This window comes from Petromyzon marinus, chromosome 27, assembly GCF_048934315.1.
Source record: "Petromyzon marinus isolate PM22_M1 ecotype Great Lakes invasive population chromosome 27, UKy_Petmar_22M1.pri1.0, whole genome shotgun sequence".
Lineage (NCBI taxonomy): Eukaryota > Metazoa > Chordata > Hyperoartia > Petromyzontiformes > Petromyzontidae > Petromyzon > Petromyzon marinus.
This window is the reverse complement of record NC_133693.1, coordinates 4,326,401-4,455,000: the sequence shown is the minus strand read 5'-3', so window position 1 is coordinate 4,455,000 and position 128,600 is coordinate 4,326,401. Positions and strand designations below refer to the sequence as shown.

At 51.9% G+C, this 128,600-nt stretch overlaps 3 protein-coding genes across 12 annotated transcripts; 2 read left to right on the top strand and 1 right to left on the bottom strand.

Annotated features, from left to right (window-relative positions):
- Window positions 1–15,685: 15,685 nt before the first annotated feature.
- Window positions 15,686–67,641, top strand: LOC116946500 (sodium/potassium-transporting ATPase subunit beta-1-interacting protein 2-like). Of its 2 annotated transcripts, none has more exons than XM_032961454.2 (6): window positions 15,686–15,712; window positions 50,764–50,901; window positions 51,507–51,587; window positions 60,365–60,562; window positions 64,499–64,559; window positions 65,730–67,641. In XM_032961454.2, the coding sequence occupies exons 1-6, from the start codon at window positions 15,701–15,703 to the stop codon at window positions 65,819–65,821; spliced, it is 582 nt and encodes a 193-aa protein (XP_032817345.1). In that variant the 5' UTR covers window positions 15,686–15,700; the 3' UTR covers window positions 65,822–67,641. The 2 variants fall into 2 exon arrangements, with proteins under 2 accessions (XP_032817345.1, XP_032817344.1); XM_032961453.2 differs by lacking the exon at window positions 15,686–15,712 and adding an exon at window positions 19,715–20,077.
- A 9,958-nt stretch (window positions 67,642–77,599) lies between these two features.
- On the bottom strand, window positions 77,600–86,972 carry LOC116946488 (uncharacterized). 4 transcript variants are annotated; one of them, XM_032961424.2, is made up of 5 exons: window positions 86,703–86,972; window positions 84,592–84,760; window positions 83,138–84,008; window positions 82,360–82,408; window positions 77,600–81,056 (listed from the first exon to the last, which is right to left on the bottom strand). In XM_032961424.2, exons 2-5 carry the CDS (start codon window positions 84,705–84,707, stop codon window positions 80,491–80,493), a joined length of 1,602 nt encoding a protein of 533 aa, XP_032817315.2. In that variant the 5' UTR covers window positions 84,708–84,760; window positions 86,703–86,972; the 3' UTR covers window positions 77,600–80,490. The 4 variants fall into 4 exon arrangements, with proteins under 4 accessions (XP_032817315.2, XP_032817314.2, XP_032817313.2 ...); XM_032961423.2 differs by lacking the exon at window positions 86,703–86,972 and adding an exon at window positions 86,245–86,688 and having other exon boundaries at window positions 84,592–84,737; XM_032961422.2 differs by lacking the exon at window positions 86,703–86,972 and adding an exon at window positions 86,262–86,688.
- A 57-nt stretch (window positions 86,973–87,029) lies between these two features.
- Window positions 87,030–110,930, top strand: LOC116946503 (tumor protein D53 homolog). 6 transcript variants are annotated; one of them, XM_032961461.2, is made up of 9 exons: window positions 87,030–87,204; window positions 95,306–95,421; window positions 99,197–99,345; window positions 100,320–100,421; window positions 100,989–101,018; window positions 103,411–103,425; window positions 104,452–104,493; window positions 105,143–105,203; window positions 106,124–110,930. In XM_032961461.2, exons 1-9 carry the CDS (start codon window positions 87,186–87,188, stop codon window positions 106,220–106,222), a joined length of 633 nt encoding a protein of 210 aa, XP_032817352.1. In that variant the 5' UTR covers window positions 87,030–87,185; the 3' UTR covers window positions 106,223–110,930. The 6 variants fall into 6 exon arrangements, with proteins under 6 accessions (XP_032817352.1, XP_032817353.1, XP_032817357.1 ...); XM_032961462.2 differs by lacking the exon at window positions 103,411–103,425; XM_032961463.2 differs by lacking the exon at window positions 100,989–101,018 and having other exon boundaries at window positions 87,031–87,204.
- Window positions 110,931–128,600: the final 17,670 nt, after the last annotated feature.

The following is a 128,600-nucleotide window of genomic DNA, read 5'->3' as shown; positions in this document are numbered from 1 at the left end:
ACGTACACACACACACACGTACACACACACACACGTACACACACACGTACACACACACACACACGTACACACACACACGTACACACACACACACGTACACACACGCGTACACACGTACACACACACGTACACACACACGTACACACACACACACACGTACACACACACACGTACACACGTACACACACACACACACGTACACGTACACACACACACACGTACACACACACACACACGTACACACACACACACACGTACACACACACACACACGTACACACACACACACGTACACACACACACACGTACACACACACACGTACACACACACACACACGTACACACACACACACACACGTACACACACACACACGTACACACACACACGTACACACACACACACGTACACACACACACACGTACACACACACACACGTACACCCACACACACGTACACACACACACGTACACACACACACGTACACACACACACACGTACACACACACACGTGTACACACACACACGTACACACACACGTACACACACACACGTACACACACACACGCACACACGTACACACACACGTACACACACACACACGTACACACACACACACGTACACACACACACACGTACACGCACACACACACACACGTACACGCACACACACACGTACACACACACACGTACACACACACACGTACACACACACACACGTACACACACACACACGTACACACACACACACGTACACGCACACACACACACACGTACACGCACACACACACGTACACACACACACGTACACACACACACACACACGTACACACACACACACACGTACACACACACACACGTACACACACACACACGTACACACACACACACGTACACACACACACACACACGTACACACACACACACACACGTACACACACACACACACACGTACACACACACACGTACACACACACACGTACACACACACACACGTACACACACACACACACGTACACACACACACACACACGTACACACACACACACACACGTACACACACGTACACGTACACACACACACACACACGTACACACACGTACACACACACACACGTACACACACACACACGTACACACACACACACACGTACACACACACACACACGTACACACACACACACACACGTACACACACACACACACACGTACACACACACACACACGTACACACACACACACACACGTACACACACACACACGTACACACACACACACACACGTACACACACACACACACGTACACACACACACACACACGTACACACACACACACACACGTACACACACACACACACGTACACACACACACACACGTACACACACACACACACACGTACACACACGTACACACACACACACACACGTACACACACACACACACGTACACACACACACACACACGTACACACACACACACACACGTACACACACGTACACACACACGTACACACACACACACGTACACACACACACACACACGTACACACACACACACGTACACACACACACACGTACACACACACACACGTACACACACACACACACACGTACACACACGTACACACACACGTACACACACGTACACACACACACACACGTACACACACACACACACGTACACACACACGTACACACGTACACACACACACACACGTACACACACACACACACACGTACACACACGTACACACACGTACACACACGTACACACACGTACACACACACACACACGTACACACACACACACACACACACGTACACACACGTACACACACACACACACACGTACACACACGTACACACACGTACACACACACACGTACACACACGCACACACACGTACACACACGCACACACACGTACACACACGTACACACACACACACACGTACACACACACACACACGTACACACACACACACACGTACACACACACGTACACACGTACACACACACACACGTACACACACACACACGTACACACACACACACACACGTACACACACACACACACGTACACACACACACACACACGTACACACACACACACACGTACACACACACACACACACGTACACACACACACACACACGTACACACACACACACACACGTACACACACACACACACACGTACACACACACACACACACGTACACACACACACACACACACGTACACACACACACACACACGTACACACACACACACACACGTACACACACACACACACACGTACACACACACACACACACGTACACACACACACACACACGTACACACACACACACGTACACACACACACACACACGTACACACACACACACACGTACACACACACACACACGTACACACACGTACACACACACACACACACGTACACACACACGTACACACACACACACACACGCACGTACACACGTACACACACACGCACACGTACACACACACGCACGCACACACACACGTACACACACACGTACACGTACACACACACACACGTCGAAGATCCCCCATATGGCCTTAACAGACTGTAGGGGCAAGTGCTGTTAGCGAGCACCTATGAAGGCCGGAACGGTACACGAGGGGGTGGGTGGCCAGCACCACGCCCGACCGCCTTTGTCTCCCTAGTGGCAATGTTTACACACCGCACCAGGTACTTATTTGAGGCTGAGTCGACCTAGGGGAGGCCCGGGACCGGTTCAGATAATCGTCACTGGTGTTGACCGTGAGCGGGAATCGAACCCGGGTCGCCAGGTTCATAGCGCAGCGCGCTAACCGCTACACTATCGCTCCCCACATCATCATCACACACACGTACATACAACAACAACAACAACCGCCATTCGCCACTAAGTGGCGGTGACGTCACCACGACGCTTGTGCCAGGCTATGTGCACCGTGAGGCCACGTGAAGTGTCGAACGCCCGCTGGCAGGAGGTCACTGGGCAGACCCAGGTGCCACGGGTCGACTGACTGAGATGACTGGCTGATGCACCACCTGTGCCCCCTACTGTGCCAACCTGCTGTGCTTTAGCCACCCGGCGCTCCGCTCGTTGTTCTGAGCGTCGCTCCTCCGCCCTCCGTTGTTGTTGGAGGGCGACTACCTCCAACTGCCCAGTAGCGTCCTTCACGAGCCTCCTCCACAGAGGCCGATCTTGACACCGCTGGTACCAGTCATCGGCAAGTCCACTCAGCTCCACGTCCTCCTGTACCACATCACTCCATCTCTTCGCTAGCCCGTGCCGCGCCCGCTTAGCCCCCTCAATCCGGCCAAACAAAAGCTGTTTCGGCATGCGGTGGCTGGGCATGCGGGCTACATGACCCAGCCATCGCAGCCTTGCCTGCCGGAGGAGCTCACCGATGGGACCCTGCCCAGATCTTTCAAGGATTTGTGAGCTCCTCACACAATCCAGTCTGGTTAAACCCAGGATGGATCGTAGGCAGGCCAGCCTAAATGTTTCTAACCGGCGAAGATGTTCCATTAGGGGGGTCCACGTTTCGCAAGCGTAGAGAAGGGAGGGAATGACCGTGGCCGAGAAGACCTGAAGCTTAGTGCGGAGCGACAGACCAGGTAGCTTCCACACAGCGTTACGCAACCGATGAAAAGATATTGCCGCTCGACTGATTCGGAGTGAGACCTCTGCTGTTAAACTGGAGCCAGTCATAAGCACACTGCCCAGGTATGGGAAACTCTCCACTCTCTCCACAACTGCCCCATCACCGATTGGGAGTTGTGGGGGTGGAGTGTCCAATGGTACAAAATACCCAGGCAGGTGCTTAGTTTTGGTGGGGCTGATGGTAAGGCCCCACCTCTTAGTGGCACGCTCCAGTCTCAGCAGCAGCGTCTCCAACTCCTCCTCTGACTGAGCAGCTATTACCAAATCATCAGCGTACATAACGTGGTTGAGCAATAGGGAGCCATCCCTTGACCGCACCCGGGCATCGATTAGCCTCCCATTATAGCTGTATCATATGGAGATTCCCCCGGTACAGCTATTGAAGGCTTCACGAACTACGTGGTCAAAATAGATGTTAAATAATGTGGGAGCCAGAGGACATCCCTGTCGCACCCCAAGGTGTACAGGGAATGGCTCTGACTCCCGGCCACGTAGTTTTACCCGGGCCCGCTCACCATCATGAAGGTCCTTAATGATCGTGAGCAAAGGGTCAGGTACTCCAAAAGCACGAAGAACAACCCAGAGCCCAGGCCTACTGATGGTATCATAGGCCTTGACCAGGTCAATAAAGCAGAGATGTAGGTCTTGTTGGAATTCCCTACACCTCTGCTGTAGCAGATGGACAGAAAATATGGCATCTGTGCAGGACCGCCCTTTCCTGAAACCGCATTGGGGCTCCGCAAGCCTCTCCTCAGCGTGCCTGGCAAGGCGATGCTGAATAATCCTTGCCAAGACCTTTCCCGGCACACTGAGGAGTGAGATGCCCCTGTAGTTGTTACAGTCTGTGCGGTCCCCCTTCTTAAAAAGGGGGACCACCAGGGCATCCTTCCAATCCTGCGGAACCCGTCCAGTGGTCCAGACTGTTGTTATGATGTCATATAGGGCAGTCTGTGCACAAACGCCACCCTCCCTCAGCATTTCGCTTGGGAGATCATCTCTGCCCGCTGCCTTTCCTGGTCTCAGACTCCGAATCGCCTTCAATACTTCCTCAGCAGATGGCACCTCAGCCAGCCACTCACAGGGGGTGACTTCTTCCAATATTTGAGGCACCGCAGCCTCAGCAGGGTCATCCTCACTTTGTGCCACGATGTTTTCCTGGCTGAGGGATTTTCCCTCCCCCAGGACCTCACAGAAATGCTCAGCAAATCTGCGAACCTGTTCCTGGGGGTCGGAGATTGGATCACCGTTTTTTCCCCTAATGATTGTAATAGGTGTGGCGCTGCAGGTTACTTTTTTGATGGAGTTAAATAGAGATTTGTGATCACGGGCCACTGAGGCAGACTCCATCTCCTCAGCAACCCGCGACCACCACCCATCCTTGCAGCGCCTCACGGCTCTCCGAAAATCCGAGCGAAGGCTGCGGTAAGCCTCCTCATTCTCTGACGTGGGATTCTGTAGCCGATGACAGTGGGCCTGTCGCTTTTTCTCAACCATCCTGAACACCTCCTCTGTCAGCCAGGGTCTCTGGGGAGGTCTGGACCGCGTACCCAAAGCAGCCATTGCAGCTGCATGAGTCACAGTCCTAAACCTCGCCCATTTACCCTCGACATCAGGAGGAGTCGGGGACGATGCCAATCCCAGCCGCAAGCGATGATGAAATTCTCGCTTGCAACTTTCATCAGATAACTGAGACCAGGCCACTTTATGTTGGAATGGGGTCCTGGGTGTACACCCACCACCGGAGTGGAAGAATGGCAGGCGCATCTTACAGATGACTAGTCGATGGTCAGAGGACAGATCAGCTCCACGGTAGGTCCTGGTGTCAAGGACATGGGCTCACATTCGCTGGTCCGTCACTATGTAGTCCAGCAGATGTTCTTGCTTGGACCCGGCATGCATCCATGATGTTGTCTGGATGCGCCGATGCCGGAACAGCGTGTTGGTAATTACAAGCCCATGGGCTGCACAAAAATCTAGCAGCCTCCTACCGTTGTTATTGAGCTGATCTGGCCCATGCCCTCCAATCACTCCAGACCAGGTGCCAGTATCATGACCAACTCGGGCATTGAAGTCACCCAACATGATGACTCTATCCTGAGGGGCCACTTTAGCCAGCACCTGTGACAGGAGGTCATAGAAGGCATCTGACTCATCGGCTTTGCCTGCATCCCTCCACGGATGTTCATCTTCGGTGGGGGCATAAGTAACCACGACCACCATTCCTCGCCTCCGGTTGATGGGAAGGCGAGCCCAAAGTAGCCTGGGGCTTACAGCTTCCCACACCTCACCGCCACGCTCCCACGCCCCCTTCATTCTTTTGTTCAAAAGAAGACCCACACCCTGTTGTTTGGCAGTCTGCTGCCCCGAGTAGAGGACTGTCCACCCCTCATGGTGGCAGGAGCCAGAGCCGGTCCACCGGACCTCCTGAATGCCGCATAGATCCAAGCGGTACCGGTCCAGCTCCCGACAAAGGAGTGGCAGCCTCTCCTCTGCAGTGAGCGTTCGAACATTCCACGTGGCCACCCGTAGTGGCTTTTCGTTGTTTCTGGAGTAGCCCCGAAGGTAGGTATTCAATCTCCTGGCTCCGCCAATTGGGGTTTGGCCAGGAGACGTCATAGACGCCTGGCCCCCCGGGGCCTCCGGCACAAGCTTATTAGTTACATATTTCAGTTTAATTCGTGGTTTCGTGGTAATTAATTGAAGGTGGAGGGGTTACCAGCCCCTCGCACCCGTCCAGAGCCCCCGTTTAGCCCCTGTGGTGGACACATATGCCATGAGGGGAGGAGCCAATCAAAATTGGATCTCCCCCCACAGCACTGTCCACGACAGAGTTGCCCGTCCGGCACCGCGAGGAGGTAGGGGGTTGTTTTGCATACACACACACATACACACACACGCTGACGACCCCTTTGTGGGTCGTACATCCGGCCGTAGATTTTAGGCGACAAGAGCTGCTTCTGCCGCTGCTGCGTTGGCAGTGGTGCGCAAGCAACGCAGTAAAATCTAACGAATATTCGTCAACAACACCGTGGCCTCGGAAGGAAAAAAAATGTGTATTAGTCGACACTTCGGGCAATTGGCCCCTTTATCTTCAGGGCAATGTGTGGCGGGCATGCACGCGTGCCATGAAGTGGAAAGTGTCGAGTTTGTCTACCGCGGTGAGCAGGTCCCTCGTGGCTGTGGACGATGATGGCCATGACGATGACGACGAAAAATGCCCCCCTGCTTTCATACGAATAAGTTTAATAACTTAGCGTCCCAAAACAGACGCGATCCTCTTTAGCCACTCCCACAGGCGTCGTTGGCTGTGATGTGAACCTTTGCGTGGCGAGACGGTCAGCGCAGTCTCAAGGGGTCGCCGCCCCCCCATGACCTGGACAACAGTCATCGGCGACAGGTGATGCCGAGCCAGCGTCGCAGCAAGCGACATTTAGAAAGGCGTCGTTTCGCAGAGCCCAGAAAGCAACACGTGTATCAAAGCGGCGCATCCGTGATGGACTGGACTCTTATATAAGAGAGCGTGCGCACGTGGTAACGAATGTTCAGACCAAGGCCGTAGCCATGGAGTCAACATTGGGGGGGGGGGACCAAATCTTCCAGGGGGTCTGGGGGTCGCCCCCCAGAAAAAAATATCTAAATTTGAAAACGAATTTCCTGCCTAAAATATTTAAAAAATTCACTAACACATTTTACAATAATGTCTAATAGTGTATTGTATTACATTGCTGTTTTTTTTCTTTTTTACCTTTTCTTGTTTCATTGTATGTAATGGCAGAGATTAGGGATTAATAAAGTACAACCATAACCACAATCATATAAACAGAAATCTATTTTATAGCAATATATTGGGGGGGGGGGACATTTTGCGCACATCGCCCCCAATATATATTATAATTACGGCCTTGGTTCAGACTTACTGATCATGAACGTGTTGTTTTACCAGCCCGCGTCCCGATTACAGCTGCCTAAGATTGGATCGGAACGCGCGTTCACAGTGTGGGGATACTCCAACCGTGGGCTTCATTAACCGCATCCCAAAATTGCAATAATTCGTTGAGATTTAGAGGAGGATGCGTGCACTTTCAATCTGTTCGAGAGTGGGATAAGCGTTTTTTAGCAGGACGCGTGTACAATCGCACCCATCCAATTGAGGCTTTTTTTTACGTGTTTGTTTTTCGCACTGACTTTCAAAGCGATTAAAAAGGGATACTTGGTCAATAAAAGCACGTGACTTAGACACCCGGGTGCCGATCACAACCTCGCTCACTTTATCCGCATTCGCTCATCATCGTGGTCGTCATCGTCAGCAGCAGGTGACAGAGTGACTGACCACGCTGACCTGCACTCGCTTCGACGCCCCACACCAAGTGGCTATTTTAGGGATGTCTAATGATACGGCTTGTTACACTCCTGTGGATGATTGCAAAGTTGAAACTCCAGATATCCCACGAAACCAAATAAAAAAAACGACTTCCGACTCAGCGAGCTATTAAATAAATAACAATAATTTTCAACCCTTTTGGTCAATCCACTGCTGGATGAAGGCCTCCCCAGACGATATCGCATGTGGGGTGCGGCGTTACCAAATCCTTAGAGCGAAAAAAAAACTCTCCAAACGAACCTCGCATTTGTGAGACGTCGCTTGATGGAGCTATCACCAGTGGACAATTTGACTCGTAATTATTTCAACTTGCGACCCAAATCGGCCGCCGCCGCTGCACAGTATTCGTCCACTCGCTCTCGAGAGGAGGACTCAAAGGCGCCAGGAGGAACCACAGACGAGCGGGAAGGCAGGCAGCCATGCGGAGAGCCGGCGCTACCAACAATTATCCAAGCCCTGCAGCCCTCTATATGTGCATCTGTGTTTTCATTCAATGAATGAGTGTTTATACACGTGGAAGGGAACTGGAGCAATAGCGAAAACCCATGCGTGCGAGGGGGCAACACTCTATCCCACACACAAGTGACGGATGGAGGATTCGCCTGTACGTTGCTGTATACCGCCTTCTCCTGAAAAGCCAGGGTATGGCAACATTTGTGCGGCAATACACCAAACCTCACTACCCCCGCAGTGCTGGATTATTCGGAGTGCACCACTGCTGTAACCCAACGCAAGATTCTTAATACGTACCTGCTAGCGTCCCACTTAGGCAACTGACCAAGTGATAAACATAGTCAACTGATACGGGACCCTGAAGTACAAACCTGGGATCACTGCTAAATCTGGATCATGTCATCATCCCAGAGAGTCTGTTCGGTTTGTCGCGGGGTTGGCACCACCGTGTCGGAGTTGTCTGATGATACTTTACCGCACTGGTTAGTGAGGGTTGGTGAGCTGGGGGCCACTGATGTTAACTGTAGCCTGGAATGAAACTTGGGTCGCCGGGTTCACAGTGCAGTGCCCTGTTCATTGCCTTTATGACCTGGTTATTGATAAAGCATCTACCCCCAAATGATGGCACACACACCTAAAACAAGGGCAAGAAATGGTCATCTATCACCACCAGCACTGTCACCATCTCCACGACCACGAACGGTACCACCAATTCCGTCACCACCTCCACTATCACCACCTTCATTTGCCACCTCGACCATTTAAGTTACAGTACCACCAACGTCATCACCGCCTCCTATCGTCACCACCAACATCACGACCAACGTCGCAACGCCACCTCCATCCCCAGTGTCCTCGCCATCACCGCGATGTGTGACTGCACGGTTAGGTACCAGTTTTATCCAGGTAAAGAGGTGAAGCTGTAGGTAGTAACTGCCCAGGTAGTGACTGGTAGTGCTCTAGTAGTAGTATCCAGGTGGCAGCCAGGTTAGCGGCTGGTAGTACTATATTAGTACCCAGGTGGTACCCAGCTAGTGACCGGTAGTGCTATATTAGTACCCAGGTGGTACCCAGCTAGTGACCGGCAGTGCTATATTAGTACCCAGGTGGTAACCAGCTAGTGACTGGTAGTGCTATATTAGTACCCAGGTGGTACCCAGCTAGTGACTGGTAGTACTATATTAGTACCCAGGTGGTACCCAGCTAGTGACCAGTAGTACTATATTAGTACCCAGGTGGTACCCAGCTAGTGACTGGTAGTACTATATTAGTACCCAGGTGGTACTCAGCTAGTGACCGGTAGTACTATGTTAGTACCCAGGTGGTACCCAGCTAGTGGTGAATGGTAGTGCTATTTTAGTACCCAGGTGGTACCCAGCTAGTGGTGAATGGCAGTGCTATATTAGTACCAAGCTAGTGAGTTGGCCGTGCTGTATCAGTGCCTAGGTGGTACCCAGCCGGTGAGTGGCAGTGCAGGGCTAGTACCCAGGTACACTTTCAGGTCCACGACGTCGAACATGACGACGGCGACGGCCCCCCAGGTGAGGAGCAGAGCGAACGCGAGCATCCAGGTGGAGGGGGAGTGCAGGAGCGGAGAGGTCTCCACCACCCTGCGCACGACCCTGCGCACGACCTTGCGACCGCCAGAGGCGTCCATCCCCGCGGTGCCGTGTCCGTCCGCCACGGCAGCAGCTCCTGATACCCCCCCCCCACACCCCAATCACACACGCACACACACAGGTGCAAGAGTATGTGGTAGTGAAAACAGAGAGATACCTGAGACGGCAGCAGTTCTTAACCTTTATTGCAGCCTTGCACCGCTTTGGTTCTCAATCGTAAATGTTTTGATAAATATAATGTTCATAAATACATCGAGTTTGATTAGACAAAGTAGTTGTCGTTGCCGTGCTTAATTTGTGTTTAGATTATTTAATAAAAAAAAACAATCATCCGTGTCTCGCACCCCTAGAAAGGGCAGGTGGTACCCTTAGGGGGTGCGTGCACCCCGGGTTAAGAACCACTGCGTTAGACACACGCCCTCTTTAATTACACAAAACACATGCAACACTCCTCCTCCTTCCCGTATATCTGCCCCGCCCGCACTGCATTGCATTGCAGGAAGATTTGTTCTCGTGTGGGCACATTAGGAATGGACCACTCTTTTAATTATTTCCTTGTGCAGCAAGGGATTAAAGTGTGGTTCTGTGAAAGTCCTGATGTGCTGTGCAGTGCATCAATGCACGTGTGTTACAGCAGCATGTGATGACTGAGTTGGGCCTGTGGATGGCTGGCAGGGTTATTGATGAGCCGTACGTGTACACCAGTCACGTGGTTAATGGCGACTCGGTTGGAAATTCGATGTGTGATACACGTGTGCTGTTGACTCTTACAGGTGAATGACCCAAAGGTTGTTTCTGATCGTTATAGAAATGTTCTCGACTTGTTCTAGACTTCAAGCTTGGCCTTGAATTGTTAGTTTGTGATGTATTCAATTGGAGGGGTTTTAGCATTGTGCATTGTAAAGGATGACGTACTGTTAATACTTGTAATTCTTAATTTACTAACCCTAATACAGTTTAGTCTATAACCATGCCCATGCACCCAGACTATGACTACTTGCAATGCTATTGAGAATAGAACACATGCATAGTTGTAGTGGTGACACGTACAGTATGTATATTCAATTTTGATATAAAGCTTTCGTGACTGCAGGGAGTCATCTTCTTGGTTCTTTCGGTAAAGTCACGTAGAAGGGAAATAATAAAATAATAAAAATAAAACATAATAAAATAACATTCCGTCTTCAGGTGAAGAAACAGAACTGTCGGGAAGACAGCGCTTCAGTGAACACTGCTAAGCTTGGCAGCGTCTTTTAAGCTGGGTGGGAGGAGCAGAGCACCTTGATAAAGGAGTTTACATATCAACAGAAGAATTTAGCATTGAAGTAGCTAAGTTAATGTGATCGATTAGCAGGATGTTAAAGTCAGAAATAAGCATGTAACTGGGAAATAATATTAAACATTACATTGAAAGGTACTAAGAGATTAGCAGGATGTTAAAGTGAGAAATTAGCATGTAACTGGTCACGGAAGTAGCTATGTTAAAGTCAGAGTTTACATATCAACAGAGGCATTATTATATTAACGCTAAAGAACTGCAACTACCCAACTATCATACACTAAACCGATGTGAAATAACTAAATATAAACTACATCAATATTATCAATAAACTCAATATACTATCCAATCAGCTGAGCTACTAGCAATACGTCACTATACATTACAATTCTATGTCGAAAAAAGTGGCGGTTTCTTTTCAACGTTAGCACCACGGAAAGCGACGAGCTTTGTTCAGATGGACGAGTCCATCTATGCTCGGAACGGAGGAGGGGGGAGAGAGAGAAACAGCAACGGTGCGCAACTCTGTCCTGTGCTGCGTTACAACTATGCTATAAACTAGACTACGATACATTACAATATTATACCTTCCAATCTAAACTACACTGTATAATATCGTATACACAGCCCAATATAAGCTCTAACATGCATTATATTGATATGCCTCCAACTAAACTTTTTTCTAAATTACACGACTATACACCGTACTATACACTGCCATAGACAAACCCACCATTTAATTATACCATACGTTACTATACACTACCCTATACTTTAGACTATAATAATATTAGACTTGTAATATTATACTATGTATTCTACCAACCCTACTGTATACCACACTGCTATATATTCACTATACAATTACGATAGTCTATATTGCCTTATAAATTATATTAAACATTACACTGTTATACTATTTATTAGTATACAATATGCTATAAACCATATAATTGACCGTCGTGTGAAAAGTACTAAGAGGCAGTGCCAGCGAATGGACTGCGGTCTGAAAGTCACCGTAAAACACAATCAAGAACCGAAATGGTGTATCACGTCCTTCCAATGATTACTAAACCAGAATCCATCTTCTCATTTAAAATTGTCTCTGTGTTTGTATATGTGGATGGCCTCATGAACGAATCTCTCATGGTAGCCGGATGGCTTGCAGATAACCTCCGTCTTGGAGAAGTATATTGTACACATATAGTACAGGTAATGGGCGTAAGATACCGATATCAGTCGATGGGATAGATAGACATACAGCTTGGGATTAAAGTAATATTCAAATAGTGACGTGCAAATGTTAATATCAAAGATGGTTTATCATTAGTAGAATTGGGTTTAAGAGAAAACCGTTAATGATTAACCGGACTTGTACACCAGTCACGTGGTTTATAAAGACTCGGTTGGAAAATTGTCTGACACGTGCTATTGCATCTTACATCTTACAGATTAACCACAATAAATGTGTTTTCCCTCGATTTGGAGCACCTGCCCACGTCCTTCATTTTGAGTGTGCAACACTTGTGAGAACAAGGCACAAGCTACCCAGCAGTCCATTCGTGGGCCGGTAATAAACGCCTCGTTTCGAGACGCAAATTTTGCATCTCCTGGATTTGGCATTCCTCGAAGACACCGGTTGACACAACTATTAAACCATTAAACCGCACGATAAAATCAACAGGCTGATGCGCACACATTCTTTGTGAATGGAAAATTATGGACAAGCCATGCAACTGAAATTATGGACAAGCCATACAACTGATATTATGGACAAGCCATGCAACTGAAATTATGGACAAGCCATGCAACTGACATTATGGACAAGCCATGCAACTGACATTATGGACAAGCCATGCAACTGACATTATGGACAAGCCATGCAACTGACATTATGGACAAGCCATGCAACTGACATTATGGACAAGCCATGCAACTGATATTATGGACAAGCCATGTAACTGATATTATGGACAAGCCATGTAACTGACATTATGAACAAGCCATGCAACTGACATGAACAAGCCATGCAACTGACATTATGGACAAGCCATGCACTGACATTATGGACAAGCCATGCAACTGACATTATGGACAAGCCATGTAACTGATATTATGGACAAGCCATGTAACTGACATTATGGACAAGCCATGCAACTGAAGTTATGGACAAGCCATGAAACTGAAATTATGGACAAGCCACAGTCGTAGTGCGACAGTGGCCATGCAACTTAAACTTGTGGAGACTCTTGCATATAAGTGAATCACTAAAGTCTGCGCTCCTTCAACGGAGGAGGAGCAGCACAACCACGCGAACTCGCTCTTTCCCGAAGCCCTCTCGTCGCGGCCAGCAGAACTCGACGTTAACATTTAGCGTCTGAAGAACGTACTGCATTGTCAAAAGGCAACAATGGAATTACACTTCTTACAGCGCAAGGCTATAACAAAGATGACACGCACTGTGTTACACAGACGAGTGCGATCTGCTGGCGGGGGCGATGTTATTACGCGTAACAAAAACAAAAGTGTACCTACTTTAGAAATGTGCCGGCAATTGTTCCAAACTTCCATACATTTGGACCGTGACGCCGGAGAGCGTGGCCTATCCCTATTCGAATAACGTCGCGGCGTAATCATCCAGTGCAGACGGCGCGGTAGGCGTGTCGAGTGAACAACAGCCGCCGGTGTTAACCAGGGCGGCGGCTGGGCTCGATTGCGTTCGCCCGCTCGACCTTTATTCGCTCACCGCCTCGTGGTTTTTATTTTAATTATCGCCCATGGAATGAGCCTGGTTTGCGTGCAGCGTTCTCGGTGGAAGGATTTAGCTGCTGGTGCAAGTAATTCGCTCGGCCTTGGACACAACATATGGGACATCGCGGCGCGTCTTAGGGATTCATTCAAGAGCCGAATGTCTCACAGGGGTATACCACATAAATGAAACTGAAAACAATGAGGGTTCATACGAGAGAGAGAGAGACTTGGTGAGAATTTCGTAGCAAGGGCCGTAAAATGAACGTTACATATTCGGGCAGGCAGACTCATGCCAGCACGCTCCAACCATTCGCTTGGAAAGTGGTCCAGCACAGTCGCTGCACCCTTATCGGCATCGCCTAGGATGGATGAACCTCGTTTGTACCAACGTATTCACGTTGCCGTCACGCAATGCACCGCTTGCTCCACGGTACCGCGCTACTTTATCGGCCCCGGCTGGTGTGTGTGTTGTGGGTAAGCCGGCAGTGTGGGTCCCCCCTCCCTTCCCCCGCGGGATGATCGCACCTTCACCGCGGGATGGGTCCGTCATGGGGCCGGGGCGCAGGATCGCTCCCTGGGAAGACGTCTTCGGTAGCGGAGAGAGAAGAGAGCGCAGAGAGATAGCGCGCAGAGAGAGCGCAGAGAGAGAGAGCACAGAGAGAAGAGAGCGCAGAGAGAGAGAGAACGCAGAGAGAGAGAGAATGCAGAGAGCGAACGCAGAGAGAGAGCGCAGAGAGAGAGAGAGAGAGCGTAGAGAGAGCGAACGCAGTCTAAAACAAATCCTTTGTTGGTTTACATAAAGCAAAACATTAAAAAAAACGAAATGATGAACGAAGCAAAGTGCCGACTACACCGAGCATCGAAACAAAAAAGAAGAGAGAGCGGAGAGCGAGCGACGGCGACAACCTTGGAGAGAGAGAATGGAGTGTGAAGTGAGAGGCGGGGGGGTGGTGGCAGCACTTGGAAAATAGAGAGCGAGAGTAATGGGGAGAGGAGGGAGAGGAGAGTGGATAAATGGGGAAGGCTGGGAGAGAGAACGAGGGGAGTGTGACGTGAGAGGGGACAGCACTGGACAAGAGAGAACGAGTAGGATAAACACTGGGAATGACGGGGAGAGCGGAGGGGAGGGTAGTTTCGAGTTAAAACGAGAGAGAGCGCCGAAGAGAGACGGCGAGCTAACGGGGGGGGGGGGGGGGGAGAACGCGAGACGTGAGAGCGTTGGAGGCCACAGAGGGAGGGAGAGAGACGGAGAGCGCGGAGGAGAGGAGGAGAGAGGGGTGGAGGAGTTGGGAAGCGAGAGGGGGGAGGGAGTTGTTTGGTGGAGTGGAGGTGGATGCGGGGTGGAGGTGAGAGGTGGAGGCGACTGTAACCCCTCCGCGTCCTCCGCAACGTTTGCTCCCCGCGCCAGGAATAGCCCCCAGAAGAAACCCGAGACCCCGGCAGCGGCAGCAGCAGCAGCAGCCGAAGCCCCGAGACGGGGTCCGCGCTGCCCCCGGGGTGGTGGGGGGGGTGACCCCCCACAGGGGCACGCGCAGTGCCCATGCTGCACCGGGTATAAATAGCACACACACAGCACACACACGTGTATACACACAGCACACACTGTATACACACAGCACATACAGCACACACAGCACAGCACACAGCACACACACGTGTATACACACAGCACACACTGTATACACACAGCACAGCACACACAGCACACACAGCACAGCACACAGCACACACACGTGTATACACACAGCACACACTGTATACACACAGCACAGCACACACAGCACAGCACACACAGCACACACACGTGTATACACACAGCACACACACACGTGTATACACACACACAGCACACACACGTGTATACACACACAGCACACACACGTGTATACACACAGCACACACACACGTGTATACACACAGCACACAGCACACACAGCACACACACACACACGTGTATACACAGCACACACACGTGTATACACAGCACACACACACAGCACACACACACGTGTATACACACAGCACACACACACGTGTATACACACAGCACACACACACGTGTATACACAGCACACACACACACGTGTATACACAGCACACACAGCACACACACACACGTGTATACACAGCACACACACGTGTATACAAACGTGTATACACACAGCACACAGTGTATACACAGCACACACAGCACACACGTGTATACACACAGCACAAACACACACACGTGTATACACACAGCACACACACACGTGTATACACACAGCACACGCACACTCGTGTATACACACAGCACACACACACTCGTGTATACACACAGCACACACACACGTGTGTATACACACAGCACACACACACATATACACAGCACACACATACAGCACACACACACACACGTGTATACACAGCACACACACGTGTATACACAGCACACACGTGTATACACACAGCACACATACACGTGTATACACACACGTGTATACACACAGCACACAGACACGTGTATACACAGCACACACGTGTATACACACAGCACACACACACGTGTGTGTGCTGTGTGTATACAGTCAGGTCGGCTCGGCTTAAACGTTTACACCTTGAGCGGTTTGTAAGCAACGTCAGCGCTGGGGAGACAAAGGCGGCCGGGCGTGGTGTTGGCGACAACCACACTCTAGTTTGCCCTGCCGGCCTTCATAGCTGCTGCTATTTGCTAACAGCACTTGCCCCGACAGTCTGTTAAGGCTATAGGGGGATTTTTGTCTTTGTATTTATATAGTCAGGTCGACTCAGCCTGAAACGTTTAACAGCAGGTGCAGTGTGTCAGCAACATCGGCACCGGGAAGACAAATGTGGCCGGGCAGGCCACACCACCTCGCTCATCACGTGCGCCTTCCCCGCCTTCATTGGGTCCAGGCTAACAGCACTTGCCCTTCACAGCGCGGGCGAGCTACACGGGGGATCTTTGCCTCTTGTTTATAGTTCGGGGAGCAGTGGCGCAGTGGTTAGCGCACTGCTCTACCTACCCAGAGGTCACTCGATTCCCGCTCACGGCCGACACCAGTGGCCATTATCTGGGCTTCCCCTGGGTCGACTCAGCCTCAACTGAGTACCTGATGACGATATTGTCAAAGACATCGGCACTGGGGATACAAAGGCGGGCCGGGCGTGGTGATGGCCACACCAACACCACCAACGTCATGTACTATTCCAACCCTCAACAGGTGTCTCGCGAACAGCACTTTGCCCCAATATTGTGTCAAGGACATACGGTGGGGTGGATCTTTGCCTCTGCGATTCACAGGATGAGCACTGCCCTGCCATCAGCAGCAGGAGGCGCGCGAGCCGCGTTCCGTGTGTCCACACACAAAGTGCCCTCTGCCCTTTGGGACCGTTTTTGCCAATATCAAAATGATGAACAATGTCTAAGAAAAGGCTTTTTACCTCCGCCTGGCAACACAACATGAGTCGTGTTAAGATATTCAAACACCAACTAGATGCCTGTTAAATGGCATCAAGTCTGCATTCGCCACACACTCTTGTAGCAAAACATGCAAACACAAACGTGCTCCGTTAATTATAAATGCACTGTCGTTGGAACTGATTGGCCGCCACAAGAGACAGCAGCCTTCTCTACAGCCTTGTCTCGCCACTGTCAGACAGAGGACGCCAAAAGACAAACATAAAGAAGGCAGCCGTCTCTTGTGTGGGCCAATCAATTTCAAAGACAATGCCCATGTATTATTAGAGCATGGTTTTTGTTTGCATGTTTTTCTACAAGAGTGTGTGGTGAATGCAGACTTGATGCCTTTTAATAGGCATCTATTTTGTGTTTTAACATCTTAACACCGCCTGTTTTATTCCAGAAAGGGTAAAGCCTATTGGTCTTTTTTTTTAATCAATATCCTCTTCCAGCCCATAGATACCTCGAAAATACTTTTCGTAAACGGTGGTCCCTTATTTCACACGGAGCACCAGGCAACCCAGCAGCGTGGATTTGTTTGCCAAGCCACGACTCCGTTGATGAGACCCAGAGGTCGAAACCGGTCCAGAGTTCGCCTGCTCGGGGTTACGAATGCCGCCCGGTTATCATTGGTCTGGAGAGTCAAATATGTCGATGGGCCATCCAACCGCACGTTGCGTTTGGAACGCCGCGGATTTGTGCGCATATTTGCTGTAGCTGTTCAGACTATTGGGGCAAGCGAGCAAAGGTTGTATTTGATCGAGTAGACCGATAGAGGCACGGCATAGAGAGACGACGAGTTGATGGGGGTACAATTCGGAACTGGAGATGTGCGGACTTGCTAACGACTGGCACGGTACCATTGGTGTCAAGATCGGCCTTTCTGGAGGAGGGTCGTGAAAGACTGCGCCGATGCAACGACGGCGGGTGGAGGAGCGACGCTCACAACAACGAGCTGGAGAGCCGGGCGGATAAAACATTCAGGTGGCTCAGTGGTAAACACAGGTGGTGCGTCTGTCAATCATCTGAGGCAGTCAACCAATATCATTCGGATCTGTCCCGTGACCTCCTCTGGACCTAGCCTGGCACATCAGTCAACCCATAACTCCTGGGTCCCGTCACCTGCCAGCGAGCCTTCGACCACCTCATGTCAAAGTTTCAAAGTGCACCTAGCCTGGCACAAGCGCTGTGGTGACGGCACTTCCACATTGTGTCGGTGTGGCTGTGTCAGTGTGAACGGTGCAGATATTTCCATGATTCATTCCATGATCATGCATCGTTAATATTCACTTCATCTATCAATCATCGTCATTCACACCACTGTCCCATCATTCATATCTTAATGGGCACGCCATCATCGGCCATTAAAAGTATTTATTTCATCGATCATCATTATTCATATTTCATCCAGAATTATCATCACCATCGTTAATAACTATATATTTTGATATCGTTCATCACTATAATTGTCATTCATAGTTAACATATTTAACCATTTTCCTTATCATTATTCACATTTCTCGAAAGACGTCATAATTGTCATACTAATTTACATCTCAATACGTTTCCCTTCATCATCACGCTCATCATCACCCTCATCACCACACCACGCGTCTCGCCTAAGGCGGGAGGGGAGGTGAGGGGAATGCGGTAATGGGAGACGAGGGTGTGGAGGCAGCGTGAGGGGATGAGGGGAACTGATGGGTGGTATGAAGGGAGAGGGGGTTGAGTGGGAGGCTGGGAGGGAGACCAGTCATGCTGGGTGGGAGGAAGGGCTGGGTGGGAGGCAGAGTATGAGGAGACGAGAGGAGGCTGGGTGGGAGGAATGGAGACCCGATAGGGTGGGAAAGCAGGGATAGGAGGATGGATGGGAGGATGGGTGGTTAGTGGGGATGGGAGTATGGGTGGTTGGTAGGGATGGGAGGATGGGTGGTTGGTAGGGAAGGAGATGTTGGTGGGCGGTAGGGGTGGGTGGGAGGCAGGGATGGGACGATGGGTGGTTGGTAGGGATGGGAGGATGGGGTGGTTGGTAGGGACGGAAAGATTGGTGGGCGGTAGGGGTGGGCGGTAGGGAGGGAGGGAGGGGGTGGGAGGATGAGTGGGAGGCGAGGAGGAGGAGGCGGGTCTCGCGCGGCGCGGCGATGCGCGGCCCATGGGTCGGGTCGCGTCGCTTCTGGATGGAGGCGCCCACTGCACCAAGATGCCCGCGTCGCTGTCTCGGCTGAGCGATCCGCGGTTAAACCCGGAATCAGGGGCTCAATAACAACAATAACAACAGCATCCTCGTCAACATTAACGACAAACAACGACGACGAGCAGGAGGGAGAAGTGGAGGAGGAGAGAATCTCAGCGGTGCCGGGAGAGAGAACGAGGAGAGAGAACGAGGAGGGAGGAGGAGATATCATGGCGAGGTGCAGCGGTCGCTGTTCTCTGCTGTTCGTGTGCGCCGTGCAGCTGGTGAGTGAGTGGGTGGGTGTGCGGGTGAGTGGGTGTGCGGGTGAGGGAGTCGGTGGATGAATGGATGAGTTGGTGAGTGGGTGGATGTATCGGTGAGTGAGTGGGTCGGTAGATGAATGGATGAGTGAGTGGATACATGAATGGATGAGTGAGTGGGTTGATGAATGGGTAAGTGGGTGAGTGTGTGGGTGGATAAGTGGGTGGGTGGGTGGGTAGATGAATGGATGAGTGGGTAGCGAGGCCTGGTTACCTCGGGGTGACTCGGGATGTCCTGGGCATACTGGGATTGCTGAATGACTTGGGATCACTGTGGAATGGCTAGGTGGCTGGAGTGGTGGTAACTGGGTTGAGTGCGTGACTAGGATGCCTGCTGGGTAACTGATGGCTGGGTGAGATGGCTGGGTGAGATAGCTGGGTGACGAGAGCGGCTTGGTTTGGATGATGGGGACTATGATGGCTGGGTGACATAGCTGGGTGACGAGAACGGCTTGGTTTGGATGATGGGGACTATGATGGCTGGGTGAGATAGCTGGGTGACGAGAGCGGCTTGGTTTGGATGATGGGGACTGATGGCTGGGTGAGATAGCTGGGTGACGAGAGCGGCTTGGTTTGGATGATGGGGACTATGATGGCTGGGTAGCTGGGTGCCTCGGCGTGACTGGGATGACGGGGTGACTCGGATGTCTGGGTGACTTCGAGATGGTGACTGATCTAGCTGAGTGGCTCGAGTGGCTGGGGTGGAAATAGATCGGCGACTCGAATGAGTGGGATGACTGGGTGGCTATGGCGTCTGGATGACAAACTTGGGTGACTGGGTCACTGCGATAGCTGGTTGAACTAAGGTGACCGGGTCACCAGAATGACGGGTATGGCTGAGTGAGACATCTGTGTGACTCGGTGTGATTGGGTTGATTAGCTAGGGTGACTGGAATGTCCGGGGTGACTGGTTCACGCCGCCACTCCACGTATCGTGCGCGTTGATGCGACATGGGGAGACCGGGCCCGCGTTCCACGTTGCGTCCAACTGCCCCGCGTGCCGTGTGCCACCGCTCGTGTGAAGCGCGTGACACGTTGTGTGAGGATGCCGTGTGCGTGGGGAGCGGGGGCGCAGCGGTTAGCACGCTGCGTTAAGAGAACCCGGCCACGGTGCCGCTCACGGACACCGACACCACCAGTGGCGATTGTCTTGAACCGGTCCTGGGCCCCCACCTAGGTCGACTCGGCCTCAAATGAGTACCTGATGCGGTGTGTAAACATCAACACTGGGGAGACGGAGGCAGTCGGGCGGCTTGCCGACCCAGCCCCCTCGTGTACCTTGCCGGCCTTCATAGGTGCTCGCTAACAGCACTTGCCCCGACAGTCTGTTGAGGCTACATGGGAGGACATTTGTGATGTGATGTCCAACTCTCCAAGAAGGGGGCCTGGGTGAGCGAATCATCATCAGCAGCAGCATCAGCAGCAGCATCAGCAGCAGCATCAGCAGCAGCATCAGCATCAGCAGCAGCATCAGCAGCAGCATCAGCAGCAGCATCAGCAGCAGCAGCATCAGCAGCAGCATCAGCAGCAGCATCAGCAGCAGCATCAGCAGCAGCATCAGCAGCAGTCGCCGTGATGCGATCACCCCATGCCTCACTCCTGCCACCGGGTCTTTGTCCTAAATTCAGTGGCGTCACCACCACCACCACCTCCTCTCTCCCTCCCTCCCTCATGGGGAAGCTGCCACAGTTGGTGGAATGGTTGTCAACACGAGGCTTGCGGTACAGAGGCTCGCCGGTTAGATTCGAGCGCACGGCACAGCAGTTGAATCAATGAATGATGGTTGCTGCAAGCTTCTTAAATACTCCCGGCCCATCACCGCCTCTGTTCCCCCGCCAAAACCCAACCCAGCAGTGCGAATGGGATATACACACACAGTTACATCGATCGGTACCTTGCGTGTGGGTGAAATGTGGGTTCTGTCCCATTTCTTCCAAGACAATACTGGCCGGCGTGAAAGAGCCGGGCTACATACCCCTCTAGAGGGCCTCTCTGGATCCCCCATCTAGTGGAGGTCCTTCTGCCAGCAGTCGCTTCAACAAGCAATTGCGGGTCTGCACCTCCTCTCTCTCTCTCGCTCGCTCACCCGCGACTCGCGCTACGCGAGCCCATTCGTAATCCTCGCATTAAAAGCAGTGCACCACCTTGTGCCGTGAAACGAGCTCCGAGAGGTTGCTTCGTAGAAACTTAACCTGGGTAGAGGTGAAGGCGCAGAGCTGCAAATTTATTTCAATGATATCCGCTGGGGTTTTTGGATTGCAGCAAATTATTGTTGTATCCACGATTTCTCAATACTATTTTTGGTGGCCGGGTGGCTCGACGATAGAGCGAGCGGCTCGCAATCAGCAGCTGGTTGCGAGTTTAAAATACCGGTTGGGTGGCAGGGGGTGGGGGTGTGGGTAGGGGGGGGTTGACTCAGCCCACCATTCCTCCGAGGTCGATAAAATTGCTAACCACTTTCTGGAGAAGTCAACAGCGTTTGTCCTTTGGTCGGTCTTGCCTCTGCCATGGGCATGTGGAATTACCACCACTTGCTCTGGTCTGTAAACCGCGAGGCGAGCATGGCCTCAGTGCTCATTTGAGCACTGACATCGCGTCGACTTAATTTCATTTTAATGAGGTATCTATAAACGGATCACCTCCGTGAACTCGAGTGCAGTATTCAACATTCCTATGCGGCCAAGCGAGAGCCCCATTGTCTCTCTCTGTCTTCCCCTCCCCTCCCCCATTGTCTTCCTCGCCATTGTCTCGCGTAGGGTTTCGGCTTTCTCTGCGTACGAGTAGGGGCGGACCTTGCGGGCCTTGCGGGCCTGCGGTCGGAAAATGTTTTGCGAACGGAAGAGTTTGAAATTTTCACGACGGTAACGGTGCCGGGGTGATGAATGCCGCGCTTCGCGTGGGATGCTCGGTGCAGGGAAGGTGGAAGGAACGGAGCAGCCGAGGAGACTCAACTAGAGGACAAAGCGGAGAGAGGGCTCCTGTGGCAACGAGCCGGAGGCGGGGCTCGAGTCGCACTCGGACCTGGTTAGTGTAGTGGGTTTGGCTATAGGGGAGGGGGGGTGGGTAATAGGTTTAGGGGTCGGGGTGGATATTTGTTGGGCCCCATTTAATGGCTTTCTGGGGCGTTGAGCCAGCTTCGCCACTGAACAGTGTTGACATTATCAACGATATTCATAATAAAGGTTTTTTGGGTTAGATCATGTAAGTATAAATGTGTCGTAAACCCTCCACCACCCGACACAGCTAATTAGTAAGGGATTTGTCACGTAAACAAAACGACAATTTGACTTCAGCCCACCGGTGTGTTGGAGGATAAATCCACAAATCGCCCGATGATGTTGGATGTAATTACCAGCGAAACGTCGTACTACTCAAATTGTAAATGTTGTTGATTTACTCTCCAACATACCGGTAGGCTGAAGTAGTAACTAATTGGCGTTTTGTTTACGTGACAAATCCCTCACTAATTGGCTGTGTCGGGTGGTGGAGGGTTACGACACATTTATACTAATACGCGATGTAACCCAACAACCTTTGTTATGAATAATATTGGTCGCGACAACTTGCTACGTGTTAAACTGATCATTATCAACGAGAGTTAGTCATTAAATGTGTTCTCTATCTCTCGAGCAGTCTGTGGCGACTGGTCCGCCATGCAGAACACAACCGCGGGGACCTTTCGCGTTGAGTTTGTTATCAGCACGGTGTGGCTACTACACATGGTGCGAAAGAAGTTCAACATGCACACGTACGATAGTGTCTGGTTGGTTTCGTTGTTTTGGGTCGGATAATACGAAAACATTACGACGTGGAACTCGCACAGAAAGCAGTGTAAAATGTGCACCGTGTTAAAGAGAATCATGGCCTGTGGAAGATGATACTACAGAACTGCTGCTGAGATCCGTGGCGTAATTTCAGCCGTGTCTCTTTTTGTCACTCGATAGTTTGCAACCCTGGTCTCGGCGGGCTGGAATATATTTCGGTGCCCGGCACACCACATCCAGTATACACCCTCCTATTGCCGTGGGCTGTGGCTAATCGTCACGTGCCACCCACCACAGTCCACACGGAGGCTCTGGGAATATTCGGTGAGAGACACGAATCCCCGCGGAGTTCCCTGCGAATTGGTGCATCTTCTGACACGCGCTTGCCAGGGAAGGCAATTGCGTGGCGTCGGTTGTAACGCGTTGTCATCCGTCATGGTGGAATAATCCAAATGCAGCAAGTATTTAAAAAAAAACCGCCACTAAAATTTAGAAGGCTATTTGTTCTGTTTAATATGTAACAAATTAGTTGGTGATGATGATGCTGCGTTGGCAGTGGTGCACAAGCAAAAATAAAAAGGAAACGACGGGTCATTGAGCTAGGGCCAAGAAGGGCTATTGCACGAAACGTTGCCTGTTGTGCATTTTTCTATTTAAATCCGCAGTATTTTTGGCGAATATATTGAGCTATTTGATTGTTTTGTGTGTCTGTATTGGCCATTCGGGGCTGACACCACCAACTCGCTGCGGAATGAGGATCACATTTTAACCACGGTTGGTTTACCCGGAGTTGAACCCAGCTCCTCGGCGTCCACGGTGCCGGCTCGGCGACTCTGACAGGGGTCCGGGGCCGATCGTCGAGCCCTCTGAGCCCCGACCTGGCCACCTCGGTGGTATGCGCGGATTTCAACGCAGCTGTTATCTTGGCCGATTTGAAGCTCGCTGCCAGCCGCAACACAGATGGGACATCTCTTCTCAAATGAGGTTCATTTCCTGTCACGGCAGGGGGGCCACGCTCGAGGAGGAGGTGGGGGAGGATGGGCTGTGAGGGAAAGGAGGAGGATGGGGGGTGGCTGGCTTTCTTGCAAGCCGTGTTTTGTGATCTCAGGCTCAAAGCGAGGAGAATTTACAGTCGAATTCAAACGTTTAAGCCCCAACCCAGGGGCTTTGCGCTCTCTGATGCTGCCCCTGATCTGTTGGCGGCAGCGGTGGCGGCGGCATTAGCATTTGTTAAAGGGACAGCACCCCCTGCGCCCCCCCCCCCTCCCACACTAACAAACAAAACCACTCTTGTCTAGGAAGTGGCGGGTGTCAGACGCACGCGCCTCGGAGCTGCGCTAATGAGAAAAATAGCACCCTGTTTGTTTCGCATGGCAAGGTGGCGTGGCGCTTTTGAACGCGGCGATCACCGCGCTTAATTGATTTTTGATTCCCGGCCAAGGCCGACGTCGGTGGCGAGCGATACCCGAACCGATCCTGCCTACACCCCGACCCCCCCGACCATGTCCTCTGGTTTGCCATCCACTTGTGGATTGTATGTTGAACTTCTTTCGCACCGTACGTAGCCAAACCGTGCTAATAGTTCAGTTTATTTATTTTGGTATAGCCCTGTGAGCCATTCGGCTCTTGAATCAGGTGCAACCACAACAAATAAAAAACAAAAACACGAACAAGAAAAAATCTTAAAGTGACTATGTGACTGTGCAAACAGAAAATCCATGAAAAAAACAGCAAAATATTCCTGAAAAAAGCACCGTACACCAACGCTGTGTGCAAAAAATCCCAGTGGGATGCAAGTCAAACAACAACAACCACAAGAAAACTTAGATTAAGGCCATCAGTCTAACTCCGTACTACAACAAAACAAACATGTCCAAACCAAAGAACGTTTTCAAAATCACCAAGAAATAAAGCCATAATTGCAACGTAACAGTGATCATAGGGACTGTGACCGAATTTTTACAATAAACTACATAAATAACATGTAACACCAAATCCTAGAGCCATAGCTGGCTGCATGAGTTACTCCACAACAACAGAAGCATCAGTCGGAGTATCAAATTTTTAAATGCACCCTTAAGATCAGCACGCTAAATCAAAATACAGATACTACTTTGCAGCGTCATCCGGAGCGAAACATTTTATTTTCTGCCAATGAATAGCAGTGGCAGCTAGGGGTGTACAACTCCTCTAGAGCAGTTTTGAGAGAAGATCTCTTTGGTAGCGATTCAAGTTGCAGTTTATTGGCAATAGCATTCCAGACCCTGGGGGCATCAATAGCAAAGGCCCTTCCTCCAGTTTTAGGAGGTGAGGGGTGGGGTGGGGGGGAAGGACAACAAACTAAACACAAACATCCGAATTGGAAAAGTGCTGTAAGGTGAATGATTGAAAGGTAAAGGCGCAGCCCTGCAATTGCCTGCTCACGCCACTGATGGTGGAAGGCCTCCACTAGAGCTCCCTCTAGAGGGTATGTATTTGGTCTACTCTTCCACGCTTGCCAGACGTCTTGGAATCGGTGGCAGTACCTACTCTTTACCCTACCACATACGACCTGCCGATCAACTTACTGCTGCCTGGTGGACAGAGGCGCCGAGTGGGGGGGGGGGATTTCGAGAAACTTGCACCGTTGGTTCAACTGTCGCGCCGAGAGGTCAAACCGGTGACCTCTGGACGGCATGACCAGTGCGCCGACCATCGTCGCTGACTCATCGCCGATGACGAGTGCCGCTCACCCAGCGGCCCCCTTCTTGAGAGTTGGATCACACGCAAGTGCGCATCATGCACTCGTACGCGCCACACACACGCACGCTCACGTCACACACGCACGCACCACGCACGCACGCACGCACCACACACATTACACACACAAGCAAGCATCGCACACACGCATCACACGCATGGCAGCATCCCGAATTTGATCAATAATTACACGATTATCGCTACGCTACGTGGCGCTAGCTGGAGCTGGCGATATCACCGTGGCACCGGTGATTGTGCACGCCCACCGCTGAGCGATGGAGGAGCCGGCGAGTTGAGCTTGGAGGCCAAAGGCTGGAACGCTTGAGCGGTCGTTTATATTTTTTGTTTGACCGGTGGAATCCGAGCGCTGTAATTGCCGGTGACTTCGTGTCACGGTGAGCGGACACGGGGCGGAGGGGTTCCAGCCCATCTCGCGTCCGTCACCAACTCCGATGTGGTGAGCGCGATCTGTTTCCCGGAGACTGCAATAATTTAATAAGTCTCTCAACGCTCCGCTGCTCAAATAAAATTGATTTATGAAGCGACTTGAAATCAAAGCCTCCACTAGGCCCCGGGAGGTTGGTTTGGTTGTTGTTTTTATGAATCCTCTCAATTGGAGAGGGCTGAAATGGTGATTTGTCGCCGATGCTACCACACCGCGCCATCGCTTCGGCTCTTACGCGAGGATCTCGTCTGTAGCTGCTGCCAAGCGATTTGTTTACCTCTCCTATACATTTCACTCCTTTCGTGTTTTTGTATTGTTTGTTGTTGTTGACTCCCGTGCCCCTAACTGAACATGTGTTGGGGGGAAGAAAAAAAACGGATTCCTCCAGTCTAAATAAATATTCCGATTCTGAAAGTCATCGCTCCACTTCGGAGTTTGGCTCTCGCTTATGCGTGCTGTCGCCGGAGGCCCGACTCCAAACGTGCGGGCACTGCGCCTTCCAGGACCTGCTGGGCCCCCCCTGTCGCGTGGAACATCGCTGGGCGCCCCCACCCCCCCCCGATAAACTCACAAACAAACAACAACAACAACACACCTGTTTACCTGTTTAACACGTAGGAGGCTTTCGCGACCAATATCCTTCCTTAATAGAGGTTTTTTGGGGTTAGATCGCGTAAATATATAAATGTGTTGTTAAACCCGCTACCACCCGACACAACCAACTAGTAAGAGTTGTCACGTAAACAGAACGTGCCAATTCGTTACTAGTACAGCACACCGGTGTGTTGGAGAGCCAAGCCACAACATTTACAATCCGAGTACGACGTTTCGCCAGTAATTATAACTAGCCTCATCAGGCGGACGGCCAGATTTGATGGGTGATGGCGAGTTCAACGACACATTTATGTTTCCACGATCTAGCCCCACAAAAAAACAATATAATGAACAAAACACCTCTTCATTCAACCGCAGATTTTTCGACCCAAACAAGAAGACTATTCTGGAAGAAAAAAACAAGACAGGTGACGACCTTATCGCTGATGCAGACAACCCCCAGCTCTGGTCTCGATGCCCTCTGAATTCAGCTGCTCTGGGAGGATTATAGGCAGCCTCCCTGCTCTGGGATGGGATTGCCACCTGTGCCTTGCTATCCCAAGACGTAGCTGCTGTACTGGGAAATCTGTAAGACTTCCCAGGACATTAAAAGTTCCGTTAGTCAGTTACTTAGTGGTAATAATAATACACCACTCAGGATAGGGGAAGGACCAGTCACCAAGGCATTCATTCGAATGGTCTCCCAGTCTGTCGACCAAGGGGAAGACCTCAGAGCAGATGGTGGGCTATACTGTTGGGGCAGGTCCTGGAGGTCGCGTGTCAACTGTGGGATCTGGCAGAGACTCGAAAGTGTTGGAAGCGAGGAGGTGCGGTGGTGGCCTCAACAGAGCCCCTTGGCCACGATGACCTCTTGATCTTCAGAATCAGAATATTTATTTATGCTGGAGGAATCCGATGAGCTACGAAGTGCTTTTATCGCAGTTGATCCTGACCTTGACGAGGGGGATACGCTCACCGTAGTTCTGTCATCTTCCGCCTGTGGCCACCTTTCTCTCGGGGATAACACCTAGAGGTCGTCTGTCGGAGGCAGCGGCGGCCGCCGCTCTTCCTCACGCACGTTGCCCCCGCGACCCCCCCCTGCACCCACCCCGACCTCCCACGTCCCCGCCACCCCTCGCCAAGCAGCGACTCCACGTCTCTGGGAGGCGCGTTCTCATTCCAAGGCTAATTTTATTCCGCGTCGCTGATTAATTGCCCCCGAAAGCGGATTGGGATGTGGTGGTAAAAGAAAAAAACAGGTGAGGGGTGGGGCGTGGCGTGGTAGGGGATGAGGGGGGGGGAGGTAGGGGATGGGGAGGTAGGGGGTGTGGTAGGGGATGAGGGGGGGTAGGCGATGGGGGTTGGGGGTCTGGCTGGAAGTCGCTTGTGGGATCGTGGGAGGAGCAGGCTTTGAGCCATCCTTGTTTGTGACACCTGTCACGTCCGTGTCGGCGGCGATGCGAGACGGCCCCTTTACGGTCCGTTCGAGCTGTGCGCCGCGCGGCGCCCGAGGAGCCACGCGGCGCCGCGTGGACGCGCAGCGCCGCATGGCGCTAATTGGTGAAATTGTGGCGGAGGACGGTGGAGGGAGGCAGAGGGCATTGTCCGCTGCTGGATGACTTGCGTGCTCTCTCTCTCTCTCTGGCTCCCTCCCGCGGAGATCCCGGCACAGCTCTCACCGCTCTTCAGCTTCACTCTTCCTGCAGCTCACCTGCTCACGGCTTGCCCCATCGATTGCGCACATCGAAGCAACTCATCCCTGTCGAGCTCACCTCCTCCACAGCTCATGCTCCCTGGATCTCACCGCTTCCCAACTCCTCACCTCACGGCAGCTCGCCTCGCCGCAGCTCACATTTCTGCTCTGAATCTCACCTCCTTGCAGCTCTCCACCTTAGTCGCCCACCACCTGAGTCGCCCACCACCTTAGTCGCCCACCACCTGAGTCGCCCACCACCTTAGTCACCCATCACCTAAGTCGTCCACCACCTTAGTCGCCCACTACCTTAGTCGCTCACCACCTTAGTCGCCCACCACCTTAGTCGCCCACCACCTTAGTCGCCCACCACCTTAGTCGCCCACCACCTGAGTCGCCCACCAACTTAGTCGCCCACCACCTTAGTCGCCCACCACCTTAGTCGCCCATCACCTTAGTCGCCCACCACCTGAGTCGCCCACCACCTTAGTCGCCCACCACCTTAGTCGCTCACCACCTTAGTCGCCCACCACCTTAGTCGCCCACCACCTTAGTCGCCCACCACCTTAGTCGCCCACTACCTTAGTCGCCCACCACCTTAGTCGCCCACCACCTTAGTCGCCCACCACCTTAGGCTCTCTAACGACGTCTTTGGAACAGCGATGTCCAGATCCACACGGAGCATCTCTCCACACTCTGCTCGGCGTGGTGTGGAGAGATGCGGCGCTCTGCATACGCGCCGTATCCGAATACATTGCGCAACCTTCGTAGGTGCTCGCTAACGGCACTTGCCCCAACAGTCTGTTGATGCTATGCGGGGGATCTTTGTATTTGTACAAGCACAGTATACAGCCAACTATGGCTGCAAAGTTTGGTCGTACATGTTATGTATATGGTTTATTGTAAAATTTGAACCACAGTTCCTATGATCACCGTTACATTGTTTTTATAGCTTTATTTTGGTGATTTTGAAAGCGTTTTGGTTTAGCCATGTTTGTTTGTTGTAGTACAGAGTTAGCCTGAACTTGAATCTACATTGTCTTATGGTTGTTATTGTTTGACTTGCATCCCACTGGGATTTATGCACACAGCGTTGAAATGCGGTGTGTTTTTATGGAAGGCTTTGCTGTTTTTTTCCAGAGTCAAGAGCCGCATGGCTCACAGGGTTATGCAGTACCGAATAAATGAACTGAACATCGCACAGCCTTCATAGGTGCTCGCAAACGGCACTTGCCCCAACAGTGTGTTGAGGTTATACGGGGGGCCTTTGTATTTGTATACGCACGCCGGAGGACGCGGGCGCGACTTGCACCGCCGGACGATGCGACGACGGTCGATGGGCGACACTGCTGGCGGAATGGGGGTTCGAGTTGTGGGACGCGTTCCAAGAGGACGACCTCTTGCCGGAGACGGAGCGATGGGATCGGTGCACGTGCGGGAGCGACTGATGGATTGTGGCATCGTCGCAGGACCGGGAGTGACGGGAGGGAAGGGCGACGACGTGGGGAAAGGGGCCTTAATCCAGCAGTGGATAGACCGTGGTTGACGACGCTGGTGATGATGATGGTCGCGGCACGTAGGCAAGCAGGACACTGGAATGGTTGCACGCGTCCCTGCCGCATCGCAGGACGCGCCTGCCTCTCTGATCTTTAGGAATTTCTGTGGAATCCTAAGAATCCCACAGCGGCGCCCTCCCCCCACCCCCTACCCCTCCACGCCCCTGGGGCCGTCGGAGTCCACGCGTGCCCAAGCTCCATTTTTGGCCGTGTGAGTGAGGCCCGCATGGGGCCCTGACAGGTGGCCCGGTTGCGCGGTTCCCCGAGGCACCGTGTAGCCTCCAGTCCTTCCTCACAGTGCCTGCCCACTCCCCTGCCCCTCCCCTGCCCCCCCCCCCCTGCTCCCCCAATAATGACTCAATACGTTAAACTGATAAAGTTATGCTGTAAAAACGTCGTGATTGATTTAATTTAATATAATTTTATGGTATTTCTACATAGGTGACTTTACCGAAAAAAAAATGTGAGTTATGCTGTAGTAGTTCGTGGAGTGGATTTGCAATCCGCGGGTCGCCGGTTCAATTCCGTCCCCTGTTGCGTCAGTTGAAAGGATGGGGGCAGGTTTCTTTAATCCCTTCGCCGCTGCCACTGTTCACACGGCAGTCGAAGTGGGTACCACCACAGTTGGTCCGTGGGCAGGTCGCGTGTGGTGGGGTGAAAGTGTCGGGTACACCCACCTCTTACAAAGACGTCTTGTCGGTGCGGAAGAGGAGGCCAAAAACCTCTCGGGAGGGGGGGTTGTCTAGAGCTCCCTCTCGCGAAGGCTAGCCGTGGCGTGAGCAATTATAATTCTCCATTGCGGTGGAGCATTGTGCCGAGTGTGTATTTCAGAATCAAAATATTTATTCATACTGGAGGAGTCCGATAAGCTGTAAAGCTCTTTTCACAGATGTCCAGTCATCGTGAGGTCGTAGCAGCGATGAGACTGGGTGGTGACCCCACCCCCCTGGTGCCCATTATTTACTGGGTGCCAGAATCGCCATCAACAACTGCGTCCTGTTTTTGGTTGAACCCCAACCCGATGTGCGTGTGTGCATGCCTCTCCGTGGGGAGCGGTGGCGCTGTGTTACGAACCCGGCGACCCGAATTTGCTCGCGGCCCACATCTGAACTGGTCCTGGGCCTCCCCTAGGTCAACTCGGCCTTAAAGGAGCACGCGGTGTGGTGTGTACACATCGGCATTGCTGAGACATAGGTGGCCCTACACGGAGTCGGCCACCCCCCCCTTGCGCCCCTTCTGGCCTTCATGGATACAAACTCACCTACAGCACTTGCCCCAACAGCCTGTGCAGGCTATATGGGGGGGGGGGTTCTTTGTCTTAGTTTCCATCTTACTCCACTCTGTGTAGCGGCGGCGTTGGCGGCCAGGGACGCAGCGAATCCTTCGGATGTCACTCTTCCTCCTAAACATCGATTTGCACAACTTAACGGGCGGATAATAATAACAATAAAAAGTGCAATCTTGATTTGAAGCTTTCGTGACTGCAGGAATCCATACTCTTTGGTTCCTTCCGTAAAGTCGCGTAGATAGAAAACTAATAGATCACGACGTTTCGATCGCAACACAAGTAACCGTCATCAGGTGAGACAAACACAGCAGGAGAATTGCTGACGCAGGAGAGACGTCTTGATCTATTAATTTTCTATCTACGTGACTTTACCGAAAGAACGAAAGAATAATAAAAAGTGCCACAAACCCCCCCCCCCCCACCAACGAAACAAAACACGTGGGCACGCTGCCACGGGCCGCGCCGGCAGTCTGGGGCGTTGTTCGCTGCCAAGGAGGAGGAGGGAAAGAGAGGGCCGGCCCCAACGTCCTACTGGCCGCACGTGAAATACGGCACCTCACTGGCACCGCTCCCTCCCTGTGACACCCGGCGGCCTCCCTCGCCCTCACAACCCTGGGGGCAGCTTCGCTGGCTCGTCTGGTTGGGGTTGTGGTGCGGGAGGGAGCAAGGCCGGGTTAAGATTGATGGAGGGGGGGGGGGGCTCGGGGCTCTTTTAGTTTCGAGGGGGTGGGGGGCCAGATTCTATTCCCTCCCTTGATTGTTTGACCACCACCACCACCGCCACCACCCACGGCCAAAGAAAAAAAAAACGCTTCCATTGTAATCCACCCCGGCTATTCTACTTGTCGTTCCTAAACGCGACGTGCGCATTTTTAGAGCAAGACCAAAGTGACGATGAACAAAACTCGTGCAATCTCGGCACGCAGCCGGTAGGAGCTCACACGTGGTCATGCGATAACTTTATTCGCGAAATCACCTGCAGCATTCATCACCTTGCTTCCACTATTGCATGTCAACCATTATAAAGCAGCCCCTAATGTCCATGATCTGCCAGATTAAGCTAGTGCGGGCCTGTAGCATAGGTTATAAAGGGGCCCTAAATTAAATAGAAAAAACACAAATATTAAAAGACCATTTTTTTACTTGCATAGTAAATGAATTGTATGTTTTAATTTGCTATACAGCCAGATAATATGACAAATCGCTAACATTAAACACCCAGTCGTTCGTAAAAGTTGAAGGCGGTATAGTACTATCGTAATAGTGCAAGTGCAGAATCACTGAACCGGAATTTATAGCTTGAAAGCATTTAGCACGGGGCCCTTAAAAGTGCTTGGCCCGTAGCATGTGTAGCTACTTTTGCTATGAGGCTAATCCGGCACTGGGTCGTTGGGGGGGGACTGAGGGCTGAGTGGTGGCAGTGACCCGGGGGTCGTCCCTGGCCACGTAGGGTTACCCAAGGCCCTGCTTTCTCGCACACACCACGGCACGAGGATTAATATTGGTGGCTTTTGTATGGGTTTCTTCTCCTTCTCTGAGAGAGAGGGACACAAGTCTCATTTACCCCGGGGGTGGTCGGGGGGGGGGTGCCCAGACACTTGGCTTCACACTGCGACGAGGGGATAATTAACCCCACAGCGAGAGTGATTTGCAAGCTAAACAGCATTTGATGCGCTGAAGGGCTGCTGCCAGTTGCGGTGAGGCCACCAGGAACCCCAGCCAGGGTTGGACTGAGCCGTAAGGGCACCCGGGCTTCTGCTGCGCGAGCCATTCCTGAGGTTTAACCGTCACACTCGAAATAAATAGAATTTTAAAAAATTCCGGCTAATTGACGCTCAGATTTAGGGTGGCTCCAGTGTCTCTCTTCCTCCCTTCCGGGCCCTTTTACAGAGGCCGCTGGACCCACAATTTTTCGTCGGCGGCAGCAGCGACGGTCCTCCGGTTGGTGATCCTCATCGTATCCCATCTCTTGCTTCCCCCCCCACCGTCATCCTCTTCGCTCTAATGCCTCCTCCTCCACCCCATCAGTCCATTTTTTTTCGTTTTCTGTCGCCCTCTGTTACCTTCCACGTGCCGTGTCTCCACGGTGGCGCGATGTTAACTACCTCGCCTGGTACACAGGAGGCCGTGGGTTCGATCCCGGTCCTGACGTCTGATATATTTAGGGTTTGCATGTTCTCCCCGTGGTCGTGCGGGTTATTCTCCGGGTTCTCCGGTTTTCCCCTTCGCATTCAGAATCAACATCACGCGTTTATAGTATTTGCCTGTTATAAATGTCCACGTGATAAGCCACTTCGTTGATCAATCATTTGTGGCCAGGCAGCTTTTGGAAAAAGAGCTATATAGTTCAGTGGGCCTTACTTGGTAAAATTAAAAAAACAGTTTAGTTTAGTGTCCGGAACCGAGCGAGATGCACACCCACGTACACGCACACCCACCCACCCACACACGCGCACACCCACGCACACAGACTCCCACGCACGCACACGCACTCCCACACACATACAGTGAGGGAAAAAAGTATTTCATCGCCTGCTGATTTTGTACGTTTGCCCACTGACAAAGAAATGATCAGTCTATAATTTTAATGTTAGGTTTATTTGAACAGTGAGAGACAGAATAACAACAAAATAATTCAGAAAAACGCATGTCAAAAATGTTATAAATTGATTTGCATTTTAACGAGGGAAATAAGTATTTGACCCCCTCTCAATCAGAAAGATTTCTGGCTCCCAGGTGTCTTTTATACAGGTAACGTGCTGAGATTAGGAGCATATTCTTAAAGGGAGTGCTCCTAATCTCAGCTTGTTACCTGTATAAAAGACACCTGTCCACAGAAGCAATTAATCAATCAGATTCCAAACTCTCCACCATGGCCAAGACCAAAGAGCTCTCCAAGGATGTCAGGGACAAGATTGTAGACCTACACAAGGCTGGAATGGGCTACAAGACCATTGCCAAGCAGCTTGGTGAGAAGGTAACAACAGTTGGTGCGATTATTCGCAAATGAAAGAAAGACAAAAGAACTGTCAATCTTCCTCGGCCTGGGGCTCCATGCAAGATCTCACCTCATGGAGTTGCAATGATCATGAGAACGGTGAGGAATCAGCCTAGAACTACACGGGAGGATCTTGTCAATGATCTCAAGGCAGCTGGGACCATAGTCACCAAGAAAGCAATTGGTAACACACTACGCCGTGAAGGACTGAAATCTTGCAGCACCCGCAAGGTCTTCCTGCTCAAGAAAGCATATATACATGCCCGTCTGAAGTTTGCCAATGAACATCTGAATGATTCCGAGGACAACTGGGTGAAAGTGTTGTGGTCAGATGAGACCAAAATGGAGCTCTTTGGTATCAACTTAACTCGCCGTGTTTGGAGGAGGAGGAATGCTGCCTATGACCCCAAGAACACCATCCCCACCGTCAAACATGGAGGTGGAAACATTATACTTTGGGGGTGTTTTTCTGCTAAGGGGACAGGACAACTTCACCGCATCAAACGGACGATGGATGGGGCCATGTACCGTCAAATCTTGGGTGAGAACCTCCTTCCCTCAGCCAGGGCATTGAAAATGGGTCGTGGATGGGTATTTCAGCATGACAATGACCCAAAACACACGGCCAAGGCAACAAAGGAGTGGCTCAAAAAGAAGCACATTAAGGTCCTGGAGTGGCCTAGCTAGTCTCCAGACCTTAATCCCATAGAAAATCTGTGGAGGGAGCTGAAGGTTCGAGTTGCCAAACGTCAGCCTCGAAACCTTAATGACTTGGAGAAGATCTGCAAAGAGGAGTGGAACAAAATCCCTCCTGAGATGTGTGCAAACCAGGTGGCCAACTACAAGAAATGTCTGACCTCTGTGATTGCCAACAAGGGTTTTGGCACCAAGTACTAAATCATATTTTGCAGAGGGGTTAAATACTTATTTCCCTCATTAAAATACAAATCAATTTATAACATTTTTGACATGCGTTTTTCTGGATTTTTGTTGTTGTTATTCTGTCTCTCACTGTTCAAATGAACCTACCATTACAATTATAGACTGATCATTTCTTTGTCAGTGGGCAAACGTACAAAATCATCAGGGGATCAAATACATTTTTTCCCTCACTGTACACACCCACGCACACAGACTCCCACACACGCACTCCCACACACACAGACTCCCACACACACAGACTCCCACACACACCCACGCATGCACACAGACTCCCACGCACACAGACTCCAACGCATGCACTCCCACACACACATGCACTCCCATGCACACAGACTCCCACGCACTCCCACACACACAGACTCCCACGCATGCACACCCACGCACACAGACTCTACGGAAACAGACTCCCACGCACACAGTCTCCCACACACACGCACTCCCACGCACACAAACGCACACGCACTCCCACACACACAGACTCCCACGCACACACTCCCACGCACGCACACGCACTCCCACACACACATGCACACCCACGCACACAGACTCCCACGCACACAGACTCCCACGCACACAGACTTCTACGCACACAGACTCCCACGCACACAGACTCCCATGCACGCACACGCACTCCCACACACACACACTCACGAAGAAAGACTCCCACGCACACAGACTCCCACGCACTCAGACTCCCACGCACTCCCACACACACAGACTCCCACGCACACAGGCTCCCACACACACAGACTCCCACGCACACAGGCTCCCACACACACAGACTCCCACACACACAGACTCCCATGCACACAGACTCCCACGCACACCCACGCATGCACACAGACTCCCACGCACACAGACTCCCACGCACACAGACTCCCACACACACAGACTCCCACACACACAGACTCCCACACACACGCACACCCACGCACACAGATACCCACGCACATGCACTCCCACGCACACAGGCTCCCACACACACGCACACCCACACACACGCACTCCCACACACACAGACCCCCACACACACAGACTCCCACGCACTCCCACGCATGCACACCGCTCTGCGAGACCGTAGCTCCGTCTCCGTGAAGGCTTCGCCTACCGGTTCTTCGTTTGCGCCTGGGCTGGCGTACGGCAAGTAAAACAAAAAAGTATATAAATAATACAGCAGTTCCCCTGCTGGATTATTTTTTTCCGCCTGAGGACGACCGCTTGTGTTGCGATCGAAATATCGTGATATGTAATTTTTTGTGTTATTTTATTTTTCTACCCACGTGACTTTACCGAAAGAAACAAAGAGTATATATAACGTGAACAACATGGGAAAACTTGCCCTGCTCAAGCACGCTCGTCGGATTTGACAAGGGTCAGTGGGAGGGCCATAGGGCAAGTGTCTGGTTGTTTAGGGGGCTAGTGCTAGTGGTTCATAGGTAGGGCCAGTATTCATAGCTGTTTGGTTAGCTGGTTAGTGTTAGGGGTAGAGCTAGTACTCGTGGCTGGTTAGCTAGTTGGTCATTGTTTTCGGTAGGGCCGTTTAGTAATATTTCGATTTAAAGCTTTCGTGACTGCAAGGATTCATCTTCTTTGGTTCTTTCGGTAAAGTCACGTAGAATGAGAATAAAATAATAAATTGATAAAATAAAATAACACAATAAAATTATCACGACGTTTCGACCACAACACAAGCGGCCTTCATCAGGTGAAGGGACGAGACTGTCTGGAGGACAGCGCTCTCGTTGGTTAGCTGATTAGTGTTAAGGGTAGAGCTAGTCGGTCAGTGTTATCAGGAAAGCCGGTATTAATGGCTGGTTGGCTAATTGGGTAGGGTTAGGGGTAGAGTTAGTGCCAGTGGCTGGTTGGCTAGTTGGGTAGGGTTAGAGTTAATGCTCGTGGCTGGTTGGCTAATTGGGTAGGGTTAGGGGTAAAGCTAGTACTCGTGGCTGGTTGGTTAATTGGGTAGGGGTAGAGTTAGTAGTCGTGGCTGGTTGGCTAATTGGGTAGGGGTAGAGTTAGTGCTAATTAGGGGTAGAGTTAGTGCTAATTGGGTAGGGGTAGAGTTAGTGCCAGTGGCTGGTTGGCTAATTGGTTAGGGGTAGAGTTCGTGCTAATTAGGGGTAGAGTTAGTGATAATTGGGTAGGGGTAGAGTTAGTGCTAATTAGGTGTAGAGTTAGTGCTAATTGGGTAGGGGTAGAGTTAGTGGCAGTGGCACGTGTTAAACTGCCAGTGGCTGGTTTGCAATTAGGCTCAAGCTTCAGGTTTACGTTATGTAACTTGTTGAGAACTCAAGAAATCAGAAGAGAGTCCAATTTGTAAGAGCGATCTGGGTCACCAACATGGCAGGCAAAACAATTAAAACCAAAGGTCTAGCAATGAAGACAGTAGAAATCATGCAAAAAAAAACTCACTGTCGCATGATAATTTGTTTTTAAATGGCACAAATGTGAATTAACGTTAATAATAAATTCCCCGCAGTATAAGTCGCGGATCATTTTTGCACCGATCATTGTACAGTCTAAAAAAATGAGTAACGGAAACCTCGAAACAGATATCGGGTGACTACTCTGTACCGATATGTAACCAGACAAAGGAACTGTGTCAAGTGGGTTAGAGTCAGGAAAAGAGCGACTAGCAGCATCCCGCTCGGCTGTCACGTACGCAGACACGGATCTGTGTCACATGGGTGAGCGTCAGGGACAGAGGGACCGGGGCCATTCGCTCGGATAGCGGCGTTTCTCCGCTCCCAGCGTCCCAATGTCTCTGCTCCCCGCATCACTGTGCGCGGAACGGTGGGGGGCGCGGGGGGGTGTGGGGGGAGGCGCCCCCCCCCCCCCCCCGCGTGTTCATGGTCGCTCCGCCAATGGATTGGCGGGCGTTTATCGACCGCGTCGGCGGGAGAAGCCGCCCCTTAGGAGGCCGCGGAGGCTGCGTGGAGCTCGCGTGGTGTCGAGATGGGGCCGCTTGCGTGGGAACTGGAGCGGGAATAAAGAACGACGGGGTGGGGGGTATGGGCTGGGTTGGGGTGGGGAAGCTCCACGGAGGCGGTGTCGCTCTGTGACTCAGACGCCCCCAGGGGCACTGCCTCAACCCCGCCGCGTTCGGATGATGGTGGTGGTGGTGGCCTCGCCGCTGCTGCTGATTGGAGCTGTCGAGAAAACCGGCCATTGAACAATCATCATTCTCATCATAATCACAATAACAGACGATATACAAGTGGTAAAGGTTGCTGCCCTGAAATTGATTTTTTTTTCACGCCCCACGTTACTCCTGCTGGCTTTTGGAGCTGGTAATGGCTGGGGCACTAACTGGTTTTGACAAGGGTCAGTCAGAGGGCATCAGTGCTTGTGGTTCATTGGTATGAAAAACTCTCCAGCAGTGTGCGACTGTGTATCATCCATAACAGACCGTGCAACTTATATAAACGACGCAATATCCCGATCCATACATACGAAGGAGACATCGCGGCGATTGTAGTTTTTGCTCCGCATCTACATCAGCCGTATGTGGTTCATTGGTAGGGCTCGTGTGAGTGGCTGATTGCCTCGCTGATTAGTGTTAGGGGTAGAGATTGTGCTCGTGGCTGGTTTGCTGGCTGGTTAGTGGTCGGGGTAGAGCTAGTAACAGTGGCTGGTTAGCTAAGTTGACTTTTGGAGCTGGTAATTGATTTTGCATCCCAGCACAAACAAAGAGCCTTGATACCCAAGTGAGGCTTTCTCTGCATAAACAAGGAACACAATTAGTAGTATTATTTCAATTCCAATTTGCAATTCCTAAAGAGGTCCCAGCTTCATTAGCGAACACGAGGCGTCTCAGTTAACATGCCAACGTGGCAAAAACCGTCGGACCAACGTTGGCTCAACGTGTTGGGCCAACGTTTGCACGTTTACTGGGGGGTGAACCGCTGCGGTTGCCGTGATTTATTGAAGACGATTGAAAGTGAGAGTTAGAACATGGAAGAACCCTTTCCCTGATCGGGTCCCAAACCTGCGCCGGCCTGGCCGTTGCTGTCCGCCAATTGAACTGTACGGACTGGAGGGGTCTGCGTGCCCCGTGTGGTTTACACCCCCCCTCCTCCTCCTCCGTTGTTGTCGTTACTAAAGCTGGGCCCCATTGTGTTGCGAGCTCCGGCTCCCCTATCGTGCTCCCCGCCAAGGTTTTCCGGAGGGGAGTGAGCGATGTGGAGGGGTGGGGGAAAGACGAGTGGGGTGGGGAGGAGTGTGGTCGATTGTGTAGATGTTGATGCTGCTGTTGCAAGACGCAAGACCCTGCACGTACAGCACCCTGCACGCACAGCACCCTGCACGCACAGCACCCTGCACGCACAGCACCCTGCACGCACAGCACCCTGCACATTAAACACCCTGCACATTAAACACCCTGCACATTAAACACCCTGCACGCACAGCACTCTGCACACAAAGTACCCTGCACGCACAACACCCTGCACGCACAGCACCCTGCACGCACAGCACCCCGCACATTAAACACCCTGCACATTAAACACCCTGCACATTAAACACCCTGCACATTAAACACCCTGCACATTAAACACCCTGCACATTAAACACCCTGCACATTGAACACCCTGCACGCACAGCACTCTGCACGCAAAGCACCCTGCACGCACAACATCCTGCACATTAAACACCCTGCACGCACAGCACCCTGCACGCACAGCACCCTGCACATTAAACACCCTGCACATTAAACACCCTGCACATTAAACACCCTGCACATTAAACACCCTGCACATTAAACACCCTGCACATTAAACACCCTGCACATTAAACACCCTGCACATTAAACACCCTGCACATTAAACACCCTGCACATTAAACACCCTGCACGCTCAGCACCCTTCACGCACAGCACTCTGCACGCACAGCACCCTGCACGCACAGCACCCTGCACACAACACCCTGCACGCACCATCGCGGCACCGCACGTCTGTAATCATTTGATCCCCGTGCTGCTATGCCAAGTTGCTCCTCTTCATCTCCCCCCTCCCTCTCTCCATTGTTGATCCCCCCCCCCCGGGGCCCTCGCCGCTCCTAAGCGCCCGCGGCTCTGGCGCTAACGCGACGATCAGAGCGGATTCGCTCCTCTAATGGTGGTGGGGGGGGGGGTCAAATACAAACAGCGGATCACGCGTTGGCGAGATTCTGCGCGGAAATCTCAGCTCGCGAAGTCAACAGGTGAACCAGCGGCTGGTTCCGATGGGGGCCACCGCCAGAGAGCCCGGTAGACGTCGTGACGTCTGCCGGTTGGCTACGAGTGGTGCGAAAGAAGTCCGATGTACGTGCGTGCGTGAGCCATCTCGCCATTGCGGGTCGAACAACCGCCGGCTGGGCAGAGCACAACGCGGGGCTCTCCCGGGGAGCGGTGGAGAAAGCGGGCGGTGGTGCTGTCGTGTGGTTGGCGGTGTGTGGTGGCATTGCGTGGTGTCATTGTGTGGTCGTGTGTGGTCGTGGTGGTCTGGTGTCGTGTGGTGGTGGTGGTGGTGTGTGGTGGTGGTCTGGTGTAGTGCGGTGTGTGGTGGTGGCGGTGTGTGGTGGTGGTCTGGTGTAGTGCGGTGTGTGGTGGTGGCGGTGTGTGGTGGTGGTCTGATGTAGTGCGGTGTGTGGTGGTGGCGGTGTGTGGTGGTGGTCTGGTATCGTGTGGTGGTGGTGTGTGGTGGTTGGTGGTCTGGTGTCGTGTGGTGGTGGTGTGTGGTGGTTGTGTGGCGGCAGTGTGTGGCGATGAAGTTGCCAAGGTGACGTTTGTCTTCGCATTCACTCCTCACGCTGCACGGGAGACAGATTTTGTGATTTCCAGACCACAGAAACACTGGTTGTGGCAGTGCCTGAGTGTTGGGTTTCTGCTCCTGCAGGGGAGGGATTGGACATGAATGGCCCCCTGAGGAGTGGGGTCATGGGAGGGAGGGAGGAGGGATGAGTGGCGTTGGGCGGGGCAGGAGAGGGAGAGATGGGCGGGTGAAAAGGAGATAATAGATAGATGTGTGGAGGCACACAGGGCAATGTGGGTTGCTGGGGTTGGGCCTGGTCGCCTTGCTTGTCGGAGCGAGAGTTCACCGTGGATGCAATTTAACATTTATTTCGTACGGCGCGTTGCAGAGATAAGCCACTGGGAGGTTTTTTTTTGAACGGCAACAAAAGTTGTAAATCAATGTCCGGGGGGGGTTCTTTGGACGTTCGACTGCGGCTGTGAGCTCGTGGATCACGCTGCTGATGATCGGTCGCCTCCACCGTTGGTTCGGCCATGCATGTGGAGCCGTCTTTTAGTCTCCACTTGTGCGGCAGATTGAGCGCATTGGCCCCGTGCGGTGACGTCCACGAATGGCGGTGATTCACCACCGCGGGTCCAAGGGTTCATTTCGTATTCCGCCGATGTTCTTGACCGGCCATCTAAACTCGGTCTCTGTCCTTCCTACGAACAATAAAATTGATGTCGCCGCTTCCGTGCGACAAAGAGAAGACCGCGGGTCCTCTAGATCACGGGGATGCGAGAAGATGCCGCAGATGAGGTCGTAGTTCAGTGTTCTTCATTGCAAGGCCCGTGGGCCACTGGCGGCCCCTGGTGGTCTTTAGTGCGGCCCCTGGTGGCCTTTAGTGCGGCCCCTGGTGCCCTTTAGTGCGGCCCCTGGTGCCCTTTAGTGCGGCCCCCGACAATACACAAAGAGAGAAAACGCCCCCCCCCCCCCCCATCATCATGCTGCTGTCAAACCCCCAATGGTTTCAAATGTGTGGAGGCCCACACACACACTGATGATGTCTTAGCGGCGAAAGTGCCCCTACCCCCTCCACCCCCTGAAAATTATTGAACACCTTGTGTCTCACCGTGCCAGCTTGTGCCACGCGTTGTGTCCTTGTGGTTCCGCCTACCCCACCCCTGCCCACAGCTCACTGATAACCCACCCCCCACCACCGGCATTCTGTCCAAGGAGGTGGCGCGTCGTGGTCGGACTTTGTGGATGCGGTGACGTCCCCAGCGTTGTGATAATAAAGTATTAAAGCTTTCGTGACTGCATAAAATTACTCATTGACTTTACCGAAACAACCAATGAGTCCCCAGCGCTGTGTGTCCGACGAGGCACGACCGCTCGGCGCGTCGCTCGCGAATTTGATTAATTTATTTGTACTCCTTTATTTGACATTTGACCAGGTAAGGCCCACTGAGGCGTGTAGTGACCTGGCTTATCACAAATGACAGCTCGACGAAGTGGGAATTTATTGCAGCCACGCAACTGTAAACGCACGCTGATTCTAAATATGGACCCGGAGAAAAAATCCACGCGAACCACGGGGATAGAGAGAGCCGTGCAAACTCTAAATATACAGGTGTCAGGGTTGCGACCCAACCTATAACCCCCTGTATACCAGTGAAGGTGGCTAACATCTTGCCACCGTGGCACCCGAATATGCATCGTTCCCAAAGCAAATTGCCGGGCGTGTAATTTCCTCGGGCGATTCTGTAATCTCATCCACGGGAGAAAAGCGAGGATAAATCACGGCGTTTAGCCGCCCGAGCCTCTAACGTCCTCCAGCAGCGTGGCGAGTCGCGCTCAGCCGATGAACGATGGTGGCGGCAGCGGCGACCAACCCCGGGGTAAGAACGCGGGGAGCGTGACTCAACGGTGTGGGCGCTGATGGTTGGGCGGTAGGGTGCCAAATGCGTGGGGGTTGCCACCCGTTCCCGGTTTTCCCCGGATCGCGTCTCCCTTTTTGCGGAGGTAGGTCGCTGCTGCGCTGGGAAAACCTGTCTTGCGTTTGTAAACGGCACAAACGCAATGTATCTTACACGCGTGCGGTCGATCTTCCCTCTTCCCTCTTCCGGCATCGTAACGTGCCCTTCTTGTTGTCGTTATTATGGCTCCGAGATGGCGACCCTCGTGATGACGTGAGGGCCCATCAGATCTAGGTGCATGGAGTGCGAGGGACGGGGGTAGTTGACATTGCAATGTGGTTTCAACCAATAATTTTAGTAATTTGCAAGTAGATTTGTTTAATTTATGCAAATTCTGACCGTAACACCATCACACACACACACAAACGGCATTACTATTTTACGAACAAAACCGCGGGATCCACCGTGAAGCAGCCGGAGCGTGTTTATACATAATGCCTCCCGCCGGCATTATCCAGGGTGGCCGCTCGGGGGGGGGGGGGGGCCAAACCGCGAACCGCTGCGCAGCGAGCGGCAAACGCTCCACGTGCCGTCACAGCTCTCGCTCGGCCGCGTCGGGCGCGGTCGAGCGAGAGCGGCGACGCGGCCGGACGAGGTGGATGCGGAGTCGGGGGGGGGTTGGTTGGTTTATCTGCCCAGAAGTTATTTGTGTTTATGGACGAGCGAGTGAACGAGCACGCGGCTCCCCAAAACGGAACGAGAGGAGCTCGCACCCGGGCTCCTCCCGGCTTCCCATTGACATCAATTAATCAGGGCCGGTAATTGAAACGGTCTCAGGGTGCGCGCGCGCTCAGCTGTTCGTTAAATGGCCATAAACAATGGTGCACCGCAGCAGGTTTGTGACGGCGATAATGGCTGCTTGCTTGCTCGCTCGCTCGCTCACACTCCGTGAAATACGGAGCCGCGGAGAAAGGGGCTACATTGAATCTGGGGTGGGGGCGGTATGCTGGTGGGGGGCGGGGTGCTGGTGGGGGGGCGGTGGGTTGGTGGGGGGGGCGGTGTGCTGGTGGGGGGGGGGGCGTGCTGGTGGGGGGGGGCGGCGTGCTAGTGGGGGTCGGTGTGCTGGTGGGGGGAACGGTGGGTTGGTGGGGGATGGCGTGCTGGTGGGGGGGCGACGTGCTGGTGGGGGGGGGGCGGTGTGCTGGTGGGGGGGCAGTGGGTTGGTGGGGGGCGGCGTGCTGGTGGGGGGAGGGTGGCGTGCTGGTGGGGGGGCGACGTGCTAGTGGGGGGGGGGGGGGGTGGCGGCGTGCTGGTGGCGCTGTACTTTAAACAAATCGTAGTAGCTAACCGCAGGCAGAAAACGCCAAGCTGCCATCAACAAACACATTGAGTAAGGTTACATACGGATCTGGTGGCGTGGGTGGTGGTGTTGTTGTGTTGGTTTGGTGGTGGTGTTTACTATGTGGGCGGTGGTGGGGTATGGGTCATACGGTGGTGTTGGTGGTGTGTGCATGGTGATGACGGTATGCGGTGACAGTGGTGGTGCGTGGTTGGTGGCGGTGTATGTGATGGTGTACCTGCCCAGCCCTCTCCGATGTGAGCGGTCTGACCGCCCGTGCGTGAACCCCTTTTGGATGCAAACCGATCGTCGACAGCCACCCGACCTCGCGGAGGTAGTGCCGGGCTCTCGAATTATCAAAACGATTTAAATCATCGTGCGCAAACATACTCAAAGGAGCGCGTGAAACGGACGGTTACCCAGCTTTATTAGCGTCGCTGGCTGTGACCCTGACCTCTGCGTCTGCGAGCTAAGCCCAGGGCACGACGGTGAACCTCGCTGGCGGTGGCGGCAGTGTGGGCGGAGGGCTAAACAGATGAAGGACACGGCAGAGGAGGGGGGGGGAGGAGAAGGAGGTGGGGACATTTGTAAAAGGTCAGGGAGCAGCAACCCAGCAGGAAGAGACGCATTCATCTTGCCCGTTATTTTGAAAACAAATATGCCGACAGCGGAATGTTTAATTTCGTTTTTTCCTCCCGTGGCCCTAATGGCAGCGTCTGCTTTGCCGCACGAATCCCGGGCCGGGTGGCTGCGGTTGCCGCCGCCGCGGGCCCCCGGTTTGTGACCCCACTGCATTGCGCTCATCCATCCAGCAGCCGTGCGGGCAGGGGGGCCCTCCCTCGCCCCTGATAGGGCCTCCTCCGCGACGGGGGAGAACGGGGCTTATGATCTGCCGGTGTGCATGCGCGTGTCTGTGTCTGGCTGGGGTGCGGGCGTGGGGAGAGGCAGTGTAGCGCTTAGCACGCCGCGCTACGAATCCGGACACCTGGGTTCGATTCCAGCTCGCGGCCGACATCGGTGACGATTATATTATCTGAACTGGCCGTGGGCCTTCCCGAGGTCGACTCAACCTCAATTGAGTACCTGGTGCGGTGTGTAAACATCACCACTTGGGAGACAAAGGCGGCCGGGGGTGGTTCCGGCCACACACCCCCTCGTGTGCCGTGCCGGCCTTCATACGTGCTCGCCTAACAGCACTTGCCCAAAAGTATGTTAAGTTTATTCGGGGGATCTCTGTCTTTGGGGTGTCAGTGGCTGTGTGTGTCGGAATCTGTGAGTGACAAGGTGGGGAGCGGTAGTGTAGCGGGCAGCATACTGTGCTATGAACCCGGCGATCTGAGCTCGATTCCCGCTTACGACCAATAACAGTAGCGAATATTTCACTGGTCCTGGACCTCCCCTAGGTCGACTCAGCCTCAAATGAGTACCTGGTGCGGTGTGTCAACATCGCCACTCGGGAGACAAAGGCTACTGGGCGTGGTTCGGCCACATCACACCCCCGGGTGCCGTGCCGGCCTTAATAGGTGCTCGCTAACAGCTCTTGCCCCAATCTTCTGTGTAGGCTCTACGGGGGATCTTTGTCTTTGCATGCATATGGCCACAATCACCATCTCCAGCCCCAGCACCGTGCCAGCGAGCTTGGCCGCCGTTCAATCGTTTCACATAAAAAACCGTCCCATATGAACGGGCTTTGGTGACAAAGCATTTATCAAACGCAACATTGTTTTGCCGTGGTTAGCCGCTCTCTTTAGAGCGGTGTCTCATAGCAACACGTGCACAGAATGCGCTCACCACTCACTCTTGTCTCTCGCAGCGTACAGTCACGTGCACAATGATTCCCCCCCCCCCCAGTGTAGCCTTCGCAGGACTGTTGGGGCAAGTGCTGTTAGCGAGCAGCACCTATGGAGGCCGGCGCGGCACACGATGGGGTTGGGGGGTGGCCAAAACCGTGCCTTTGTCTCTCCCGTGCTGATGTTTTACACAGCGTACCAGATACTCGTTGAAGTCAAGGTTCTGGTTCAGATAACCTTGCAACCGGCGTTGGCCCATGAGCGGTAGTCGAACTCTGGTGGCCGGGTTCGTATTCGCAAATGAGTTGAATTTTCCACGGACGTGATGCCGTGCGCTAACCACTGCGGCGCCGCACACTCGCTGTGCTGGAGACACTGCCGTGCGTGTCCGTACGTTTTGCTGATCTCAGCCAGAAGCAAACTGCGCAGCTGTGGCTTCACAAGGCGATGTGAATTTGGCTTGGGGCCATGTAGGGCCAGGGGGCGGTTTAATCATTTTTGCTCATTGAGTGTGATGTCAGTAAGCACAGTTCTGGTTCTGTAGTGTAAAACAATCTCGTGCTTCCTGAGCTGGTGTGTGGATGGTGGTAGTGTTTGCGGGTGTGTTTCGATGTTGTGTGGGTGGTGGTGTATCTGTGGTGGTTGGGTGGTGGTGGTGGTGTCAGTGGTGGGTGGGTGGGTGGTGGTGTTTTTTTTGATGGTAGTGGTGGGGTGTCGATGGTGGGTGTTTAGTAGTGGCAGTGGTGTGTCTGTGGTGGGTCGGTGGTGGTGGTAGGGCTGTGCAGATGATAGTGGTGGTGTGGGTGGTGGTGGTGTGTGGGTGGTGGTGGTGTGTGGGTGGTGGTGGTGTGTGGGTGGTAGTGGTGTGTGGTGGTGGTGTGGGTGGTGGTGGTGTGTGGGTGGTGGGGTAGTGTGTGGGTGGTGGTGGTGTGTGGGTGGTGGGGTAGTGTGTGGGTGGTGGTGGTGTGTGGGTGGTGGTGTGTGGGTGGTGGTGGTGGTGTTTGGGTGGTGGTGGTAGTGTGTGGGTGGTGGTGGGGTGGTGTGTGGGTGGTGGTGGGGTGGTGTGTGGGTGGTGGTGGGGTGGTGTGTGGGTGGTGGCGTGTGGGTGGTGGGGTGGTGTGTGGGTGGTGGGGTGGTGTGTGGGTGGTGGGGTGGTGTGTGGGTGGTGGTGGTGTGTGGGTGGTGGTGGTGTGTGGGTGGTGGTGTGGGTGGTGGTGGTGTGTGGGTGGTGGTGTGTGGGTGGTGGTGTGTGGGTGGTGGGGTGGTGTGTGGTGGTGTGTGTGTGGGTGGTGGTGGTGGTGTGTGGGTGGTGGTGGTGTGTGGGTGGTGGGGTGGTGTGTGGGTGGTGGGGTGGTGTGTGGGTGGTGGTGGGGTAGTGTGTGGTGGTGGTGTGTGAGTGGTGGTGGTGTGTGGGTGGTGGTGTGGTGTGTGGGTGGTGTGTGTGTGGGTGGTGGTGGTGTGTGGGTGGTGGTGGTGTGTGGGTGGTGGTGGTGTGTGGGTGGTGGGGTGGTGGTGTGTGGGTGGTGGTGTGTGTGCTTCCGGGCTGGTTTGGCGCATACCCACAGTGGGAGACATTGATGTGACGCAGGGAGAAGCAGAGGCAGTTATGACCATCACGGGACGAGGCAGGTGTGTGCACGTCGCTGGGATATTGCTTTTCCCCCCCAAACACCGGCGCTCGACGATCGCGGAGGGCGTGGGATCGGCGCGCTTTGAGACGAATTGAATCCGTGAAGGAAAACGCATGAGCCACGCGCGCGTATGTGTGTGTGTGTTTATTTTTCATTGTGATATTTTTTTTTATTCCGTCTGTCCCGGCTTGCGGCGGTGGCCGAGGAGCCGACCCCCCCTCCCACCCGCGACGCGTTGAGGCTCGGCCATCGATACGAGTGACCTTCAGCCGGTCCCCACACCCCTTCCCCCCCCCCCCCCGCGGCGCGGTTGAAAAGCGGCCGAGCGGTTTGTCCCCGTCAAAACTCCGCCGCCGCTGGCGGCGTTCACCACTCAATTTGCCCGCACGCTCGTTCGCTCGTTTATTTATCACCGTCCTCATCACCGTCATGAGGATTGGTCAAACAACCCTCACATGACCGACACTTTGTGGAGATGCCTAATCAGTGCATTTTTAAATCTCGATTGAGAACTAATTTCTTTTTAAACTGCCCTTTGTCTTTGGTTTGTTGTCCTTCTCCCGCACCTGCGATTAGCACGGTTGGCTACGTACAGCGCGAATGAAGTCCAACGTACATACGTTAGATTTAGAAGAAATAAAAAAAGCAATGGATGTAAATTACCACCACTGTTATATACAAGATTTGGCACTTTTTGTTCTTGTTCCATTGTCCGTTTTTGAGCGCCAGACAGAGGCACATGTGGAAGAGAGAATGGGCAGCAGGGTTTCCTCCGCTCGGAAAAGAGGGCTCGGACAGAAACACGTCACCCGCAAGGGGACGGTAGTCAATGATCGAGCCTAACCATGGGGGGAGTTGGGCAGCCAGGGAGCGAGGGAGGCAGGGAGGGAGGCAGGGAGGGAGGCAGCCAGGGAGCGAGGGAGGCAGGGAGGGAGGCAGGGAGGGAGGCAGGGAGGGAGGCAGCCAGGGGAGGCAGGGAGGCAGGGAGGGAGGGAGGGAGGCAGGGAGGGAGGGATGGAGGTCCACCGCAGTGAGACGCAGCGGCGATCAGTCGAACGTCGCAAGACCGCCTAGAGATGGCCGACGGCGGCGACAGACGACCTTCAGCCCCGACTGCGAGACAAATAAAGATCCTGATACGTTGACGGCGCTCGCTCTCTCGCTCTCGTGCCGAACGGCGGAGGGCGATCGGTCTCGCTGGGGGGGTGGGGGGGGGGCGCGTTCCGCCATTAGCGCGATGGGCGGCGGCCGCGGGGGGCCGCGCTGCCGCGCAGGGATCGAAGCGGGGGTCAATGACGCTTCTCGTTTGGCGCTAACGGCGCTTTCATTACGGAGAGAGAGAGAGGGAGGGAGAGGAAGACCCTCTTTTTTTGCGGAGGCTGCCTCGGAACATTCCTCCAGGGGTGTCATTTAGTTACATTTAATAATCTAATAATAACCTTCTGTCCCGGAGCCTCATTTAAATATAAATTGCGTGTGCCGCCTCCCATGCCCGCCAGTGACATTGACTCCCAAAAACAAACTGTGACAACGACACGGGGCCGCTGCTGGGCCCCCTCGCAGCGCCAGCGGCAACAAAGTCCCTCGACTGGCCGGACTGCCTGCCCGGCCATCCCACCACCAGACAAGAAAGATCCCCCCCCCCGACCCTCCACGTTCTGCCCCCCACCCCGCTAGTACCAGCGCCACGCTCGTCCACCTTTGTCTCTTACTCCCCCCCCCTCCCTCGTGTAGTCATTGTAAAAGGCGAATGTTGTTAGCGGGGCACCTATTGAGGGAGTGGTGTGGCTGCAACCCAGCCCGGCCGCTTTTCTCCCCCCTCCCACCGTGCCGATGTCGTTTTACGCACTGCACCAGGTACTCGTTTAAATGCCGAGTCGACCTTGGGAAGGCACGGGACCGGTTGAGATATTTGCTTGTTCAGGTTAGCCGTGAGCACAACACAGAACACACGCACAACACACACGCCCCTCTGCGTGCCAGCCGGTAGGGATGAGACGGCAAGCAAGACGGAGCGTATACGAGGCAGTGCAGTACAGAACGTAGGACGCAACAAACGAGACGCGCGGTTGAAGTGAGAAAAACAAAACAACATCGGCTATCGAATGGAATGGCGATGCGGAACCGTGCGCGTCTGGGCGAGCGTCTTCCGTCGCACGTCTCCTCGCTGGAGGCCATGCCGGTGCCCCGCGTGCCGCGTCGCGTCTCTATAGCTCGGCGCCCGACGCCGTCTCCCCGCCGCAGGTGGTGACGCTGGAGCGCCAGGTGTTCGACTTCCTCGGGTACCAGTGGGCGCCCATCCTCGCCAACTTCCTGCACATCCTGGCCGTCATCCTCGGCCTCTTTGGGGTCCTGCAGTTCCGCCCTCGCTACCTGGGCCTGGTGAGCCTCCCTGTGCCGTCCCACTCCAGTGTCTTCCCGTGTATCTCCGTGCCCCCCCCGTGTATCTCCGTGCCCCCCCCGTGTATCTCCGTGCCCCCCCCCCGTGTGTCTCCGTGCCCCCCCCGTGTGTCTCCGTGCCCCCCCATGTGTCTCCGTGCCCCCCCGTGTATCTCCATGCCCCCCCCGTCTGTCTCCATGCCCCCCCTCCCCCGTATGTCTCCGTGCCCTCACCCCCCCCGTGTGTCTCCGTGCCCCCCCCCGTGTGTCTCCGTGCCCCCCCCCCGTGTGTCTCCGTGTCCTCACCCCCCCACCCCCGGTGTGTCTCTGTGCTTCCCCCGTGCCACCTTATGCCACCCACGTATATCCTCGTGTCTCCCCTTGCCTACCTGTGCCGCTGCATGCTTCCTCCCAGCGCATCCCCGGGCTCCGTCTATATCCTCACGTCTCCCCCCACCCCCTCCTCATGTCTTCTCCTCGCATCTCTCTGCTGCCCTTTGTCTCCTCGTGCCTGCCACGCGTTGTGTCCCTGCAAGTGCCGTCCACTGCAACCCTGCCCACTGACAAACTCCCCCCTCCCTCCCCCTCCCCCGGCCACCCCCGTGCAGTACGCCGTGTGGACAGTCCTGTGGCTCACGTGGAACATCTTCCTCATCTGCTTCTACCTGGAGGTCGGCGGGCTGTCCAAGGTGGGACGCGCCAATTCCCTCGCTCCGGTGGTGCTGCTGTAGCCGTGATACATTTGACACGTCAGTTCGTCACGTGACTAATTGATTAATTGGCTGTGTCGGGTGGAGGGGGGTGGGGTTTACGACGCATATTTTTACACGATGACCTGACCCAAAAGATAAACAATTATGAAAGGCTACGTATGAAATGTAATATTTTGGTTTCGTCATAGTAACAATATTGCTGTTTATTTCACGAAGCGCCTCTCATTTCGAAATATCTCAAAGCGCTGCGCACAAACAAAATGAAAACTGCACTCGTACAGATAAAATCCAATCGAAATGCAGCACAAACCAATCGTAGCAAGGACGACTACACTCGCACGATAGATTAATGATTTGCCTCTGGTAATTCGAGCACGAAAAAAGTTCACTGTGAAGTTGTTGAACGTTCATCGCACACCCGCCACGAGCATGTTAACGCATATTAGCGGCAATGCAGTGTGTGATGCTTGCGAAAACGCACGCCATCCGCTGCACAAAATCAATAAACGATCCAACGGACTGCAGAATTTATGACGCCATATAATGGCCACGCTGCCAATTTACTCCGAATAGCATTTTGTGGAGAGCACATGGAAGTATCGCAATGGTTGATAGCTACTTAATTACAACTTTAATGACCGAGTTTGCTATTTTGCAAAAATTAAATATTTTTCGGCCGGAAAAATGAGATATGTAGGTAAAGTGAGACATGCGACGATAATGACGACGATGAAGACGATGGTTCAGCAAAACGCCGCGGACGTCACGCGCCGCTACGACGTGTCGCTTAGAACCGCGGTACCGGGGACCGCACGACGCCGGCGGTCCGCCGGAGGGGAGCGGAAATCCCCGGTTCGTTATAAATCAGCGCTGGCCTTTCGAGCCCTAATTGGAGAGCAATCTCACTTTTACAGGCTCTGTATTAAATATGCAAATTGTAGCCTTTAGGGTGCGCGAGGCCCCCGGGTTAAACCTGTGTGTATATCCGCAGTGCGAGTAATTGCCTCCGAGCCGCATGCGTGCTTTTAGCACCGCCGCCACTGCCACCATCCACCCCCCCCCCCCCCGGTTCCCTCCCCCCTCAACTCCCCCCTCACTTTTCCCTCTGATCGCGCAAAGTCAAAAGCGTCGCCAGAAAATGTCGGGACACATCTGAAATTGCCATCGCCTGGCACGCGGCGTTGGCGGCTGGTGGCGGGCGCCTCCCGTTATTGCATCCGCTCTCGTTTCAAAGGGGGCTCGAATTAATTGCCCTTAGCTTCGCGATGAGAGGGGCCCGGCTCGCCGCGGCCGACGGAGTCGCGGGGCACGAATTACTTTCTCTGGCAATGTCGGAGGTGTGCTGCATTTCGGTCGGCTCGTCGGGCATCGGGTGCCACCTGAGCGATTTTGTCGCGAGGATTATCCGCCGACTACCCAGCAAACATGCCAACGTTAGACCGACGTTGGGCATGTGTCAGCTCGCAACCATTGCACCTAAACATTGGCCCGACAATCCGCGTTCACCGGTAGCAGCGACAAATCTTCGCGACTTTTTGGGGACGAGAATATTACGCAGATTTTGGGGTGCGATCCACCGGAATGATGTATTCAGGATCGCGTATGGGTTTACTACGTGTGAGCCCTTGGTCAATCGTCTGGTACAGTTTCGAGTGAACAAACCCCCCCTCCCCCCCCATAATGGTTCTATCTACCTCGTGTGGCATCCGGTGACTTTGTCGAGGTTCGTTCGGCGACTTTCGCCCGAAGTTGACGACTCCAGGGCCCCTGCACCCCGAGGGAGCCGGGCCGTGGGCTGGGGCCCTTGTTCTCACCCGCCCAGGGAGCCTACCCCCCCCAACTGCACCCCGCCCCCTCACCCACTCCCCATTGTTGCCGTCCATCCGTGCGTTGTTCCCGCTCGTTTGTGCAGCGTGGGAGGGCGTTGTTGAAGGACGTCGACCGGAGGCCGTGTGCTGCGCATGCCGCGCCGCGTTCTTCCCGTCGGGTCGCGTGCCCGCGTGGCTCTCTACTCGTCGCTTCGCTTGGCCGGTAGAACCCCATGCCTCGGTTGTGACCGAGCAGCGGCACATTCTTAGCGACGCGCGGGCATTCGACAGCGACGGCAACTCCGCCAGCGGATGTAACGTCTGAATGCGATCTCTTCCAGGGTGGAGTGGCCACAGTGGAAGACCAAGCACCCTATAGAGGGGCTCTGTTCAGCTCCCTCTCGTGGAGTCCCCTTCCACCAGCAGTGGCGTGTGGAGGAAATTGTCGGGTTGCACCTTTACCACCTCTTATCATCACCAACACGATCATGAGGCAGGATCAATCGACCGCTGGATGTAGGCGTCCCCAAGCTGTCGCCGTGACTCATGCGTCCTGCGATGCATCAATCCACGTTTTCCTGAAGGCAATCACATCTCAAGATACCTTACAAAAATGAAAGCAAAGAATGGCCTATGGGTGGGAGGGGGAGGTGGTGGAGGGGCGGTGGTGGGGTGATCGTTGGTCTGGACAGGGAAACGCGGAGAGAGAGCGCCGCCACAGCACGGTTCACGAGAAAGCAACCCAGAAGGAACGGCAACGACGATGATGACGACGACGATGATGACTACGATGATGACTCTGATGATGACGACGATGATGAGGATGACGTTGACGACGATGATGATGACGATGATGATACCGATGATGACGACGATGATGACGACGACGATGATGACGACGACGATGATGACGACGACGACGATGATGACGACGACGACGATGAAGACGACGACGATGAAGACGACGATGATGACGACGACGATGATGACGAGCCCCAGGGATAGCTGGGGCAGCGAGGGCAGCACCAACGAATCCCAGGGCAACGTTGAGTAGGGGGTGTTGGGGGGAGGGTGGGGATGTAGGGGGTGACCCCAAGTGTGCGACTCCGGCAAGCACACGAATGTCCGTCTTGACATTGCTGGCGGTGAAAAGTCGAGCGCGGGCTTGCTTTTATTTCTCGTTGCGATCGCGGCCGTGGCCCTGACATTCGCGATTAATAATTGCCATGTTTTGGCATTTACTGCGAGTGCATGGCATGGTTGGCGGATGGAACAAAAAGTAGGATCGGAAGGTAAAAAAAAACCCAAAACCCATACGAAGGGGGAAAAACTCCTCCCACAAAGACGACGACCTTTGTTCCGGGAGCTGCCTCGGCCTCGGGTGTCTGGACGCACAACAAAAGGCAGGCGGGGGACAAAAAATCCTCGCCGCCCCTGCTCCGGCCAAAGTCCCAAACCCCTGACGGAAATTTTCCATTCGTTTTATTTATTTCTGGCTGCGATTTTGCATTTGTTATAACCCTCGCGTGCCCAGTGCCTTTGTGTCACCGAAGCCGGCTTCACTTAATCTGGACACAACGGTTGTTTGTTAAATTTCCTAAGATGCTGGCACACCCCTGGTGCTGCTGCTGGTGGCTTAGGTGGCGGGGGGGGGGGGTTAGTAGATTTCTCACACACCAGGAGATGGGTTGGGGGTGGCTCCGTGCGTCCGTGTGTTATTTGCGGAATGTGAGAGCCATGAAGAGGCGACGTCGAGCCAGGAGTTGTGTTCGGTCGATACCCATGAGGTATCGGACACTGCTACCTGTTTTTTCCACTGGCACATCCGAGCTGAGCCAGCGTGGGAGGCCCTCATCGTACGGTTTTCCGGTGCTGTTTGCCAATCCGAGACAGAATCGAAAACTAAACTTTTTATTTTTATTTTACCGGGTAAGGCCCACTAAGCTATATAGCGACCTGGCCACAAATAATCGCTCAACGAAATGGCTTATTGCATGGATATTTATAGCAGCTAAATACTCCAAGCGTGTGACGTTGATTCTAAGTGTGGAGGGAAAAACCGTTAGGACCTGGATAAAAATTCACGCCACCACGGGGGAGAGAGACACACAAACTCCGAATATGCAACAGGCGTCAGGATCAGGATCGAACCAAAGACCTCCTGTTTACCAGGTGATGCAATTAACATCTCGCCACCGTGGCACCCTATGACGCATCGACCTCGCAACGCGAACCGATACCCCTTTTCCATTGTCACATCCGAGACGTGCCAGTGCGGGGTCCCACACGGAACGAACAGGTAGCGCTCCGCCGGCTATGTGTTATGTCAAGCCGAAAGCCAAGCTGTGAGATACGTCGGCCTCGCTCGGCGACCTGAATCTGGTTCGGTGGCGTCCGGCGGCTCCACCGCCACGATTGCCGCGTCGCTCGCGGGCGTCTCGGCAACGTTCGTTGCGCGTGACACCGGCGGCATGGCTCCGGCGGCTCCTGCAGGGGGGGAAATCGCTCCTGGGGGCTTCCCGAGCCACGTGCCCGGCTGGCTCGGCACACCCCCCCCCCCCCCCCCCCGGCGTGGCTCAGTTCTACAGTTGGAAAAAGACGGACGGGAGGGTCAAACGAATCAGAAGGTTTTAATGTCAATGGCGAAGTTACTCACCGTTTACCGAAAAGGTGTTTTATTTATCCTGTTTAACCAGGTGACAGATGTTGAGAGGCCAGGATAGTTTCATTTGCAAGTGTCACCTGGGGCATTCATTAGCCAACAGGAGGGGTTGCGTGTGGCGGTGCCCGTGGCAAGCAGCGGCTACTGCTGGTCTCGCCGTTTGCTCTTTTTCGTCGTTAGACGGCAGCGGCGATGGGGAAAACGGATCTGCTCGGAGCGACGCACGGTATTGATTTGCGGCCGCGTGCTCGCTCGCTCGCTCGCTCTCCCGTGGGAAGGGGGGGGGGGGAAGCGTTTTTTGTTTTGTCTCCTCGCTGGATGACGGGAGCCTTCACCCCTCCGATTGTTGACGGCGGAATTACGGCCCTCGCGAAACCGTCTTCATCACCATCGTCATCTCATCGCGTTGTCCATCATCTTCCCGCGGTGTCGACTCCGCTGCGCTGTTGTGAAGGGAGTCTCTCCGAGACGAGCCTTTGTCTGCCATTTTTCGCGTCTGATAATTATGATTAGTACTATGAATGATTATGACAGGTGGTATTATCATAACACGACGTGTATAGTCGTGATTTTTTTTTATTCTGCTCTGTGGGCTCTCTCCTCTAACATGTAACGAGGTATGCAGTAGGAATGTTTTCCCGATGATTCGGTTCAGTTCGAAAAAAAAATCCGCCGAAAATCGAGTGTTGAAGATAAATATATGCAGTAGAACCCTTCTTAACGAGGGTAATTGGTTCCACAAAACCGGTCGTTAAGTGATTTTGTCATTAAGCGAGTATAGGAAATACACATTAAAGGCTTAATTTGTTCTGATAGCATCGAAAGTAAACCTTATTCACCCAAAATACTCATTTTATAATCTTCAAACAATACATATTAATACATGAAGATACTAACAACATTATAAACACATTATAAAAAAAAAACTCTGGTTAATCAATGCATTAATGAATTATTTTCTGTCCCGACAACAGCCCGTCATTAACAGAGGAATTGTGGGTAAGCGAATACATTGCGATCTTTGGAGGCCCCGTCGTTCAGCGATTGCTCATTAACAGGGCTTCTAGTGTCATAGGCGACGTTTCACGCAAAGGCCCTTCTTCCTCGCACATAAAGAACGACCATTGCCCGACACGTCACCTCGTATATATTTTTTTTAAAGACCGTACAGCGTTATTGGCGGGAATGGTGTAAATTATTATTTTTTTATTGATAACAACGACACAAAAATTGTTTTATTGCCGCACGATCGGTGGCAGTGCGCCGTGGTTGCCACCGCTCGCCCGCCCGCCCGCTCTCTCCGCTCCGCTTGGGCGCGTTTCCCCCGATAGTGCTAAAAGATGTTTAACGCAGACGCCTTCCGAACGCCGCCACGTCTTCTCGGCCGCGGCGGCTCGTGCGGCGTGCGTTTTTTTTTTTATTAAGCAAGATCGCGCGATCGCGCCGGCTACGGCCGCGTCTACAGCGGCGGCCACGGCGAGATAAACCCGCGGCGTAAAAGGTCACAGCTGCGCAATTTCCTGTCGCCGGCGGGCACGAGCCGGGCCCTGGCCCCTCATGGAAGGGAGTAAGAATGAACGGGGGGAGGAGGGGGGGGGGGCGGAGGTCGCAGGGGGTCAGCCGGTCGGGGGGGTTCGCTGGGGAGAGAGTGGATTCGGTGCGGGTCAAACGAAAAGACGGTGGTTAGGGTCCAGTTGGGTGGCGGGGGGGTCGGTGGGGGGTTGGAGGGGTTGCGATTCTGGCAGTTCTTGAGCTGTGCTGGGATGGCTCGGCACATCTTCAGCGTGGCCCGGTTGTGCGGTCAATGTTCGGACGCGAGGTTTCTCATCATTAAGGGAAACGTTTATTTGATTTTGTGTGGCCATGTGAAAACCCTGCCAGCAGGGGAGGCGCTGATCTGACCGCTGCTGCGTGTGTAAGCCCAGTTGAGTCACGCGCGGTGCAATGTTGAATTTGGAAAAGTTGGACCCTGACGCCGGCACACGATGGCCTGATCTTGGGAATCACTTCAGGGGGTCTTTAACGTCCACGGTGAAGCGGACGGTGTGTCGTAATAATTGTGGTAATTACACCCAAAGTAATAATCGGGGCGGCCGCTAGCTTGGAACCGTGGACCTCTGCAACGAAGGGCGAACGGCGCTGCCGCTGGGCCACCGCCACCGCCCTATTCAGGGGTCTCTGGGTAGTCACCTGTCCAAGGGGTTCAGTGGAGTGGGGGATCAGTGGGGGGGGGGGGGGCGAGGGGTGGGGGGTTACCTTTCGAGGAGGCTTCAGAGGAGGTCTCCTGCAGGGAGGGGGTTCATTGAACAGGTGGCTTCAGTGGGGGGGGGGGGGGGGGGTCACAAGTAGAGAGAGTTTCAGAAGCACTGTTGACTACATACGGTGCGAAAGAAGTTCAACATATATACAGATTGCGGGAGGCAGTTTTGTCGGAACAAAGGTCTCTATTGAACCGTGTCAGAACATTGTATGGTGGAGGCAGCTATCCTCGTGTGGCAGTGGACAATTTAAATTTACCCACAGCATGGCCGTGGTCACCGACCTCAAACCACGGACCCACAGAGAAACGCCACCGCCCGCTCGGATCGTTCGCCGGCAGCGCTTGGGATGTTCACCGCGTGGCGACCCTTGAGTAGACGAAGGAACGGAGAAGTCATTTCAGAGGAGATTGTGTGAAGGGGAGGGCGGGGGGGGGCTGAAGGGGGTGGGCGGGCGGGGGAGCTAGAGGGGATTGCGGGCAGGGGTTGGTCAGTGGGGATCACCTGTAGAGAAGGAGATAGGGGTTCAATGGAGGAGAGGGGGAGTCAGATGGCATGGGGTGCCACCGTGCGCCTGCTGGTGACGGCCGCCGCTTGCCGATCGGCGCTGGCCACCTGCGCCGCTCTGTCGGTGCCGTTCCGCACGGGCGCATGGCGATTGAACCCCGGGGCGTGTCGCCGCCCTTGCCAGCCGACGGTGGCACGGGGGAGCGGGAGAGGAACTCCCCGGGAATCCACGGGGCCTTGGGACGGCGACAGCGGCGGTGGTGGTGGCGGCGTGGCCTTTGACTGATGCTCACGCCATCTCGTGTGCCAAGGGCGTGCCAGGTTTTGTCTTCCCGTCCTCCAGTATTTAACCATCGGTGCTGTGAGCTTCCGGTATTTAACCATCGGTACTGTGAGCTTCAAGTATTTAACCATCGGTACTGTGGGCTTCCAGTATTTAACCATCGGTACTATGAGCTTCCAATATTTAACCATCGGTGCTGTGAGCTTCCGGTATTTAACCATCAATGCTTTGGGCTTCCAGTATTGAACCATTTTTCTGTATTTAACAATAGGTGCTGTGGGCTGTCAGGCGTGTGTGATGTGTAGGGGTGTGTTTGCTTGTCTTTGTCTCTACGTGTGTGGGTGTGTCTTCGTCTTTGTTTGTAGTGGGGAGCAGTAGAACAGCGGTTAGCTCGACAAACTCAGCGACCCGCGTCTCACGACTAACACAGGTGACGATTACCTGAAACAGTCCTGGGCTTCGCCTCGGTCGACTCAGTATCAACGGAGTACCTCGTGTGGTGTATAAACATCGTCATTCGGGAGACAAAGGCGGCCGGGAATGGCCCTAGCCACACCACCACCTCGTGCGCTATTCCAACCTTAACAGGTGCTTGCAAACAGCACCTACAACCTTTTAAAAAGCAATTCTTAAAAGATCTTTATCACCCGATATTACTGAGACCGAGAATCAGTTCGGATGTTCTCAAAGCAGCACAAGCGTTCGCGTTTGCACAGAACGGACTCGGGGGGAAGCAGATATCACAGCGTCACCACAGACGATACATTATCGCGACCTCCGGTCCAAACAGCAGTCGGCGCGGCATCTTTTCCCGCCCGCCCCAATGGCCCTCGACCAACTTTACCGTGTGCTCGTGCGAGCGCGGTGTTCAAATCGTAGGGCGCACCCCGAACACCGTCTGTTTTCACAACGCGAACTCGACCCAGTGCGATTAAGCGAACCAGAACTACGTCGCGCGGGTAGGGGATGAGCGGCCATGACGGCTGCCTCGGTGCAGGATGGCACAAGGTCGGGAATGCTGCCGGATGCTTCTCGATGCTACCCACGTGCCTCGGTCTTTGTCCGGGCCTGCATACGCGTCTCACACGCTGTCACGGACTGTGCTGCCCCCCCCATATTATACGTCATTTGCCACGACCCGATTGTTCCGCAACGCGGTGTTCTTGAGGAACGGAACGCGCGTCGTCGGGAGCGCTTGCTACTCACCCGTGTGCGGCGGTGCGTGCGGTGCGCAGGACAGCGACGTGCTGACGCTCCACGCGTCGATCCACCGCTCGTGGTGGCGCGAGAACGGCCCCGGGTGCCGCGTGACGCCCGTGGAGCCGCCCCCCGGCCGGGAGAGCCGCGGCCTCGCCTACATCTCGGTGCCGGGCTGCCTGCTCGAGTACCAGTACCTGGAGGTGGCGCACGCCGGCCTGCACATCGTCCTCGCCGTGAGGGACCCAGCGCGCACGCCACGCGTGCCTGGCGCAGGCGCGACAGAGACGACGCGACGGACGCACCCGCACGCGATAAGCGCACGCGTGGCGGAGACGCGCGACGGATCCACGCGCACGTACCAAGCACGCGCGTGATGGACGCGTGATGGACGCACGCGCGCGTACCAAGCACGCGTGTGACGATGACGTGCGTCCTCGTCATTGTCGTTGTTGATGTGGTCGTGCGGACCGACGCGTGAGCGGCCATCTCCCTCTCTCTCTCTCCTCACATTCGCCGCACCTGCGGCTTAATGTCTGAAGGACGGCCGTCTCTCCTCACGGAGAGTTTCGTCGTCACGAATAGCTGCGCCGAGCGTAGCGCACGACGCTTGGCTCGGGGGGGGGGGTAGTTTGGGCGGGATTGGCAGACTTGACACGGCAGCATAGGAGTGCAGTACAACGAGGAATTTCGCCGTTCTTAAATGTTTAAATGCGCGAATTCTTACGGCGCCGACGTTATCGACCACAATCCACCCCACCGCGTTCCGAGACAATACGCAACACTGTTCCATCAGAAACGTGCGTGGCCACGTTTAGACTCCAAATCCGATTTTCATAATCTCCCTCTTTTCCTCCTCTCTCTCGCTCTCTCGCCCTCACCCGAGCTCGCACGGTTCTCACATTCCTCTGCCTCTCGGAAGCCTCCATCACTCCCAGCTGTCTCCCGCCTCGCAATAAACACTCCCGGGGAGACCTTAATTTCGCCGAAGGTCGCAGCCAAAATGGTCAGCCTGGCTCTCGACGCTGTATTGACGCGAGGGGGGGGGGGGGTTCGGATTATTTATATAAATAGATATTCCGCCCCCCATCCCTTGAAGCGTGCCCCCCTCTCCCCCCCCTCTCCCGCCCCCCCCAACCCCCCCGGAGTGCTTGACACCGCGTGTGGGAAATTGAATCTGCTGTGGCTGCTGAATTAGCGGCATGGGGAGACCAGTCCAGGCGAGCGCGGCTGAAGGGAGAATTGGTGGGATGTGCCGTCAAAATACGGTCGCTGCAGCTAGCCCCCCAGGGGAGAGCCGTAGGCTCGCAGAGAAAATCCATAGACGTGCGCGGAAACCTATAGACCCGAAAAAAAACATAGACTCGCACGGAAAACCCATAGACTTGCATGGAAACTCATAGACCTGCACAGAAACCTATAGACTCGTATGGAAAGGCATAGACTCAAATGGAAACCCATTGACCTCGCACGGAAACCTATTGACCTCGCACGGAAACCCATAGACTCGCGGAGAGACACGAGGTCCCTTGGAAAGGAAAAAGTTCCACAACTCTGTTTTCTACCCCTATTCCACTCGCACATTCGGGGCGAGCCAGCGTGTGGGACTTCACGACACGGGGTCCTTTTCCCCCACTCTTTGCTGAGCCGAGCCACAACCAAACCATAGTACTCTGGCCTGACAAGACAACATCCCGCACCTCCGGTTAGCAGGGTCGACTACGTGCGGTGCATTCGTATATCCATCCAAATCTGCCTCCGAGCCTAGCAAGGACCAGAGACGGGGGGGGGGGGGTGAAATTAAAAGTACGCGCGACTCGCCCCGTACATCGCGCGTGACGTCAGTCGGCGCGTGTCAGCAACATTCCTTTTGCGCGTGACGTCAGCGGCACGGCTCGGCTTCTGCGATGGGTGGCAAACAAAACAACCGACCTGAGCCGCGTCCTGGCGCTGGCTCGGTCGGTGCGGGCCCGCCCCCCCCCCCCCCCCCGGCACGGCGGCTTGGTTGTTCGGCAGAAAAGGGGAGCGGAATGCTGCTGTGCGTGTGTACGCTTGTATGTATGCATGTATGCGCGTATGTTGAACTTCTTTCGCACCGTACCGTCAAAGCCATCACGCTTGCCACCGCGATGGCCCGCCCGTCTGTCTGTTCGGATATGGTGGCGTTTCTCTTTTTGAACACTCCAGTTGACACGGCAACGTCACGGTCCTCCGGCGGATGGGCGACCCGCGCCGCACCGTGACCACTTACCATAAACGATTGGCCGTTCTACGCTGCGCCGCTTCCCGGCAATTAATTGAGCAAATACTTATCGTTCCCAGAGCCCTAATTGAAATTGATTGACTTGTCCGTCGTGGACGGAGCAATGGAACCTCGCTGCCGCCCCCCCTCCGCCCCCCCCCCCACCCTGCCCCCCCTTTGTGAGGTCCACGCAACTAGGGGGTCGAGACCAGGCGTGGATTGTTATTTATGTTACATTTTTTATTCTTCTTTAAAAAAAATATATTCAACCGTTATTCATTCATTTTTATGTACATTTCTCCAGGAGAATGTTCTTGTACATGCTAATTTACGTGCACGTGCCAAGTGTAATGTCTCTTAATCAGCAATGATCTTCATAATTAGCAGCAGAATCATCGGTATCTAATGCGCAACTCGTAACACAAGTCTCAACGAGTGGGTTGCCAAAATCACGTTTTGCAGCTACGCTCGGCTACGGAACCGGTGGTTCGTAAGCGAAAAGATGGGATGATTTTAAGGCCACTGGAATTAATTACCGTAAAAAAACAATTTAACATGAAAGAGCGTGAGAGCACGATCAGATAAGAGCATATCAAAAGCAATAAAATTGGGAAAGACCTGTGAAAACATTCAGTCTCTCAGATTTAAGATAAAATGAAATCGATAATGCCGGAGAGATTTGGCCAAAAAAAACCTTCAGAAATGAAGGGGGGGGGGGTCGGCCTCTCGCTTTGTGGGGGCGCGCGATGGAACGGCATGTGCCACCTTTACAGCCTGGCACGTTCTGGAGGTTCGACTCCAGAACGTGGCGTTCAGAATCGATCCAGGAACAGCAAGCGTGTCACAGGGGGCTGTCGATGCCACGTTTCAAACACCGCCACCACTTGGGGAAAGCAAGCCGGCGCATATGCCCCATGGTACCGGGCGTTGCGACGTTGCGATGTGTTTTTCCCAATTGAGTAAAATTTTTCCAATCTGGCAAAAATTTACTCCAGTAATTCTTATAATTATGGCAATATTGATGCATGGCCTGCTGTCTTTCGAATAACAACACTGTGTGCTCTTTAATATCCGCCGTGAAGCACACGGAGTGTAGTATGAACTCTTAATGCATCCGCAGTATTAACCACGGTGGCCCGCAGGCCTTTGAATCTCGAACCTCTGCAACAGGCGGAGCTGGCTAAGGCGCTATCGCTCGACCATGTCACCAGCGCCGCTCGGAAGCCGCTCGTGGCTCGTGCTCGTCATCGCACGAGAACCACGTGGTTGGGATGGGAGACGTAACGAGGCACAAGCCTACAGGGCGCCGTTCGTTCGTCTAGTTCGGGGCGTCCGAGCGGAACTCTCAGGGGCCCCGGCCGCGGCGAGCGTCAGGCCCCTTACCACGTTCGCTCTGCGGGTGCGCAAGAACCCATCGCCGTGACAACCCATTTAACACACCCTCCGATTACCACGGTTGGCTACGTACGGCGCGAAAGAAGTTCAACATGCATACCGTGGCGCCCCGATCGGAATGAAGCGGCCTGGGCCGCGCAGCGCGGTTCCGCACGAGTGGAGAGTTCGCCCAGAGACTGCAGACGCCACTCCGTGGCCCGGCTCCTGTGCCCCTGGTTCGCCGAGTCAGAAAACACACAAGCTGGGAAATGCAGGCGCGAGGCTGGATAGGTGAATTCGTGCATCGCCGGAACTGTGAGGTGGTGGCGGCAGCACATTTTCGGAGGCCTTCATCCAGCAGTGGATTGACCGTGGCCGACAATCAAATTCGTAGCCAAAATTTCTTTAGCGGACGAGACCTCATTAACAACCTGGCCCGCGGGCAAATTAAATTCACGCTGTGACGATGACGCATAGTGGGACGATGAGCGTGGAGGATTGCGTTTGCATCCACGAAGGCCGCGTGGGGGATCACCGCTGTGCTTTGTCATTGCAGCTGATGGGCTTCGTCTACGCCTGCTATCTCATCAACGCCTTCACCGAGGAGGAGGACAGCTGTGAGTTGACCCCCTGCGACCCCCATGGCTCGTGGCTCGCCGGACGCTTGTGCGATTAGGGACCGGTGTTGTTGTGTTCGACGATTCGTGCGTCGCTGTGTTTCCGCAGCGGTGGTTTCTTTGTGTTTGTATTTGTGTGTAAGAGTGCAGTTATGCATGTATGTGTATGAGCGTGTGTATGTGTGTGGGGAGTCGTAGTGCAGCGGGCCGGCGCCCGGGTTCGATTCCCGCTCACGGTTCACACCAGTGACGATTATCCGAACTGGTCCTGGGCCTCCCCTACATCGACTCAGCCTCAAATGAGTACCTGGTATGGTGTGTAAACATCGTCACTGGGGAGAAAAAGGCGGCCTGGGTGGTGCTGGCCACCCATCCCCTCGTGTGCCGTGCTGGTCTTCATAGGTGCTCGCTCACAGCATTTGGTCCAAAAGTCTGTTAGGACTATACGGGGGATCTTTTTCTTTGTGGTGTGCTTGGCTCCTTGAAGCTGTGGTATCTCGTGCTGGGGAATCAGCAGCTTAGCTACTGAGTCGGTCCCAGTCTCTAACGCAAGGAAGACCTCGTTTTGATCGGGCCCACAGTCAGGGATATTCACGCTGTAAACGACGCGGAATCTAAAGACGGTGGTGCAGGTTCGTGCCTTCAAAGATGCAGCTCGAAGTTTGCTGCTCTCTGTTGTTTTTACCTCGTATAAGAGGACATTTCTGATTATATTTTAATGATTTAGCTCTGCCCCTTTTAGGCTGCGAAATGTCACCGAGTTTAGATATTTTTTCTTCCTTTAAGGGCCAGAGTTTTATTAACGAATGTGTTGCAGCAACAGCTTTATTTAATTTTTCAGACGTTTGGGCTGCAGAAAATGTACTCGCTGTGATGATGATGGTGGTGTTGGTGGTGACGATAAACGTCACGGTTTGGGTGATGGTGTTGTGGATGATGACAATAACAAAAATTATGATGGTGGTGGTGATGGTGATAATGATGATGTTGGATGTATGAATAGCAACAACTTACTCATACGATACCGATGATGATGATGAAAGTAATGATGACAAAATTCATAAATATGCTGATGTTGGCGGTGTTGACACTGATGATGATGATGACGACAACATCATCATGCTCAGACACACTTCGACGAGAGCGCTAACCTCTTCTCGCCGTGTGCAGTCGACTTCATCGGAGGGTTCGACTCGTACCCGACGTCCTACCAAGCCCCGCAGAAGCCATCGAGTCTACAGCTGCAGCCCATGTACATGTGACCTGCTCCGCGGGGCTCGCCACCCAACACGCTCAGCCGAGTGAGACCCGCTCGCACGCACGCAGCTCGCGCGCGTGCGAGCTGCGGACGTCAGAGCTCGCCACCAGCCCGTCGGCCGTATGGTCGCCACCTCTGAGACACGAACCAAGACTCTTTGCCAGAAGGATAACATCTCACGATTCCCGAAGAGTGGGAGGACTACGTGGGAAAAATGCGTTGTCTCGAGCGGTGTGTCGACATCGCTGCTGTTGCTATTATTGCACAGCTGACACAAAGCGGGGAGCTTTAATGCATCGGGAAGACCGACAGATTTCCCGGGGACGGCCACTGCGACGAGAGGACGCCCGAGGCAAACCGGCACAGGCGGCAAACTCGGTTGGACATGACGGGCAGAAGAGTTGGTGCCTGGAGATGTCGAGCGCTCGCCGGCGCTCGTCGAGAGAGAGAGACGGAGCAAATGGCGGGGGCCTGCAGCCTCGGCGACGGTGCTGGGAGCGACGCGTGGACTTGTGAGCCGTGCGGTCGAGGTATCGCGAGACGTCAGCCACACGGCTTCCCCACCTCCCGAGATGGATCATCATCGTCGTCCTCATCAGACCATGTTCCATCCAATGCTGGATAAACGTCTCCCCCCACCAAGCCGTCGTTGCATCTCTCGGGCTTGCGACGCAACAGCCCATACGGCTCCCGCGCGCAAGACGAAATTCGCCGCCGCCGCTCCTCCTCTGCGGTGGACGTCCTCTCGGTGCACGTTCCCCTCTTCCTTTGGCCGCCACTCCGTCGTCAGTCTCGACCAGTCGGCCCCCATCGGGCCGCGACGCGTCCTGGACTTGCGCGATGGCGGCCGCCGCGTTGGCGACACGCCGTCGGAATTCCGTACGGCGTCGGTCATCTCTTTACAAGTCTGTGATCGTGTTTCCTCGTCGAGGTGTTTTGCCGAGATCGTCGTGTGGTGTCGTTTGGTGTGCACAGGTCTTAATGATTACGTGGCGCGAGAGAGCAGCGGCAGTCGGGTCTGTGTTAGGAATTCACCACGATAGCCACTTAACAGCAAAATGTAAAACCCTCGTTAATTAATATTAGCCGGGCCACCCTCCGCGTCCAGTGAGAACCCGTGCTAAGGCTCATCAGATGCGTACATTCAGCTGCTCCATGTATGTACCGTATGTTGAACTTCTTTCGCACCATACGTAGCCAACCGTGCTAATCGGAGGTGTGGGGAAGGACCACAAACTAAACGCAAAGAGCATTTAAAAGAAAGCAGTTCCATGTAAAAGGTAGTGGTAGAACCCTGCAATTGCTTGCTCACGTCACTGCCTGTGGAAGGGAATCCACTTAGATGGGATTCTAGAAAAGATTCAGATGCCATCGTCGTCACTTCGCATTCATACCGCGTTTTCCAAGCAGTTAGATCTCAAGGTGGTCTACAACAAGTGGGGAATCTCCCCCCCCCCACCCCCACCCCCTGGTGGCTGCTGTCCCTTGAGGCACAAGGAGAAGTCGGCACCGGTCAGCGAATGGGCATTGCTCTGGCAGACGCCGTCTTGTGAGGCCAGAGTTTCACAGTTCGACTCTGGCTCGGCTCCGCAAGCAGTGGGCGAAGCATCACCCGTGCGTACTGTGCGGGCCCTGTACCGGTGCGGCTTGGATGTGCCATTGGAAAAGAGGTACATGTGACCTTACGTTTCCGCTGTTACCAGGGTAACCAGCATGCGCGATGCTGCATCATGTTCCCAGGACTAGGGCCGGATTAAGTCTAAGGGGGGGCCGAGGACTGGTATAGTTTTGCCTGCCCCACCCACCCACCCCCCACCCCCCACCCCCCACCCCCCACCCCCCACCCCCCACCCCCCACCCCCCACCCCCCTTTGTCTATTCTATTAATTTCCGGATTTACTAACAGCCACGCCCAATGATGCCAAACACTTCCATTGTTGTCCACCCTGTTTATTCTACCTGGATCTATTTTTAAAAACGCGATGCAGAAATTGCGAAGCTAACTCACGGTTGAAACGAACAAAACTATTTTTTATTTTAACGTATAACTGATCAGTAATGCACACATCGATGATTTGGCTTTGATAACCAAATTTCACATCGTATTTATCGCGGTGCTACAGCTGTATATAAAACTAAACCTAAACCTTTTATTTTACCAGGTAAGGCTCACTGAACTATATAGCTCTTTTTCAGAAGCGACCTGGTTATCACAAAATGTTCGCTCAACGAAATGGCTTGTCACGTGGAAATTTACCGCAGCCAAATACTCTGGCCGCATGTTTCTAAATGTGGAGGGGAAAACCGGAGGACCTGGAGAAGAATACACGCAACCACGGGGGAAAACATGCAAACTCCACATATACAGGTGTGTGGGGGGCGACGTCTGCCTCCCCGCTCCCCCGCGAGCGGGCGAGGCGCCCCGTCCACCCCCTCCACTCCCCCCTCCTCCTCGTCGGCCGCCCCTCGCGGGGCCCCCGCCGATGGGGTGACCGGCCGCCCCGCGCCAGCGCCCTCTCTGAACGACATCGCTCACTGGCTGGCACAACTTCGCGGTCGTGGCAACACACACTCACTGAGCCACTCGCTCGCTCACTCAGCCACTCGCCCACTACCACCATCACCACCACTATCACCATCAGTACCACTGTCAGTGTCGACAATGCGGCGACGCTTGTTCCTCCACCGTAGCCTTGCCGTGGTGCCTCTGGCAGATGTGCTCATTAATTCTAACCCACTGGTTTGCCCTTCTGGCCTAATATTCCACCCTCCGCCTCTCCAAGTGTCGCGAGTAACTCATTGCGGTTGGCCTAGTGAACCTTTTCCTTCTGCGCCCATGCAAATCTTAAGCCAATTGAGGGGCACAGCAATGTAACCTGTCCTGTGAGGGTCGGCCAATCTCCTGGCACCGGGAAACCGTGGGACCTTTCGGATTAAAACCCGATGTGTCAGGCAACCCCCTGTCAGGACACTATGTGGGTGCGCTGTGCGTGGGTGTGTGTGTTTAGTGCGGGGGCCGGGAGGGGATCGCGGCGTTTGCGGAGTTGCTCCGCGGTCGTGACACCATAGGTGTCACGGTCGGTTTCGAACCCACGACCTCCTGCATACCAGGCGAGGTATTTAACATCTCGCCACCGTGGCACCCCATATTTTGTGGGGGGTCTCAAAATCCGAGGCCCTCCCAGACTGCTGCCGCTGAAGCCGCTGCATTAACTCGGCCCTGCCCAGGACGTGCGCCAGGCAGGGACGGTCACCGGCACTCCTTCCCTGCGCCGCCGTCCAACAAACGTTGCCCTTCACCTCCCTGCTGCTGCCCGGCAACTACCGCGCATCTCCACGGTGCCTGTCACACGCTATGTATTTGACACTTATCCGCTTTGACCGTACCCCGGTCTCCCCGCCCGAACCCACCCACCCAACCAGCGACCGTTCCCCATTGCCCAACCTCGCGATGATTAATTCACGTGCCAAACCCCACGCAGCTTGGCCACCTGTCTCCATTAGTGCCCTCGTGATTTTGACAAATTGGGCAGATGTCCCGGGGAGGCCTTGCGACCTTGTGACCTTACCAACCTCTGACCTCCCGATCCGAAGGCATCGATTTTCTTCGCCCACTCCCCATGTGGCGTCATTTTCTAAAAAAAAAAACCCCGTTTCAGTCCCCCCTTGGCCTTAACGCTCAGCGGTGACGCATTTTCACGTTGGCCCTGTGAGGGCTTTTAAGCCGTTTCACTTTGTTGCTTCAAACAAAGGCGCGTGCTGGCATCGGGGTTTGTGATGTCATTGGTTGGTTGTTAGGGTGTTAACAATGTTCAAGATCAGGCCTCGTGTTTGTGGGCGAGGGCTTTGCTTTTCTACAAAAAGTAAAAGTGCAGCCCTGAAATTTCTTGGCCATGTCAGGGCTGGCGGAAGGGGCCTCCACTAGAGGCCACTGTAGAGAGCCCCTCTGTAATGGAGCATTTGGCCCTACGTTTCCATGGTGATAAGACGTCTTGCAAGAGGTGGGAGTACCCACACTTTGCACTACCACACGCGACCTGCCAATTATAGACCAACTGGATGGACAGAGGGAGGCAAGAGGGATTTAAGAAACTCGCTCTCTTTATTCAACTGCCGTGCCCGGGAGATTGAATGTAACCGGTGACCTGGACTACAAGTGCGGTGCGCTCACCATTAAACCACGGCAACGTCCCACATCCCCAAAAAATATTCGTTTAAAAATCGAACCGAGAATCTCCCTTTTGGGGCGAAACAATTTTTCGCTCGGTGTTTTGTGTGACCGGACGCAGCCCCCCCCCCCGTTCCCCAAATCTGGGACACGGTTCTCTGGTACCAGCCATTTAATTATGTCTGTTGCAAACCCTGAAATTAACAGGACCCACCTGGGGCTTCTTGGAGGAGGGGTACAACCGCAATGTTATAGGGGGTCAGTGACACACACACACACATACGGTAGAGTAGTGGGTAGCTGTGCTCGTGGGTTAGGGTGTGTGTGGGTGCGTGTCTGTGTGGATTTGTTTACATGCATGGGCACATGTCTCGCTAGAGTTGCCACTAGGGCCGCCGCGATATTGGCGGTACGACGACTCGTCGTACGATATACTGTCAAGCGGTTTCAATAAAAAAGGGTCATTAAAATGTTTTACTCAGGAAAGCCTCGCTGATTCTTAATTTTTATTCAGGAGGATCCTGCTAAGTTTTCATAGTTATTGGGGGGGGGGGGGGTGACGATTGCTGTGTCCCAATGGAAGTAAATGGCGAGTCATCGTTCAATCACACCGTCCTTTTTGTTAGTTGCTAAACATCGTTACGTTGCATGCTACCGCCGCTCATTTTGATCTCACTTAAATAGCTTGCTTCATGATGAAATGTTTGTTGAATTTAAAAGAAAGAAATCGATTTTTAAAGTTGTAAATAATTGTCTATTATCCATTCAACAAGTTCTTTTGCGAATTGCGTTTTTTAATACATTGCCAACGTTACTATTACTACACGTATATTGCCACCGTTTTCATCGGTCATTGAATAATTATTGGCTTATGTCACCATTATTGTTGTCACTAAGATGTGTACTGTACAACATCTGTACCGTCGCAGGACGCCAATGAAATAGAAGCTAGCAGCTTCATTGAGCCCTTCCTGCTGAAATAAGTACAATGTAAAAAAATCCAAATCTCAGTTTTAACTGACAGCATGTGCATTATCAGCGTTGCAATCAATGTTAAGCCGTGACGTGGGTTTACGCTGAGGGACCCGCAGTTTAATAACGTTGAAGAAATCATTCGTACTGGAAGTAATGACAACGATACTTTTTTATGGCGTCAGTTGTATAAATTTCACCGCAGGGCGCTGAACATCGCGAACCACGTTGACATCAAACCTTGTGAGAGAGAGACACACACAATGGAGACACGACACGAATACAATCAAGGGGTGCGTCGGTGAACACAATAACAGACCAGGTGGGGCCACGGTACACTGCCCAGTTAAACGTAGAACGTTGGGAGGGCAAATATTGTGGGCTTACGTTGGGTCAACGTTGGCACATGGTTTGGAACCATTGACTCAACGTTGGAACCGATTACCCAACCACGTGCCAACGTTGACCACGTGCCAACGTTGTGTCATCGGTTCAAACGTTGAGTCAATGGTTCTAAACCACGTGCCAACGTTGACCGAACGTTGGAGGGCCAACAGTTCCAACGTTGAGTCAACGATTCCAAACCACGTGCCAATAAGAGTTTGATAGCACAACAAAGCGATACAATGCATCATGAAAAATACAAAAAATATATTATTTTGTTTGTTGGGGGGGGGGCGGGGGCGGGTGGGGTGTGACGGTGGAACTGATATTGCGATAATCGTCTAATCGTGAAGGTGTGTATCGTATCGTGGGAATCGCCGTCGGGCTGAGCCGAGCGGCCACACATTGGCGACCGTCTCCCGACCACGAAGGCGTGGCGCGTTTGCCTTTTTATTAATTGAATGGAACAACTCTCACCCCACCTCCCCCGGCCTTCTCCGAGTAAGCAATTTTAAAATCACTTGTTGAAATTGTATATATATGTACACACACACGTATGATGTTGCAATGTGACACTTTTTTGGGAAGGGGGACAAACTGTGTGTCGTGATCTCAGAGTAGTTACGCTCGTACGGGGGGGGGGGCGGGGGGAGGTGGTGGGGGGTCACCCGATGAGGGTCGTGAGAGATTTTTAAGGACTCGGGAATATTAACTAACGCACACAGTAGAACCCTGTAAGAGAGACGGCGGCAGCACCCGAGCACTCGCGTTTGTAGCCACTTGCGCGGGAACTGTTTCCAATAAAACTCGCACCTCGTACGAAGTCTTCGTCGTGTCCCCGTGTCGACGACGCCGTTTCGCACATTTACCGCTGCTCCGACGCTCCGGTGGCCACGCACGATACAGAGCGACGCTTCGCGACCGGTGCGCCGTGGTGTTTTCGCACACGACGTAGGAAAGAGCCTCCGCTATTAGGACGCAACGGGGGGGGGGGGGGCGAGAAGTTAGCCGCCTCGCCCGGTGTACAGGAGGAGGTCGTGGATTCGATCTCGACCCTGACTCCCTGCTGTATATTTTGGAGTTTTCGTGTGTCTCTCCCCGTGGCCGCGTGGATTTTTCTCTGGGTCCTCCGGTTTTTCCCTCCACATTGAGAATCATGCTTCGTTGCTTTAGATTTCCACGTGATAAGCCACTTCGTCGAGCTATCGTTTGTGGCCAGGTCGTTAATGAACAAGAGCGACATATCTCAGTGGGCCTTACCTGGAAAAATAAAAAAAAAAGTTGAAATTGTTTTGTTTAGTTTTAGGACAGACGAACTCCCTCCGTGCCGTTCAGTGGCCGATACAACCGCCACCCACAAACCTCACCCACTCCCCTCGCCATTGGACGTTTGCGTGTGTGGACCGACTGCTCGGCAAACCGTGAACAAAGTGCATATTTGGGGGCCTGTGAAGGCCGGTCGATGAGGCAATTAAAATTGACTTTGCAACTATAATAGAATCTCATGACACGTGCATCGAATCGTGCATTTAGAAATCAATGGCACCCATTTTCGATTCCTTTATTGTTTGTGGCCCGTGTCCAAACGAACTGGGATCCGTGTCCAATGGTCCCATCAGGTCGCAGAAGCTAAGCAGAAGGTGAGCCTGGACAGTGCTTGTGCACGGGTGACCCACTGCGTAGGCTGCCAGTCAGGGGGCTCAGTAAACGAATTAGTTATTCTTGTTCTATTCAATTATTGTGTGCTGCCTATTCAAAATAATTAAGTTATTGGAAAAGATGTATCCATAGGATGGATATGAACGCACACTTCCTTTCAAATTTGCATTCCATTTGTGAAGAAGATAACATTTATCTATACTGTATATATGTATGTTGAACTTCTTTCGCACCGTACGTAGCCCACCGTGCTAATCAAATGAATAAATTTGGCGACGGAAGCGGTGGCTATAGCGGTTAGTGCCCTGCACTGCACCGTTCGACTCCTGCCCACGGCTAACGTCAGTGGCCAATGATACAAGAACCGGCGGTGGCTTCCACCTCCCCCCTCTCCACCGACCCGCGGTGACCAGTGTGGTGAAGTATGACAACAACTGGCGTGGCGAGGCCTCCATCTATCGGTGGATCGAGAATGGCTGAGATGTTTTTTGTTGTTGTTCGCAAAGGCCCCTAGGACCCAATCTTATATTCACGGAATTCATAAAGCGCCAGGTCGCGTGAATGTAACGGTGGCGATGAGGTGAATGAAATAGATGAGAGGAAGCGATGGGGGCGGGCGAATCCGTGACGAGGCGTGAAATCGGTGATGAATGGATTGAATTAATTGGGAATGAGTGAGAGACGTATAATGAGATTATGAAAAGGGAACAGTAACCGTGGCGGTTATGAGGGGGAGATTAAAGGGGTCGTGGGGTGAGCTAGAGAACAATGAGTGAGTTTTGAGTGCGGAGTGGAAACTAGCGAGGGAAGGTGACTGCTTAATGTGCAGGGGGAAGTTTGTTCCAGTGAAAGGGGGGGGGGGGCGAGAAGAGAGAGAGAGCGCGAAAGCTTGGATTGAGCACAAGGAGGAGGAACAGAGAGAGAGAGACAGCAAAGATTGAGAGGGCGAGACGGAGACATAGAAAGATGGAAGTGGCCAGATATGGTGGGGCAATTGAGTGCGTGTCAAATCAAAACAAGCTACATGTGACAGATTCTGTCCAATGACGATCAACACAAACTCAGCACATTCATCAATAACATTGTGGCCTTAAACGAATTCTATGAAATATGCGACGTTTTGGGGCAATTGATGTACTTCCAAACACGTGAAACGTGATTGTGTTACCGTCCAGCAGACGTGCAACGTTGGACCAACGTTAGGCCAACAACGATCCAAACCGCAGCGTCACCAAATAATTGAAGATCAGCAGCATGTCTCCATAAAACAACGCCCGCAGTGGCCACAGTGGCCGCTAAGATTGACAATATCACTTTTGAAAATGTTATGAGAATATTAATGTTAAATCTGGATTGAAAACGAATTTCTTTGGAACTGTTTAGTGTTGATGTCCTTCCACCCCCCCCCCCCACCTCCGATTGGCAAGGTTGGCTATGTAAGGTGCGAAAGAAGTCCAACATACAAACATGTCACTCAACTTATGCTCAATACAATGGGGATATTTTTATTGGAACAAATTGTTTCTCGTACGAGAAAGATAGAGATGGTAATAGCTTGGAAGGGGAAGCCATTATCCAGCAGTGGATTAATCATGGCTAATGATAACAATTTCTCACATTTGTATGGGAACCCAAGGCAGGTTGTGGGAGTTTCGAGTTGCCATGTCTCCTGCCCACATTAGTAACACTCTCCCCAGGTAACAATGTTGGCTCAACATTGGCACGTGGTTGAAACCGTTGAACCAACGACGGCCCAACGTTTAATGTTTACTGGGTCCGACCGTCTTTTGCCAGCTGTTGGGTTAATTGGCAATAACATCAGCCGGCACTCGGAATGGTGACGTTCTCAGTCACTGGTGGAGGACCATCATGTCATCTCGGGCAGACCTTTTTGCCCTGGGCTGGTGAAAGGTTAACATGCCCATCATCATCATCATTGCATTACTACTACGAGTACTATACAACGTGTCTGGGGTTTGGAATTTCTGGAGCGAGAGCTTGTGTGGTGACAAAAAATAAAAGCCCCACCACCAAGAGCTGCAAGACAAACGACCATCGGAAAATGTCACCCCACCACCACCACCACCACAACCCAGCCATACCCCCCTCCCACCAGCAGCCAGCTGCGATCCCGCCAAAAAACAAGGTCAGAGGATTGAGCGGCGGGGACAAAAAGAGTAGGTCGCCATAGCCCCCCCCGCCCCCAATCCAGCCAGCTCCTGATGGATTTATCCGTAAAGCGGTAATGGGGCCACGGGACCGATGCTTCTGCTGATGTTGCGGCTGCGATGAAACCTGCTGGGCTTTGATTTCTCGCCGAATAATTTTCCGGATCGCCGCTGCTGAGACTTGGAGTTGCGCCTCGGGGGGGGAGGGAGTACAACGACATCAGGTGTACTGGGTGTAATGTTGCCGCGCGGATCAGGATAGCTGCACCCTAATTTAAGCGGCTTGAAACATAAGTCGCTGGCATTTTGGGTAAAGGTGTCTGAGGACGGATGCTGGGAATTTCGTGGCAAGGTGGGATAATCAGTGCCTAAGGGCCAGTGTAGAACGCGGCATGTGGTGAGTGTTGTAGATATTTGATTAAAAAAAACGGTTGCGCTGGGTAGGACACGCGTTTGCAGGATGGAGGAGGGCCTGTTGCTGACACGCGCAATGGAGTGGCCTCCCCGAGTCTGGTGACCAAAGGGACGACCTAATATCACGACGGTTGAGAACCATCAGGGCAGATCCTTGGAAGCCGCGTATCGACTGTGGGAACGTGGGATCTCGCAGAGGGTATAAACGCTGTGGCGAGGTGTGGTGTCATTAGTGGCTTTGGTAGTTTATGACATCTTGATACTGGATGTGGCATGCCAGTAGCTGACATTTTTTCTGGGTCACCAACCCGGACAGACTTTGGCTGAAATGAATCCGTGGGTACATGAGGGAAATCACGTCGAAGCCATGTGTTTCTCATGCCCCTAGTGGAGGTGTTGTTGTTAGTTAAGGTTCAGCACATAGTCCTCAAAAATCCGGGATAATCCGGGGATAGGATGCCCCGGTAAATCATTAAATCCCCATTCATTCCAGGTTGGACCAGGCCTCCAAGTAAGCTGTGCATTGGCCTGGGCTGTTATTTCTCACAGAATACTTCCCGGGTACGAAGATAGACTGGTCACCAACCCGGACAGACCAAGTTAAATTGGTTTAACACTTAGGTTTTCGCGACCAATATTATCCATAATACAGGGGTTTTTTTTTTTGGGTTAGATCGAGATCGCGACCTGTATTATGGATCAAGTTAAACTTTCGTTAGTTGAGAAACACAAGTTGACATTTGTGCGTTCCCTCTGACGGAATGAAACGCGCCTGGCCAACCGGTTAATTTCCAAAATAATGTCCGCCTCGATTTAAGTAACGAGTCTGTGAAAACAAAAAATACGCGGGCAATTCACGAGTGTTTTCATGGTGAGGTGTATTCATGGGGGAAGAGTCTCCGTGGTTGTCCCTGACACCGCATACCCACTCGGCACAGAAGTACTACCTTGTGTTGTGGCACTGCCCGCGACGTCGCTTATAATGGCTTTGTGTGTGCCGCGTGTCTATATTACAAGTCCCTAGGGCCACCTGTGCGCTTTACGGCGTTTGGGTGGGTTTCGGGTCGTGCTGCGTGCTGGATTTCACACGCCCATCAGTCCCGGGCGTTTCCGACCCAGTACGAAACGCACTGACAAATATCTCAAGCTCGTACAACCCCCACCCCCCCGCGACCCGTCCACCACCCCGAGGCAGCCTCTCCCATTCTCCGAAACCCTGGGCTCCTCGTCTGACTGCGAGCCAACCCCATAGCGTGATCTTGTTTCTCGACGCATACAACGAACTCGACACAATGTTAGAGTAAACATCAACGCATTCGGCTGCGGCTCTCACGGACCCTCATTTGTGCGTACAGTATGAACTTCTTTCGCACCGTACCCCATCCGACTACGGTACCGAATTGCAGTCCGTATCATCGCGTGAAGCTTGCAAAATCTGAAAGGGCATCGTGGCAGATCAAGTGCCATCCGTGCACAAACTCTGGGCAAAACCGCCACTGGTGTTAAATATTCTGCCAACATTTTTCGACTCAACTACGAATTTAGCGGCGGGGGATGCGGGAGGGGCTCATCCCGCTCTAGTCCCCCCCACTGAGCCGATGCTGAGATGGGGGGGGGGGGGCATTTACAGCCTTAACCACGCCAAGTGCTTACTTTGCATGTCTAATTAATAAATATAAGGTGAACTGTCTGGATGTCATTGCCAATTAATTTCCCCGCTTTACACGATGCGCCCCCCGCACCGTGCGGATTGCGACGTGTGGACATTGAATTTAATCGCTGGTTATTGTCGTTGAACGCCGCTGCCGAGGCGCTATAAATTACTGTTAGCAGACTAAGTGACCTCTAAGCAATCAGACAATAACAAAAAACACCCTACAACGCATTCGTCAATAACACTATGGCCCGAGAGGGAAAACACATTGTTATTGCCAATGGCCCTTCTTCATCGCAAACTGGCGGTGCGATGTCATGTCGGAACACGTACCAATAAGATTGGACACTCGGCCACGGAAAATAAGATATTTATAATGCAGGCTTTATTAAAATACCAAAATGCAAGCTGTATATAGATTATATATTTGATCCCGAGAAAGCAAATTAGGCACATTTATAAATTGCTAAAGAAAACAAATGATAAAGGTCATTCATGTTTTGCAAGCAGTTGACAACAGCAGAGCCTTTTCCATGTTTTGCCCCATTTTCCACCAATCACAATTGTGCTCTAGGTATCCAGTCAGAGGACATTTAAATCGAGTCTGTTGCAGTGAGTAGAGCACCACCTAGCGTCCAACGAAATCACAAAACTACCTCGACCGGGGTCAAACCACCTCTTATGAGTGAATCACTTGATTTCCAGAGCTCTAACCATCACCAGCCACGACCTATCCACTGCTGGAATGAAGGCCTCCCCGAGCCGTCACCATCTCTCACTGTCGCAGGACAACGAGAGCCGATATCATGGCCCCAACTCCACTGTCGACCCTCTCTGGCGCGTTTACTCCTTTGGCTGTCACTCCATCGCCATTGTCGACCATCAGCCATCGTCCCTTTGAGTGACGTCCCCTGTGCTGGCTGCTGCGTTTCCCACTCGTCTGTTGTTCCTACTCGCCCCTCTGGAGTCGTTCTCTTCGAGAGCGAACAAAATACTGTGCAGAGCATTGCACATTTCAATTATTATCAAATTCATATTTCCAAGAGCACTGTTCGCTTGGCTCCTACATACATACAGTACTAAAAATCGGCTTCGAGAAAAGACCGATGCATTTAAAATACCATTGTGCCTAACCTTTGTGGTCTATGGAAAGGCATTCAACTCACTGTAAATTGATGCGGTCATCCAAGCTCTTATAAACCCGAGGCCTAAATAAAACATATTGAAGAGCAATGAAATGCATTTACAAAAATGGAACAGCCACATTCAGATCGCACTATGTAATGGGACGCATGTTTAAATGGGGCTGGCCGAGTTGATGCATATTCGCAAAAGTTATGCACAGTGACGGTAAAAGATGTTCAAAAAAAAAATCATTGGAGAAATTAAGGCATAAATGCTCTTATAAAATAGTAACCCGTTTCAGACTCGCTTACAGCAGGACAGTCATTAGAACTGCCTATGAGAGCGAACTCAAAGAAGACATTAAAAAAAAGTTGCAAAGTTGAGCTCAGGATAAATACAAAACAAAAGTCATGCACCAGTTGGCTGCAAAATAATAGGAGACGACTTTTAGGGGGGAGACCACAGGGAAACATAACAGAATGTGTACCCAGGAGTTACTGTTGGCAGACGGGGATCAAAATAATGAAATGAAAACAGCTGCAAAAATCCAAATTTATCATTAGTTACCAATGCATACGGTCACAGTTACCAATGCATAGTCATTGGAAACTGCGAGACCACCGTCTCTCTACACTTTGGGAACACGGTTTAATCACGGGCGGCTGAAACCCGGATTCAAACCCAGGAACTCGGCAGTGCTGATTCAATATCTGGACTGCTCACTGCCTAATGAAGCATCTCAACGCATTTTGGAAGTGGTGCGATTGGACACCGAAGAGACGCGTGCCAGATATATGGGGTTCGGGCGCTTACACGAGGCCCTCTCACTGTGCGCGCAGCGAAGTGGGTTGTAGGTAACAAAGCGCCCTCTAGTGTCCACTTGCAAGGGTTGAGCGCACTGCGTTACCATTTGCAGCGCTGGAACAGCATTAAATGAATCCGCGAGAGAACGATTTATATGATTTAGGCCCATTTATGGAGAAATTAGGCGTGACTTTGCCAAACAAGTAATACCGGAACGGGATTGGACGTGTTTTTAACAAGCCAATGCTTGGTTAAACGGGAATAGACCGATTTTTTACGATACGAAGCTTGATCCATGCTTTAACACGTCGCCACATGTATTGATATTTTGAATACCTGTATGTGTTCGAGCATGGAACAAGCTGATATTTTGAATACAATTTATTTTAATCGTTAAATTGATTCCTGACACACGATTTCAGGATCGAAAGCGGCACATGATTTTTGGATCTAAAGAAACGATTTGTGGATCAAAAAAGCCCATATTAGGCCACCCTTGGACGCTGATTGGCTTCCTTCTACATTGATATAATGTATCATTTATCCAGTTGCAGCGCTTTTCAACCAGGTGTTAAAAGCATTGCCCGCATGAGCTACGCCCGTTGGTGACAGGGGAGGAAGGGTGGCAATAGGGGCGGATCTAATATGAACAGAATATTTGTAGAAATTTGTATTTCTATTAGGAACTCACCCAAGAGAAAGACAGCTAAATGTACCTCAGTGTTGCCCGTAGCTTGCTGATAACAAAGGCAGCACCGACAGGATTCACCTCGCCAGTTAAGGCAATGGAATCACGTGTCAAGCGCGACGATTGAATCCGTGCGTATGCATATTTATTTCTTGTCAAATAATCAACTACACTACAGGCTCGTGTGAAACTAAAACATGCAAATAATACCTTACCGTTTCATATTTATATTCTACCATCTACATGTTGAGTGCAGTGGTGGTTAACGTGCTGCGCAGTGAATTCGGCAAAACGAGTTCGATACCAGGCAACGGCTAACACCAGTGGCAAGCGATATCTGAACCGGTCCTCTATCAACCTACACTAATCAACTTGCTGATTTATGGTCATACAACCCCGCTATGGTAGACACGGTGTCAGGAGGCTCTCATCCAACAGTGGATTAACAATGAGCTGAAACTAAAAACTAATCTACATATTAAAAAACAAATCCTCAACACAAATCGTCACTAATCCTGCTCTTCATAGTAGAAAAATATGGTAGGTCATTGCCCCGAAATGTCATGTATAAAACATTTCTTCCTCGTTAGGACAGTGTTATTGGGCGGGGGGGGGGGATGGTGGCAGCTTTGCTGAGTCAGAACGCAGCAAGGCCTCTGTGACGGTGCTGGATGTGCTTGAGCAGCTCTCTCGACACTCGGAAGCGTTCGGGGCAGAACGGGCACGTGCCGTCGCGGCCCTGCCACCAGTGCTTGGAGAGGCGGTGGCGCTGCAGGTCAGTGCTGTCGCGGAAGTTGCGCTGGCACGCCTCGCAGAATTTGAGCTTCTGCCCGGCGTGCACCGTGCGCTGGTGCCGCACCAGGTTCTCCTTCGCAGTGAAGCGCACCGGGCAGTGCTTGCACGGGAAGAGCGCCATCCCGCCGTCCCACTTCTCGCCGGCAGCGGCGAGGTCGGCCTGCTGCTCCCAGGCGGAGCCGTCCCTTGGTCGGCAGCCAGGATATCCTCCGGCCGTCGAACGTTCACCCTGCTCCCCGGCGTCCCACAAATCTTTGCCGCTGCACTTGGTAAAAAGGGCGTTCTCTTCCGACTGCAGGTTCCCTGCCAAGTCCTGGGGGCCAAGGGAGACGTGGGCCTCTCGTGCCGAATTGCCGGCGCAAAACTTTCGTCCTCGTAAGCCCGGTAGGCTATGGTTGTGGCATGGTCCTAAATGTCGTAAGAGAGAATGGATTGCAAGACAAAGTAAATATGGGAGTCGTAGAGAGATCGCAGCTCTGTCGTGAAGGCATTATAACTCCCATTACAGGAACCAATCGCTTGCCAGGAAGACAACCAACCTTGAATGCAACATAGCCGCCATGACACCATCGCTCTGGCTGAGGTATGTTTTACCTACGTGACTTTACCGAATAGAACCAAAGATTATGGATCCTTGCAGTCACGAAAGCTTCAAATCTAGAATATGTTTGTCTTATCTTATCATATATAACCAAGGCGCTATACAGTGAACTAACTATGGTATAAGATGGTTGGCGAGATGAAACGAGATGAGTGGATGGGATATGTAAAATTAGGTGGTGGTGACAATACCTGGAATAAACGAAAATAGAAATTAAATGTGTGGATTGATGTTGGGTGACCATGGGGAGTTGGGGACAGGGAAGACGTTAGTACGAGTGGGGAGGACAACAGGGTGAGAAGGATGGGCAAGAGGGAATAAGTGGGTCTCTTAAGAGAGGAGCGGAAGGTAGTGAGAGTGGGTGTTTTTTTGCGGGGTAAAGACAATTTATTCCAGTGAAGAGGGCCTCGGAGAGAGAATGAGTGAAACCGAGACTACGCACGGAGGACGAGGAACAGAGACAGCAAAGATTTAGAAGACAGAGAGCGGGCAGGAAAGTAAAGTGAGATGGGAGAAGAGAGGTACGGAGGAGTCAGGCTTTGGAGAGATTTATAAACTAAAGAGGTAACGATAATAAACAGGGAGCCAGCATAGCTCAATGAGGAGGGGCGATGTGTGAGATTGGAAGGGAAGATTAAAGATTATACAGGCAGCGGCGTTTTGAATTTGTTGGAATGGTTTGAAAACAGGATGGTCGACCGATCATGAGAGAATGCTATTAATGTTACCAATTATTTGTCATTATGTAATTTTATCAACAGTAACAATCCAATTCCAAGTGGTCCTGATTACTCGTAAAATCTCTCAATTTTACGACACCCAATGTCGTAATTCTCACATTCACTGGTAAGTACGACGAATCTTATCTTAAACCAAACTGATGACATTTGCTACGGTGTAAGTCGTTCTGTACATGTCTTCCCAGCCTGGGAAGCTGTGACCGTCTCGTCTTTATCAACGAGACCATCAGTGGATTATGAGAAGACTCACGTGGTTGTACTGTACCAGGAAAACATGCTCACGACTTTAAATCTTCCGACAGCTCAGTGAAGTATTCATGAGCGACACGCTTTGAAAAAAAAAATTTGCTCAGTAAAATAATTCACCTACCTGGAGAGAGCTGCTTCATCGAGCTGTCCATGCTCTCCCACTTGTCACCCTGCCAATGGAAATCAAATTGGTTTATTCATACCAAACATAACATTAAAATGTTGACAATCTGGACTGAGTACCAAAATGGGTATCCACGAGATTTAATACACGCTGCTGCAAGCTCTGACTGCATGGGATGGCAGCAGAATGCAGTGCATCAACAAAGTCCATAGTTGTACTGTACTTTTATGCTCCCATATCAATGCTGCCCACCTTTGCCAACCAGCGCGGAGTGTTTTACTTATTATTATTTATTACTCTCATTACTCTTTTTCAGGAGGGTCCTGTCAAGTATTTGCAGTGAGGGGTGATGATTGCTATGTAGATTCCAGTTGAATAATGTATGGGTAAAATGTAAAAAATGTGGCTGATCAAATAACCCCTCGTATGGCATGGGGAGGTCCTCATACAGCAGTGGATAGGCAAATAGCTTTAGATGTACACTATACAGACAAGGAGTGGTTTGAATGGATTGGAATTTGATTTCCAGATTTTTTTATCTGATCTTCATGGAATTTTCACCCATGTCAAAGTTAGATCCAAGGGTGTATAGGACTCCAGCAACACGTTGCTTTAACACAAACACTCCACGAGTTCCGCTGTCACACAAATAAACCCGTCAGTGTGGCGCTGCTGAAACGTGCAATGGGGTGGCACGAATCTCCAATTGGCCGTCCTAAGCCAATGGTAAAATGTATCTCCACGTACGTGTAGACGTACAAGCTGCAAGCCGTACCTCAAACGTTGCAACATTTGAAGGTGAGCAATCCTCTGGCTCCTGCTTGATGCCGTCCGGAGGAACTGTCATGATTATAAATCCAGCATCATCAGGGATGCAGGCAGTGCCCTCGTCCCTGTGGCTCATGCGCCGGCCTGTTCTGTCGGGTTGAGCAGAGGCTTGGGGGCGCGGGTCCCGTCTCCTCGTGCCCAGGATTCTCTGGGTCCTGCCGCGGCTCTCGGGTTGGGAACGGGGGGTGCTGGACCATGCCTCTCCGTTGGTGGTCTCCACTGGGAGCTGTGGCTCTTCCAGAGAGACCTGCTCCTTTTTTACGTCGACGACTATCATGTTAAGGTGGCTGGCGTGCGTGGCCATATGCAATGGAACCGAGCCATTGCTGTTCGGCGTCTCACAGTCTCGCTTGCCCCCAAAGGCAGTGCCTTGGTTTCCTCGTCGAGCCGAAGTCTCTGAGGGAAAAGCTCGTTTGAGGCTGATGTGTTTCAGAAACCCGAGCTGTCCGTCACCCTTCCACGCTATCTTTTTGCGCGACGACGGCTGCGGGGCATTTGCGACGTTATCGCTGGCGTCGGTAGCCGCCACCGACGGTGAGCCAACAAACAGGCCGCCGCCGATGAAGCCCTTGCAGGCGAAGACGAGCTCCGACATCTGGAGGAAGCCGGCAGCCGACATTACGTCCTCCGAGTTGAGGCCGGTAAGAGCGAGCCGTGCGGTGTACATGAAATCGAGGATGACAGCAAAGGTGGAGGGCGCCAGGTTGTCAAGTGTCGCGGTGACGACGCCCGTGTCGTCCCATGGCTTGGCCAACGGCCCAGGAAAACTCGAGAGGAAGAGCGTGCGGAAATGCACGCTGCAGGCAGAGAGCACATTCCTGCGCGCAGTTGCAGAGACACACATTTGTAATGCTGAGCAACGGGTTTCCCCCTCTCCTTGGTCATGAAGATTTAATTCATTTTGCGCACACACACATACTAGGGTTGCTTGTCCTGTGAGCTTACACATTTGCAATGAAACTCCTCTTATTCACCTTCCAATTCTTCATTATTCATCATAACCCACAGCCGTGAACAATTCACTGCTGCAAGGAATCACTGCCAAGCTGTCACGATCTCTCAGTCTTGTGATGATCTCTCTCTCACGGTCACTTATATTACTTGACAGCCAATACGATGTCTGTAACATAAGATACGTTCTCTAAATCCATTCCTGTTTCTTTTACCCGCTCTATTACCTGCACTTTATCCATACCTCCTTCTGCATTTTTGCGCTGCCCTCCTGTGTGCGAACAGGCGCTACCGGCATTGTATACACTATGCAGAACCCCTTGATCAACCCATCGCTGGATGAGGGACCTCCCCACACGCCATGTCGGTCACCCAAAGTTATTCGACCACGATCGCCTTGCCGATCGTAACTCGTTAATTCTCGTTTGGTCACTGGCACTGCTGTTTCACCTGTGCGCGGAGAAGCGCTGGCCCTTCACCAGCACCTGGCAGTCGCAGAAGAGGCCGCTCTCGCGCTGTGCGTTGAGGTCGCGCAGCAGCCGCGAACAGTGCAACGGCAGCTCCATGGCTCCTCACGGAGCACTGCCAGACGTGGTCTAGAGTAGTGACCGCGGGAACCCTGGTTATGACGAGGAGGCATATATGGAGTTCAGCGTTACACGGAAGCGATTGTCGATATACTCGCTGTAATGGGGAGGCGTGGAGTTCGGTTGCACACGAAGGCCAAGTGAAATTATTCGCAGGTGCGTTACTCGTGCCATTCCTATCGTGCAAGGCTATCACGAAGGCACTTGTGTTTCACAGGCAGTCTGCAGCAGTTCTTCAATGTGTTCTCCAGATGAATATTTGCAGGGAATTTGGCACATTTTGACCATGGCACCAGCTCACGTGGCCTACTCATTTTCAAATGTCATGGAATCTCTAACGTCCGCTGTGAAGCAGTATTTACAGTTAATACATACGCAGGATTAACCAGGGCAGCTGTGGTGCTCGAACTGTGCACCTCTGCGACCACTCAGTCATGTCACTGCTCCAAACTCGAGATACATGAATGGGAACTCAAGATCTCTGGTGTAATAGCGAGACAAGAGGGTACAGAACTTAGCATCACGCTTGATTTTCTCCGGGTGCTCCGGTTTCCTCGCACGTACAAATACATTGTTTGATAACACCTTAGTAGTACAGCATAGAGGACCGCAGAGCTTGGGGAGAAATTGGCACCGGCTCATTGCGTGGCTGCCCTCCTTCTTCACGCTTGTCTGGGATTCTTTCGAGCGCTTCAGTCGTTCACTGTCTCTCTCCCTATTCGAGAGCGGCAGCGCGTTACGAGTTGAAATGATGACTGTCTGAGGCGAGCAAGAAATTAACGTGGGCAGATCAACTGTGTCCCATGTAGAGTGGATTTTTTTTTCAAGGGAGACTTTTTTTTACATCAAACAGCAAATCGCATTCATGAAACTCAACAACTGAGAGAAGTGCAAAGCAACGTCGAATATTTTTTTTTACCAGCCAGCTGCGTCTCCATACAAAAAAGGGCTTTACGGAAATAACGGGGGTTTTGTTGATAAAATCAATATACTGTATCGGGAAACTCCACTCGTGCGTGCATTATCCCCTGGTTCCTCGTACAAACACGCGTGTTGTGCGCAGCTCGGTGTGGACACGGAGGAGTTGATCCAAAACCCACTCTCATCGCGGCTGAATATGCAGCAAAAGGTGGCTCGTGCCTGGGGGCGGGGGGGGGGAACTTAGCCTGGTTCAACAAAAAGCCACGCCGACCGAGTTGTTCAGTGAAATATAAACACGCACAAACCACAACCACGCTGTACAAGCACGCACGAGCTGCAAGCGCCGCGTGTGGGTTATTTCCGCCAAGCAGCTGCGAAACCCGCTTAGCAATAAACACTTGAAGGCACCCGGCCCACCACATCAAGTGACACATCTCTCGCTGTTGATGGCCGTGGCTTACTAACTCGTCGCCGCCTTGCTCCGGGTCTACCAGCGACCCGTTAACACATTCAGTGAAACGACTAAACACCTGGCTAACAATAAACAAACAACAATAACAACAAACAACAACAATAACAACAAACACCAACACACCGCGCTCCGTGGCTCACGTGCGGCCCCCTGCAGGTTTCCGCCAATGCCGCGTGACGTCACCGCGATAACCTCGCGTCGTGATTGGCCGAGCAGCCCCAAACCGTTAACAAGCTTCCGTCATCGCGCAGTGTCGTCATCGAGCGACCGCGCAGTGACGTCATTGTACAACCGCGCTGTGACGTGTTTGTACAACCTCGCCGGTTTTGCGAAGGCGTCATCACGCAACAGAAGGATTTGGCGCGAATTCGATGACGTCACTAGATTGTGTTTTTTTAAATCAAGAGTACATCTATATTAGAGGAATCCGATGAGCTACAAAGCACTTTTTCACAGATGTCCAGTAGGGGCGGGTCAGCAACGTTACAACAACAAAAATACATGAACACGACAGGAGTGCAAAGTATAGGAAAGGGGAAATAAACGACGCAAATAAAACTAAACTCTGAGTTTTACCTTACCGTTTAAAGCCCAGCGTTTCGAGTCGACGATCGACGTCTAATCGCGCGACATCGTGAACGTGGCAATCGTCTCGTTGGCGACTGATAACGTTCAAGGAACTACACACCCGCTATAGAGTTTCACTTTCCCCATTAATGTATCTCTTGTTTAACAACCCCCCCCCCCCACCAAAACAAACCGTTAACCTCGGAGTTATCGTAACTTGCCACTCAGGTTGCGTCAAAGGGAGAGTTTGACAGCCGGCACGCGCAACGTCATGTCCCGCAGGCGTGACGTCACGGCGGGGGTGGGGGGGTTTCTGTTGTTCTCGTGGCGTGCGGTGACGTCACCGGGGCACGGTGGTTGGTGGGGGGGGGTAAGAGACGAAGAGGAGGAGACGAAGAGGAGGAGAGACGAGACAGGAAAGGGGACGGCGACGACGACGGCACGAGACGGGCAGTGAGGCGGGATCGACCAACCCAACTTCGGCGGCTCCCACCGACATGGAAGCCGTACAGCAAGGTACAGCCGGCGAGACGACCCCGGGGGTCCCGATAGCTCCCAGCGCCCCTGGTCCCCCCTCTCGCATCATCCCACTGCACTTCTCCCGCTCCTGCCTGTTCCCTTGCTACCCCCCTCACTCCCTGCTCCACCGGCTGCCCCGCTTCCACTGCTCCCGCTAATCCCCTTGCTCATGATCCCCCTGATTCTTCTGCTCTCTTGTTCCCCCAAATCCCCCTGTGATTCCTGTTCTCCCTGATCCACCTGCTTCCGCTGCTTCTTCCCCTGCTCCTGATCCCCCTGTTCCTGCCCCCCCCCCCCGATCCATGCGCTCTTCCAGTTCCTCCCGCTCCCCCTCGTTCCCTCCGCCCCCCATTGTTCCTCCTGCCCCCCGCTGCTCCTCCTGCCCCCCGCTGCTCCTCCTGCCCCCCACTGCTCCTCCTGCCCCCCGCTGCTCCTCCTGCCCCCCGCTGCTCCTCCTGCCCCCCGCTGCTCCTCCTGCCCCCCGCTGCTCCTCCTGCCCCCCGCTGCTCCTCCTGCCCCCCGCTGCTCCTCCTGCCCCCCGCTGCTCCTCCTGCCCCCCGCTGCTCCTCCTGCCCCCCGCTGCTCCTCCTGCCCCCCGCTGCTCCTCCTGCCCCCCGCTGCTCCTCCTGCCCCCCGCTGCCCCTCCTGCCCCCCGCTGCTCCTGTCCGTCCTGTTCTTCCAGCTCTCGACGCTGCCCCCGGACTCGCCTGTTCCCCCATGCTCCGGTTACACTTTAACATCCCCAGATTCTCCTCCATTGCCCTCGCTAGTCTCTTGGATGTTCCAATTCCTCTCCCCCTTGTCTCACCTGCTTCTTCTGCCCCCCCCCTCTCCACGATCCCCACGCTCCCCTTCCCCCTGTTGCCTCCCCCCTAACATTTCACCCCCTTCTGCTCCCCGAGCTCCCGTCGTAATTATTCCACCCCCCCCTCCCTGCGCGGCTCTGTCCCCTGTGACTCGCTTGAGCTCTCGCCCCCGAGCCCTCTCCCCCTCTCGCCCTCTCCCCGAGCCCTCTCCCTCTCTCCCCCTCTCCCCGAGCCCTCTCGCCCTCTCCCCGAGCCCTCTCGCCCTCTCCCCGAGCCCTCTCGCCCTCCTCCCCCTGCCCTCTCCCCGAGCCCTCTCGGCCTCTCGCCCTCCTCCCCGAGCCCTCTCCCTCTCTCCCCCTCTCCCCGAGCCCTCTCCCTCTCTCCCCCTCTCCCCGAGCCCTCTCGCCCTCTCGGCCTCTCGCCCTCCTCCCTGAGCCCTCTCGCCCTCCTCCCCCTGCCCTCTCCCCCTCTCCCCCTCTCCCCGAGCCCTCTCCCCGAGCCGTCTCGCCCTCGTCCCCACGGCCCCCCGTTAATGAGTGTCCAACATCAATCGCGTATCCGTGGCGACTGCGAGGAGCGATGTGATATGACCTGGGGCGATTTTTGTTGTTGTTGTGACCCGCTCCTACTGGACATGTGGGGAAAACAATTGCTTTCTAGCTCATCGGATCCCTCCAGTATATCAATATATTTTCTGGTTCGTCGATTGAGTCAATTGGCTAGAAATTGTTACACCCACCCCCCCCCCCCTTTTTCCACTGGCACAATCGAGCCGAGCCAGTACGGTGCCAGAACTAAACCGTGATACTCTTGGCCTCGCAAGACATTAATCTGGGGCCAATCAGTGTCTTGAACGGGGTACGGCTCTGCTTCTGCAATCGAACAACAACCTGGCGTCTCCCGAGCCGTGCCGGGTTTAATTGAGCCCCTTTAACAATGGCAGCTTCCCCAACATCCTGTTTTCTGAAAGCGAGACCCACCGGCTGATGAAGCCGATGTTGACACCAAGCATCACTTCCCGTCCAGCAGCCGCATGTGGGAACAGAGGTGCTACTTTATTCCCAAATTATTTTCGTGCGGTTATCCGATCTTGTCGTTTTCCAACTTCAACGAATTGTTGCGTTGCGATGGGGCTTCTTCTCGACACGCAGATATGAGTTGTCCTATCAGTCGAATAAGATAACTTAAACAATTGGATATCCCATCTCCGACTATGCACACTTTTACCAGCAACGCTTGCTTTCGCACTGACTTTCGCGAGCACGGCTGCCGGGCAGATGCTGGCAATGTCTCGGGCTGCTGTCAAATCTACCAGAGCTGGGACGCTGGCTACTTGGCCTGGGCCTCAATGCCATCATGTTGAAGCGCTTTAGCCGAAGATACACACTCGGGGGTGGAGAAGTCCATCTGGTGGACAACTTCAACTGATGCAGCCACATAATCTGATAACGTTTTTGGGGTGGAGCGCTTTAGCTTGTCAAGTGTTTTTTTAATCGCGTGTATTTTATCATGAGCGGGAGCCAAGGAATGGAACGCAGATGGAGAAATCGAGTCTGCTCGTGTGCCAGTGCTCGGTGGGTTATTACATCGCAGGATCGTCAGGTGGCGGTGGCTTGGTGAAGCCATCATCCAGCAGTGGATCTATCATGGCTGAAGTGGATTATTATTTGGAGTGACGCTGACGGAGTCCTTAATATGATAACACGGGGACGCGGGGTGCTTTAGGTGGCCCCAATGAATTGGCTCTAGACGATGCCTCCCATCACCATCGGTCCCTCCACACATGTATTCGATCGTTTTTCTTCGAACTCGGATCCATATCTAGCAGAGAAGGGTCGCTTGCTTGAATCAGTGCTTGTGTTGAACCAATGCTGTTGCATTTATGCACTTCTGGAAGACCGTGTGGCCGAAGGGATGTGTAAAAAAAACATTTTATTTGCCATGTGGAGGGACAGACACGTGAAAGTGGCGTATCGTCTGCTTATTTGTTTGTGTTACTTCTGTTAGCTGGTGGCGAGTGTCAGACCGTGCTGATCAACACTGCTGGTAACGCGGTGTTCACCACAGTGGGTGTTAGAAGGGCCCCCCCCCTCTCTCTCGCCCGGCCGACATTGGCTCCCTAGGGGGTGGAGGTCTGCCTGGGCTTGGAGCCATGTCGCTGTGGTGAGCAGCTGCGAGTGGGGAGACACGCGCCCGTACGACCGAGACGAGAATAAACACTCGGAGCCGGTGATGCTCGCTGGGCACCGCTGTGGGTTTACTCGTGCTGCTGCTCCTGTACAGTGCGGGTACCGAGACGGCAGCGATTGTTCATTGTTGCCAGGGGTATAAGAGTTCACCGTGAGCAAACACGTGAATTAGTAATCGGGGGGGTGCGGACATCGGATGGCTGAAAGCGTGGTTGGCACGGGGTCCCCGGTACTGCGAGTGACCTGCCAAAGAGTCCAAGCGTCTCCCCTCCCACCCCAGCCGCTCTCACTCGCAGCAGCAGCAGCAGCAGTCCTGTACCTCCTGTGAGCAGAGATGCCCATGTGTGTCTGTCTCACTCGGGCGAATTCAACCGTGACGAGGTCAGCCAACTGGGCGCTCCCAATCGCAGGCCGTGGTGCATGGAATTAAATGCCCCCCCCCCACCCATGACCAGTTCCCCCTGCCCCTCTCCTTTGTATCCCAGTGCCTGGGTCCCTCCAGTCGGCTTAGCCACGACGGTTCAGTTTGCACCTCCTGCACGCTCACTCGCTACGCCACTGGGCGTAAGTCATATCCGGTTGGAGCGGAGTGCAGTGCGTTGTGATGAGCATATTCCACCTTTTGTGACGAATGGCCGTCGTCTTGTTATTGTTCGGAGATCCTCGCATATGTGGCTTAATCTCCATTTCCAAAATAACTCGGACAGTGTGCGTGTGCTTTATGAATTATTCAAGCCCGTCGTGTCAGGGCAGCGGGGGTGGATTCGCTGCGCTCGCGTGCTGTCGCTGGCCAGCGCAAACCATTTGAAACCTTCCCTCGGGTATTGGCTGGCATAAAACTAAAACAAATCTGTAAACATACAAACTCGTACGAGAGTGCGTGGAGCCGGTCAGCTAAGCGTTGTTTGTTATTTTATTTTCCAGCACAAACAATAGCGAAGCGACGGAGCTTTTGGCCTGGCGGATTTAAGATTTCTTTTTTTTTATCAAAACAGGAAGAGGGACCTCTTTGAGAAATGAGAGAGGGGAAGTGGTAGCTCATTTGTTTTGCCCCCCCACCCCCCCTTGTCATACCTGTCAACCCATACGGTTTACCCATATTCTTGTACAGGGAAATAGAGTTTTCAGTTCCATACGGCATACAGCCATTTCAGTACGCACAAAAAAATGTCTTTGAGTTTCTGCTTTGCGATGGGACTTTTTAGAATGAACGCTGAGATGTACAAGGGCACGGGGTGACCAAATAATGTCTGAATTGGTCTGTAATAAGGTAGGGCACTGATAAGAGGTTGACAGGTATGCCATGTGCACAGGTTTGACATGAATGTGGCAGCGGTGTTGCTGTTACTGGGAGGAATGTGCCCTGTCCAGTATTGTTGCCTCTGCCTGAAGGAAGGATGGTGAGGAATACTGCGATGCGCTGACTTGGCGACTCATTGTGAATGGCACTCACGTCCGCCGGTCACTTTGTATGAGGTGCGAAATTCTGATGGACAGGCGTAGTTATTGTTGGAGGGATTAGTTAAGCCTTCCTGCAAATAAATGAGTTATTTTCTGGGGTGAGCATTTCACGGTCATCAAACCCACATTTGAAATGAAAGAACAGGTAACGATAAAGGTGCAGTCCTGAAATTGCTTTTTCATGCCACTGCTGGTTGAAAAGCTTCCTAGTTGGGAGATCTTGATAGCTACAAGCTAGAGGGTGTTTTTGCCTACTCTTCTACACTGGACACAGAACCTGCAGCTTGACTTGCTGTGGTGTGTACCCAGGAGATTAAACAGGCGATCTCTGCTTTTAAAATACAGTTTGCTGAATATTACACCTGGCCAGCACACCGACAGCACAGCAGCTATTGTAAATGCATAATAAAGATAATACATGTAGACCACCTTGTCAATCGATTGCTAGAAAAAGTGACCTCACTGTGTTGGTCGTGAAAGTGTTTTTTTTTTTTAAATCGTGCTTCACCACGCTGGTCAGTACGTGTTGCTTCAGGGAGGCCTATGCACAGTTTTGATATCCACTTACTGCCGATATTAGTTGTCATGGCCGCGAACCAAACTGGGGTTGTCGGGGTTCATCGTGCACCCCACTAACCACTGGGCCACCGGATCTCCTCCCTAATTATGAACAACCAATTCCAAAAAAGTTAGGATACATTTCAACAATCATTACCGCATGACACCCTTTTAAGCGGGTCGCTTTTTCACAGGGTTATTGATCGTCGCGAAGAACATTTCTGAGTGGCTTTACGCAAGCACATCTGCATCCTTGTTCCACCAGGCTCATCGCCTCTGTCTTTGAACCGTTCTGCTGTTAAGTGGGGCTGGTTGACGGGAGCGTATCCATGGTGTCCTGGCTCCCAATATTAATTGGTATACAGGGCGTGCAGTGTGGACACTGAAAGCGGCCACATGACACTGCGTGGATAATTGCAGACAGTTAACTAATTACCAAGCAACATAGTCTGTCTCTCCGTGTAAAAAATGTTTACGTCCATCATTAGTCTATGGGTCTTATTTCGACAAGTGCTTTTCAGAAATATATTTGAGCAGCAAAATCGCTGGCAGTTAACATTTATTGTAATGGTTAAGAAGCGTTAGCGGGCTTCGGCAGAATATGCCGCTAAAAGGGACGATGGGCTATGGTCGAGAATAATGACGGAATGAGAGCCGAGGGAGGGAAGGATTCTAGGATGACGTCCGCCATGGAGATAGAGCAATGGAGTCAGTTGCGTGGTAGATTGTTACAACGCAGGATCACTATAGATGGTGACAGCTTGAGGGCCTCATCCAGCAGTGGATTGTTCATAGTCGATCATGATGAATTAATCTATTGGCCATAATTCTCTACCTTGACACAATGAGTTTTGCTAGAATTTAAATACCTTGCAGTCAACTGGTTTCACTATGCAAGTGGAGAGCTCTTACCTATAACATTAGACAACCCAGGAGCACGTTTAAGTGGCCCAACTACTGGTCAACACTCAACAAGTCATAACTGATCCATAGTTTACCTTCGTGCATAAATGTTGCCAGAAAACGTTGGTAATCCGGGGATATTATTGTTGCCTTGTGTTTACATGTCGAGCCCAGACCCCTTTACAGCTGTGTACGTATAATTTTATTACGCCTCGGCACACATTGTCCGCATGCCTGCCTGATCAAGTCAGAGGTGTACTTTTCCAGTTTCCATGGCCCCACGCACGTACGCCACCGGTCAAAATACTGGCGAGCCTCCTCCTGGTTTCGCACCCTCCCAGCGACGGTGGATGGTGGTCGTGGAGCGCGGTGGGAACGTCGTGCGGACGCTGCGGATGGCCTACGCACGCACAAACGGCAGGATTGAGGACACTCTGCAGAGCGGATGTTGTGAACGGCATCGCACATTGGAACGTTTTGCGAACAGCAGTGTCCACTGTTACCCATTTACCCAGAAACTCCGCTGAGATTGAGTCCGCGTCTCCAGAAGCCCTTGTGTTGATGTGAAAACGTAATGTCGTACTGTAGTAGAGTGCTATTCCTCCGTACGAACTCACTGGTGAGAGTGAGTGATGGCCTGATTGTGTGCAGGGTTGGGAAAAGGCAAGTTCAGTGTCATTTGCGATAACAGAGCAGAGCTTTAAGTTCAGTTTATTCTGCTTAACCAGATGAAAATTCAAGAGATTAGGATGAGTCTTCTTTGCAAGAGTAACCTGGGGTGTATACTGCCAGTAGGGGAGGATGATTCCTGCTGTGTGTATAATCCCAATTGAGTAATGTGCGGTGTCATTTTCTAGTTTGATTACGTCCGGGGCACAACGGTTCTGCTCTTGCGAATGGCGTCGGGGAACATTTAACGTCCACTGTTGAAGCAGGCAGCGCGCATTATTATTAATGCAAACGCGGTAATTAGTCGGGGCGGTAGCTGTAATCGAACTGTGGACCTCTGCAATAAGTGGTGAATGTGTTGCCGCGAGCGCCACGTCACCGCTCGGGCTTAATGAGGTGAGTTGCGAAGAGAGCTTTCCCAGTGCAGATGCCTAATTAGTAATTACCGACCTGACATCACACCGCACATCGTTTGCAGGGGATAATTAATTTCTGATGGAGTAATAAGCAAACATAAAATATCGTTAATCTCTCTGTTGCATTGTTATTCTTAGCTCTTTCGGTAAAGTCACGTTGAAGGGAAACAATAAAATAATAAAATATATGAAACAATAAAAATTATTGTTTTATTATTTTATTGTTTCCCTTCAACGTGACTTTACCGAAAGAGCTAAGAATATGAATTACTGCAGTCACGAAAGCTTTAAATCAAAATTTGTTGTATTGTTGTTTCTTCGTAATGCATTGCGCATCACACATGTTTAACGCTATAGTCATTGCTAGTGATAGGGGTGTACATGCATGAATTCATATAATTTGATATCACTTATATTCAACACGAAGGCTTTCGCGACCCATATGATTCATAATATATATTTTTTTGCTCAAATCGTGTGAGTAAAATGTGTGTTGTACACCCTTCTCCACTGAACACAGTAATTTAATGAAGTTGTCACGCGAACAATGATGCCACTATATTCCTGCTTCGGCATACTGGTGTGTTGGAGAGCGCTCCACAGCATTTAAGCTCTCCACCTGCGTGAATCAACTTCACTCCATGAATTGTCTATGTAGGGTTTGTCCATAGCTCATTCTAGCCCATAAAGCCAAGTCTGTCTCATGCGAGGGAGGTTTTGCGCGAAAAGAAACTTAGAAAGCGGGCAGTCATTTTCCAAGTATCATCTTGATGGTTGGCACCTGTGTGCCTGTATGCGAGTGCCTCCTGTGACATGGAGCGGTGCTGCATACTGTGCTACGAACCCGGCCACCTGTGTTCGGTTACCGGCCCCGGCTAACATCCGCGCGCGAGTGATACTTGAACCTGTCCAGGTGTTTTTTCGTAGGTTACCAAGAGCCTATTAAGGCCTGTCCGCTCTGCTTCTGCGGTGGAAAAACAAACCTGAGCCTTGCCGGGCTGGTTCTGACACGCCCTCGGCACGGCACGGGTGTGCAGTGGGAAAAGAGGTTATCGCAGGCTAAACAAGCAGGAACATTTTTGTCTTTTGTGCGAAGGTCTGCTGGACCCGGACACGATGCAGGAGGTGGCGGTGGACCCTGTGCCCGCGCAGGACGGCGCTTGTAGCGTGAGCAGTGCGGAGCGGGAAGAGCTGGAGGCGGAACTGGCCAAGGTACGTCCGACCCTAGGGGGGCTGAAGCGGGGGGGGGGGGCGGTACGGGCAGCCGATCGCTCGGAGCCCATACACACCTTCTTTCACGTGTCCAATCCCGCACCAGGATGCACAGCGTGTCCGAGACATGTACAGCCAGTTTGTCAATCCACTGCTGGATGAAGGTTCCCCCACCCATGGCTTACAGTCTGCGAGGGATATTTGATCATATTTCACCACGCTGGTTAGTGCAGGTCAGTGTAGATGCGGTAATGTGGTGGGGGAGGAGTGCAGAACAACAATATATTTTGCTGCACTGCTCTCTACTCTCCACAACGCCTCCTACTGCACCCATTTTGTGCAAACATTGGCGTTTGCCCATCCATGCACTATCCAGGCTAAACCCTGCTTAGAGTCCCAAGATCTAATGAGATTGGGTGCATTCCGGGTGACTTGAGATTTGGGGCGCTCAAAATCACATTGGCAGATATACCATGTCCCACATTTTTTTGGAAGACCCCCTAAATATGTCAATAAATATGGGGGATTTTTTTTTAAGCCGCAACCCTGAAGGTCACAATTGTAACGGCGGCCAAAGCAATGCTGACGCGTCGTTTGCTGCATCTCCACACTGCGCAGAAACTATAACTATGTATTTGTTTTACCAGGTAAAGCCCACAGCTATATAGCTCTTTTTCAGACGCGATCTGGCCACCGCATATGATAGCTCAACAAAGTGACTTATCACGTGTAAATTTATAGTAGCCAAATACTCACAACGCCATGTTTCCAAATTTGGAGGAAAAAACCGGAGGGCCCGGAGAAAAATCCACGCGACCACGGGGAGAGAGACACGCAAACTCCAAATATATAGCAGGCGTAAGGGTCGGGAATTGAACCTATGACTACCTTTACAGTGAGGGGAAAAAAGTATTTGATCCCCTGCTGATTTTGTACGTTTGTCCACTGACAAAGAAATGATCAGTCTATAATTTTAATGGTAGGTTTATTTTAACAGTGAGAGACAGAATAACAACAACAAAATCGAGAAAAACGCATGTCGAAAATGTTATAAATTGATTTGCATTTTAATGAGGAAAATAAGTATTTGACCCCCTCTCAATCAGAAAGATTTCTGGCTCCCAGGTGTCTTTTATACAGGTAACGAGCTGAAATTAGGAGCACACTCTTAAAGGGAGTGCTCCTAATCTCAGCTTGTTACCTGTATAAAAGACACCTGTCCACAGAAGCAATCAATCAATAAGATTCCAAGCTCTCCACCATGGCCAAGACCAAAGAGCTCTCCAAGGATGTCAGGGACAAGATTGTAGACCTACACAAGGCTGGAATGGGCTATAAGACCATTGCCAAGCAGTTTGGTGAGAAGGTGACAACAGTTGGTGCGATTATTCGCAAATGGAAGAAACACAAAAGAACTGTCAATCTCCCTCGGCCTGGGGCTCCATGCAAGATCTCACCTCGTGGAGTTGCAATGATCATGAGAACGTTGAGGAATCAGCCCAGAACTACACGGGAGCATCTTGTCAATGATCTCAAGGCAGCTGGGACCATAGTCACCAAGAAAAAATTGGTAACACACTACGCCGTGAAGGACTGAAATCCTGCAGCGCCCGCAAGGTCCCCCTGCTAAGAAAGCACATATACATGCCCGTTTGAAGTTTGCCAATGAACATCTGAATGATTCAGAGGACAACTGGGTGAAAGTGTTGTGGTCAGATGAGACCAAAATGGAGCTCTTTGGCATCAACTCAACTCGCCGTGTTTGGAGGAGGAGGAATGCTGCCTATGACCCCAATAAACACCATCCCCACCGTCAAACATGGAGGTGGAAACATTATGCTTTGGGGGTGTTTTTCTGCTAAGGGGACAGGACAACTTCACCGCATCAAAGGGACGATGGACGGGGCCATGTACCGTCAAATCTTGGGTGAGAACCTCCTTTCCTCAGCCAGGGCATTGAAAATGGGTCGTGGGTGGGTATTCCAACACGACTGACCCAAAACACACGGCCAAGGCAACAAAGGAGTGGCTCAAGAAGATGCACATTAAGGTCCTGGAGTGGCCTAGCCAGTCTCCAGACCTTAATCCCATAGAAAATCTGTGGAGGGAGTTGAAGGTTCGAGTTGCCAAACATGAGCCTCGAAACCTTAATGACTTGGAGAAGATCTGCAAAGAGGAGTGGGACAAAATCCCTCCTGAGATGTGTGCAAACCTGGTGGCCAACTACAAGAAACGTCTGACCTCTGTGATTGCCAACAAGGGTTTTGCCACCAAGTACTAAGTCATGTTTTGCAGAGGGGTCAAATACTTATTTCCCTCATTAAAATGCAAATCAATTTATAACATTTTTGACATGCGTTTTTCTGGATTTTGTTGTTATTTTGCCTCTCACTGTTCAAATAAACCTACCATTAAAATTATAGACTGATCATTTCTTTGTCAGTGGTCAAACGTACAAAATCAGCAGGGGATCAAATACTCTTTTCTCTCACTGTATACCAGGTGAGGTAGTTAAGATCTCACCACCATGGCGCCCTGGCTGTCCCAGCGGAGTAACTCGACTGACAGTTTTATTTCCGTAACAGCACAGCTCATGCAGTGTGTGTGTGTGTTAAAAAAAAATAACTTGGTAATGTTTTCATGAATGTGCACTCGCAGGTCTCACTTTGAATTGATGGAAAAGCCAGAAAGATCAGATTTAAACAAAAAAATGCAAAACAAATTCCAAACCAGTCTAACCAGTCCTCGAGATGCCATGTTTCTGGAGAGTACATGTAGGCAAAACCTTTTGTCAATCCACTGCTGGATGAGGGTCTCCTCACACTGCTGGTCATGGCGGGGGGGGGGGGGGCAGTTGTTTGACCATGGTGTGAGTTGGCGAAGGTGGGCAGGTGGTATAGACGTGAGAGCATGGAAGTACAGTGCAACAATAGGTCGCACTGGTCTCTGCTGCCCTCAACGTAGCCCCGTAGCCGTGTCTTGTATTTGTTTTGGATGAAAAGCACTTGAAGTTGGGGTTTTGTGTTGACTGGCAGCGTTTTAACCCGTGGCACACCACGGTAAAAAGAGGACATTCACGGATATAATGTTTGGACATGGATAAAGGAGCAGGAAAGGCAGACGATAACGAGAAAGGATGGGAAAATAACAGGAAAATAAGTGGAAATGGAAAAGAAAAACGGGACCAAAAGGTTCGGGATTAGATGAGGGAAAGGTGGAAGAGGCTACACAATTTTCTTTGGCACTGCAGCACGGGGCAGCGCCTGCACTGGGGGCGGCAGGGAGATGGTGAGGAATTGAGAGTGGGGGTGGCGGCACAGAAGTCACGTGATTACCGGAGCCTTGAGCTGATTTAGATATACAGATGTGCGTACATACAGCTCGCTCAATTATTCATGGACAGATGATCCGGATTGGGGATAAACAACGTGCTTGCGAAAAGTCATACATTTAATGAGATATCTTTACACCTGTGCTGGTTTGATTATTTTCATGATAACAATGATAAGTTGCTCCTCGGTGATCAATTGCCCATGTGACTGCAAGTTAACCAATTGCTTTAAGAAACAAAAAAACATAATGCGGAGCACGTCGTCACCCTCTTTCTACCTAGGTAAGCAATAAATACGTTTCAATTTACTCACTTTTGTGCATTATCCTTGTTTCTGTTTTGTCCGGGCCACCCCTTCCGCCGGCTGTTACCCAGGATAATCGAGAATTGTGCCGAATAGAGACACGGTTGGGCGTGTGTTCATACGTGCGTGCTTGCGTGCAGGTGGAGGAGGAGATCTCCACGCTGCGCCAGGTGCTAACGGCCAAGGAGCGGCACGCGGCCGAGATCAAGCGCAAGCTGGGCCTGAGCCCTCTCAACGAACTGCGCACCAACCTAAGCCGTGGGTGGCAGGACATGCAGGCCACCAACGCGTTAGTACCGCCCCCCCCCCCGGCCACACTCGCCACTCTAACCCCCACTGCCCTTGTCCACTCGGCACCGCCAACAGGAGCGGGGAAGGCCTTTGGCCGTTTGCGCGAATGCACATGAAGAAATTAGATTTTTCATATTGGAATATACGTACGATAACTCTCGTAAAGATGATCCAATGTAGGACAAATTTTAGGATGTGGTTTTATGTATGTTGAACTTTTTTCGCACAGTACGTATCCAACCGTGTAAGACAAATTTTAGGAGATCAAGTGCTGCATGACGTCACCTGTGTTGTTGTGCAGCTGGGAATATAGCAAATTATTACCACTAAGTACGCAACTTACAAGGATATGCGCACATTGAATAGCATTACACAATCAGGGCCGACCCGAGTTTTTTCTATCTCTGGTTTGTCACCTTGTGCCACTTCAACTGACTGCGTGTTTCCTGCTGAAATGAGTGTTCGGCAGTGCTAATTTCCTTCTTACAACTCTGAGCCAGTGGTAGAAATTACACGTTCATGGTGGGAGGTTGGGTGAGTTTTACCATTGCACAGCCACTGTTGATTTCCGTACAATATAATACTCATTGTTTATTTACCATGGAGTGGTTGAAGGGGGTTGAGCGTTGGCCCACAATCGGGATTCGAGCCCTCGACTTTATGATTTACGAACAGTGCATTCCACCGTTGCACAATCCAGTAATTCGCTTTAAACGCAACCTCTCCACGACGAGGGGAGACCTTCATCCAGCAGTTTATTGGCACTGCCGTGAATTTTCAAGGTTAAGGGAAGATTCCACTCAAAGGGTTTATGCAAACGGCCGCACTACATGATAAATGCAAAATGTTTAATAAGTGTGGCAAACCGATAACCCATTTCCAAAACTCATTGTGTTGTGCGTGCGAACATCGATGATGCAACAATAAAAAAGATTGAAGTGAACAACGCTATCTGGTACCGTGTCCCGGCAGGTACAAGAAGACCCAGGAGACGCTGACGGTGGCCGGTCAAAAGACCACCTCCGTGCTGTCCAACGTGGGCTCGGCCATCACCCGCAAGTTGGGAGACATGAAGTGAGTGTGTTCCCAGGGCTGTGGCCTCCTTGCACTATGCAGGGACCCCAAGGGTTTCAGAAATCTTAGCAGAATTCGCTCATTTATCTGGCGTTATATATGTTTTGAGTTAACTAAAAAAATTGGGGCTGAGGTTTCAGTGCTGGTGTTAGCCCTAACCCTCAGTAGAAATCTACTTTTGAGGACCTGTTAAATGTATAAAAGCTTCGTGAGATAATTAGATATAGGCGAAAAATTCAGATGTAGTGAGTTCCGAGAAATGTTTACAAATTCAGGTGTAGTGAGATGGGAGAAGCAGACAAAACCGAGACGAGATATTTAAATTTGCTTTTTATGTTAATTCGTTTCTTTATGGGGCCTCTTGAGCTGCTTGGAGCCCTACTCGTTGGCTTGATTTTGCTTCTGCTTAGCCCCGCCATTTGCAAGGGCTGTTGGAGGACAGCTGTAGCTTTCGTGTCGTACGTGGTGGTGACGATGCCTGCACTGCCCACTGCCACGCCACTGCTATGACACCCCGTGGCACGGGGTCCCCCTAACCTCTGTCCTGTGGCTGTCGCCGTGTTTTAGCGACTTGTATCTGCGTCTGCTCGTGCCGAGGTGAGAATGGCGCCAAAATTCCGCCCGCCCCCTCGTTGTGAACTTGCCCCCCCCCTCGGCGTTGCATGCCACCCCCTGCTGCCACCGCCCCCCCGCTGTGTGCGTGCCGTTCCGTGCCACGATGAGCAATAGTGCCCTCGCAAGGAGGGGATGCTATTCCCATGGGCAGGCGAATCTCCGCGCTGCAGATGGCACTGCGGCGTGGTGAATGCGGTTTTCTGTGTTTATGTTTGCGGTGATGCAGATCCGCTGCCTTGCGGCAGCGCAGCGTCGGAAGAATCCTTTTTTCTGCGCGTGTATTTTTGCGTTTGCTGTGTTGGTGTGTCTTGGTGCGTCGTCGGTGGTGTTTTCAGCTCTTTCACGTCTCCCACACGTCCACCTTGGGTCTGTGAGGCCAAGGGACTGCACTCACGTCTTTGTGCCAGTATGGCTTAGTACAGCGGGAAATGGGGTTGCATATCGTCGGCAGCCGTTCCTCCCAAGAGGGCTTTACAGGCGCAGCCGGTTTGCATTGTAAACATTAGCATTGCCGCGATATCATATTTCACGATACGATATCATATTTCGTAATGTGATGATTTTCACGATCTTAGTTTTAGATAACTTTGTAATCCTGCATTGTTATCGTATTGTTTCGTGCTTTTGCTGTACTTCTGGTGCGAATAAAGATCGCTTCGAATGTCTCCCAACAACTGCAGTTCGCTTAACATATAAACCTGCCACGACTACACTCATCATTGCGACTTTACAACCTGTGATGCTTATAACGCACGTGCTCCTCGTTCCATAAGAAAAGAAGAAATAATAAAATTTAATACAATGCCTGTCAATTATCTCAAAACTTTTTGTCAAATAACGAATTTAATTGGGTAACATAAGACAAATAATTTCGTGATGCTGCATTGGCGGCGGTGCACAATTAACAATTGACGAACGTAAGTTTTTGTTGTTGTTGTGTAGGCAATACTGCGGGTCATTATTTTGCAACTTTTAATTACCGAGTTTTGTTATTTCGTAAAATGTTTTTTTCTGGAAGCGAAATATTTGGAAGGGATAAAACGGAGTCACGATAATCACGATGGGACGTAATTGGACGAACATCGTGGATCTTATACCTTACATCGATTTTCAGAATCCATAATAAAGATTGATTTGGTTAATAATATTTTATTAAAAGCCGCGGCCCTCACCAGGGCAAGCGGACTGAGAAACGAACGATCGTGTAAATATATGCTTCGCTTTACACGCTCTAACCCAAAAACCCTTCATTGTGAAAAATATTGGTCGCTAAAGCCTACGTGTTCAACTGACTGTACAATCGCGGCCGCCCTAGTACTAATGAGATGAGGTACTTTGGGAGAAACCAAATCAAATGCCGGTTTGGCTTGGCCCCCTATCTTTACCTGCATGTACCCATTCTTAGGTATTGCAGCATATTGTTGTCTTTATTTGCCGTATATCAGATGGTGTTTAATGATGCATCAATTCATGCGTTAATATATATTGGTAATGATGCTTAAGCTGGCAGTGCACGCGCGAAGGGCATGTGTAAGAAGCCATTTTGTTCAACTCTTATATTTGGTATGTGAGGGATTTCCCGTGACTCGTTCAGGCAATAGGGTCCGCTAAGAATCCTACTGCGCAAGTGTTCGCACGGTAGGCTACGTACGGTGCCAAAGAAGTTCATACATGCATAACTCTCCGATGGGTTTTCGGGTCGTAGCACAAATGTCCGACTCTTCGCTTGCACGTACTGGGAGCTTTTTCAGGAGCTGAATTCCATCTGGCAGGTGAAATTCAGCCCCTGGAACGGAACGTCAGACAAAGTGCCGAACAACGCTTGGTATAGTAATAGGTTTTACCCTTTTAACTGGCACAAAAACTGACACCTTTATTCAAGGCGTCATGTTTGCAATAACCACAACACAAGCAGTCAAAATGCAAACAAAGAGACAACTCTGATGCATTTTGACTGCTTGTGTTGTGGTTATTGCAAACATGATGCCTTGAATTAAGGTGTCAGTTTTTGTGCCAGTTAAAAGGGTAAAACCTATTTCTACATCTTGTTACTGGCAAAGGAGGTCTCATAAGGCTCGGTACATCCCGAAAAACGCATCTGAAAGCTGAAAAACCCCCAACATTATTGAATCGCATTGGGGGGGGGGGCGTATCGTCACACCTCCTACTGCTTCGCTATTTTTCCTGCAATCACATAACCTATTCACAAACCTCTGCCCCCCCCCCCCTCTGTCAGGGCGGGCGGGACAACCTCTCGGCTGCGGTGTGTGGTTTTCGTGCGCTATTGTTTGTGCTATTGTACGTTCCCTCTGTGACTCTTTGTACCCTGCTCTCTCGCTCTCTCTGTGACCCGTCCTGCCTGGGCTGTCTGCAGATCACATTCTTTTAGGTACTGTACTCTTTCCTTATGGGACGGGTGGTCGTTTGTCGTGGCGGTTCGGTGAATTATCACGCTCTCGTTTAGGGGCAAGGCACCTGCTTTAAATATTCAAACGTTACCGCCTCGGCGGTGGGAAAGGGACCGATGCTGCGCTCACGCGGAGCTTGAAGTGGAAGGGGGCGATTTAAACATTCGTCACTTTCTTTGCACAATGATGTGAGCGGAGAAGTTGGCCGAGCGCTGAGCGGTGGGCAGTGGTTTGCGCATTGGACCACGAGCCATGCGATCCGAGCTCGAGTTCCTTGCTGGCCTCGATTAATGAACCGTAAGCCAACGTCAGTGTCGAGCGGCATGTGAACCCGCCTTGTTACCGCACCCCTAGCCAACCCGCAGCAGCCAGCGTGGTGAAGTATGGTTAAACAGCTCGAGTGACCGACACGACGTGGGGATGGACTTCATCTAGTAGTGGACTGACGAAGGGGCTGTACATTTTTAAGAATTATATTGTAGTGCAACTGTAATGAGTTACGTTAAGGACAGATAGTTCAGTTGAACTCACTATATGGGTTTTATTCCTGTGATTCCTGGTGTTCTTTATTATTTTTTCGTGACTCACTCATCTCAAGAACACTCTCACTGGTGAATGATTTAAACATCTCTTTTTTTCCCCCCCAATAATTGTGGTTATTGGTGCTTATGTGAGTAAATGACTACGTTTCATTTTAAGTGGCTCCGGGTGGGACTTAGAGTGCTCTAAAGTTACTCAGAAATTGCTTGGTGTAATGGATAATTTTCCCGATTTTGAATTGAGCGATAATGGTGATAATTATTAACAAAGCTATTTGCAGTGCAACACATGGTGGTGAAGTCGGCCGTTCAAGTGGGAATTAAGTGCTGTTAAAACGACAGGGGCCACTGAAAATGAAGTGCTTCTGTTTAAACGACTTTTGTCGTTCTAATCGATGATCCGCTAATAAGCCTGCCTCTTTGCACTGAGCCTCTCTGTGCCTCTCTCCTGCGCTCCTGGGGATACAGCTACTCATCCATCCGTCACTCGATTAGCATGCCTGCCATGAGGTAAGCCTGCCTTGCTGCCATATTTCAAATAACAAAACTAACAACGGCGCACGATGGCATTCCGCACGCACACACGTTTGTCTTGGCTTCATGGTGACGCTCCAAGCGATGGCATCGTCGTGCCATATGTGTAACATCCTCTCCCTCTCTTGTTTGCTGTCGAGCGTGTATTTTTTGTGCGCACGTGTAAATCGTTGGGCAGCGTCACACGCACACACACGCACACGCGCGTCCTCTCCCGATTCGCTGCAGACCGAGGTATAGCCGCACAAGTGAAACGGTCAGATGTGTGAACACCTGTAGGAAATGACAGTTACACCGTGTGTGCACAAATAGGTTGGCGGGATAGCGCAGACTGCTTTAAACGAGGGGGGAATTCTTTACGATGCTTTAGAAGTAAGAAAACGTACGTGATATTAAGAAAGCATTACTGCGTGTGAGAAGGTCAGATTTGCGAACGCCTCGAAGGGCGGGGAGGGGGGAAAGGCAGGTAAAGACTGCACAAATGCTGCTCTGGGTTTTTCGGGCGGTTAATATGCGGCAGATATGCGATATGTGTCATGCTGTGTCGTGAATGCTAATGTATTAATATTTCGTTTTCTCCGTGGTCCGTGGGGGGATGGGGTTTTGGATAATTTTTGTTTGTCAGGAATTCGCCGAGCTTCAAGTCGTTTGAGGAACGAGTCGAGAACACCGTCACCACCCTGAAGGTATCCCGGCAAACGCGCTCGCGCTGATGCAACTTCGAGCTCCGTAGCGTCACAGGAGTGGACAGCCGCAGAGCGCACAAGTGGCTTGCCGTTTGCATCCTGTCGGCAATCATTTCAAGTTGATACACACTGTCCTTCTTCAGCGGTGAAACTTAAGGCGTTGCAGGCAACACCCTATGCTGTGCCTGCAACGCTTTTGACCGTTATGATGATTTGACCGTTATGATTATTACAACCATTTAAAAAAAAAAATTCTCCCAATTTTTTTCGTCCGTTGCTATCGGTGTCAAGTCACGAGACGAAGGCTCCGCCACCTCTGAGTGCAGACAAAAGTGTCGTACTTAAAATTTTGATTTAAAGCTTTCGTGACTGCAGTAATTCATATTCTTAGCTCTTTCGGTAAAGTCACGTTGAAGGGAAACAACAAAATAATAAAATATATATAAAACAATGAACAAAAATCGCTGTGCGTGGCGCTGACGTTTATTTTTTATTTTTTTATAAATAAATACACCGTTTCAAAATAAATAAATGTATGCAAACCGACACACCTGATGACGACCGTTTGTGTTATGGTCAAAATGTGAGAATTTTTATTGTTTTATATATATTTTATTATTTTATTGTTTGTGGATTCACTCTTCAACACACCAGTGGGCTAAAGTAGCGAACTATTTGTTGTCAACGTGACACTTTTTTTTACTGATTGGCCGTGTCGGGTGGTGGAGGGATACGACACATTTATAAATAACGCGATCTAACCCAAAAACGTTTATTATGACTAGTTAATAGAATTTGAACTCAGGATATCAGTGTTGACAACTCAATAGCTTGGACCTCTGAGCCAGTAAGCCGCCACTTATTGCTTTCATCGTCCGTAATTTTTGTAACTACTGCTTTCATCGTCTGTTGCTTTGCAGTCCAAGGTAGGTGGAGAAGGCCAGGCGAGCAGCAACTTCGAGGAGGTGTTGAGTTCTACAGCCAGCGCCAGCGGGCACGACGCCAGCAACCGAGACTGAATCAACACCAGCGCCGCCACCCGCTTACACTACCCGCTACACTACACGCCGACACATGCCGCTGCACCAGCTCCCACTCCAGCACTACACCTGCAGCCCCAGGCACTGTTGCACCACACAGTGGAATGCTCGGCTTTTAAAAGGCCATATACACCGTAACATCAAAACTGTTGACCATTGTGTACAATTGCACATCCTTAAACTCATCTGGATTCCCAAGCACGGGGCAAGCAGCAAGCGCGTGTCGTGCATCTGGCCTCCGAGTGCACAGATAAGGGCCATTACATAAGACTATGGCGCTCTTTGAGGACAGGGATGAGTGTGTACTGGCTGGACAAAAGTGAGCACGCTTGCGCTGCTAAAGTCCACATCGTTATCAACAGCCATGGTCAATCCACTGCTGGATGAAGGCCTTCCTAAGCCGGCGGAGACCATTTGCATGCCACGCACACACGCGACTCGGAAATAATTTATTCCTACGCACATGATGAATTGATGCTTTGTGTTGCAAGCGTAAGAATCCATGTTACTCCTGAGAATCGATGCATTATTAGCTGCCTATCGTTCATCCACTGAGTGCTGGAGTGGGTCATGTGCCCCCCCCTCCCCCCCTGCGTGGCAGATGGTGCAGTACATTTTCACACCTTGGGGGGGGGGGGGGGCAGGCGTTGCTGGGAAATGTTGAGCAATGCACAAGCTTGGGGATTCTGAAACGGCTCGGTAGATGGCGCTAGTTATCCATTTCACATGGGGTGGTGGTAGGGGGTGTGACAATTTCAGTTCTAGTTTAAAAAAACGGTTTAAAGAACGAGGATTGTGAAGAGTACGCAAGGACTCCACTGGCCTGACGATGGAGAAGGGCAATTGTGGGGGTTTCCATGCGTTGTTTATTCCCATTGAGTTAAACGTTTCCTATCGAGAACATTCGACGGGGTGAAATGTTTCACTCCGGGGGGCAGCGCGGTGGGTTCGCGCACACTGCGCTGTGGGCCCAGCAACCTGAATTTGATTCGTGGCCGTGGAGAGCGTCAGTGGAGAGTCAGATCTGAGACAATTACTGATCTACCCCCAACCCCCCGGGGGCCTCCACCCACGTCACCAACACTAACCCTGGGCCCCCATTAACAATTACAGTCGAACAGCCTCCATTGACTGGCGGAGCGTGTTTAGGAGGAGGCCCTCGTCCAGCAGTGGATGGACGAAGGCGGATGTAAATGTTATTTTTTTGGAGGGATGTAAATGTTGGGTGGAAATCCGACAGGTGTTTTTCATTTCCCCGTGGCCACACAACCGAGTAGGCTCGTTGATAAGGATTTTGGTTTCGTTTGTGCCGTGTTGTTTTCAAGTTCTCGTCCACTGGCCTAATGATCGCTGTGGAGGTTTTCGGTTTATGATGGATGGAAGTGTTGGTTTATTGTATGTTACAATGTATTTACATTTCTACACCAAGCAAAAAAGAAACATCACCAAAGTACATATAGTCTCGTTAAAGGTTCCATCTTTCCATTGAGCAAAACATGCCGTATCGTTTTGTAATTTCTTAAACTTCTCTGTGTTGCTAGTTTTTACGTTTCGCGTTTAACTCGCAGTGTAAACGGAGACGCCTCTGCATGCAAAACCAGATTCGTTCGTAGTGGAATGCCTAACTCCGCACTTGAGTTACCTTGTGGGTCTGATCTTTGGTGGACGCACCGTCTGGCAAAAAAAGAATGAGATGGGCAATTAGTGCTACTGCGTAGGGGTTTCCCCCCTCCCGAAGATCGTCTGTGCAGCTGCTCGACGCATTGTCGGGTGTGTACCGCGTCTTGATCGGCACGATGTCCGACGTTTCGCTTGCCGTGTTGGGAGCTTCTTCAATGAACCGAACGGTTCAGCAACTGGACTCGCTATAAATGCTCCCCCCCCCCATGCACTTTGCAGCAAAACGTCGAGCGTCGCGTGGCTTAACACGCAGTAACCAGAAAACATCGGAGAAGCAATCCTTGGAGTACACGTAACAAACACAACCACTGCCACACTTTAAAAAAGGCAACACAAGCGATTTCGATCCGCGTCGCATCGCGTTCAGCCTGATGGCCCCCACTGGGGCATATTGAAGGGGCTTGACCAATGGCGTAGTGACCACGTTATCAGCTCAGGGGGGTGTGGGGCAATCGGTCAGCGTGTGGCCCCAATATTTGAGTTGTCTCGCACCTCGGCTATTATACAGGGCGCTTAAAAAAAATGTGAGCACTCACATGGGACTATCGTTTTTAATTGAAAAAGAACACTCTAACATGAACACAAATGGAATGTTAATATCTTCAAAAAGTCAGTCTCCCACTTGCGCGCCATCGTTGTCAACACGTGGCCTGGAATCTTCTCCAGGTGGTCTCCAGAGCCTGGAGGTGGCAGCACATGTCACGTGGTGTTGTTGCAAATTCTTAGAAGTGTTCACATTGGGTTTTTTTTTATCACCCCCTGTATATCGCGGTTCCTAATCGCATTGTTGTGCTCAGGGTCTCGAACATTTAACGCTGTAGGGGCGATCCGTTTCTGAAAAATGCAGCAACTACACCTATGTCGTATAGTAGTACCTCTGCGATTTTACATCACTGCTCCTAATTAAAATAAAATACAACGTGGAACGTAAATGAAAGCATTTTCATAAATAAAAAATTAAGCCGCGTCATAAATAATTGGTGTGTTCTTTGACACTGTTGTTGAAACCATCTCACGGTGGTTGTAAAGGGGACCCCAACTCGTAACTTTGGCCACCAGGAGGCAGGGGGGGGGGAAGAACCCTGCCCCCACGCAAGTCGCGCGACTGGACTTGATGACTCGAGTCTCCCATCTCGCACACAAGCCACCCACACACAACCCACACAACCCACACACACAACCCACCCACACACAACCCACATCTACACACAACCCACACAACCCACACACACAAGCCCCACACACACAACCCACATGCACACAAACACGCGAACTTTATTAGCAGTCGAGGGGCCACATAGGACTCCCCCCCCCCCCCTCATTGGGCCATTTCGCACGAGCGTTATTCATGTCGACTTTACAAGAACGTCGGGGGTTTTACTGCCGTGGTGGAACGGTTGGCACCACCCGACTTGCAAATCTCAAAGCGGTCGTCGGTCAGAGCTTCGTTCCCCCGACGTGGCAGTGGAAACAATGACGCCAGTTTTTTGTTGTTTCTCTTTTTTGCATCCCCACCTGCGTCTGTTGCACCCAGCAGTGTAAATGGGTCGGCAGGTTGCGTGATGTCACGTGTGGGTACACCCAAGGAGTCGTCCCTAGGGTACGGCGAAATCGGGGCGATTGCCCCGGGCCCCCCCCCCCCCCGCGCTTCCACAAGATGCAATACTTTCTGTGCGATTTGCCCCGGGGCCACCGCACCCCCCACCTCCCCTCCTATAGACCACCCTAAGTGCACCCACTTCCCATCCTATAGACCACCCTAAGTGCACCCACTTCCCATCCTATAGACCACCCTGAGTGCACCCACTTCCCATCCTATAGACCACCCTGAGTGCACCCACCTCCCCTCCTATAGACCACCCTGAGTTCACCCACTTCCCATCCTATAGACCACCCTGAGTGCACCCACCTCCCGTCCTATAGACTACCCTGAGTACACCCACCTCCCATCCTATAGACCACCCTGAGTGCACCCACCTCCCCTCCTATAGACTACCCTGAGTGCACCCACTTCCCATCCTATAGACCACCCTGAGTGCACCCACATTCCATCCTATAGACCACCCTGAGTGCACCCACTTCCCATCCTATAGACCACCCTGAGTGCACCCACCTCCCCTCCTATAGACCACCCTGAGTTCACCCACTTCCCATCCTATAGACCACCCTGAGTGCACCCACCTCCCGTCCTATAGACCACCCTGAGTGCACCCACCTCCCGTCCTATAGACCACCCTGAGTGCACCCACTTCCCATCCTATAGACCACCCTGAGTGCACCCACCTCCCCTCCTATAGACCACCCTGAGTTCACCCACTTCCCATCCTATAGACCACCCTGAGTGCACCCACCTCCCGTCCTATAGACTACCCTGAGTACACCCACCTCCCATCCTATAGACCACCCTGAGTGCACCCACCTCCCCTCCTATAGACTACCCTGAGTGCACCCACTTCCCATCCTATAGACCACCCTGAGTGCACCCACATTCCATCCTATAGACGACCCTGAGTGCACCCACTTCCCATCCTATAGACGACCCTAGGTGAACCCACCTCCCGTCCTATAGACGGCACCCACCTCTTCCATAGGCGTTCGGCGAGGGAGGGAGAGAGAAGGTCAAATACCACTCATGAGCTCCGTGCAGGAAACGTCATTCTTGTGGAAGTGTCGTGGGCTCGCGATTGCAGGGCTGCGCCTTTGTCTACGTGCGTCGACTCGCCGTGTCGACTGGAAGCTGTCGACGTAAGCTGTGGAGATTTGTTTTTCGGGTCGAGATCGTGTTTATGCATCGATGTTCTTCTAAAGTTGACACAAATATCCGCGCGTGAAGACCACGTGTGTGTCCCCCCCCCCCCCCCATTGGCAGGTAGAATACTTTGTAACTGACAACGCCGATCCCCACGCTCTATATTTTAATGTTTGATAACGTGTGCTGGTAGAGCAGTATTTGCAAATTTCGTAATAAATCTAGCAGACCGATATTCGTCTGCCCGCCGCGCTTGGATTCAACATTTCTGTCCGTTGTTTCGCGATGGTTACATGCCAATGTCTGCTTAGATTTTCTTACAGAATGTTCAATCTCGCACTTTGTGTGTGTATACACATTTAAAAAAATATATCTTTTTTTCGCGAAATGCAAAGTCCCAAAGCCAATAAGCGGTTGCTTCCAGTCCTTCCTGTGTTGAGAGTGAGTAGACCTGCGCTGAGCCTCTGGGATTGAGCAGACTTCTAGGATGTGGTTGGATGGTTTGCTCCTCCTACCCCACAGACACATAGCGGGGACTTGCTCTTGTGCCCCATCGGTGGAGGTTGGCGAGGCATGAACCTGTCGAGGGTGGACCCCTTCCTGGGGAGGTTGAAACCATGGGGCTGCTGTTGTGTGGGGGAAGTCACCAGGTACTTGTTTGCAAGGTTTCGGTGACTCCCATTCTTGTGTCCAGGTGAGATTTGTGTTTAGAAGTCGTGGGTGGGTGAGTCTTTCCAAATCGGCTTTCTTGAGTGGAGGCGCAATCTTTGGTGTATGTACACGCATATACATTTTTGGTTGAGAGGGAGGGGTGGGATAGCTCGCACAATTCAATGCCCCAGACGGGTAGCTGCAGCCCCTATTTAAATCCCCCCCCCCCTGAGGTTCGTTAATCTCGTCGCGAGGACTGGCATTTTGTACGGAAGCATCGTGCTCAGGTCCTTTTGCAGCCTGCTAGGGGCCCTACACCCGCGTTTAATCGTCACCATTTATCGGCCGTGATCGGTTCACTGCTGGACGAAGGCTTCCTCCCTAAGGTCCATCGCCTCTCACGGTCCTGAGACGCGACAATCCATCAGTCGCCTTGCATATGATGTATTTACACATCTACAGTAGATAAACACTCGCAACCGTTGACACGTGACCGTCCCTCCCAGCCATCACAACATTTCCAGTACTCTCTTCTTATACAGAGATCCGTCTCCACCTTTCTCTTGCCTTCTCTGTACTGTGCTGTGTATCGCAACTTATCTCGAGTTCTCTCGCTGTCTTTGTTGATCTGTTTCTCAATTCCTCTGTCCCCTCCACCGTATCTCACGCACGAACGCGGCTCAACGCTGCGGGGTGCGGGTGATGCCACTACCTCGCGCGCGCTTGAGAGCCCGGCACCCGGCCAGACAGGAACCCACCCAGGTTACACAGCCAACGCATCCTTTTCAAATATAGTATGCTAAATGGATGAAGATAACGATGAGACACGAATTATGGATAATGATGATGGAAGCACACCCTTCAACCGTCCGCGTGAAAATAACGATTCCTGCTGATGATAACGATGATGGGTGACGCACAGCCTGACTCGAAGCCTCCCGCTCCGCCAGCAGGTGAGAGCGATAAGGGGTTTTGTGAACACTCGTTAAGCGAGGACTTACCCAATGTGTTTCTTGTCTCCCTTGTAGGTCAGTGTCCATTGTTCCCATTGTGTCGCGTTTCGATATCGGCCTTCGCCGTGGCCACCAGGTGGCGCGCGGAGCCTCCCGTGGGCAGGAGACCGAGGGGCAGGGACCTCGAGGGGCAGGGACCTCCAGGTGGCGGGCTCCAGCCGCAGAGCAGCTGGGGTGCTGGCTAGGCTGACCGGAGGAGCTCTCGTGCGCGAATGAGCATTTGTTAATAAATAAATTATTTATATGTAACTTGTTTATTTTAAGTTTTCCTTATCTGATTGTGTGTCTCGTAGCCAGAGTGCGGAAGTCACAATGATTGTGTCTCTCGCCAGACGCACTGAACAGACTCTGCTGACCTTTGTTGTTTTATTTCGTATTTCTGATGACCGAGGTTACTCTCGCAAATGAGACTCATCCAGGTCTCTTGAGTGCTCACCTCGTTAAACAAAATCAACTTGAAACTTGAGCTCGTGACGCCACTTTGCGGACTACCCACCAGACACAACCAGGGGAAACCACGACTAACACTCGCCGCACGCGAGACACTCCTTACCACGCAACTCACCCCTCTCCTGGTTCCACTCACGAGAAACACACCAGACACGATCCCAGCACAACCGCCACACGCCCACCACTCGCCGCTCACCAGAACATTCACCGGACGTGATCGCAGGGTTGGTTACTCGGCACCCTCCTGAAACCGCTCACCAGATGTCAATCGCCGGCAACTCACCGGTCTGAGACCCCGACCGGGCACTGCCAAGTCCACCGTTGTTCAAAACAGTCTCTGTCAACTTGAAACGTGGGTTTTCATAGCCAATGCTATGATCCTGATTCGTTTTTTTGGTCAAACCCCATCGTGGCAGTTTCGTGCCAAAATTATTATAATGAATGACAATGAATTCTGGCATAAGACTAACAAGACGTAGCCAAACCCTCAAACTAATTTGGATCGCTGTCTTTGTTTTCTGCACCCCGCACCACCACCTCCACCACCACACTGCCCTCTCATCACCGCCAACTTTCTCCACTGGGCCCAGTGGGGGCATCACCGTCGTGCGGCGCACTCAGCGATGTCCTCCCCAATCCACCGGGGGGTGGCACTGGCAGCGGCACGGCAGGAGGGCGGCACAGGTGCGGACGGAAGCCGGCCACTCGCGCCGACCGTCCGTGAATCCCACGAGCGCAACAACAACAACAACGGACGAGGTGCCATGGTGACGGTTGACCGGGCGCTCAATCACTGCGCGTTGTGTAAATACACCTGCCCCCCCCGCCGCCGGCCCCGCTACCGCCATCGGCGAGAAACCATAGCCCTCATTTAGCGTCGCTCAGTTTTCCGCACGAGCCAGGTATTTAATTACGCAGAGCCTCCGTTATTTCTGTTAATTCCAAGACGCTTACGGTCGGCGACCCTCGCCGTGCCAGGCGTTTTGATTTACCGCATTTTTGGTGGCCAAATGTGTTGCGAATTCTTTCGTGGTGTGCGCTCATTCCCGTTCCGTGATCTTGACAATTAATCATTTTTTATTGAGCAAAGCGCGCAGAGTGAGCTGGCGCGGCGTTGGTGAGCGCTCACTCGGGGGGGGGGGGGGGGAGCGTTGTTTGACCCTGGTGCTTGGAACTCTACATGCCCCCCCTCCACTCAATCTCTGAGAGTTCAGAGGTTAGGGTATGCGAGGGATGAACATCCCATCTTTTTTTTAAATTGCACTTCGGATTGTCTTATTTTTTAAAGGATGAATTCAGATTTTCTGATAATTAAAATTATGCACTCAATTAACATGTCCTCGTGCCACTTGAAGTGATGTCCTCTGATGACACCAATTTTGGCTTGAAAAGCACGCACGTCCAAAACACAAAGATTTTTGAATGGATTCTAAAACGCTTTTGAAAGCAATTAGCAATATCGACGTCACCGTCTTAGCCAGGCAATGGCCAGATTACAAATAAATAAAAACTCAACATATCCGTCAGTAAAACTGTCTTACAAAGAAAACATAATAGGCAACGTTTCGGGAAATAACCCCTCTTTACATCACATTTAACGGCTAACCAGATCGGTGACGAGATGTTAACTACCTCACCTGGTATGCAGGAGGCCGTGGGTTCAATCCCGACCCTGACATCTGTATATTTGAAGTTTGAAACTTCCTTCTCATGGTCGTGTGGAATTTTCTCCGGTTGTTCCCTCCCCATTTAAAAACATGCATTTAGAGTATTTGGCTGCTATACATTTCCACATGATAAGCCACTTCGTTGAGCTTTTGAAAAAGAGTTATATAGCTCGGTGGGGCCTTACAGTGAGGGAAAAAAGTATTTGATCTCCTGCTGATTTTGTACGTTTGCCCACTGACGAAGAAATGATCAGTCTATAATTTTAATGGTAGGTTTATTTGAATAGTGAGAGACAGAATAACAACAGAAAATGTTATAAATTGATTTGCATTTTGATGAGGGAAATAACTATTTGACCCCTTTGCAAACATGACTTAGTACTTGGTGGAAAAACCCTTGTTGGCAATCACAGAGGTCAGACGTTTCTTGTAGTTGGCCACCAGGTTTGCACACATCTCAGGAGGGATTTTGTCCCACTCCTCTTTGCAAATCTTCTCCAAGTCATTAAGGTTTCGAGGCTGACGTTTGGCAACTCGAACCTTCAGCTCCCTCCACAGATATTATATGGGATTAAGGTCTGGAGACTGGCTAGGCAAATCCAGGACCTTAATGTGCTTATTCTTGAGCCACTCCTTTGTTGCCTTGGCCGTGTGTTTTGGGTCATTGTCATGCTGGAATACCCATCCACGACCCATTTTCGATGCCCTGGTTGAGGGAAGGAGGTTCTCACCCATGATTTTACGGTACATGGCCCCGTCCATCGTTCTTTTGATGCGGTGAAGTTGTCCTGTCCCCTTAGCAGAAAAACACCCCCAAAGCATAATGTTTCCACCTCCATGTTTGACGGTGGGGATGGTGTTCTTGGGGTCATAGGCAGCATTCCTCCTCTTCCAAACACGGCGAGTTGAGTTGATGTCAAAGAGCTCCATTTTGGTCTCATCTGACCACAACACTTTCACCCAGTTGTCCTCTGAATCATTCAGATGTTCATTGGCAAACTTCAGACGGCCATGTATATATGCTTTCTTAGCAGGGGGACCTTGCGGGCGCTGCAGGATTTCAGTCCTTCACGGCGTAGTGTGTTACCAATTGTTTTTTTGGTGACTATGGTCCCAGCTGACTTGATATCATTGACAAAACCCTCCCGTGTAGTTCTGGGCTGATTCCTCACCGTTCTCATGATCATTGCAACTCCACGAGGTGAGATCTTGCATGGAGCCCCAGGCCGAGGGAGATTGACAGTTCTTTTGTGTTTCTTCCATTTGCGAATAATCGCACCAACTGTTGTCACCTTCGCACCAAGCTGTTTGACAATGGTCTTGTAGCCCATTCCACCCTTGTGTCGGTCTACAATCTTGTCCCTGACATCCTTGGAGAGCTCTTTCGTCTTGGCCATGGTGGAGAGTTTGGAGTCTGATTTATTGATTGATTGCTTCTGTGGACAGGTGTCTTTTATACAGGTAACAAGCTGAGATTAGGAGCACTCCCTTTAAGAGTGTGCTCCTAATCTCAGCTCGTTACCTGTATAAAAGACACCTGGGAGCCAGAAATCTTTCTGATTTATAGGGGGTCAAATAATTATTTCCCTCATTAAAATGCAAATCAATTTATAACATTTTTGACACGGGTTTTCTGGATTTATTTGTTGTTATTTTGTCTCTCACTGTTCAAATAAACCTACCATTAAAATTATAGACTGATCATTTCTTTGTCAGCGGGCAAACGTACAAAATCAGCAGGGGATCAAATACTTTTTTCCCTCACTGTACCTGGTGAAAAAAAAATAAGATCACAGGGCAAACCATTTGATCTCTTTGGCCGGCTTTGCACGAAGCATCAAATGCTTCAAGTGGCGGTGCGCGCTAATGATCACAGCGCGGCAGCTATCCCTATTTGAATCGCGTCGGCAGGAAACGAACGCGGCCGCTCGCGTTTGCGAAAAAAGGGGGGACGCGCTTCGCACCTTTGGCGATTGAAGTTTGCTAAGTGCGAACCTGCGGAGGGTTTTTCAAAGTCGGTCATTCTCTCCTTTTTTTTATCCGTGCGGCGTTTGTGAAACTCCCTCTTTGCAGTCGTCGCTACCGCCCGCTGTTCCCTGCGCGTTCACAGCGGATGGCTAAGGAACCGCTATTCTGAGAAGGCGCCTGCTGTCTCGTCAAGGCGCTGTCCCGTCACGGCGCTGTCTCGTCAAGGTGCCTGCTGTCCCGTCAAAGCGCCTGCTGTCCCGTCAAGGCGCCTGCTGTCCCGTCAAGCGGAACGGGCCGCTTGCGTGAGCGATCATACCGCTTGTGCCACTCAAACGCGACGCCGGGGCTTGCGTTGAAAGTGCTTCCCGCAGAGGCTTTCGTTGTCTGCCGGCAGGAATATCGCTTTGAGCTCGGAGGTCGGAGCACTGAGCTAGCGCCGCGAATGCCCTGGGTTCGAATCCAGCCGGCGCCTGTGATTGAACAGAGTTTCACGTGTTCAGGTGTGTGTGACTGCACACACACATTTAAAAAAAAACACCACGTAAAATTTCGTTCTGCACTGAATTTGACAAAATTCTTGCTCTGAGAACTGAACAAAATATCGCTTTGACTGATGTGGGATGACCACGAACCTCAGCGGTCGAGTGAATAGGAAGGTGTTGCCCCCCACTGTGTGGATCAGAGGTCACTTGAAAGGATCTCGGCGGTGGCTCTGTGGTATCCACTTATGTGGGCTGTTCCGAATGGAGACTTGGTCAACAGGACGTGACACCGATAACACAATCAGGATAATATTTGGATAACATATATAAATAAAAAGTGTTACTTATCGGCGGTGGCAATGAGATGTGTCGCGGCAACGAGCAGAGAGGGCAGCACTTTCGTCCATCAAGTTCCCGTTTGAAGTCATGTACCCCCCCGCGTCCGAGTCACCGATTGCGAAAGAAACAGCTGGTGACTGATAAGCGACGGGCGACGGCCGCTCACTCTGCACGTCCGTGGCAGCAACGGCTCTGCGGTGGACGCCGCGCGCGGGTGGTGCCGGCGGGCGGGCCGTGCCGCGCCGCGCCCGCCCGCACCGCCCGTCGCGAGCCTCAAGATTTTTAGGCAATTAACTGTGGTGCCGTGCCTCCGCCATAAAGTCACCGTAATCCTAAACCTCGTTGTGGCACGTAAAAAAAACATTTTCAAGTCGCACCCCGTATATGCGAGAGAGTGAGGGGGAAAAATCCCCCCCCTCCCCAAACAAACAAAAAACGGCGCATATTTTGGGCGTTATAAAATGGGCGGCGTGAACTCATGGGTTATTGTAACCCGAGGAGCTTGCCTCCTGCCCGTGGTCGGCCAAGGCGGGCAGTGAGGTCATGGTGTGTTCATACGGGGCCTTGTGTCCGCGGCTCCAGCCGCCGGTCGCGACGGCACGGTCCAATTTTAGCGGAAATTTCAAGAAGTTGCTCGCAAGTTACACAAAATAACCGGCTAAAGTCACGTGCGGCAACATCGGCATCCTCTGAGACGCTACTGCGGGAGCATGCCCGTCGGTGAAACGCAGCGCCTTCGTGATGGCCTCACGCTACAGTGGCCCTCGGCATGGTGCGATCGTCGTCCGCTTATCGTGAAAGTGCATCGATGTGGCTGTGTGACTTTTGTCGAAATCGGGTAATTTGTTAGTAAGTCTTCAGATTTTTGTCAAATTTGGACCGCATCTCCAGTACTCAATGGCCTACCCGAATCAGAATCTTTATTTATCCTTAGTTAGACTTATTTAGGCTGGAGGAATAGCCTTGCTGACTGCCCATACTGGACATCTGTTAAAAAGAGCTTCATAGCTCATCGAATTCCTCCGGTCTAAATAATGATTTTGATTCTGATTCTGATACCCTTCTTCGAATGACATCACATGGATCTTTAACGTCCACACTGAAATAGACGGTGTGTGTATATATATATTTTTCTTCTGGTTAATACATACATACTGCAGTGTTCTTCATTTATTTGTATACATACTGCAGTATTAACCGGGGCCGCCACTGGGTTCGGACTCGTGCCGCCAAACCGTAGAGTTCTCATAAAAAAAATTCCCAAGCCACGGTAACTCCACACCACGCTCTTTGCCAAAGAAAAAAAACACCAGACGACATGAATAGAACACGCCCCTCGCTGCGAGCCGCTTTCACTCGGGATTTGGCTGCCTTTGATTGGTTTACAAACGCAGATCAGACAAGGATTGCGTTCGTTTTTCGCCCGCCGAGGCAAACGGATGAAAGCACCGCGTTGCGATTTCTTTTTTGGGGGGCCGCAGGAGAGAGCGGCTGATTTTCTGTTCGCCCGATTAGCGACGCGCCCATTTCACTTCGTGAGATATTTATATTCGCACCTCCGCTGTAAACACCCGGTAAGGCACGCAAAAGTCGTGCCGGAGGTGGCACGTGACGTCCCGTGCTCTCTCGGCATAGCGCTCGCACGACTCGCGGGGGAGGTGGCAGAGTCGTGGGTTCAGCGCTCGGTCACAACGCTCGTTTGTGGAGTTCCGCGGTTCGAATCCAGCAGCCACCCTGATTATTACTGCGGCTGTAATAACCGTATTGGTGGCACCGTCTGCTTCGTGAGTGAATGTTAAAAATCCTCCCCCCTTTGACGTCATTCGCAAGAGCATTGCCATTGTGTCTCGATGACAGGGTACAAGTTGGAGTGTCTAAAATTGCGCCACAAATCACTCTATTGGGGTTATACACACGTATGTATGTGTATACGTTGAACTTCGTTCGCACGATACGTAGCCAACCGTGCTAATCGGAGGTGCGATTAGCACACAGCAGCAGGCATCACCCCCTACTGGAGGTACTAATGCCCCAGGTCACGTCTCGCAAATGAGACTCACTCCTGGTCCTTCGCGTTTCCACCTGGTTAAACAAAATAAATGTCAAATTTGAACGTGACTGACATTGTGAGCTAACCCCCCCTCCCAACAGAGCCCGTGTCCCTCCCCCTGTTGTTAAAGTTTCAATGGACACGTGTGCATTTTCATTTCCTCTGCTGCTCTGCAAATGCAAATCGTGGTGCCGCCATCATCCGTGTCGTGTCCCTGGATTACATTTATTTTATAAGTAGGTAAAATCCCAAAATGGCCAAACTTAGCTTACGAACAAATCACCTGGAAAGCGTCCAATGTCGCCAAAGCCTGGAAAACTAAGCTGGGTTTAGTCTGGACAGTGGTTGGATGGGCCACCGCAATGCATGGCAGGTGCTATAGGCTTCCACGAGGGCGTACGTGGCGGGCAGCAGAGGACAGCGATGTCCACTGTTGATATTGTACGCGGTGCTTCAAAACTGCCAAGATGTCACAGTCAAATCCAGTTGTGGTTGGGGGGTGCGAAGGGAGGGGGGGGGCAGGTTAAATAAGAACGCAGAAAATGCAAAGTATTTGACTATGAAACGTACGTATGGATGTTGAACTTCTTCTGCGCCCTACGTAGAAAATCCGTGCCGATTGGAGGCATGTTCTGTGTACCTGTGTGGTATTTGACAACTTATTTGGCGAGTGGTGTGCGTGTACATATTGCGTGTGTGTGCAAGGGAAGCGTGCTGCGATACGAAGCCGGTCACCTGAGTTCAATTCCTGCTCATGTCCATCATCTGTCACGCTTATCTCAGCCAGTCCGAGGTCTCCACTAGGTCGATTCAGCCTCAAATTAGTACCTGGTGTGGTATGTTAACACATCGCCACTCGGGAGACAAAGGCGGCCGGGCGTTGTGCTGGCCACCCACCCCGTCATGTGCTGTGCCGGCCTTCATCGGTGCTGACTAATGCCACTTGCCTCAAAAGTTTAAGGCTATCCGGGGGATCTTTGTCTTTGTGTCTGTAATGTTAGTCAGTGTGGTTTTGGGTGAGTGTGCACGTTTAGTTGGTGTGTAATGCATTGAGTGTGGTTTTAGTGAGTGTACGTATTGTGTGTAACGTCAGTGAGTGTGGTGTGACCTGGGTGAGTGTACGTATTGTTAGTAATGTCAGTGAGCGTGGTGTGAGCGGGTGAGTGTACGTATTGTGTGTAACGTCAGTGAGTGTGGTGTGACCGGGGTGAGTGTGTGTACACACGTGTGGCGTGTCACCTGTGGAGTGCCGGGCAAGGCGGCTTCTTGGCACACCTGTCACCCACCGCCCACCGCTTTAAGCCGCAGCCCAGCTGACCTTCATACCCCGTCAAAGCTAATCGTTCGTCTTTCGAAAACCCTTCAACGAAATAGCAGGGCAATTCTGCTTTAAAACATCGGTATACGGCGGAAAAAGGGGTTTAAAATGTAGGGAGACTCTAGACTCGGACGTTATTATTTCAGCTGCTCAGGCCCCATTGAGCTTAGCAGCTCTGTCACAGGGACGACCACAGGCCGGGATGGTCGGCTGTGGCGGCAGCTAGAGGACACTCCAGGGTGGAGGGAATGTGCAAACTAACAAGAGCAAAAAAACTAAAAATATTTACATAAAACATGCCAGGGTTGGTTTGGCAGCTCATGGGGTGGATGTGTGCGGCGGTGTGGGTGTGCGGTGTGGATGTGCAGTGTTGGTGTGCGGTGTTGGTGTGCGGTGTGGGTGTGCGGTGTGGGAGTGCGATGTGGGTGTGCGGTGTGCGATGTGGGTGTGCGGTGCGGTGTGCAATGTGGGTGTGCATTGTGGTTGTGCGGTGTTGGTGTGTGGGGCGCTGTGGTTGTGCGGTGTAGTGTTGGTGTGCGATGTGGGTGTGCGGTGTGGTGTGTGGTGTGGTTGTGCGGTGTTTGTGTGTGGTGCGGTATGAACGATTCCTGACCTTCCTGCTGCTCACATTCCCGCTGCCCACGTGTGCGCTGACCTCACAGCGACGCCGGGGGTTGGTGCCAAGCCCGGCTCTCACCCACCCACCCACTCACGCTCGCTCGTCCATTCACATGGAAGCATGCACCTCTGAAAATCTAATATTTCATCATCATCACCATTATCAGCCATGATCAATCCACTGCTGGATTAAGGCCTCCACAAGCCGTCGCCATCGCTCACGATCCTGCGGTGAATTAACCCACCCAGCGTCCTGCTCTGCACACGAGCTGATTTGATCGTTCCGTCTCCACGGAGCACGTTCCCTCAGGCGAGTTCCATCCCTTGGCTGCCACTCCGTCAATATTCTTGGCCATCGGCCATCGTGACGCGTCCTGCCCACCGAGCCCACCCACTCTTCTGAACAGTTTGATGTCATCGATTTCCGTTCTCGAATCCATGCATTCCTCTTTTATGTTTCTCATAAAATTCCAAGTGCAGGATGCGCCTCTCCACGCTTCCTCGTTCACCTGTCAGTTTCTGTTCCATTATCCTACTTTTATAACACCGTGTTTCTGAACCATATGGCACGCACGACAAGTAGTAGGCATGTAGGATGTAACAGCTTTCTTCTTTAGGCAAAAAAACAAAACTGAACACATTTCTTCGTAACAGTGGCCTTAAATTTCGTTTGAAAGCTTTCGTGACTGCAGGGATTCATATTCTTGGTTCTTTCGGTAAAGTCACGTAGAAGGGAAATATTATTATTATAGTTTTCCGTTCTAATATTATTTCCCTTCTACGTGACTTTACCGAAAGAACCAAGAATATAGTGGCCTTAAACTAAAATATATATAATCGGTGACCTTTCGGGCAATGGTTTTTTGTCACAGCGCGTACTAATGCATCGTGTTAATTGTGCTTGTGCATGCACTACAGCAGCAGAAACACGCGTTTCAGGCTATTTGGTATGCTGCTAGACATTGCCACGTGATGGGCCACTTCGTTGCGCTATCATTTGTGGTGGCCAGGTCGCTTCTGAAAGACAGCCATAAACGTAGCTCAGCGGGCCTTACCTGGTTACAAAAAAAATAGTTATCGTTTCTGCACAGTGTGGAGATGCAACTAAGGATGAGTCAGCTTTGCTTTGCCCGCCGTTACATTTGTGAGCTTCATTGGTGCGGTTTTCAATAACAAAAATCCCCAATTTTGTTAACATATTTTATGGGTTAAAAAAAACACCCTCCATTATATGTGGGATATGGTATATCGACAAATATTTTGTATTTTTGGGGGGGGCACACCACTATCTTGCTTTTCGTTATAAAAATAAATAAAAGCGGAGCACATGCGCCAACAACATTACAGCCTTAAATGAACAAACAATATGTAGAATCGGTCATGTTTCGGGCAACAGCTCTTCTTCACAGCACGAATATATAGAGGTTGGAAAGAAGAGTGGCTAATAAGAGCTGGAGACTGCTCGCCTATATGGAAATGTAATAATATTAAACAAAAACAATTTGGAGGCTGCACCTGGCACCATGGGGCCTGTGGAGAATTCAATTAAAAATGTTTTCTGATGACCGACTTTTAAACGGGCATACGAATAATTACGAGTTCATCGTCTGTGAGACGATATTGCCACTGGGATGGTTGATGGACAACCGCCTTGCAAGAGTGCCAAACGGATGGATTTGTCTCTGGACGTTACGCCGATAACACGATCGGGATGAAGGTGGGAGAAAAGACAATGAAATTACAAATGGTTGGCACGTCTTTACTGAGTGAGTGGCTGTGAGCTCTGCTCTATGCCGAGCCCCGGCATTCAGATGGCACGGCAGTTGGCAGTGCGATCATTGTAAATTTGACCTCTGTTTAGTCCACTACACTGGGTTCCATTGTTTTTGCTTCTGTTTACTTTGTGTTTTCTCAGTCAACGTATTTTTCCACGTTTTTTCTATGAACATTATTATTATTATTGTTCTCAATGGTGTTATCTGTGTACATTCGATTACACCACTTGCCTGATTTTTCAGCTGTTTATTGTTTTGTTCCAATAACATTGTGTATTCGGTGCCTTTCTCTGCAGTCTTATCCGTGTGTTCTACCACTATAATATTGTTTTTTTCTATGCTCTTTCTACCCAGTATTTATTTAACAGAATTTTCCAATAACAAAATAAATAAGCAGTGTCTCCTTCATGCATATATCTCTCCACATACAACATAAATATATGTGAACGTATATCTCACACATCCCATCAACCTTCTGGGAGTGCATAATTTCAACAGGATTTATTCAGCACCAGCAAAAGTCTGAACTGGTTTCGGCTTGCAGAGTCTCATCAGCAGTCGTGCTTGCTTGAATGATGCTGGTAAACTGCCGATTTTACTGGCAGAATTCCTCAGCCTTTTTATTGGCTTTCCTAGACCAGCATTATCAAGCGGCATTTGTTTAACAAGCTTGACTCCGCTGATGAGATCCAAAAGGTCAAACCCGGTTCATATTGTGCTTGCTTAAAACAATATTGGTCTGCAAAGGCGAAAGGCTGATGGATTACAACACGATTTGTATGTATGTATGTTGAACTCCTTTCACACCCTACAAAGTCAACTGTGTTCACCAGAGGTGTATGGGGACACTGAACTGGAGTTACGCTGATATTCCCTGTCTTGGTTAAGATTGCATGCGTTAATAAATGACATCATCATCATTATTATTATCATATCTCGCGTATATTTGCCTGCTTGTGATAACTGTTGATAATGTTGATGGATCCAATAAGCTCCCAGAAGAGGCCCCTTGCACCACATTTCCAGTCAATATGGAAGGTTGGATTTGCTTGAGAATCCTTTGTTTTGGAAGCTCCTGTTCACATTCGTTTTTTTATGGCACTACGGCTGTGCATCACAGCCTGCGTCATTGCATCACAGTCCTGGCTTCCTGCCAATGTCCCCACATGGCATTATAAAACGGGATTCTTTTTTGTTGTGTGTGTGTGTGTCATACAGCATTTTGTGCAATTAATTCTGTCCATAATACAGGTTTTTTTTGGGGTTAGATCGCCTAAATATATAAATATGTCGTTAAACCCGCCACCACCCGACACAGCCAACTAGTAAGGTTTGTCACGTAAACAGAACGTGGCCAATTCGTTACTAGTCCAGCACACCGATGTGTTGGAGAGCAAATCCACAACATTTACAATCTGAGTACGACGTTTCGCCAGTAATTACAACTAGCTTCATCAGGCGACAGCCAGATTTGTGGAGAAATCCTCCTGTTTCGTTCCATAAATAGAGGGGTAGATGTGACGAATTGGCACGTTCTGTTTACGTGACAAACCTTACAAATTGGCTGTGTCGGGTGGTTGCGAGTTTAACGACACATTTCTATTTTTAGGCGATTTAACAAAACAAAAAAAAACCTGTATTATGAATGGTATAGGTCGCGAAAGCCTACGTGTTAAATTAATCCTGTAATTATTCGGAGAGCGGCAGAATGTATGTCATACAAAGAAGTAGCCTCTTGCTCATTAAGGGAACCTGTCATGGTCTTCGGTCTTCAGTCCAGCCTGGGCTGCGCCGGTGGCCTATATCCAAGGGTTAAAGATGTCTTATACCCACTGTGCATACAATGTACATTGCATAACTATTTACGCGAGATTTACGCGACATATTTCACTTTGTTAATTGACGAATTTCCGTCTGACACATCTCGTTAGCAACGGGCACCTCTGCCCACGCTTGCTCCCGCCCGCCGGCTCCTGTGGGATGGGGGCGATTTTGTGGCGATGAGGGTAGGGGGTAGTGTGTGTGGGGGGTAGGGGGCAGTGTGGGGTTGTAGGAGGGCAGTGTGTGGGGAGTAGGCGGCAGTGTGGGGAGGGTAGGGGGCAGTCTGTGGGGAGTGGGGAGATAGAGGGCAGTGTGGGAGGGTAGGGGGCAGTGTGTGGGGATAGGGGGACAGTGTGAAGGCAGGGACACATGTATTCCCAGTTAACACTCGCGTGGTTTATATTATTGTGCATTGGTAAATGCGCTCAAGTTTCTCGTTAATTTCGTTCCACCAAGTGCAGACATCAAGAGACCAGGATGGGTGTCATTACCTCGTGCATCAGCCTGCCAGTAGAGGGGGGGGGGGGTCGATGTTTGCTCTGTATATTCCCATTTGAGTAATTTGCGGGCAATATTAGAATTTGGCAAATTTGGACCCTGATGCCGGCACGCACAATTACCTCCTCTTGCGAATTATGTCAAGGGATCTCCAAAGTCCACTGTGGGTGGAGCGGGCAGGCGCGCGGTGTCATGACGGCCAATGCGCACGCAGTGACAATATTGGTCTACAGTCAAAATGTTTTCCGAAATAAATGTGGTCCAGCCTTACGAATTCTGGGTCACTGTGAATGAAAATGATGCTTGAAATTGCTGATTGGCTCCAGTTTCAAGATATGCTACTGGTTCAGTATGTACGACCCTTGACTTTGGAATGGCGGAGGATAAGTGAGTTTTAGACGTTTACGGCTCGAGTCCAGTGGCCGCTACGATTTTATTCATAGCGGCCACTGGATTCGAGCTGTAAACATCTGCAGCAATCGACGAACGCGTTCCCATCGGGCTGTGTCACCGTCCCCTCGAGGGCTGCGAGGGATGGCAACCGCTTAGTTGTGAGAGACCTTCATCCAGCAGTGGATTGATCATAGCTGAGGATCATGATGGGTTTTGTCCGCCCGGCGCTCCGCTCATTGTTGTCAGCGTCGCTCCTCGGCCCTCCGTTGCTGTTGGAGGGCGACTGCTTCCAGCTGCCCAGAAGCGTCCTTCACGAGCCCCCTCCTCCACCTATGAAGGCCGATACGGGGTTGGGTAGCCAGCATCACGCCCGGCTCCCGAGTCGCGATGTTTACACATCGCACCAGGTACTCATTTGAGGCTGAGTCGACCTAGGGGAGGCCCAGGACCGGTTCAGATAATCGCCACTGGTATTGGACGTGTGCCGGAATCGAACTCGTGCGGTCGGGTTCAAAGCACAGCACGCTAACTGCTAACGCTCCCAAGCACAACATACACACAAACGCGCACAGACGTAACTCGATCAATCAGCGGCTAATCCTCGCTCCTGTCTCGCCGGCTATAAATCGTCTGCACCGAGCAGCCTGATCAGCCCCGCGTGTCTGAGCGGACGGTTATGGATTGGCGATCTGAGCACCCGGGATGGGGCGATCTGAGCACCCAGGATGGGGCGATCTGAGCACCCAGGATGGGGCGATCTGAGTACCCAGGATGGGCCGCCCTGAGCACCTGGGATGGGGCGATCTGAGCACCCAGGATGGGGCGATCTGAGCACCCAGGATGGGGCGATCTGAGCACCCAGGATGGGGCGATCTGAGCACCCAGGATGGGGCGATCTGAGCACCCGGGATGGGGCGATCTGAGCACCCAGGATGGGGCGATCTGAGCACCCGGGATGGGGCGATCTGAGCACCCGGGATGGGACGATCTGAGCACCCAGGATGGGGCGATCTGAGCACCCAGGATGGGGCGATCTGAGCACCCAGGATGGGGCGATCTGATCACCAAGGATGGGGTGATCTGAGCACCCGGGATGGGGCGATCTGAGCACCCAGGATGGGGCGATCTGATCACCCAGGATAGAGTGATCTGAGCACCCAGGATGGGGCGATCTGAGCACCAAGGACGGGGCGATCTGAGCACCCGGGATGGGGCGATCTGAGCACCCAGGATGGGGCGATCTGAGCACCCAGGATGGGGCGATCTGAGCACCAAGGATGGGGCGATCTGAGCACCAAGGATGGGGCGATCTGAGCACCCAGGATGGGGCGATCGGATCACCCAGGATGGAGCGATCTGAGCACCCAGGATGGGGCGATCTGAGCACCAAGGATGGGGCGATCTGAGCACCCAGGATGGAGCGATCTGAGCACCAAGGATGGGGCGATCTGAGCACCAAGGATGGGGCGATCTGAGCACCCAGGATGGGGCGATCTGAGCACCCAGGATGGAGCGATCTGAGCACCCAGGATGGGGCGATCTGAGCACCCAGGATGGAGCGATCTGAGCACCCAGGATGGGGCGATCTGAGCACAAAGGATGGGGCGCCCTGAGCAGTGTGTTCCATCCCCCCTATAGTCTTAACAGACTGTAGGGGCAAGTGGTGTTAGCGATCACCTATGAAGGCCGGCACGGCACACGAGGGGGTGGGTGGCCAGCACCACGCCCGGCCGCCTTTGTCTCGCACGTGGCGATGTTTACACACTGCACCAGATTCTCATTTCAGGCTGACTCGACCTAAGGGTGGCCCATGATTCATTCAGGTAATCATCACTGCTGTTGGCCGTGAGCAGGAATCAAACTTGGGCCGCCGGGTTTGGAGCGCAGCGCGCTGACTGTTGCACCACACACTCCCCACCATCTCGCACACACATGCAACACACTCACACACATCAAAGATACAGTTCACCCATATAGCCTACACAGGATCATTGGGCAAATGCTGTTAGCGAGAACACACGCACGCATACGTGTCACGGTAGGGAGAAGAGCGCCACGGTGGTGAGATGTTAACTACCTCGCCTGGTATACAGGAGGTCGTGGGTTCGATCCCGAACCTGACGCCTGCTGTATATTTGGAGTTTGCGTGTCTCTCTCCCTCGTCGTGGTCGCGTGGATTTTTCTCCAGGTCTTCCGGTTTTTCTCCTCCACGTGTATTTGTCTGCTATCAATTTTCACACGATAAGCCACTTCGTTGAGCTGTTATTTGTGGCCAGGTCGCTTCTAAAAAAGAGATATATGGCTCAGTGGGCCTTCCCTGGTAACAATTTTTTAAAAAAATTGTATCACATGTGCACAAATCTGTGAACCACACACGCAATATATCACCTTGCTCGATTGGCTAGAATCCGCCCGTCAACCAGATTAGTGGGGACATCTGTACAAATGAAAGAGAAAGAAACGCGTTTAATGTACAGTGCATCATAATTGTAGGATATTTTGCCACTGAAAAGCAGATACAACAGTTGTGTTGAACCAATCCTGCTCCAACCTATGCGCTCCCAAAAGGAAGATTGCGTGACGGATGAGAAGTGTAAAGACATACTTTGGGTTTTTCTTTCGTGTCGTGGGAACGATGTGGGAAGAAGCAGGCATTGTGAACTGTTGTCACGAACACCGATTTCGTTTCCGATTCTTTGTTAAATTTTTTAACAGGAACCATCGGTGCGCGGAGGAGCTCATCGAAGCCACCACGAGAGAGGGTCCACCCGGAGAACGCCTGGGTGCGAGCGCCGCCAACTTGCGAGGACCTCGAGATTCCTCTTCAAGGCCCCACGCGATGCCTCCTCCACCACCACCACCACGGGCAGCCTGCCTACTCCGGC

What these genes read in the sequence shown, in the direction of transcription:
- LOC116946500 (XM_032961453.2), top strand. Translation starts at nt 19,715, where the DNA reads ATGAGTGGGAGGCGAGGAGGAGGAGGCGGGTCTCGCGCGGCGCGGCGA. An exon ending in GCCCTCGCTACCTGGGCCTG is followed by an intron (nt 50,902 to 51,506) that starts GTGAGCCTCCCT and finishes ACCCCCGTGCAG; the next exon opens with TACGCCGTGTGGACAGTCCT. An exon ending in GCCTGCACATCGTCCTCGCC is followed by an intron (nt 60,563 to 64,498) that starts GTGAGGGACCCA and finishes TTGTCATTGCAG; the next exon opens with CTGATGGGCTTCGTCTACGC.
- LOC116946488 (XM_032961424.2), bottom strand. Translation starts at nt 84,707, where the DNA reads ATGGAGCTGCCGTTGCACTGTTCGCGGCTGCTGCGCGACCTCAACGCA. An exon ending in CAGCGCTTCTCCGCGCACAG is followed by an intron (nt 84,009 to 84,591) that starts GTGAAACAGCAG and finishes AACTGCGCGCAG; the next exon opens with GAATGTGCTCTCTGCCTGCA. An exon ending in CAAATGTTGCAACGTTTGAG is followed by an intron (nt 82,409 to 83,137) that starts GTACGGCTTGCA and finishes TTCCATTGGCAG; the next exon opens with GGTGACAAGTGGGAGAGCAT.
- LOC116946503 (XM_032961461.2), top strand. An exon ending in TGGAGGCGGAACTGGCCAAG is followed by an intron (nt 95,422 to 99,196) that starts GTACGTCCGACC and finishes GCTTGCGTGCAG; the next exon opens with GTGGAGGAGGAGATCTCCAC. An exon ending in ACACCGTCACCACCCTGAAG is followed by an intron (nt 105,204 to 106,123) that starts GTATCCCGGCAA and finishes GTTGCTTTGCAG; the next exon opens with TCCAAGGTAGGTGGAGAAGG.